The sequence below is a fragment of the Rousettus aegyptiacus genome, unplaced genomic scaffold (genome assembly GCF_014176215.1).
Source record: "Rousettus aegyptiacus isolate mRouAeg1 unplaced genomic scaffold, mRouAeg1.p scaffold_m13_p_1, whole genome shotgun sequence".
NCBI classification, from domain to species: Eukaryota; Metazoa; Chordata; class Mammalia; order Chiroptera; family Pteropodidae; genus Rousettus; species Rousettus aegyptiacus.
Window position 1 is genome coordinate 21,900,836 of NW_023416284.1, and position 107,306 is coordinate 22,008,141.

Sequence of the window (107,306 nt, forward strand, 5' to 3'; positions counted from 1 at the left end):
GGTTTGCGACAGATGCTAGAAAACGGTGCTCTGGTCTGCTTCTGTCCTACCATTTGCATTATGTGCAGGGGGTACCAAGGTCAGGGAAGGGAGTGGTCCACCCCAGGTGTGGGCGAGAAAGGGGTTGCATTATCCGTAGCAGATTTTAAAAGAACAATAAAACTGGCCAAAACTCAGCCTGCTTTTCCTCATCACCGTACACTGGCAATTCTAGAGAGTATTAGTGGTAAAAGAGCCCCCCACCAAGGTAGACCGCTCGCACCTCCATTAATGCCCCAGAGAGAAGCCCTGTGCTTCTCCTCCCCCATTCCGTGCCTATAGCAGACACTGTAAATCAATCAGGTTTCTCTTTTCCACTGAAGTGGAATGCTGCCTCAAAAACCATCCTCCATATGTTACCCTAAGCAACCATATTCTGAGCTGGCATCAGAATTGATCTCTGGCACCTCAGATCCTTGGGACCTTAAGTCTCTTACCCCAGACCGTGTTCGAGAAGCATTTCACAGTTGTTCTCTGGGCTAAGGGTCCAGCCTGGCCCCCATCCTCTCACACTTAACCCACCCCTACCTCTGACTCTGACTTTTCAGTCCTCACCAATTTTCCCTTACTACCCTCAGCTCTTCTTTTGTTCTGCTCTTGTCCAACTCCACACCTGCTTCCTGTCCTGAGGGCCCTGTCTGGAGAATTCAATCTGAAAAGGCTTGGCCTGCTACTTCTAGGTCATTATCTTTCCCACGTCACACAGCACAGACCCACGGGGAGCACTGGAAGGTGACTTCTCACCTGTGCATCATGTCAGCAAGGCAACCATGGACCCTCTGCGAAATCCCCTGAGGGAGACCTGACCTTTAGCACTTGCCGCTATCCAGGTTATATTATGGATTGGCTTGGAAGGTTAGTGTCTGTCTCTCTCCACAGGAAAGCAAATTTTAAAAGGGCAGAAAACTGGTCCATCTTATTCCTGGCTGTATCCCCAGTATGTAGAGCAGTGTATGGAACATGGTAGGCACTCAATAGCTAGCAATTAAAAAAAAAAGCAAATGAGTCTTCCTCTGCTCACACTTTGGTCCCAGGTAGCCTCAACACTCGGGATGGCTCTGCCTCCAGAATACCAAATTCAGATCCCTCGGAGCACACCTACTCTTCACCCCTGAGAGGACCTCAAGTTCTTCTGCCGCTCCATCCTCTGTCCATCAGCCCTGCCGTGCTTTCTTGCCTCCTCCCTGTGCTCTCTCCTGCCCTCTGGTTCCTGAGATCTGTGACTTTCCCTAGTGCCTGTTCAACCAACCAGCAGCCCCAGGGATGGAAACACGGAAGGTAAAAGAGCAAAGTATTTGAGAGCTAGGACCCTGAAATCAGACTGGCTGATTACTTAGCCTCGCTAAGGTTCAGTGCCTTTTCATCAACAAAATGGCAAAATAATACCCATCTCAAAGGTTCTTACAGGGATTACTTAGGGAGCTGAAATAAGCCAGGTGTATAGTGAGCCTTCAGCAGTGTTTACTACATTAAGAGGCTTTTATAATTGTCCAGAGGAGAAAGGACAATCCACTTAGTCTCCCCCAAGCCTGCAAGGATCGCCAAGGAAAATGTTCAAAACTCAGGTTTGCAGAGAACTGAGATTGAAAAACACTGGTCTACCCACTATTTTGCATTATATTAATGACCCTAATTCTTTACCCCTCCCTGGACCCACAGTCTTTGTCATGTGACCTTGTAGTTTTTCTCACTGCAGAGATGGGTCTACTTCCCTACCCCTTGAATATGGGCTGGCCTTGTGGTCCGCTTTGACCAAAAAAAAAAAAAAAAAAAATGCAACAGAAGAGACCACGTGCCAATTCTGAGCCTCGGCTCCCAGAGGCCTCACATGTTTGCATCTGCGTTCCTGCATCTCCGGCAATCCAAGAGAACATGCCTCTAGTGGATGGATGAGAGACAAGAGGAGCAGAGCGGAGCCATGCCAGTCACCTCGGCCAAGGCAGGCTAGGTCAGTTGACAGCCAAGCAACCCCAATACATGTGAATGAGCCCATCCAACATCTGCAGAGCTGCCTAGCTAGCACCCCCAATTTACTCCAGACCTGTGGTCCATAATCCTTACTGTTGTATACCACTGAGATTTTATGGTTATTACCCAGAAGAAGCTGACTGATACATGACCCCGCCGGGTAGTAGACTTTTGTGCTCTAGGCTTTCTACCAATGGCTAATCAGCTTCTGTTCATACACCTCTGTCAACGGGAACCTGATAACCTTCAGAGGCAGATAATTTCCAACATCTTTTCACATTTTGAGTGCAAATCTCTCTCCGTGTCATTCATTCCTTGAAACAAACTCCTAGATAAGGCAAAATGGCCCAGTCTCTCTCTGGAGCCTCTCTGAAGGTGCATAGGGATGTCCTCCAGCCACTTCAAAGTCAGTACGTCCAAAATAAAAAGCTTTCTTTCTCTCTATTTTGCAGGCCAAGAACCTCTTAAGTGTTGCTTTTCCTCGCCCCGCCCCTGCCCCCCACATTGGAATAGTTGCCAAGTCATGAAGATTCTAGTATCTCAGAGTCACACGTCACTCTCCAGTGCTGGCCTCATATCTCTGGCCCAGATCCCTCCAACAGCTGCCTTCCTGCCAACAGGGAGCCTCACCCCCTCACCACCACTTCTGCCTCCACACCGGCTACAGGATTCCCTGCATCCATATTTCATTCAAAGAACATTACCTCGCACCTGCTCTGCCCTCAGAACTGTGCTAAGGATAACAGGATAAACGGCACAGTCCCTACGCTCAAGGAGTTCATCTAGCGATGGAGCTCATCTTTCTAGCACAGGGTTCTGATGATGATATTACCTTTTACTGGCTGCCTATGATATACCAAGTGCTTTGGATCTTAGATCCTTCCAACAATCCTACTGAGTTTTATTGTATACATTTTTACAGATGAGGAAACCGAGACTCAGAAAATTCAAGCCATAGCTCCTAAGTGGCAACATCTGGCTGTGGGTCTCAAAACCCAGGCTCTTTCTATGACACCAAAATGCCTTTCAGGCTCTTATCACATCTCACTGCCACTCAAAACCTCGACTCTCAAGGCTAACAGCATCAAAGCCCATCTCTTTTGCATGGACTTTGGGGCCTTGCCTGCTGCTGTGCTCATACCAGGCCAGCACGCTCCAGCTTGCCCACCTCCCTTGGCGTGTGCTGTTTCCTTAGCCTGGGATGTTCTCCCTCACACCCTGACCTTCCCTTTCCCCAAAACGCAACCCAGGTGCACATTCTCCAAGAAGTCTTCTCCTCAGCTGGCAGGACTTTCCTGTGTTTCTTTGGCACTCTGTCTCCCACAGCAGACTTAGGAGTCATTATAGAAAAAAACTGAGCCTGACCCATCTCTGGGTTTCCTGGCTGCACCATACAGATGGTCTGCACTCAGTAGCTTTGGATCCAGACGAAATAAATTGGGTTGGATTGCTGAAAATAGGAAGCAGGCTCAATTATGAGGCAGAATTGGTTGTATAGAGTCATTCGACCATTATTTATTGAGCATCTACTATGTGCTCACTCAGGATTCTGGGTTATAATAGTAACACCCCTGGCTAACATGCATGGAAAAAATTATTGGAGAGATATAGAGTCATAATAGGAAGACTTAAAAACAATGTTCAGAGAACCGCCAGCAATCCAGGGAGGCTTGTCAAGGGGAGGTTATATTTTGGATGTAGAGGTGAGGGAGGACCTTAGAGATCATGTCCTCCAACGTTTCTGAATGCATTCTCAATAGAACACTATGAGGACAGGAGTATGAGAAAGGCTGAGGGGCACTGGATAACTTAGATGTCTCCATTTCAGGACTTCTCAGGGCCTTTAATACACCAGCACGCACTGTGAAAGTCCCTTATTTGACCATGCAACCCTTACTTGAGGAATATTCTGTTGGACTGATGTTCACCAGACCACACTTAGGGAAACCCCAATCTAACTCAACCTCAGTTTCAGACAGGGAAACTGAGGGACTTTCCTGGCCTCACTGGGTCCCTGGCCTCCTGACTGTCAGCCCAGGACTTAGGAAAGAGACCCGTTCTCAGGAAGAGGAGGCAAAGATGAAGGCAGGGACCTGGGCCAAGGGAATCACTCAGGCTCTTCTTGGCCTGACGCTGCCAACATGAGCTCACCGTCCAGGTGCAGCTGAACAATACACACCCTCTAGATCTTAAGGCCCACTTCCACCCTCTGAGGAAGGGGGGGAGAGGGGTTATGGGTAGCACTAGGCAACTTAGGCCCAGCTCCCAGGTGCCTTGGCACCAGAGGGAAGGAGGCAGGACATCCGGCAATTAGCAAATGCTCAGGGCCCAGCTATGGAGCAGGTAGTCATGTTAGAGTCCATCCCCAGCTCTGCCACATGGCTGTGGGACCTGGGGAAAGGTTACTTAATTCTCTGAGCCTCCCTCTTCAGCTAAAAGAAAAAAAATGATCAGTTGAAATATTATGAATGATTCAGTAAAGTGTGAAGCATTCTTCAGATATGAAGAGTTATTGTTACACTGAAGATCAGCTATAAAACAAACTTTCCTCTCTTTCTTAATGAGAGACTCTGAAAAAGCCTTCTCTAATAGATCATGGCAAGGACTGCCACAAACAGAGGTGTCTCCTATTTGGTTATATCTGGCAAGGTCATGACCTACCTAGAAATAGACATAAGACAGCATTAACACTGAAGTATTCATTCCAAAAATATTTCCTGAGTGCCACTTGTGTGCCAGGAACTGTGCTCTGTATTATTTGCACACACACACACAACCAGGAACTGTGCTCTGTACTATTTGCACGCACGCGCACACACACGCCTGTCATACTAGCTTACAATTTCATCTCCATGCCCCTGATCATGAAGGCCCAGGCTGCCTATGCATTCCCATTTTCACCTGGTGAATTTCTATTTATCCTACCAAACTCCAATGAGGTATTACTTCCCCCAAGACTTCCTCGCCTCTCCTCTGTCCAGGATGAGTCAGGTGATTCCGCTGTGCTCCATCTGTGCAGGTCCTCATCACTGACCTTCCTCCGCTAGAGTAATCTTATCTGTTTGTACAGTTGTCTCCTCCAGTAGACTGTGAATGACTTGAGAGCTATAAGCCTGGCCTGACACATACAGGTTGACTGAACGAATGTGTAACCCAGCTTCCAGCTCTTTCTGTTGTGTGAAGCCTGGGGCTTTTCCTCATACTACCCTTGAAGCAAGAGTCCATGTGTCTTCACAATTACCCAGAGAAAATACATTCCACAAAGCATTTGAATGCTAGAGATTTTGTAAGGAAGATAGAAGATACACACACCCCATAGCAAGATCCCCCAAATACTCATCAGACATATTTATTCTCAGGCTTCTCCTTGCTACTAGCAGTCCTCAGTGGTAGGCAGAATGATGCCCCCTGCAAGAGGCCCATGTCCTAATCTCCGGAATTTGTGAATATGTCAGGTTACACAGCAAAGGGAAATTAAAGTTGCAGGTGGAATTAAGATTGCTAGTCATCTGCCATTAAGATAGGAAGATTATCCTAGATTATCAAGGGGTCATTAAAAAGTGGAAGAGGAAGGCAGAAGTGGAGGCAAGAGTGATATGATATGAGGATTCGAGCTGGTTTTAAAGATGGAGAAAGAAGCAAGTGGGGCCATGTGCCAATGAATGGAGGTGGCCTCTAGACCTGGAAAAGGCAGGGAAATGGATTCTTCCCTAGAACCTCCGGAAAGAAATGCAGACTGATACCTTGATTTTGGACCAATGAGACCCATTTTAGACTCTGACATCCAGGACTGTGAGAATACATTTGTGTTGTCTTAAGCCACTAAATTTGTGGGAATTTGTTGCAGCAGCAATAGGGCACTCATACAACCTCTTGCCCTTGCCCCCTTACCATACTCAGAACCTCCTGTCTCAAGCAATTCCACGGTGGCCCCAAACTTGCATGGCTCCCTCAGGTAAACACGAGCCCTGCAGTTGCCCAAACACATCCTCCTAAAAAGGCAGTTTAGCAGCCATCTCTTGTTATGTGAGGATATATCCCTTGACAAGAGGGCTCACGACCTAGTGATTAGTAAAAATATTCCTTCCAAACGGAGCCCTATTGCACTCTGTCATCTCCCAGATGGCTTTGAGATTCCAGTGGTGAGTTCTCTCGGTTCTGAACCTCCTTTTTTCAATTGTGGTTCATAGCTTTTATTCTTGGGTCCTCTGATACTAGTTTTTGTAATAGAGAGGAGGGACAAACCCCTTCTGGAACACCAGCTGGATTTATGGCACACCTACTGCTAAGTTTTTGTCTTGATGGGACTTCTGAAAAGGATAATTTGGAATTACAGGGGCTACTCTGGGGATCTTTTGAGATTCTGAAATTAGTATATATTTTCATGCACAACTAGATAATCTTAAAATGTAAAACAAGCTGAAAGGGAGGCATTTTTAAATTGGTATTTAGAGGTCCCTAAGAAATTAAATGACTTAAAGATAGTCTTAACATCTCTTTTGTCTTTTTGTCCAGCCAATGGCTTTCAGGAGAATTTTTCTTTACCATGGGATCTTCACCCTCTAAAAGTTTCCAAAAAGTTCCTTACTCAGAAACTCTACTTAGTTATGCGTACAAACATTTTGTTTCCTCCTCTTGTGCCTTTTTAATAAATGGACCAGTGTAGCCAAAATAATTTAAAACTCTAATGGCCATTAAGGAAAAACTTTAAGTCTACCTCAAGGGCCCTCCCTTAAAGAGAAAATCCCAAACCTTTTGGGGATAATGGAATGCATTCTTTGATTTACATGCAGAAGCTTCTAAAAAAATAAATTGACTTAAAAAAAAAAAAAGAAAAGAAACAGCTCTAAAAGGATCCTAAAGGCCACTTTGGCCAAGTGCTTTAATATTTCTGTTTCTCCTGCCTGAAACACAAGATATTTGAAAGGATTTAATTTTTTTTTTTTTTTATCAGAAGTTTGGCCAAATTGGAAGCTAAAGATTCAGAATCTAGTAGGAAATTGTTTTTTAAGTCTCCTCCCCTCAGCTAAAATAGAATTATGTACCTAGAGGGGAAGAAACAAATTAGGAAGATGTGGTTGGATGCGTAGAACAATCCATGATGTAACCTGAGGTACAAACTGATTCTTTGAGAAATTGAGAGCAAGTGTCCTCCTCTTAAAAATCTTTGCCAAACCAGAAATGCAACTCTAGAAGCATTTCAAAGCCTATCTGTCTTTACCATCCTCAATTGCTCTCACCAAAGGAAAAAAAAAATAGAAAATGAGGGTCTAGGGGGTTTTTGTTTGGTTTTTTAAAAGCATGAACAGCTGCTCTGGCTCCGAAGCTCCTTGTCAAGGGCAACTATAAACCTTAATTGTCTTCACAAATATTAAAAAGAAAAGGCCTTTGCCATCTGAACAAATAAACTTAACTTATTCCAATGGCTATATGTTAGTGGATTTTTTTTTTTTTTTTTTTTTTTTTTTTTTTTTTTTTGCCTTATTTTGCTTCTCTCACAGCTGAAATTTTAAAATGAAACTGTCAGGTCTCTGGTTGTGTCTGTCTGTATATGTGTATGTATGTCCGCCTCCAGAGAGCATTGCTAGAATTGGTTTGTAAAGAACTCTACTTAATTGGCATAAAGAAAGTAAGCATTTATATTTTTAAATTCTCAAAAATATAATAGAAACTAACTCAAACGAATTTCAGAATCTAGGAAAATGCTTGATATTTGATATTAAAACTAATTTGAGTTTGGTTTGGCTAAATAAGGCATTTCTTTAGAGTATTAGCCTTCAATACAATACTTTTATTTTAGCTGGGGTTACAAAAATAAGTTCATATTATTTCTATTACAGAACTTGTTAGCAGGAAAAATAGCTGATTATTATTATTGCTGCTATCTCACAGAGTTTTCATGTGTAATCAAAACATAATTACTAAGAACTAATAAACTAAAAAGATATAAGCAGGTTAGCTCTTTCACCACGTTTTGTTGGAATTGGGGTTTTTCTCACGATTTCTGGGTTATACAGTTCTTTCCAGGCTACTTTGTAGCAACTTAAGAGTTTTGAGCATCACCTTCAATTCGAACACTTTGGGTGGAGGGGTGGATTTTGGAGATGCTTCAAGCTGTGACTAGACTTCTAATGGACTCACCAAAAAAGCTTAACCCATCTTTGTCTCCGGAGTCTTCTCAGATGCCCAGGGAAGAAGATTCAGCTGGTCGAGCCATCTAGGCAGTACTAGCAAATAACCTTACAAACCTGACTCTCAGTTCCCCTCCCTTCTACCAGAATGTTCACCTCAGTGGCAGGACAGAGAAAAGAACTTACAGGAGCTTGGACTGAGGCTGAGACAAGGCATACCCTACAGGAGGAGACTATAGAGTAAGGACGTTGGCGACTGCTCGGAAAGAAAGGATACAAAGAATGTTATAAGTTACTAAATACTACATCCTGTCTCTGCTTCGAAAAGACCCACAGGAGAGGAAAACTGAGATTGCATGAAGATTCAGAAGATTTAGATGTAGCTGTCACTATTGCCTACATCATGGAGAGCCTTCTGATAATATGAGCATGGAGAATAATTATGACATGGAGTCAATATAGCCATAAAACTTTATCCTTGTACTTTTTTGTTGTTGTTAGTAATTTTAGAATCATTATGCAGCAGCTTGAGAAAGCTACTCTATGCTGGGATGGACTGTAAACCAATTTTTAATAATCTATAATAGAAGTTCTGTGATGTCTTTTCTCTTACATCTACCTTTATACCAGTAACTTAAAAGAAATCTATGCCATGTGCATTTGAATGACTTCAGTATGTTTTAGTTCTATTTTTTTATTTGACCCAAAGAAGCACCAATAGGTCTTGAGTATTGCCAGTGAGTTTTAGAAGCCCGAAAGCCAATATCAAAAATTAGAAGCAAATAACTTGTGTGGAAAGAATGTAAAAAACAAAACATTGGGAGGTTTGACTAGAGCACAATTAGGGCAGGGTGCATTAACTAGATTCTCTGGTTTTCAAAAATTTAAATTGTTAAAAAATTTTTGATGTGTTATTTCAATTTTTTGTTGTTGCAAATAAATGTGTGTACAAGGGATCTTGTTAAAATTTGAGGCATAATTGAGAAAAAGATGTAAGTAGGATAAAAGAGTTTTTTTAGGTAAAACTTTTTAGCAATTATTGCATGATATATGTACTTAAAAATAGTTTCACACAACATTTTGGTAATTTGAAACCTTAGAGTTTTGCCAAGTTAAGTTAAATAATGAGTCAAGTTAAATTCACTGAATATCTAGATTATTTCCAAATAAGGTAAAATACTGAAAGGTTAATTGTTAAATAAGTCTAAGTTTATCCACTTTTGATTTCTTTCAGAGAAATTAAATGATAAATTTAGATCTGTTAATGAATATATTTTGTACTTTGCTGAGGAAGCATATGTTTCTAAAAACTGTAAAATGTATTTGCTGGCAAAAAAAAAAAACCTATGTTTCCAGAGGCTATTAAATATATTCGTAACTTTGCCAATCTAAAGAATACTGACTGCTTACTTTTTAGGTGTCATGAGAAATTAAAGATTAAAAATTCCAACTCATGTAGAAAAAAATAATATGTGTTTTCGGTAAAAGAAGGCTAAAGGAACGGAAATGAATTTTGAGGGAATTAAAAGAAGCGTGTTTATCCTAAAATAAGTTAGTTATTTCTGAGTAAGAAGAGACAAACTAAAAGGAGCAAGAAAAGTTGTAGGAGGTTTGTGAAAAAGGAATCTTGAGAAAGGAATTTTATGTGTGGCTGAGCTAAATAAGGAAGATTTAATTAAATAGTGAATTTAAATTTCAAAAGTAGGCTGACGCAAAATAAGTGGGGTTATTTCTCTCACGGTTAAATGAACAAAGTTTTCCTGTGCTGTTGGGATGTTGTTAATAAGGAATTATAAGGAGAAAGCAAAGATTTTGTATTTTACTAAAATTATTGTCTGTGCTCTGTTTTATCAGTCTTTGAATGCTTAACTAAACCAAGTCTTCTTAATGTTAAAAGAGTTAGATTTTGCTTACAACTATTTAACATTCTATATTGGCCTACAAAGTCTTTGTCACCATGATTAAATAGATATCTAGATATTGTTTCACAGTGACCTATGATTCTATTTGTGTTTTAAAACTTTTGATATGTTTGACAAACTTTTCCAAAATTAAATCATCTTTTTCTTAACCTAAAAATAGCTTTGATATTTTTCAGAAGACTTCCTGAAACATTTCAAAAGACAGCTCTCTCTTTTATAAAAGTGGAATTAGGCCTATTTGATACACTAAAATTACATGGGAAGCATTGTCAAATAAGAAATAATAATTGTTATATTTGTATGCATATAGCATCACTGTTAAAATAAATGTTCTATGAATTATATAAAATTTCTAAAAATCTACAATGACCTGCTATAATGTTTTTATTCATAATTCTAGTTATCTTAAATGTTGTATATTGCAGGAAAAAAGCAAGTTTCTTAGTCAGTTGCATTGTAATCAGATCTTTAACCATGTCATTTTAAGACTTTGTCATTAATAGAGTCATTATTTTACTCTGATATCCTTTCAAACATGTTTCATTTTCACAGAGATTCATGAAGAGGACTCTGATGCTTATTCGAAAATGCAGGCTCTGATAAACTTTCAGATCATACGTTCAAATCAAGTAAGGATTTGTAGAACTCTAAGAAAAATTGGATTCTTGAAACTGCTAACAAAAAGATCAAAATTAATAAGGATTAATAACATGGGACTGGATGAACTTATGAGGATGGTTATAATTTTTATGACTTTTTATGTAAAATATTACTTATCCTTTCATCTTTTGTTGTCCATATTTAAGGAAACCTTTACTCTTAAGCTACTCTTTGAGTTCATTCAACACTATTATGAGTGAAAGTTATAATAGAACTACTATAATATTCGGGAGCACTTACTATGGGCCAAGCATTGTCTTAGAGCCTTACATGTGTTAACTCATTTCACCCTCCCAACAACTCACTGAAAGCAAGTACTAGTCTCGGCCCCGTTTTATAGTCAAGGGAACTGAAACACAAAGACTTTAAGTAACTTGCCCAAAGTCACAGAGCTGAGATTTTGATCCAGGCAATCTAACTCCAGAATCTGGGCTCTTAACCATTGCAACATCCTGTCTCCCAGTATACAAGTAAATGAATAAATGAGGTCTATGTACATGGATGTATGTGTGCATATAAGTGTGTGAGTACAGATGCTAAGAAACAAAGTCATTAATTAAGACAGGGGGCCTGCCCTCGAGTCTCTGACAGTCCAGCCAGGAGGCAGAGACATAACTAATCCACACAGTAGAATGCTCTGAGAGCATCCTGCACAGAGTTCTGGGAACAAAGGGGAAGGGTGTCCAGATTGGAAGGGAAAGCTTTCTGAAGAGGTGGTACTGAGCTGAGTTTCGAAGGGTGTAGAGGTAGGCAATCATCGAGTGAAAGGTGGCAAAGGGCATTGGGTCAAAAACACCTTGAGGACTGAAAGGGAAATATAGAGCTAGGATGAGACACTGAGAGACAGAGCAATACTGACTGCAAATTGTTGAGGCAGAGGAAAAGCCACGGCTGACTGGCTGCTCCCAGCCCGATCTTTCTCCAGTTCTGGGAAGGGGCTAGGCTGAAAATAGCCTGGCTGACCCATAGTGTACAAAGCATTTCCTGTGCAACCCTGGGGACCCCTGAACTGTACTTTCTCAGGGGTGGGGCTGGCGGTGGGGTGGAGGGTGTAGGAGAGGAGGGCGGGGTGTGGGCAGTGAGGGCGGAGAAGTAGGGGACAAGAAGTCCTGGGCCTAGATAAATTCTCCAGGGTGAGAGTGACTGCAGATAAGAAGGAAGTGGCATGAACATGTCAGGGTCCTTGCATGTGCACGGGCGTGCGTGTGTATGAGGGTGCCCAGAGTATGGGTGATACACTGCCACACGTGCACATGGCTTTTCCTGGGGCCCTGTGTCTCTTCACGGAAAATCAAGGCTAGATGGACACACAGCTGGTCACAGTGGCCACCTCCCCAGCTCTGAGAGCCTTCTCAAGTACACAAGCCATCTCTAGCAAGCTGCCGGCTTCAATGTTCCAGTGTATTATTTATCCTTCCTAGTACCCAAGGACACCACCTCTGCATGTACCCTACAAGGGTCAATGATCTGGTCCCCGCTTTCGCTGGGGACAGAGTGATCTAACCAGAACCTTCTCTGAGGACCTTTCCCAAAGCACAGGAAAAAAGTTCGAGGGATGGTTAGGCCTGGCTCCCAGAACCCAGAACATTTAGTTAAGGACGACATTGTCCAGTGACTTCTCCGTGGCTTCAGCCTAGCCCCTCCCACATCTCCTCATTGAGTCCCCGTCCACACCACCTTCATGGTTGTTTTTGAGACTAACTATTTTTAAACCAGTTTTCCCCCATCCTGTATTTATTCCGTTTATTTTACCCTCTATTCCTATCAAAATTCTACCATTCCCACATATGGAGATGTCTTTGAATCAAGAGCATGGCTTTTTCCTACTCGATGGACCTGCTTCCAGAAAAAAAGTCTTCTAGCAGAGACTGAGCGGACAGCTTTCAGGCCGCCGCAGCAGGACTGCTACAGAGGGAATTCCTGCCCAGGAGGGAGGCTGCGTTTTCATTTTCGGCCAAGTAGACATGCACACTGCAGGAGGCATTCCACGTGAAACCAGGGTTTTCGAGACACCCCAAATTTGTTCCCTCGCTCTCCTCCCAAGTCTGAGATCTCAGCCAGGATTACCTCTCCATGACCCTTTGGCTCAAACCCCAACACACCTAACCACCAGCCAGGATTTTTGTCTCCCCTAAATGGAGACCCATGGAGCTCACCCCAAAAGATCACAAGGGAGCGGGTCGGCTGGAGGTACACTGGCTTCACCTAGCAGAGCTACACCAGGCCTTCCTAGCCCTCAGTGGGCCTGTTCCCCTGCCTCCCAAGCAGCTACACAAAGCAGAGGTGCTACCATTCCTGCCTCCCCAAACGGAGACCAAATAACTCCTGGATTAAAGAAAGCAAAGTAACATTTGTTGAGTGCCTATCATGCATCTCCTTTAACCAGCACACCAAAACTTCTGAATGGGAACTGCTATACTGGTGAAGAGTTTTCCAGATGATGCTAAATCGGGATTCATAGTCAGGTTGTATCTGATACAGTGAAAGGACAGTGAGCCCTCCTCCCAGCATCCCTTCACAAGAGGAGGGTCCGATGTTGGGGGGGTGTACAGAGGGCAGGCTCCTGGAGAAAGAGAGGGCCAGGTGAGCTTTTCCCAGTCCAGCTCCCAGGCCTGGTCAGAAGCTCAGGGAGAGAGAGAGGAGGAGGTGCTGACAGAGAAGCTTCCTTTGCGGGGGGCGGGGTTAAGTGAGAAAAGGCTCACAAGCCACACTGTTTGGGGGGCCCAGTGACAAAGTGTGATCTGGTTATGGTGAGAGAAACCTTCTCCCCACTTCTCTATATGACTCTAAGTTGTCCAGTTCAGTTAGGACTGAGGGGAAAATGATGCGGCCTGGCACCCAGTCTGTCTGCGGGTCTGAGGGCATCAGGACAGCACCGGGCATGGGGTAAGGGCTCTTGCAGGGGTCCTGTAGCCCTTCTGTGGCTTGCAGGCCAGGGCCAGTCATGAATAACAGGCTACGAACGCATGTGAGATATCCTGAGGGTGCTGATTCGGTAGACTCTGAGGTCTTAGAGACAGGGGTGGGAGGTGGGGGTCGGGGGGAGAGCTAGGAGGAAGAAAAAGTAGGGAATTAAAGTCAAAGTTATTTCATTTGTGGCCACGGGTTGATGAGGCCAGGAAAAGTCACAGCTCATGCACTCTTAGAGGGGGATAGAGCTCAGAGAAGTCAAGTTACTTGCAGAGGTGGTGGAGCTAGTGCCAAGCCTAGATCTCTGGCTCCAACAGCCATGCTCTTTCCAAAACGCTAGTCTACCTGGCCCACCTCTAATGTCCATTTCAGTGCCAAGGTCGCAGGAATCCCCTTGATGACCCCCACCTCAGTTCTACTTCTAAATCCAGTGCACTTCCAGTAGGAACCCATCATAGCAGAGAGGACTGAACCCACATTGCAAACCTCTGTCCTGCCCAAGAGGCATTGTCGTGCCTGTTCCCCCTGTAATGCTTTCTCAGGGACCCGTGGTCACATCCATGGGCCACTGAAGGAGCTGCTATATTCTCATCTAACACTTCTCCTTCCCCAGCCACTACATATTAGTCAAAGGACAGGTACCTGGGCCAATGCGTCTCTTCTCTGGGATTTTTAGAATTGGAAACCAAGGGTCAAAATTAGTCCTGTGACAAAACCTGTAATAGATCAAATTTGGGAGCTCTCAGCAGCCCTGTTTTACTCCACGTGGAAGAAATGGGTCTGCAGTGACATGTTGGAGCCACCAAAAGACACAGAGGTGAGAGGCAGAGAGAGAGAACCATACTGGTGACCTTCACATCTGCCACCGAAGCTGCTCTGTGAACTGTTAAGTTCTTTTTGCCTGAAAAGTCTAGGTTGGATTGTGGTCACTTGCCTAAGGCCCTTTCCGGTCCCCACATGCCCTTTCCCATATATCCCAAAATAGGCAGGACAAAGAACTGGGGTGTGGGGGGGGGGGGCGCACCAGTAGGGCTGTCCCTTGGGTTTATCCCAACAATGGTATGGACGGCACATTGTTTCTGGGTTGAGACACCTCCCCAGATACCCCCACCCCTCAGCTGGCAGCCAAGTGAGGCCTAGGCAGTTACTAGTGTCCACCTTTCTGACCACAACTCCTGCGGACAGGGAAGAAAAGAGAAGGTATCAGACAAGGGACAAGAAAACAACTTGCTCTGTGCCAGGGAGGAAGGGAGTGACCCCAGGCTCGGGCAGGGAAAGGGCTGGGAGACCTGTGACCAACAGAAGCAAGATGGATGCTTGATCCCTTCTCAGAGCCCCACTGCGGCCTTGAGTCAGCCGTCTCTCCTCTGTTTCCCACGGGGTCGCCAACTGTGAGCAGAACAGGCTCTGAGCTAGAGAACCTGATCTCTACCAAGCTTGAGACGATTTGGCCTCATGTGATATCCCATACCCACTCCTGACCTCAGCACCTGTCGAGCTCCTCTGAACTTTAACTGCTGTGACTGTCTGTATACCTGCCCAAGGTGTGCAAGCCCACGGGGCCGACACCAATGGACTCAGGTGTCAGGTATGCTGGGACTTCAAGACTGGTGCACACTGATGGGAAAGGACAGGAAGTTGGCAGGGAGGGTGAGCCACTGCAAAGGCAAGATCCAGCTCGACGCTAATGTCTTCAGGCCAGTTCGATGTCCTGAGCAGACAAATTTTAGAAATGGTGTTTCAAGAGACGAGTGTATTTAGAGCAGGACTGCAGTCCACAGCTTAGGAGCACAGCCTCTCCGGACGGAGACGGGGAGAAGAAAGGACACTAATGAGGCTAATCGCAGTGCCAGGAAGCAAGGGAGCACTTATAAACTGTATAAACAGGGAGAGTGCAGCTGGGTTAGACGCCCAAGTCCAGGGATGCACAGGAGTCATGCACACCAGGCCGTTGGCAACAAAGCTAGTTCCAGAGCCCAGTGGCCTGCCAATGCTCAAGGACCAGGCCAGGCTGGGTGGTGCGACGAACACCTGCAGTTAAACCTGAAGATTAAGGAGAGACTTAGAGTCACACACAGGAACTACATACAGTCCATGCTTGGGAAGAGATTGTGTGATTGACATCAAGGCAGGGCCAGCCATGTAAATAGCTCTGGTTTCTATGTCAAGGATGGGAGATGTGTGGGGAGCAAAGTATAGAGCTACAGCCCTGGGAATAAATAGTCTTACCGAAATTGTGGCTCCTGCAGGCCCATGCAGCCACAATTCACACCTGCATGCAGGCGTGGAACACAGAGCAAACTGTTCACCTGTGCGGCCTGGTGATGACCCAACCCGGAGCGTAGGGTCTGTTTAAGCGGCCTTCCCAGCACGGTCTCAGAGTTCCCTGGTATTTGAGTATTGGCCCAAGTGTCCTCCGATGGAGGAAAAGGGCCACACAAAGAGTCCAAACCCCACAGACACTCTAAGTTGTAGAGGGCCACTATTTGACTCAACTCGCGGTGACCGAAATCCTCTCTCCCCATAATTTATTTCCTTCTGCTTATCAGAGTCCACAGTTGAGCACGTCCTCCAGCTCGGCATTGCCCAACAGAACATTCTGCAACAGTGGACATGTCCTCTCTTCGCTGTCCAATACAGCAGCTACCAGCCACATGTGGCTATTGGACCCTTGAAATGTGACTAGCAAGGAACCGAATTTTTAATTTTAGCTCATTTTACTTTTAATAGTTACATGTGGATAGTGGCTACTATATTGGACAGTGCAGTCTTGGCTCTTTCACGTGGTGGGTGGGGCAGTGAAACTCTCTGAGGTCCAAACACTTAACCATGTTTGTGTGCCAGGACCAATCGGAGAGGGCTCTCTGTTCAAGGTATGGCTCGAGTGACAGAGATAGAGAGAAAGAGAAAGAAAGAAAGGAAAAGATATCTAGGTGGTAGGCATATGCATTACCTTATTTCATCCTCACAGAAACCCTGCAAAGTAAATACAATTATCCCCACATTTCAAATGAACAGACTGGGACTCAAAAAATGTCTAATAATGTGCCTAGGGCCACACAGTTAGTTAGGGCCAGAGTCAAGGTTTGAACCTAAGTGCCTGACTCCAAAGCCCGTGGTTTTCCACTTCATCACAAAGCTGAGGAAAAACATGCCCCTTCCCAGCACCAGCGGGATAGGGCTGGGCAGGACAAAGCCTCCGACTGTCAGACGGTTCTGTAACTCACATCTTCCTGAGTTTCAACTTCATTATTTGGCTTAAAGTGAATTTCTAAAACTCAGACGCACCCGGATTCACACGTAAGGCCAAAGGCACATAGCCAAAGAAAAATTATCTACTTCTATGTCGTCCATTAGTGCAGATAATTAGCCGTTGATTTGATATTCTTGGCATAAAGGAAGGCAGAGCTCTGCTTTGTTTGGGCTGATATTAAAACACCTCTTCATCCCCCTCTGCACATGCTGATTCACTCACTCACTGGAGGACCGGACAGCAGGGTCAGAAGTGAGCTGGAAGGGAAGGAGATGAGGGTGGAGAAGGAACTAACATTTCTTAGATGCTTAATACATGCCAGATACCAAGCTAAGAAGTTCAACAGATTATCACAAGTGATCATCACCCCTAGGAGGTAGCTATGACTATTGTTTTACGGGAGCAGGACTGAAGCCCAGACAGGTGAGGCAATTTGCCCAAAGTTACACAGTTGATAGTGGCAGAGCATGGTCTGCCTGACTCCAACCCCATTTTATATCACACTGGCTCTTGGCAGAGATCTAGAAACCCACCACTGCTAAAAAAGTCCTGAACACCTTTTCAGCTCTATCTGGAATCATGCCTGAAGCCAGGTTCCTGCAGTAGCTTTCCCTTCTCCCAAAGTTCAGGCTCCCATGAGCAGGACCCGACCCCCCACCCCCCACCCCCCACCCCCACTCCATTGTGCAATCACAATGACAATGAGAGTCGGGCCTCCCCTTCTTACCCACCACTTTCCTTCCCACCCCAGGGGGTGCTGCCAGTTCAGCACAATAGTGCATTCTGTATCCAAGAGCCTCTGGTGGCGCCCCTAGCCTTTTGCAGTCCCTCCAGACAATGGCAGAGCCCAAAAGGCCTGATAACTGGTGACAAATGTATGTGAATGACCAACTCACAAGGAAGTGGCCTTCAATAGTCCGATAGCTTCCTGTATCCTGACATTGTGAAGGCCCACTTCCTGTGCTGTCTCCGAAAATATGGCGAGCCAGAGCTGGGGGCGGGGGCAGAGGCAGAGACAGGGCTTCCCTGCCGCCCCTACCTCCCCCCCCCACCCCTCGCCAGGATCTCCTACTGTATTCAAACTGCTTCCCCAAGGATGCCACCACTCTCACCTGACTTCTGATTTAAGGGTGAACTCCCTGCTGGCCTCTGACTAATCCCTCCACCTCTTGGCCAAATCCCACCCAAGCCCAGTCAGAACAGAACAACCTATTTTTAAAGATTCCACTGCTTTCCTTAGTACCCGCTCCCCCACCCAATTCCAGGATCTCAAGCTGGGAAAGGCATTCTAATGTCTACTTGCATCCCTCTGGTACGCATGAAACACACTTCCTGGTGTCCACTGGTCACTCTGAACGATAACCTTCGATAGGCTTACAAATGCTTCTTGAGTCACCCCTTCAACCTTATCTTCCCAGAGTGGACAATCACAATTCAGCTTCCCCCTTGTCACAAAAAGCAAAGCACAGCAAGACAGCAGGGAGGCAGGAAGACAGGAGCCTCCTCTCTCTGGGGGCTCCAGCTGGACTCAGAAAAAGGTTTTCCCAGGTCATGCCTCCCCACACACCTTGCCTGCCAGCAGAAGCTGGTCAAAGAGATTAAGACTGCCTACCACCCAGGAGGAAGGCAGGGGCAAGAAGGGAGAGGATGTGCCATGTGTCTCCCTGGGGTCCGGCACTAGGCTAAGAGCTTTCCCCTCAATCACCTGGTGACAGAGGTAGTAAATCCTCTTATTAAAGGTAAGGGTGCAGGGAAGTCAAGGCACTGGCCCAGGGCCACCCAGCTAAGGAGAGGCAGAGCCCTACCACCCTCAGCCTTGCTTGGCACTGGGGGACGGGTCTAGATACAGCAGAAAGGGAAAGATACCATTTGTCCCCTCCACTCACACCCTGTTAGGAGCCACACTCCCTATCTCAGACATTGAAACTCCTCCCCCAACATCTTGGTGCTGGAGAAGTGTCGACGTAAGAAACATCAAACCTCTAGAGAATTTCCATAAGAGTTTATTTGAGCCAAACTAATGACATATGCTGGGGAGCAAGATCTCAAATACTCTGGAGAACAACAGTTTCGCAGCTTCTTTTACGCATTAGAAATTAAGGAGGGGACATAAGGAAGATTGGAGAAAGCAAGGAGGGGATTACAGGATAGTTAACCAGGTTATGTGCTCTCTTGAGAGTTAATACTCCCTTCAAGGAATATTACTTCTGGCATTTCAAAGGTGTGTTAACCTAGATGCTCAAGTGTAATGAACAGCACAGCGCTGGCTTAAAACCTTTCACTAAAGAAGTTATCCGCCTGGGACATGACTACCCACCATGACCTGCCCAGAGCGATCGGATCGCTCTGTGAGGTTATTTTCCAAAGACCTTGTTTTCATCCAGAGGCAACTCTGGAGAAAGGCAGGGGCTGCACCCACCCTGCCAGCAGCCTGCCTCTGTGAGTATTGTCCTCTGCTTCAATAAAGCAGGTGCTAAATCAGCCTCAGGCCACTGTGGTAACTTGGGAGGGGGCTGCTGGTATGGAAGGCAGGGACAAGTCAAGAGGTAAGAAGTCATTCATCCCATCTAGCCACTGGAGACCTGAGAACTGCAACTCAGCCAGTGGAGCTGCCCAGGCCCAGAGTGTCCAGGAATCAGGGAAAACAAAGAAGTCTCCAGAGATGGGAGGAAGGAGGAGAAGAGGAAGCCCTCGATGACTTTCCCACCCTCCTCCCTCCACTGTCATAGGGGAAGAAAGAAAGGCAAAGGGCAGTGAAATCAGGAAGGACCACCTCATCAGGGTAGAAGAGCCACAAAGCCAGCAGACCCAGCTTGAGTCCCAGCACGGTCACCTTCTCCACCTGTAACTTAGAAGGTCCCACCTTAGCCTCTGAATCTCAGTTTCCTCCTGTATTAAAAAATAAAGACAACACTTCTTGCCTTGTGGGGCTCTTGGGAGAATTAAATAAGATATAATGAAGCACCCAGCCTGACACTTAGGCTGAAGGACCTCAGTGAGCAAGCAGGTTTCCCCTCTCTTTTCTGGGATTGATCTGCCTCAGGTTCCCGAGACTGACCAGGTCCACAGGAGAAAGAAGGTGATGGCCCTCCAGCCCTTTTCCAAGAAGCAGGGAACCTCTGCAATCCTGGGAACTGGCTGAGCAGGAGGCGGGGCAGCCTGACCTGAAGCACCTCCCCTGCAGGCTCCTGGACCCTGGGGGAACCAGCAGCCACCAAACAAGGCTGCTGACCTCAGAGGTGGACACTGAGAGCTGGGGAAGGGCAATGAGCCATCAGAGGCCCCTGAAATGCTCTCTAGCAGGAAAGTGTGTGTGTAGAGGGGGGATGCTCCAGGGCAAGGCCAGGTGTTCCCTTTTTATCTGTGACAAATGCGAATCCCACCAAGCTTCTGAGTCACTTCCCCATCACTTCCCGACCCTGCATACAGCTTTTATTAAAAAACACATGAGCTCAGCAGGGAAAGGCTTTACTATGATATCAGTCTGAACCAACCCAATCAGGCAGGTACATCTTCTGAAAAAAATGAGTGATGTTTGGATTCTCAGTGCTATTTCTACCACTCCTACCTGGAAGGGTACAGAGAGAGGCAGAACTCAGCTTAAACGAGGGTGGCTCCAAGTATCCCCTTCAAAGTCAGTGTGCTTTGGGAGAGCCTGGGCCATGGCCAACCTATAACAGTGGTCTAGAGGAAGGGCTTCAGGCTCTGATAAGGCAGGGGAAGGACCGGACCGTGCCTGGGGCCCCCTGACTGTTCCTTCACCCCAGAGACCACAGGGATAATCAGCTGGCAGAGCTTTCCGGCCTCTGGAGTTTACTTCCCACCCTAAGGCCTCTTGAGGAAAGGAAGAGGAGGAGCCAGCACCACCCTCAGCCCAGGACCAGGCAAGCAGCCAGGGACCAGCCAGCCAGCCGGGCCTTGCCTGAGAAGGCTGAGCACGCCACGTCCAAGGCTCCGGCTACTGCCACTCTCCTCTGTGGAGATTTCCCCAGAGGCAGCCCCCTACACGCTGCTGCCCTGTCTGTACTGCTGTAGGCCTGCACCAAAATCCATATGTTGAAGCCCTAATTCCTATACCTCAGAATGTGACTGTATCTGGAGATATGGCCTTTAATGAAGTGATTAGGTTAAAGCGAGGCTCTTAGAATGGCCCTAATCCAATCCAGCTAGTGTCTTTGTACGGAGATTTGGACACAAAGAGAGACATCAGGACCTCCTGGGCAGAAGGGCGCCATGTGAAGAGGCAGCAAGAGGGTGGCCATCTGCCAAGTCAAGGAGAGAGGCCTCAGAGGAAACCAACCCCGCCCCACGTTCTATCCTGGACTTCCAGCCTCCAGAACTGTGAGAAAAGTGATTCCTGTGGTTTAAGCTAACTGGTCCGAGGTACCTAGTTGCAGCAGGTCTAACAAACCTCCCTTGCCTCGTCTGGGGGACCATGAGGAGGGGTCTGCCACACACTCCCACCTGAGCCTCACAATGGGTTGGTGCTCTGAGAGCCACAGGAACGAGGCAAGACCCCTTCAGCTCAGCCACTCAGCCTCTACAGCCTCCTCCAGTAATCTCCATCTGCCTGCAAGTTGATCAGTGAGCGAACCAAGGCAGGGCTGTGAGTGTTGGGGACCTGTCCAATGGTGGGGCAAAGCTGTACTGGCCATCGTAATGAGAAGGTATCTTAAGCCTAACAAACAAAGCAGGCAATTCCACAGAATATAATGGAATTTATTATAGGGTAATTTACTTACAGGAATGTAGAGTGGAAATGAACAGATGACCCAGCAGTTTTGCACAAATTTTCCACTAACACCCATTACAGTACTTTTTTTATAGTATAACTCAGGCACTAACGATTGACAAGACAAAGAATGCAGTACACGCCGGGGGTCATACCTCCTAGTGATCTTGTGATAGATTGTTAATGATCAATACTATGACCCGTTCTATATTTATCTCAGTTGTCATGCCATTCGAGCTCTTACTAACAAAAATATTTATGGAAATACTTTAAGGAACCTATGCTTTGCTGAGGACATTAAGGTTGGTCAAAGGTCACAGCATGGAAACTCCAGGATACAAAAATAGAGTTGGTTTGGTTCGCATCTACCTCTATATAGGTTCCATCTGGAACTGAGGATTCCGCACGATTCCAAGGCAGTGTAGACAGGATAGGGCAGTGGGGGAGGCCAACAAGAGGAGGAGAAGCATCAAATAGCAGAGCCAAAGGGCCTCTGGGCTAAGGATCAAGGTGCCTCTGCCACAGCGTTACTGTAGGCCTGTTTCCCCACCACACTCAGGGACCCTCTTTTAGCCCAGAGAGAGACCAGAGTCTTAAAGTGTGGATAAATCCATGGGATGGAAAAATACTACTAATCAAAATAACCAACTCTTCCTAAGTGCTAAATTATATGGGTCTCTGTTCCAAATGCCTTGCGTGAGTTTTCTTTTAATCCTTACAATAACCCTGAGTAAGTAATATGTTAGCTCCATCTGACACATGAGATTAAAACAGAGAAGTAGCTTGGCAAAGCCCCCACTACTGTAAGTGGCAGCACTGGGCTTTGAACCCAAACAGTCTAACTCCAGAACTGAGTTTCTTGGAGGGCCTAAGGGAGGGCTGGGATCTAACCCATCCAGGCCCCAACGTATGTCAGCGAGCCAAAAGCCAGCCAAGGACAGGTCTTTAGGGACACTAGCAGCTGAACAATCTACCTTGTCATCAACCAACCAAATTATAAACACACAGGACTCCATCTGTGGGAAAGACTGTGACCTCCTACCCTCCCACACGTGGGGAAAACAGCTTGGAGAGCATCAAAGGGCCAGAGCTACCCCTGAGGTTTATCTTTGGTCTGTGCACTGGGAAAATGAAACCGGGAAGGGGGCAGGAAAAGCAGGCTGCAGCCTCCATCAGAGGTTTAAGTCACGTGAGCTGCCAGCAGAGGGGCTGTAGCTGTGCCTGCTCTGTGCCTGATGGCCAGCTGGCACTCGAGGGTGTTTCCCTCATCAAGTCGACCGGTCTATAGGCCAGCCGACCTTGGTTTGGTGTGATGACAAGATGCAAACTAGGAAGGGCAGGAGAGCACGGGTGGCTGCAAGCCCAGCTCTGCCAAGAATTCCCTGTGTTATCTTGGGTGAGCCATTTCCCGCTCTGGGCTTCGGATCTCCTTTGTCAGCCTAACGAGAACCAGAACTCTTTTACCTTCCATTTGATCTCCTTGGGGATGAGGGGCAAATGAGAAGAGGGCTTCATATAAATACAAGAAGTTTCACATCAGCTTCTTGATGAAATGAGGAAAGCAAAGACTGCCCCCATCTGTTTTTAAAGCATCCTTCCACCTCTCCCTACCAGCCTACCCTACCCTACCCTCTCAGGCCTCAGCCAAAGCGAAGATGCTAAGGGGAAAAGGGAGACAAAACAGAGACATTCCAGAAACAGCAGTCCCTCAGGCTCCCACATAGTCCCACACCTTCCCAGGACTTCTGTATCCCACAAGGTCATCCCTGCGATCTGCTGAGGCTGAGGGTGAGCTCCACCTGGTAAGGGCATCAAATATTCCCCTGGGCTCTGACCCCAGGGCCTTGCCAGGTTCCTTGGAGTGTTCCCACCCACCCTGCTGGACAGCTTCAGAGCTTTGATCACTGCTACACGAAGGGTTTCCTGAATGCTTTCCTGAGGACATTGTTCCCCACTACAGAGTCATCAGGGTCAAATTCATCATGGGCTATGCTGGTCCATGTCCTACCCAGTGGGGAAGGCCAGCCCTCTGCCCAAGCCCCGCTTCCCCTGGGAAATGTAAGCCAGCCCTTCTTTGGAGTTTAGCTCTTTACCAGCTTTAGGGAAGGCAAAGCTGTAGCGAAACACTGCTGCCCTGAGCTCAAGGCCGCCCAGCATCTCGAGCACACACCTGGAAGCCATGTTCCCATCTTTGAAAAGAGGCTTGTCTCCACACTCAGCCCCGGCACCTGCTCCATCCCAGAATCACACTCGGGGCCTTCTTCATTCATTCGGCATTTATTAAAACTGATTCTGTGCAGAGGCAGAGTGAGACTTGGTTCCTGCCCTCGAGGAAGTCACAGTCTAGTCGGGGAGTGGACACACACCCATCACAGTGCCTTGTAACAAATGCTGCATAGAAGAATGAACAAAGAGCTAGAACAGCAAGGACTCTGCCTAGGAGAGTGGGTACGAACCCACATTTCCTAAATGTTGTAGTGTAATAGGAGCTCACCAAGTAACCAGGGAGGCCCAAGGCACAATGCATGTGGAGGCATCAGGACTCAACGAGCATGACATGTTCAGGAAATGGGAAAAATCAGGATCTACCCTGGGAGTGATGGGAGGGAGGCTGGGGCAAGGTGTTGCAGGATTTTGCATGGCATGCAAGGGGCTCTGGTGAGAGAGAGAAGTCACAGAGGTCTTTAAGGAGTGATCTCATCAAAGATGTGTTTTAGAAAGAAAATGGCAGCAGTAATGGAGAGAATTTTCAGGAGATCAAAAATTTAGGCAAGAAGGGGGGAAGGGAGTAGTAGACGTGGTAAAGGGAGTCAAATACATGGTGACAGAAAGAAATCTACCTATAGGAGGTGAACACAATGTAAAATATATATATATATATATATATATATATATATATATATATGCCTTCCTGTTAAAGTGTACAGTTGAAACTTATTGGATTTTGTTAACCAATGTCACCATAAAAAATAAATTAATTTTTTAAAAAATTTAGGCAAGAGAGGACGAGGGCCTGAAGCAAGAAGTAAGAAGGAGAACAGAGGAGGAATGTCAGATACAGAGGAAGCAGGTCACCGCAGACTGGTGACGGAACCCATGAGGGGGACAGGGAGAGTCAGAAATGACCAACAGGATGGAGGAGGCAGACTGTATGCCAAACACCATGCTGGGTGTTTCACGAGCAACCTCTCAATCTTCACAACTCTGTGAGGCAGGCAAAATCATCCCCATTTTACAGATGATGTTTAGAGAAGTTATCTAGCCACACAACTACTTTACAGAGGTAAGCTTCAAACCCAGGTCAACACTTTTAACCATCAGAATATGTGGGAAATCTAGACAGAGATGTAGAGTAAGCTGTTTCAGAGATGATCTCGAGTTTGAGGGGGAAATTCACAACCAGAAATAGATATTTAGGAGTCATCAAGGTAGACGCAAGGGGTGGCTGAAGCCATAGATGAGGCTAAAACTTTCCGGCAAGAAGAGTCAAGGGTGAGCTGGGAGAACACGCACGTTTAGGAGAACGAGGGGAGAGCTGGGGCAGGACACCGAGAAGGCACCGCTATCAAAACAGAATTCCACAAAGAGGGCTGAATGCTGCAAAGAGCTACGGCATGATAAGGACCAAACTGACGACTAGATTTGAAATTACAGAAGCTTTTGGGCAAAATGACTTCATCACTGTAGTGATGGAGGTAGAGAGCAAGCAGCAAAGGGTGAGGAGGCAGGCAGGGATGGGGCTGGGGGGCGAGGAAGCTTGTTTAAAAAACAAAACACCTGAAGAGTGTACCCAGAAGCCGTAAGTGGAGAGGACCAGGCAGTAGGGTTATACAAGTTTCTCCGGCTGCATTTCACAGCTCAGGCCTAAAAGCAAATAGAAAAAGCCAGTGGAGCCAGGATTGGTAGTAAGAGAACCAGGACAGTTGAGAGGGGCATCAAGGCACAAAGGACTTTGTACCCTTCTAAACAGAAAAGTTGTCAATAAAAATCTTTTAAAATTTCATGTATTTGGGAGACCATTTGGAATTGTTAAACTAAAAACAAAGCCAAGGTTTCCCTCTGCATTATGTAAAAAAGGATGTGACAAACAGGTAACTACTGTTGATGAATTAAATTCAAAAAGAACAAACTGTTTTTAACTATTTCAGAGGCACCACTAGAACTGATTCACTAATGACTAGTTACTCCTCTTTACCTCTTAAAGCTAATTCCCCAAAGACTTCTATTTACCAAATACTTCGAGACTGCATACAGAAAAGGAATAAAAGAGCATTTATTTCTATTTCATTATTCCGACTGGCTGCAACCTTAATTCGATAAAAGCGAGGTTTTACTGGGACATAACACAGCACCTGCATGTTTTTAAAGCGCTCTCTGAACTGATTTCTCACCCTTCTTACACCCTTTCTACACCATCAGCAGGGGACACAATATCAGTACCCCCATTTTGCAGGTGGGGACACCGAGGCCAGGTAAGGTGAAGGGGAACGTCTCAGGGCACCCAGTTCTCTTGCCTCCGAGTCTGAGGCCCTGTCCTCTACGCATTCTCCTGGTACGTGAGTGACTCTTGGGCATCCCGCAACACCTTCCTCCCCACTTCTCGTCTCTGACCTTGCAGACCGCACCAGTGGAGCCATGACTTAGTCACGCAGATCTCCCAGCCAGCTTGGTTCTTACGCGAGACAGTCCTTCCTGTGATCCCGGTGAGGGTCCCTGTGCCCATTCTCCTAGCAAAGGCGGCTCTTGCCTCCATCCCCACCTCACCAGGATCACAAGAATTCACACGACCACTGCAGGAAATGGAGGCATTTCTGGCACTAAAATTAAAGCAGCTAACATTTATTGAGCACCTACTGGCTGCCATGGACTCTGCCAGGAACCTTACATGTTACCTTCTCACAACAACCCAGCAAAAACAGGTACTTATTTCATTTTACACATGAGCACATTGAGGCTCAGAAAGGCTAAGTGACTTGCCAAGGTCATTCAGCTACTTGTTGCGGCAGTATTCATAACTCAAGTCTGTCAGACTCTAGAACCCACTTTACTTTTAGTCAACCACAGTGCCCTGGCTCACCACTCTACGAGTGCCAGGAGACCCACGCCAAAGTGGAAAAGGAAGAGTGAAGCCAGAGAGGAGCTTTTTCGTTTTCCTTGTCGGGCTCCCAGGTGACTCTGGGGAGGCCAATTCACAGTGTTTCACTCAGCTGACAGCCCCACCAGCCTGAGACCCTGGGAAGCCGACAGGAGTCAAAGGGCTCCCTGGCAGGCTTGGACTGGCAGCTGCCCAGCTGATTTGTGCTAACACAGCAACAGGCACAGGAAAGGCTCCAGGGGGAATGGAAAAGCACCAGACACGGGAGCACTGGGCTGCTGAGGGAACAGAAGTGATTTCTGCCATGCTCAGGGTAACCCTGCTCTAAAGCCACTGGCATCATTGGGCTGGGAAGAGCCCCAAGGTGGGGTAAGCAAAATGCCTCATGCACATCCACGTACTGAAGTGCTTCAGCGAATCATGACCGTTGGGCCAGTCCAAGAGAAGGTCACAAGCTGCCAAAGGGAACCGGCAAACATGGAAGAACACCAGTCCGTGCCCGGCTTCCTGCTTTACCCCAGCAACCCTGGCCTGCTTTTGCCCACATCCACATCAACCCTGCTATTTAATGCCACCTAGCAGGGGCAAGAGAGCACACATCATCTTAGAGCACCGAGCAGCAGATCTCAGCCAGCCCATGGGAAAGAAAGCGAACTAGGAATGTTAATAGACTTGCTGGAGGCAGAAATTCAGTGAGGGCAAGCCCTAGGAAAGGAAGTCATTTAAAAGGGGGCACAATCAAATCAAGACAGGAAGAGGGGAGCAACTCGGATTCCCAAAGAGAGGCCTTCCTCGGGCAGACACTGGGAGGAGGTGCACCGGCAGAGACAGAGTTTTTCTGAAGTAACTGAAAACCCAAAAATGTTTTAGTCTATGGGGACATGTTTTTGGTAGTTTCTGTAGCACAATTTTCAGTCCTCTAATCTTTTGCTTAGGTTGATGTTACACTACATATGTGCAGGATGCTCAAAAGTGTTTCAAAGGAAACCACTCCTGAGATCTAATATTTGCCACAAACTGTTAGGTTGCTAAAGAAAAAATATTTGCAAACTGGCAGCCACTAGGTCGAATTAACACTATGGGTAAGTTAATATGCTTCAAAGTTTTTTAAAAATTGAATTGTCGACATTTAGAAATCAGATTATACACACACGCAAATCTGAATTTCTAACATCTTTTAGAAGAAAACCTGAAAAACCTGATACCACTGAGCAAGCAGCACAAATTGGAAGATGCTGAATAGCGACTGCCCCCTGCAGGCAGGCCTGTGCTTTCCAGTTCCCTCCTGGCCGGCTCATCTAAGCTACCTGACTGACCCCTGTAGGCATCTGCAGTTGCTACTCCTAGCTAAGCCCAGGGAAGGAATCCCAGGCTTGGTCATGCTCAGCACTGCCACATGGCGGCAGCACTGGTCTGTCAATGAAGCCTGCCCATCAGCCAGATCCTGTAACCTAGCTGAGCAGTGGCACATCCCTTCAGAAGCAGTAGCAGACACTCCTTCCTCACACGCCCCATCAGACAGACTTGGTCCCTGAGAAGCAACAGCAGCTCATTTCAACACTCCCAGTAGGCCTCAGCGACCGAGGGAAAGCCACCAACTTGACCTCTCTCTGGCCGCCACCTTCCACATCTTCCCAGCTCCTCTCATCCCACAGCTAGTATCTCTACCTGTTCAGGAATTCTACCTTTACCACCTGTTAACACCATCAGGCCTCGAATCTCGATATGAAGCGGGGCAAGCACCCTTTGCCTTTTTAAAGGCAGTTTGTTCTTCATCAAATGCGCATTACTTGCCTCTGCTCACTTAGGTTAAGTCGGTCAACCTCATGAAGCAACAGGTGCTTCTGCCTCTTCCTGGCCTCTGCTCTCGCTCCCCTTCCAACCTCACCAGCAGCATCTTAAGTGGTAACTTTCAGTATAAACTCCTACAGCCCTTTAGGAAAGACATCTGGTATTATGTGCCAAGATCTTAAAAACTGCTCATCCCATTTCATCCAAAATGCCATTTGCTGTTCTCACCATTCAGTCCAAAATGCAGGGAAAGCCTTATATAAGGTATTCATTGCACTACTTATACTAGTGAACAACCAGAAACAGCCCAAATGTCCAGCAATAAGGAAATTGTTAAACTATGCTGTTTCTACTTGATCAACTATACAGTTATTAAAAACAATTAAGATTATGAAGACCATGTGATAAGATGCAAAAGCGATATATTAAACATGTGAAAAATATAAAATTAAATGTACAATAATGACAACTATCTAAAAAAGTGATGTGAGAATTAGAGAAAGATAACAAAATGTTAACTTTTTAGTTGTACTAGAGCCCTGGGACTGTGTGTGATTTTAAAAATCCCTACCAAATGTTCTTTAATGTATGTGTATTACTTTTATAGGGAAAAGTGTGTGGTATAATTGGAAAATTTGATAGCAATTGTTAAGAGTCTAATTTAGACTCTGAAAGGTCCAATATGCCTATGTTATCAGGACAGAAAGGCCCTTGGGAACCTGCGCCTCCAGGAGTCACAACCTCCAGGACCCAATGCAACCACACTTGTAAAACGAAGTTTCCAAGGACCCAGAGGCCTTTGTTAAAAGCCAGTGTTATCCTACCCTGTAATGCCTGTACTTGCATAACTCCCAAGGAGACCCCAAACACCATCTGGAAGATAGGATTAGATCAATAAGGTTCTCAGATGCCACTTTAATCAAGTTTTACACTATACAGTGACAGGGGTAAAAGATGGTGATTGTTTTTGAGCACATTCACCTGCCCCAACGTGAACAGCCTGGGCTTCCAAGAACAAAAAAAAAAAAAGCTCTCCTTCCCCAAGGAATCCCCTTCCTAAGCTGATAGGACAGGAATTCAGGAAGAGCGAGCACAAAGGACAGGGCAAACTAGTCAAGGGAGACAGGCAGATTTTTGATTTCTTCCCATGCAAACAGGAACCAGACATGTGGTATCCCTCCTAAGGCAACATCCCAACCCCAGCCACTTCTGCTCGAGGCCAAATTGCCTCCCTGAAGAGACTAAGAGACAATGTTCATTTCATAACATTCCTCCCAGCAATGTTCCCAGAAGTGCAAAAGCCTGGGCAGTTGTAGCCACCATACAACAGATGCAACCTGTGGACCAGAACCCGCCAGGGCCTTCCTCTTCACTGGCCCCTCTGCTGCCAGTGTGTCTGCCTGGCCATAGGAGAGCAGCTAGTATGCGTGTGGCTGAGTGGTGTGGGAGGGGCCAGAATAAGCGACAAAGCAAATTTGATATGAGTTCCGGAACTAGGTCAACATGGTGGTGGGACCAGTCACACAGCCTACAGAAGGACCCATATGGCCCTGTGTCCTCCATTAATTCTTCTCCGGGCGGTTTCTGTTCAGGACAGCTTTAGGGGCAAATTCCAGCTTGTCCTTAAGGCTCACCACCTGGGTGTGGTCCTTGCCTAGCAGCTCATCCAACTTGCGGTCTTCCCGGCGCTCAGAGATGCTCTTCTCCTCCTCCATAGGCTGGGGATCCTTTCCCCTGATGAACCATTCCAGGTGGTAGCCCACAGCCCCGACCACGAAGGCCACAGGAAATGTGACATAGGGAGCATAGGTACGTACCACGGTCCAAAGCACAGGCCACATGACATCTGCAGAGGAGCACAAGGCAGCATTAGGGGAACACCAGCACCTCCTCTCCACCAAATATGGACAACCTACCAGGGCTCTCTGGCACAATTTACTGAGCATCTACCCCATGCAGAGTAACACAAGAGGGTAGCTTGCTTTATGCAACCGTTGGGTCCCTGAAACAATCTAGGAAATTTCAAAAGATTAAGTAGATAGGGAAGGGGAAAAGACTCTCCATTTTATGTACTATACTCTGTGACAATTATGCAGCCGTGTATGGCAGAGTTTCCCACGAGGGGACCTCCGGGCCTTGTGTAATAAAGCTTCAATCCTACTGTTGACCCCGGGCCCTCCTCCAGTTTGTTAACTTCTCAAGAATGGGAGAGAAGCCTTTCTCTGCTCTGCACAATTTTCCATGAGCACAGTCACCTTTTCTCCACCACTCACAATCCCACTGTGGGTCTCCTGGCTCCAGGATAATGAGTAGTTACTTTGCTTCATGTAAAGTATAAGAAGCACATTTCAGCACCCCAAACTCTAAACCGTTACCCAGCCATTCTAGATTTCAAAAATAAATAATGTTTTTTTCCCTACTGTGAATTTGATTTCTCTAACAATCAAACCTACAATTTACAAATCTGCTGGCCAAAACACTTTCAAAATACATTCTCTTCAACCAAACCCATATTCTCGCATTTGCAAAATAAGCTCTTAAAAATATTACCAATCCATTATACATATACTCTGGACACACTAGGACTTGAAAATTCTGTTCACACACACACACACTATAGAAGCCACAGCAGGAAAAAAAAGGAAGTGGAATGCCCACCAAGGTCTCCTGAAATGAAGACACCACCAAAATAATGTAAAAACACACATATTGGGTCACTCTAATAGCCCAATAATGATTACTACCATTATTAACAATTAAAAGATCATTCCATTTGAGTTCCTGTAGCTATTTCTCTATCTCTGCTATATAACCTCACCAAAGATGAGATGTCTCTCTCTCTCTCTCTCTCTCTCTCTCTCTCTCTCTCTCTGGTTCCAATTCTCTTTGAAGGAATCCCAGCATTCTGTGGACCTAAGACTTTAATGGCCCTTCTTCAGGGAAAGAACTGCATCAGCTCCAAGATTCTTCTCTGAGTCCTTTATCTTAGCACCAGGTACTCTGCTGGACCATTCACGCTGGTCTCCTCCACCAGATCTTCACAATACCTCTACGAAGTAGGAAATATAAGCCCAGATTTCTAAAGCCACAAAGGCTCTGGGACACTGATAACTTATCCAAATCACTAGATGAAACAGAGTCACTGATTTTGAACTCAGGCCTCTCTAACTTCAAAGCCCGTGCTCTTTCTAGTGGAATGAACACACTGCAGAAAGGTGTACGGTTTCTATCCAGATCTTGGATTTGGGGAGGGCTTCTGCAATTTTTTCTACCTAGAAGAGCTTCTTTTTTTGCAAACTCTAAGATTACATTCAGGGATTTATAAAATTAAAAGATTCAGAAGTTGTTAAAAGTGGCACCCCTGGAGAATCTCAACCTAATACTTTCCATCTTCTTTCCCACCTTTTAAGAAAATTCTCTTTAAAAGTAAATACTTCCCTATAGAGCAACTCTCCATTCGGATTTCCAATTTTTCTTAAAACATATCAAGTATGAGACCACGGCTATTATCTCTCACATGCAGTACAAGGCCTCTATCCTCCTGCTTACATTCTAATCATTTTCAAGTAAGTCAATTCACTCATTTATTCAATCAACACTTATAACCACTTCTGTGTCACACACTGTGCTGGCCTATCCCACTTGTCTCAAAACACTTTAAGCTCCAAGAGGGCAAGGACGATGTCTGTAAGCACCATTGTGCCCTATCTGTCCCGGACCCCTCTCACCTAGCATAGCATAAAATACTCCCAAAAAGTTTGTTGAACTCACCCACCCTCAAAAGGTGGCAAGAACACATCAGGTGCCTCTGCTGATTACAGGAAGCTAAATACGCTAACAAGTCATCCCCAGGGTATTAAAATGAAAGAGACAAAAGTGTCTCGCAAATACTGTGATGCATATTTCCAGCCCCGCATGGAGGAAACCTATGCGTCCGGTAGAGGTCAACTGGGTTGCCGGGAAACCTGCTCTTGTGGCAGGGCCCTGGAGGCCCAATGAGACCACAGAGCCTGAGATTTGATCATTGCTAATAAGACAGAGGAGACCTGAAAGAAAGATTAACTCTGACCGTCAATAGAGCCGAGTCCAGATATGGAGCGCAAGTGAGGTCAGGGTCCAAGTATCTACTCTTCTCCCTCTGCTGGTGTCCCGGTCCCCTACCCCTATTCTACCACACTCACGGCCTTGTCAGCAGCGTCCGTCCTCACCCACGTGCCTGAGGCCGAGAAGCTCTGGCCGCAGAGGGTCAGCTGGACGCCGAGACTCGACCTCCGAGCCCCGGGAAAGAGAGGGAGACGTCCGTCAGGCCCAGCCAGAGCCGGAGCGGACACTCGCGATCACCTCTCCGATAACTCAGAGGTCAAGGCCAGGAGCCGTCGCCACGGCAACGGGTGGCCCCAGCAGCCGCTACGGGAAAGAAAACTGTCTGCTGAAACCGCGTGCTCACCTGAGCCGCTGCCCGAACTCCTCCGTCAGGCCCCCGCCCTTGGCTCGCTGGCCAGCGACACCGACGAAGCCGCTCCCAGCGGACAGCGGGGCCCCGTTTGGGACCCCGCCCACCAGCCGCCTGCTCTCTCGAAGAGCAGGGATTGGCTGAGATACAGTCAAAGGACCGGAATTAGCGAGGCGTCCGCAATGGAGCCCTGCTGCGCTGAGACGTGCACAGCGCCCCCTGGCGGCCAGGCTGTTCCCCAGCAACGTCACCACGTGATTTTTCTCTTTTTTTTTTTTCCTCCTGGAGAAAGTGAAAGGTCATTCATTCATTTATTCAACTGGTGTTTATCTAAGACCCAGGTCTGGGAACACACATAAAAAAGACATGATCCATGACCTCAAGAAGCTCTCTTTAGCAGAATATTGTCTAGTGCTTAAGAACTCTTCAGACCTGAGCTATCTTTGTAGCTGTGACTTTAGGAACAACATTAATCCATCTGAGCCTCCTTTCCCTCTTATGTGTAAAGGCAATAACACCTATAGCACAGAATGTTGTGAGGGTTAGCTGAGATAATGTACGTTAAGTGCTATGCCAGGCACATAGCAAGCAGGGGAATAAATGGTATTATTGTTAGTCTACAAATAACAGAAATATAAAAAAGCCTAAGTTTTACTTGACCCCACAGGTATAAGTATTCACTCCTCTGTGTCCCTGCTGCTTCCTGTACAGACACCTATTTTATCACGTATAGAAAAAAAATCAAAGCTCAAGCTCCATAACACTCCTACCTAGCTGCTTTTTCACCCTCATTCCACTAATCTCAGCCAGGCATATTTATTTATCTTTAGTAACACATGCTAAACCCCTTCCATTCCTCCATGCAGACCAAATTGTTTTACACCTCTGTGCTTTAATTTGTGCTTTTCCTTCTACCTGAAAGCCCTTCCCACCTTTCTTTACCAATGTATCCCTGATTCATTTTTCAGGCTTTAGGGACACCCCTATATCAGCTGTCTGGACTACACTATTAGGTTAGATACCCTTCCTCTATGATCTCAAAGAGCTCAGTGCTAAGTTCTGGCAGTGGAAACCGAGAGAAAAGAACAGTATAGAGAAATATGTAGGAAACCACTATTGGCAGAACTTGTTCACTAACTAAATAGGTAGAGAGGAAAAGGAAACAAATTACCTAGAATAACCAGCATTCAGTGAGCCAATTAACATGTGCTAGGCATCAGGGATGCAAAAAAATAAGCGGGACCATCCCTGCTCCGAGGAGTTCTCTGACTGATGGGGAAGCAGATTGGTCTAGAAAATGTCAATACATTGAGTGTGAAAAATGCAGTGACAGATGTATACACAAGCTGCACAGAGGAAGAGCCCCAGAAAGAATCGGGAAAGGTCCCCTGGAGGAACCTGCCCTTGAGCTAAGTAAGTCTCAAGTGATGGCTAGCAGTTTCATAAGGCAGAACTGAGTGAGGCTCAAGACTTAGGAATCAGATAGCTGTGGGTTCTAATCCTGGCTATGCTACCTGTTAATCTCAGAACTATTTATGATTTTAAAAGGACAATAATAGTACTCTCCCCATAGGGTTGTTCTGACCCAATGAATATAAAGTGCTTGGCACAGTACTCAACATCTACTAAGTGCTCAGTAAATGGTCACTCCAAATTTATTTCTCCTTCTGTGATAGCTTATGTCCATTTGTGGCATTACTTATTTACTAAGCCAAAAACCTAAATGACATCTTCAAGAATTCTACATCTTCGCATTATTCCCAAGATCCCGCTCACATATAGCATCTATGTCTCCTGAATGTCTCTCAAATTCATCATCATCATCTCTTACCTGGATTACCTTAGCAACTCCCTCAATATTGTCTCCCTGCCTTCCATTGCCTCTTCCAGTACATTCCCATTCTATTGGCCAAAGGATCTTCCAAAAACTTAAATAAAATGTAAATGAAATTTTCAGCTTAACCCCCCGACTACCATGGGTCCCTTTCAGCCACATCTCCTCCCTTGTCCTCTTTTGTCTCTGCTCTCCCCATCATTCCCCACACATACCCTTCCATGCCTTTGCTCAAGCTAGTCCTTTTGCCTGAAATGAAATGTCCTCCCTTCCTTTTCTTGATTACAAAATTCTAATGCATCCTGCAAAATCTGGTTCAAAAGGCCTCTCTTACAAAAAGCTTTCCCAGATTCCCTGGCTGCTAGTCTCATCAGCCCCTCTGGGAGAGCAGGCCTCCCTTTGTACTGCATCTTTCTGTTTATGTGCCTGTCTATGGCCAGACTGGGAGCAAATTGAGCACAGGGACTGGATCTAATCCTTCACTTATTCAGCACAACTACCCAAAGGATACTACCCCCATCAGTCCCTTGTGGGGAGATTTGAGACATGTTTGTAGTAACATGACCACACGGTTGCAGATGCTGACCAGTCGCTACGTGTCTATTCTCACGTACCTCATGGTCCTGGGAAAGCTGGCCCAGTTTCTGGGAAAAGACTTAGAACCATAAACAGTTGTATAATGTAGAGGGCTAAACTCAGACTCAGCCACTTCCCAGCTTCATGATTTGCAGTAAGTTGTTTAGCCTCTCCAAGCCTCAGTTTCCTCATCTGTAAAATGGTGGTGATAGCAATACCTGCTTCATAGGATTGCTCTGAGTATTGTCAAGTTCAGTTCTCATGTCCCAATATTAGAGATGAGAAACTGAATCTCAGAAAGATAAAGTGACCCAGCCAAAGCTCCCATCTCCCCTCCCCAACAGCTTGGCGAGTCTACAGGAAAGACAGATGATCATTTTTAATGAAAACTTTTGGACAGCCATCCAGTCTAAATGGTCCCATACCTAGCTGCCCATCAGAATCACCTGGAACACTTGTTAGAAACTCATTTGAGAGCAGCGTCTGTTCAATAAGTCTTGGATAGGGTCCAGGAATCTGTTTGAGGTCAGTCCAAAGCTGATTCACTTTTGGAAATTTGAATTACATGAGGGCCTACTCCACCTTCCAGTGGTCTCATATGTGTATGATCTCTTGCTTTTCGGGTGGTCTCCAAAACCAGCCTTTAAAATATCCGTTGATGCCACTCTTCTGTTCAAAACCCTTCCATGGCTCCCACAGCCCTCAGGACCCAGGCCTACCCTCCTCGAATTGTCCAGCATGATCAAACCTCTGCACTACCAATGCCTATTTCTCCTCCAAGCCCTTGTACAGCTATTGTCTGATCTTGGAACATTCTTCACAGCCTCAGTCTTCCAGTGGCTAATATCTCGTCATCTTTCCAGCACTCACCCTTATATTTTAGCTGCTGTTTACCTGTTTTTCCTATAAGACAGTACACTCCATAAGGGTAGAAACTACGCTTGTTCGGGCCATCTCCCTGGTGTTGGATGCCAACAGTGATTCTTGATCAATGCTTGCTGAATAAATGAATGAGAATTGGCTAGTCCAATGTTGCTCACAAGAGCAGCCAACCAGATGGCTTTTCCTCCTGCCTCAGGGTGACACATCAACCCCACGGACTGTTTAAGGACTGGAAAGGTGGCTTTCTGGGTGGGCGCTGCCATCAAACCCTTTCTGAACTCAAAAGGCAATAGAGCTTAAAAAAAAAAAAAAAAAAAGCTCATGGTTTAGTTTTAGACCTGGGTCCACCACTCAGCCCAGTAACTTCGGACAGATCACTTAACCTCTCCTGAGCTTCCGCTTTCTTACCTGTCCTGAGGATGGGCCACATGAATGTAATGCACTCACCCCTTCCCTTACCCACAGTAAGCACCCAATCAATATTAGCCATCACCTCTTGGTTTGGGTTGCCATTTAGATTCCCGGGAAAGTTCTGTTCTCTGCCCCCCAACAAAGTGCCCATCCTAGGAGGCATCAGAAAATACGGAAGTACTAATTTGAACATTTTTCTACTGATCAGAAATGAGTGGAGCAGAGAGAACATTGAGCCCTTAGGGGAAGGGAAACCAATATTTATCCATATCTAAGAGTAACCACACTGCCTGTTTATTGAGCACATGCTGTGTGCCAGGTTCGGGCTCTGGGCTCTCCTCTCTGGAGGAAGCTTGGAGGACTGGAAGGCAGAAAGAGAAACCAGTGAGAAGGCGGAAGCCCTCCCCTCTCCACCTCATCGGACCCCTCCAGGAGGGCTCAGATTCAACTGCAGCCCCCAGGGGGCCGAATCTTTCCCCATACCAAGAGCCTGGGCTCCGGGACTCTTCTCCCTCCACCCCGTGTCCCCCATGCACAGGGCAGTGGTGGCTTCTTCTGGAGAGAGCAGCCGGCTCGAGTGCAGTTCTGCCGTTTTATTTTTCCTGGGATACTCAAGGGGATGTGGGAACAGCCACAGGTGTGGTGAGGGGAAGCCCCCATCTCCCCTCCCCAGAAGCTGGGAAAGGGGAGAGGCCCAGGCGCCCTGGTCCTGGGTTGGTCCAGCCACCGTGGTTCCTGGGCCCGGTGGGCTGAGGGCTGAGGGTGGGGCGGGCTCCTAGGCGGGGTTCGGGATTCTTCATAAAAAGCCACGAAGCTGATCCCCACGAAGCCCAGCCCCGCGGGGTGGGAGGGACGCAGAGCCCAGATGGAGGACCCGGCCCGGCCTGGCCCGTGGGGGAAAGTAATGGCTGAGATGGTGCCCATGGGGAGGAGGAGGGGACGAAGCGTCGGACCAGGAGGGAGGAGGGGTCCAGGTGGGAGCGCAGGGCGGAGAGGCACGGCCCCCAGCCCAGCCCGGGCGCCTTCGCGTGGGGTCAGGAAGGTAAAAAACCCGAGAGTGTGACGGGCAGGAGGAGCCGGGGCGTGCGGTGCCGGCGGGGCGGGCGCACGGGGCGGCCCGCGTTCACAGTGACCTCGACGCTGGGTGTACAGTACGGGTAGAAAACCGCGGGCCCGGGCCCGAGCTGAGCGGGCCGGGCGGGTCACAGCCTGGTCTGGGCCTCGGGAATGTAGATCTCGATGCTGTCGGCGCTCTCGGTAGCCGAGCTGTGGCGGAAGGAGGCGGCGCGCTTGGCCGCCAGGAGCCGCTTGCGCGCTTCCTGCCGTTGCCGGTCCACCGAGTCCAGGGAGCGCTCCTTCACCGGCACGCCCCGGCCCCGCGAGGGCTTCTTTGGTATCGGCGGAGGGACCTTCTTCTCCTCCTACCGCGGGAGGGACAGAGGATTAGTGTGGGAGTGGGGCCCCACTCGACTTCCCAGTTCACGCCTCCACTGCCGGGAGGGATTAACCTGTGGCTGTGCCACGTGGCAGCAGGTGCACCTGTTCCGACAAGGTCAAAGCCCACATTTTCATTTAAAAAATGACTGACTCGAGTATGCCCTCGTGGCACCATTCTCCACAACTGGCATCAGTGTTTGCTCCCTTGTGGAACTGGATGATTTTACTATAGATCCGGGGCGGGGAGGGAGAGGGGTCCCACGCAAGGCAATGGGGGTTCACATACCAGGCTTCTGGGCCCCATCACAGAAAGATCTAGTGAGATGAGGGCTGAGGGGACCCTCAAAGTCCTCTCTGTGCCTAGATCCGAGCTGAGGGCAATCCACCCTTCAGGAAGTGCTAGTTCTGCTCCCTCAAACTGCAGCTGGTCCAAGGTGGCTGCAGCCACCGAGGGGTTCTGGCAGATAGTGGTGACCAAGAGTGTGGTCATTTTGGAAGAAGATGATCACCAATCACCTGTCCAGGACTGCCTTGGCTGCCCATGGGTTTCTTCTGTCTGCACCCCCCCACCTCCCCCGCCCCCCTACACACGCTTTTATGGGGAAGAGAATCTTCCAGGGTCTGGACTCTTGGCTTAAAGGGGCCTCCCCCAACCTTAGGCTCCAGGAGTTTCCAGCTGTTGGCCTTGAGTTGCTGTAGCTCCAGGAACTTGAGGGTCACATCCTCGATAGAGAGCTGCAGGAGGTCCCAGAAACCCGCCAGGTCCTGGAAGGTGGGCACAGGGAACGCAGTGGGGTCCTGCAGAGCAAGGAGACAGAAGAGAGGCAGACAGGGAGATCAGAGTCCAGCCAGGACCAGACAGCCCCACCCACCCTCTTTGTCAGGAAGCCTGACCTGGGAGAGTGGGGTGGGGACTGGGAAACAAGGAGACAAGAAACTCGAGGCTTCTCCCTCTTGGGCACAAACACCTGGTCTCACCTTCAGGCATATACACACACTGGGTCACCCACCAGGTACACGCACCTGATAGGCTCTACACCCATGGGCACTCACCATGCTTTGCTGACACAGCCGGAAGAACTGCTGAACCTTCTGGGACAGAAGAAGTTGTGTACTGCCCACAGCACTGCGGATCTTCTCCAGGACTGGAGAGCAGAAGGAAATTCGAGGAAAGGAATGATGCCTTTCCTGCCTCAGCTCCCCGGAAGTCTGCCCTGAATGATTCTGACCCTTCTGTTATCTGGCACTCTGTAACTGTCTCCTACCCCTCCCCATCGCATCCTCAGGTTCCTAACAAGCAGCTCCTATCTCACTTCACCAAGAAGACTGAATCCTCAGATAATGACATTTATTCCTTCATATAATCTACATTTCTTGAGTGCTTATCTTCCTGTGTCCTTCCCTCCCATGTCGGAGAACAGATGGACGTCAGCCCCAGCCTACTCCTATAGCCTTGGCCAGGCACTAGCTCCATGACCACCCACTGGCTGAACTTTGTCACTCACCAGTGTATGACTCCTTGGCTCTTTAAGAATTACTAAATAATTTCATGTACATGACTCCCATCTTCCTAGTCACTATTCCATCAACTCAGGGATTCTAGGGCAAGGCTATATCTCCCCTCGGACTGAAATTGCAAGGAAAGAACATGTCTTCCTGGCTTAATCTCCTTCACCCATGCCTCACACAAGATCTGACATTGTACACTACACTGCCTTCCCCTCTGCTTTGAAGTCCTGGCCCCAGGATCTGGACCAGGCCCAGTGCCCCACACCAGCCCAGATCCGAGGAGTTCCCTTGACCCCCATGGACTTCCTGGCTTGGATTGGCAGCCATCTCCTGAAGGTCCAGCCCTTTGGCCTGGTCACTTTCCCCAGTCCTAGCCCTGACCTCTGAAGCTGCTCCCTGCTTCCTTCCAAGAGCTCCCAGAATGCCCTGCTGCCAGTAGAGACCCACCAAGGTCTGATGCTAGAGAACCAAACCGTGAGGACAGTGTCCTCACATCTAACCAAAGAGCTCCATTATTCTGCTGCTGCCCCTCCTGCCCCCAGCCATGATCCCTCTGAGCAGAGTTCCCTCACTTACTCTCCTCCGGCAGCTCATAGTCCTCCGCCTCACGCTCCATCTGCTGGCACCAGTGCTCCAGCTTCTCCACCTCCGCCCTCAGCATCTTGATGAACCACTCGCCATCCCGTGGGCATGGGGACGTGCGGCCTGAGTCAGGGAGGCTACGTGAGCCGCGCTCCATCCAGGAGTCACGGCGGCCGGCCCCAGGACCCGGGGTTGGGGCAGGGGCAGGGCCGGGCGACCCATCGGTGGCCGGCGGCTCATACGGCAGTGGGTAGCCCTCACGGTAGGCCCACTGGCCCTGTGTGTGGACTGTGCGGAAGACTGAGTAGGTGGGGGCCCGGGGCCCAGGCTGAGGCTCAGAGGCATGCCTCTGGAAGGAGCGTCCGAACTGTAGGGCCTTGTCTTCTGTAGCCACTGTGGCCAGGCCTGCCAGGCCCTCCAGCTCCAGGTCTGCCTGCACGCCAGCTGTCACACTGTTGGAGCGCTTGAACCTCGCCCGCCTGGTGAGAGAGGTGGCTATCATCTCTGCTCTTGCCAAGTATCACCCCCAACTTCACCCCAACCCCAAGCCAAAAGAAAAAAGGATGAGAAAGGAAACTTACAAAGTGATGGACATTAATCCAGGACCTTTAAATATATCACTCCTTGCAACAAGTGGGCACATAATATACCTACCTGTTGTAGTGTCTCCTGACACTACAACCTGTACTCCATGAGCAGAATGGCATATACCAATCAGAATAGTCACAGCCCAAGTGCCAGAGCACCATCTGGACAGAAGCTGGATTGGAGGGGGAGAACCAGAGGGGCCATGGAAGGGCCAGGGTGGTGGCTCTTTACCAATGAATACAAAAGCATTTCGGCATTCTAACAAAACTATATCTTTGCTAATTTACACCAGCTAAACAGGTATGTCCTCAGCCCTGCAGAGATATGAATAAATTAAGGCTCAGAGAGACCGATGGGCCCGCAGCTACAAAGTTAGTAGAGCCAGGATTTGGACCCAGGGCTGCCGCTAGTTTCACAGCCCAAGCACTTCCCAAGGCATCAGCTGCTAAAACATCAGGAAAAACTGCCCTGGAGCAGGTGGGGGAAAGGAGGTGACTTCTCCTCTAGGGACCCCCATGGCTCAGCCCAGAGCCTGGCCAGACACAGTCAGCTGCTGCCAGTGGAGTTGAATTAAGTTGTTGGCAGGAATGACATAAGACCTGGAAATTTCTTATCTTTGAGTTAATATGCAAGTCATATGCAAAACAGAAAGTCATTTGGCCTTGCTCTTCCTGCCCCCTACCCCTAGGTTCAGAATAGGGGCTCTTTTCTATGAAGAAGTCAGTGTACTCCTGAGGTGCATGAGGCTGGGGTCAGACAATATTTGAAGTGGGAGTCAGGAGATATGGGGGTGGGAGGAGAGGTAAACAGAAATTTGAGGTCTGGAAATTCAAGGACCATAACAGAAAGGCTCACGTGTCCTAAGCAACCTCCACCCTTGCATGGTTAGGCAAGAGGGGCTTAGAAGTGGCCAGCTCTCGGGGCCCTTCCAGCTTCCCATGAGATTCCCCCAACCCCCACAACTTCAGGCTTCCTCTTGCTGCCCAGTCCTTCTCGCCCTGCCTGCCTTGCCTGCCTGCTTCCCTCCAGCTGGCGGGCTGCCTGCTGGGAGCCTGTTGCCATAGAAACCAGACCCAGAAGGATGCTGCAGGACCCGGGGAAGAGAGATGCACTCATGTGCAGTCTCCAACGAGCCCTATGTCCCAACCCCCACCTAAAGAGGGAAAGCAAGAACATATTGCATTGCCTGTCACACGGTCTTCACCTTGGCATGTGCCATGTGCTGTCCTGGTCAAGACTTGTATCACCCTCTGCCTTGACTATTAGATCACAATTACACACCTCTGCCTCCACTCAGTACACCACAGAAGAGCACTAGAACAGGAGGCAGCCCTGAGACCTAATGCTGGCCTCGTTGTTACATGCCTTTGGGAAGTCACTCACCCTCCATCTAGGCCATCTAATACATATGCACATGTATACAAAATATATTATATTGTTATATATTCCTTAGAAATACAAACACGAAATTTATTACAGCAGCAATCAGAAACTAATACAGCCAGTAAAGAAAAATCAACTGAAAATAACGAAGAGCGAGACAGTAGTCCAACAGACCAGAAATAAGGGGGATACACAATAACCCTCTAAGCACTTAGGACATGCTAAGCTAAGCAGTGTACATGAATAAACATGCTCAATCCTCACAAATAGTCCCATGATAAGGGTGTTAGTATCACCTCTACTTATAGATGAGAAAACTGAGGCTTAAAGCAGTCAAGTGAGTTTTTAAGACCAGTTATCAATTTAATACAGTTTGGCTGCAGAGGCCAGCTCTTAAACCGTGACACTCCACCAGCCCCCAAGGATTGGGGGCGGAGGGGCAGCTTTAAACAGGAAGACAGATCCCTCACCCCTGAGGCAGGACTGGTGGAGGAAGCAAGGGAAGAGATACAAGTAAGTTGAGGGTTGGTCCAGAGGTGGAGAGAGGTCCCACTAGATCACCTCCATTATTACAATGAAGTCAGCAGGGAGATTGTTTGCTGGATATCTGGGGGTGGGGATTTGGAGAAAGCAAAGAGAATGAACAGCTTTAGGGGAGGCAGCTTAGCACAGTGGTTAAGCATGTGTATTCTGGAGCTAGACTGCCTGGGTCCAACATCTAGCTCTATGGTTTGTGTCTCAGTTTCCTCATTTATAAAGGAGAATGATAACAGTGCCTGCTCAAAGGATTGTTATGAGATAATATATGCAAGAGACTTAGAACAGCACCTGGCCTGCCCATTATAAATGTTAGCTATTACAAGAAGAGGCAGGAAGGATTGTAGCTCTTGCTAAAAAGAAAGGGAGCTGGGCAAATAAAATCATAGGACTGTAGCACTGAGAACCCTGCTAGGGCATTGTAGTTATTAATTACTATGATTGCTATTGATCATTTCCATCTGTTCTCCCACAGTGCTCTGAATAAAACCTCTTTTATACTCCATATCACATTGTATTGCAGTTAGTGATTTGCATGTCTGTCTCCCTTACTAAATAGGGCAGTTGCTCATACATAAATGTTAGCTGAGCAGTTGGTTGGTTGGCTGGTTGTCTGGTTGGCTGGTTGGTTGGCTGGTTGGTTGGTTGATTGGTTGGCTGATTGGAAGAAAGGATGGTAGAGACGACTAACTATCTTCAAAACCCAGTCTTCCTTTCTTCCTTAGTAATAGGATCCCACAATTTTAAGCTGGGCACGTGGCCACTTTGAATAAAGATTCATTTACCAATCTCCCTTGCAGCTAGGTGTAGTCATGTGGCTTACTTCTAGCTCACAGATATAAACAGAACTGTGAGACGTCCAGAAAATGCTCTTAAAAGGAGAACATGCCCTTCTTTGTTTCTTCCTCCTCTCTGCTGACCAGAATGCAGACATGATGACTGGACCTCAAGCAGCCATGCTGGAACATGAGATGGAAACCAAGTAGTAAGGATGGAGGAGCAATAAGATAGAAGGAGCCTGGGTCTTGACACTGTAGAGTACCTACTAGCCCTCAACGGACTCTCTGGACTTCTTCTAAGCCGGAGAGAAATAAACTTCTATCATATTTAAGTCACTGTCATTTGGGGGTCTTCTGTAACTCACAGCTAAACCTCATCGTAACTATAGCAGATGCATTTTCAGGGTAGCGAAGTTCAGGGCTTATGTTCCTATTTAGTTTCAGGTTTGGCAGCATTCGCTGTGGTCTTCACCAATAGCTGTAAACACGCGATAGAAGCTGGTTTCAGCTATGAATGATCGCTATTTCAAAACAATGCTCTTCACTATATTTTCTCCCCAAGCCTTTTGACAAGGTTGAGGAGGCTTCTCCCCTCTAGTTCTTTAGGCTGACAATGATCACATTCCTGATGATTCTGAAAGTAGTTATCATGGTTACTTCAAGAGACATTTCTCCTGTGATTCTCTAAGGGATAATGCAAGCAGCTCTGGGGAAAAAACTGGCTCATCCCGAGAGACACAGTGTCCAAGGAATGCTCAACATCCAGAAGTTGTCAAGAGGTTTTGCCAGGAGCATTTGGCAGCAAGGCTGGAGGGCATGGGAGGGGGAGTGGGCAAGGAAGAGGAAGGGCAGGGACGTTTCAGCAAGACTCAGCCATTGTACGTGTGCCCTCTTTGAGAAAGCATCTAGGAGCCTAAACAATCAATCAGGGGTCCCCAAGCCCACCACCTCAGCCTGGGGACTATGACAGTGACGCTGAGGTGGGGCTAGGGTGGGAGATTTAAGAAGAGTCATGATGAGGAGTCATGAATCATCCTGGAGGTGATGACTGAGGAATGGAGGCAGTGTCCATGCCCAGGGCTTGTGGTCAGTCAGTAACTCTTTGCTTTTTGTTCTCGTACTATAACTTCATGAGATGAAAGCTCCCTTCCCAGAACTCAAGGGGCTCTGTTCTTCCCATACACTCCCTTCCCAAGGTCCCAAAGCCAGAAATGACCATGATGCCAAGAAAGGGGTTTGGCGGTAGGCTGGCCTTCCTACAGAGTTCCCCAGGGAATCCTGGTTAGGCACAAGTGGGTGTAAGTAGGACTGTCAGATAAAATACAGGACATCAGTTGAACTTTAATTTCAAATAAATAACAGATACATTTTTAGTATGTCTCATGTAATATTTGAGAAATACTTATACTAAAAATTATTCATTGCTTATTCAATAATCAAATAATTTAATCAGATGTTCCGATATTTTTCACTTATTTCATTTCATTTTATTTTTCTTAAATCTGAAATTAAGATATGGTCTTGGTGGGGGTGGGGATATAGAAGTAAAGATCTTCCTATTTAGAGAGAGTTAGAGGCAAAGATCACATGGTTTCTATGTTCTCAAAGGGCCCCAGGAACATTCTACTAATACTCAGCAAGAACATTTGATGCATTCTTTTATCATTGCCCAGTGCTGGGTCTGGGGAGAAGGTAGGTTGGATGCCCTAAGACAGGCCTGGTAACTGTTTCTTAATTATACTCCCTCTCACCACAGGGCCTTAGTGCATGCTGGTCCTTCTGCCTGCAACACTCTTATCTCCTATTTTTATCTAGTTAACTCTTGTTCATCTTTCAGATCCCCATTCAAATGTCACTTCCTCAGGGAAGCTATGGCTGACCTCTCTAGCTGGGCCCCTATTATGCACTCTCATAGCATACATACCTCTTCTTTTGTGGCACTTTTTATAGCTGTTACTTCTACATCATTTATCGGGTTCTTAGAAGAACACGGCTGTCAGCTTCACAGGGCAGGGACTATGTCTAGTTCTGCTTGCCATTGTATTCTCAGTGCCCAGCATAGTAATTAACAAGTAATAGAGATACAATAAGTATCTGTGGACCAATGAATTTTGGGTGGGCGTGCAGTGGAGTTGGAACTGAAGAGACACCAACTCCCACCCCTGTATATTTCTAAGCCAAGTCACCAGTGATGATGGACAACTTGAAGGACACTTAGACAACTCCCAGATATGAGAGGCAACAAATCTGAATTCTTCACCCAATAGGTTAGCAAGGAACAGCCCGAAAGTCAGAAAAGAGAGATCTTTCCTACATGAATATTTTTTAAAAAGGGGATGGGAGGGAGAGAGGGAGAGAGAGAGAGAGAGAGAAAGAGAGAGAGAGGCGGGTGAGGGGTTCAGCAAGACAGGAGCAAGGACAAGAGAGTCCAAGGAGATGGGGTGGCAGCAGATCGGGGGCTAGTCCTGGATATTTGCCTGGAAAAGCTGCTGGTATTCACGGCTCACTTTTATGTACCAGTTGGAACACGGTGTGTGGTAAGTGAGACTTAAAGTGCCAGGGACATAAGGAACAGAAAGGATGGTGCAGGTGTTTAACTAAGGATGCCTTCAGCAGAAAAGCAAGAGAGCCTGGCCAGAAAGATGTGCCAGATTTCTTTTCTCCCCACCTGTCACCCACTTGGATTACCAGTGTGATCACCTGTCCCAAGCAATTCGGTTCTTCAGACATTTACCCAACACCATCTCACCATCACCCATTATCAGCTCACCCCACCAAAGTTACAAACCTTCCTGAGCACCTATACAATAGCAAGGAATACCTCATTCTCTGCCTGTCACTGCCCTTCCCTGACTTTGCTCCAAATGCTCCTCAACTTGGTCCACTTTTCTCTGTCACTGTTGCTATAAACCTAGTCCAGACAACTGATCAATATTGTAGACCAAACTAACTAAGGAAGCTCCAATCCTCTCCCCATAAACATACAGAGATGCTAGGTAAAATAAAGTAAAAAGGTGGTTTTGCTATAATGCCAAGCTTAAAAGTAGAAAAGAGAAATCATCAGGTACCAGAAACAAAAAGGAAATTCAAAACATGAGCCAAATGAGACTCAGGAATACCAGGCCAGACATATGCTAGAAGCTGGATGGTAAGACCCAGGTTGAAGAAGAGAAGAGACCCCAAACCTGTGCATCCTGGGGAGATGGAAGGAGACTCTACACATAAAACCAGCACCCTTGAAGGGTCATTTCACTTACAAACTTGGACTAGAAAATTCATGTCATGATTCAGGAAAGTGGTCAGGAAATAGGATGCTGAGAAAATAAAACATTAAGGCCGCTTTGTGTGTGGGTGTGGGGTTCAAATGAGCACTAGCAGTGAAATACAGAAATCTCAAGCTGAGATATTAACTCTAACACTGGTCCCAAGCTCAAGAAGTACTTCAGCATAAAGGAAATTGAACCCATCGGGAAAGAGTGGCCAGTAACAAACAATAGCGAACATGTAATTGTTAAAATATGTTTGTAAACCTAAACTATTAAATCATAAAATATATAACAACAACTGATTTAGAAGAGTGTTTTTCATGAAGAGGTATAATAATCAAAATACTAGATAAATATAACATGAGAGATGGGAGGAGGGACTTACTTAAGAAAGTGTTCCAAGGTACTTGTTTTGTGCCTAAGAAGGATAGAAAAACTGACTGATTTTAGACTTTATTAGTAAAATTTGAAATTTAGTATATTTCTTAAAAAGTTGAGGGAAATTATGACTAAAATGTAAACTTCCAAACCAGTGGAGGGAAGAGAAATAAAGTGAATTTGATCAGTTCAATAGAAGGCAGAAAAGTAAGAGAGAAGGACAGCGAAGAAAAAGCATATCAAATGGAAAATTTCAAGATAAATCAGTAATCAAAATACATATAAATGGATTAAATATGTCTACTGAACTCTAGTTTCATATTGCTTACACATCTAAAACAGGAGGATATAGGAAGGCTGAAAATAAAAGGATGGAAAAAGATATACTGGAAAATTATCCAAAAGAAAGAAGCCATAGCAATAAAATGAGGCAAAATAAACTTCAAGGCAAAAACCACTAGTAAAAATAAAAAGAAGCAAATTACACAATAAAAGGGCCAACCTACCAAGAAGCTACAACAATCATAAGCCTAAATACTTTTAAATAGCACCTTCTCAAACTAAAGGAAAATTTAATAAAATTACTAGGGAAAATGATGTGTCCAAAATCATGGTGAGACATTTTAACATACCTCTCTCAGAAATGGTAGCTCAAACAACCAAAAAAAAAAAATCAAGGTATACATTTAAAAAATATAACATATGTCTGATCATATATATGTATATATGATGGAAAAAGACTTGACAAATTCTAAGGAATATACAGAATGCATACCATGACCACTACGTAGCGAATTTAAGAAGCAACAATGAAAAGGTAGATCTCTCCCCTAATAAACACATTTGAAAACTTTAAAAATATATATATCCGAAATAAATCATAGAGTAAAAAGAAAATTAGGATGAAAGTTATAAACTATTTCAAGCTGAACAATGAAAACACCGCATCTCAAAACTATGAGTTGCAGCTATAGCAGTATAGTTAGAAGGGGTTAACAGCCTTAAAAACATGTTAGAAAATAAGAAATTGCATTCAAGAAGCTGTAAAAAGACAAAGATGGTAGAAGAAAGAATATAATAATATTAGTATTAGAAGAAAGAAAATATTAAAGATAAAAGAGAAAGGAACAATAGAGATGCTCACCAAACCCAAAAGCTGTTTTTTTTTAAAGACTAATAAAGTATAATTTAAAGAATATATTTAAATGATGAAATATACAAAATTCAGGCAAGATTGATCAAGAAATGGAGGTACGGCATATATATAGTATATATATAGTATTAGGAACAAAAGGGGGATGTAACCTATAGGTACAATAAAAGTTTATAAAGTTACAATACTACAATAAAGAATCTTGGTGCCAAAATTTCGAAAACTGTCATTTTTTTTGTAAACTGGTCTATTTTTTTAGAAAAATGTAAATCATCACACTTAACTCCAGAAGGAAAATGAAACCAGAATAGATTAATAACCACTAAAGAAACTGAGCCTGTAGTTCAAAAACTTTCTCTTACTCGCAAAGGGAATCAAGTTGAGATAGTTTCATAAGCAACCTTTACCAAACTTTTAAATAGATAATTCCTACTTTAAAAAAATAGTTCTAAAGAACAGAAACATAGAGAACACTATCAAACTCATTTTAGAAGTCTAGCATAACCTTAATACTTCAGTAACGACAATAAAAGCAAAATAGTAAGCCAATATCACTTACGAATATAGATATAAAATTAAATAAAATTATAGCTATTCAAAAATCCAGCAAGGTATATAAAAATACAGCAACTCCATGACTAAAACTGCTAGAGTTCCATAAATCCATTCTTCTCTTTGTCTATAACTATAAGAACCTTGATTTTCATCTATAATCGTGTATTATAATAGTGCATTGAATCACTGCACATTGCTTCTCAGTTAAAAGACTATTCTACCACCTCCCTTACAGCTAGATGCCACCAAGTGAAGAGGTTTTAGCTAATAGGATGTAGGTGAAAGTGTTGTGTCTGTCAGGAAGTCTTTTTAAAAAAGAAAGGGCTGCATCCCTCCTCATTTTTCTCCTTCCTTCTGCTCAGAATGGAGACAGAACAGCTGGAGCCTGAACCTCAGCAACTTGGATATGAGATAGTACGCAAAGGGTGGAAATGCAGCAAGATAGAAGCCCCAGGTCCTGACACTGCACTTCTGCATCCAGGCTTTTTGTTTTTTTTGTTTTTTGTTTTTTGTTTTTAAATGCGAGAGAAAAACATTAAGACACTATTGAGGCCCTGTTACTCACAGCCAAACTTACTACAAATTGATAATAGTATTAAGCAGGGTTTATCCCAGGAATGAAAGAATAGGTCAACATGGAAAATCACTTAGTATAATTCACATTACAAATGAAAGGGGGGAAAAAATATCTATGATCATCTAAGTAGACTCTGAAAACAAATTCAGTAAATTTCCACTCTTACTTTCTATTTTAAACATTGTTTAAATAAAAACTCGTAGCCAACTAGGAATAGAAGGGAATTTCTTCAACCTGATAAATAGCATTCATCAAAATCTGTACCAAACACCATCGACTTAAGAGTGGGATTTGAGACGATATCCTCTAATATCAAGAGTGATACACTTGACAGTGAATTAGAAGTCTCATTCAATGCACTATTGCAAGAAAAAAATGAAAACTGCTTTAAAAGAAATACCCTCATTTGCAGAAAAAAATAACTGACTATATAGAAAACCCATTATGATGTTCAGATAAACTATGAACCCTAATGAGAGACAGCAGCAAAGTTACTAAATACAAAACTAATGGACAAAACTTAATAGTGTCCTCATAAATGAGCAGTGCCCAATTATAAACTACAATAGAGAGAAAAAAAATCCCCAATACAAGATCTTTCATAATGCAAAAGACCATCAACATCTTTCTTCAGGATGATGGAAAAATCCTGCTTACTAGTTTCCCCATACTCACTATCATGTCCCTCAAATTCATTCTCCACTTAGCAGCTAGTGATCATTTGTTAACATAAATTAGATCATGTCGCACCCTTTTTTAACCTTTTAATGGCTGCTCCTTAGTTACAATTAAATTCTACTTCTTTATCATGCCCATGCTCCACATGACCTAGCCCCTGCCACTGCCCCACCCCATTCCACACCAGCCAGATGAAATTTTCAGTTCCTGAAAGGTCAAACCCTTTCCTGCTCCAGCACCTTCACATATGCTATTCCCTTTTCCTAGAAAGATCACCCCAGCCCCCAACACTCCCCACCCCACCCCCCAATCTCAATCACCACCTGAGTATTCCTATTCAATCTGCAAATCTCAGCTTAAATGTCACCTGCTTAACCTAAATAAGGTCCCTTCTCTCTTAGCTCCTGCTTTTTCTCTCCTTCCCCACCATAATGTATAATGATATTCCCTTACATATTATACCATAAAGTGTAACCATGTTTTTATTCATAGATGATTTATTCATTGCCTTGATTCTCCTCTAGACCATAACTTCTATGAGGACAAGAGTCATGTTTTTGATGTTTCCCTGAGCATTTAACAGGAGCTATCATATAACAGATGCTTAATAAGTACTTTCTGAATGACTCAGCAAATGAATGACAAAGTTTGCTGATTTAGCTGGAATCTCAGTAGAATGTCTACTGCACTCTCCCCAGGATTCAGTCTTGTTAGGAGGAATGGGGGAACTCCGGGGGTGTATCTGGATGAAAGACCAAGAATCTTCATGAGGGTGTGAGTAGGGGCACACGGGCTCAGTTTATGGTCCACGGGACAGCATCGGAGTGCAGAAGGGCAAGGTTCTGAATGCACAGCTGCGTCCATCCATAACTCCTGACCCACCTCTCAAGAACTCAAGTCATGGATTTGAGGAATTAGGTTGGCCATAAAGTGCTACTTTTCTATGATCTTTGTGGAATATTAAGAGTTCGGAGGACAGCAGCTTTCAGGAGTGATGCGGGCAACAAGAGCAACTTTCTGCCACCCTTGATGGAGGCTTTTACAGCCTCAGAAGCATGTGGAACTGCAGAGAACTAGAGGAAGAGTGGGGGGAAATGGTGACTCCCACAGGAACCCCAAGAAGATTTGACCAGGCACGCACACATGAAACCAGTTTTCTTTTCATTTCTTTTTCTTGGAATTGTGCATTGAGTGGGAATTCTAGTTCACTGTCGAGTGTACCATTCTTGACGTTACAGGATATTGTCTCAATTCCCACTCTTAAGTCTGATGGTGTTTGGTACATATTTTTATTTACCCAGAAACAGTTGGGGGAACTTTAGGGGAGGTCTAAAGGCCAAAAATGACAACTAGATACAGAGCTATGAGGGACTGCTACTGGCACTCTAGTTTTCTCTACCAGTGGGTATGGCCTGGGCAACACAGAGTATCATGAAACCCTTAAGCAAGACCCGGGTAGGTTCCCAGACTCCATACTTAGGGTCACTGCCCTGGTAGCATTGTAGCCCAGAGGACAGACGGGCCACTATGGCACTGCCACATGGACATTAGAGAAAGCATCTTCCCACAGGAACTCAACAACCAAGTGACTTCTCCCAGTATTCCCTCCAGAGCTCACGATGCCAACTTTTCCATTGGAAATTAAGGAAGCAATGTTAATGAGGCTACCTATTGCCAGAATGGTGCCCGCTGGTAATTCTACCATCTCGGGTACACCATAGACTCAGACATATAATAAGTACCCCCAACTGGTTAAATGCTTGTGTGAGCCAACGGAAGAGGAGTGTTATAGCTGCCAGGGCCTTCTGAGAGACAATCTTCGTGTTTGTTTCTTTTTGAGCTCACATACTTGTATACCACAGGAAGTAATAAGGGATTGGCAAAATCCTATTATCCTCTATAAAGGACAATTGTTGGCAGTCTGCTCAGCACCTACCTGCTATGTCTCTGTACCGCCCCTTTCCCTCAACTACTATATATCTCCTACCTGCCTCAGAGCACCTGGGACAGGCACGGGTACTTTAGATCTGATAACCATCCTGGTGACATCTCTGTGGATAACATTGATAGCTGCTCCCCATTAAAGGGACTTGGTCTCCTCCAGGAAGAGACAGTGTGCACAAGGAGACCAGGCCATTATGCAGCCCTCTCTCCCCTTCTTCCCCAAGGAAGCTTGAGATGGCCCCATTCAGACCTACCTCTTGTCCTCTTCCACCTGTACTCCTATGGAGTGGAACTCTCTTCTACTCCTGTTCTCCGTGTCGGAGTCTGAGATAGTCTCCACCTGTTGGCAAGGCAGAGAGTCAGTGGCCAGGGCTAGGCCAGGGCACAAGCCCTTTCCAGGGAGAAGGGCCAGCAGTGTCTGAGCCCCAAGCCAGCTGGCAGATCCTGTAAAGACAATCTTCCTAATCAAGATGAGAGACCCAGGAGATCAGAGGCATCAAGGTGGCAACCTCTGGGAACCACTCTCCATTCAGCAGTAGGGACGATGGCGCCAGGAAGAGGGACAAGGGCCGGGGCTCGCTGGAGTAGCCCTGTCGATGACCAGACAGAGGGGCTACCTGCTCTCAGAGCAAGCCAAGGAAAAGGTCTTTGTCTCCAGAAGACCCCAGCGAAGGCCCTTCAACCCATCCCCAACCAGCCAGGGCCTGAGTTTTCGTCAGCGCCTCCTCCTTCCATACCTGCACCCCAATGGACGGCCGCCACTTCCGCTGCCGCGCCAGGCTCCGCAGCTCCTCCCTGCCAGGAATGGTCTTGATGATGAGTGTGGGGGGCTTGGGGCTGGCCCGAGGTGGCACCGGCGCCAACTCCAGGGTGCGCGCGCCCATGGCGGGGCCGTCCAGCCCGTCAGCTGAGCTGCAGCGCCGGGCCGGGCCCTCGGCTGCGGTGAAGCTCTCGTGGGCGGAGTCGGTGCTACTCTGGGCGGTGATGGAGATGCGGGGCGGGGCCTGGCTTCCCGGCGGGATGGTGGGCGGGGCCTTTCTGAAGTTGAAGGCTGTGGTCGGGAACGCAGAGACAGCGGGTGAGAAACGCGTCCCTGCAAGTATTTGTGGCCAGCTACCCACGCGGCGCCCGGGACTCCGCGTGCTGCCTCGTAGAGAGCCAAGGGGGTTCCCCCCATCGCCCGTCCCAGAGAAGCAAACGATCTACCTAAAGTCGCAAAGCACAGCTGGGCGGGGTCAGAATCAGAACCCAGGGCGCTCTCCAACCTAGGGCCCGGCTGGGGGCAGACTCGGAGTACTCACAGGAGCCGGGCCTCCCTGAGACAGAGGCAGGGGCAGCAAGGAGCGGCAGGCAGTCGTCGTCTTGAGAGCAGCCGGCCTGGATGGCCCGGAGGTAGCTGTGGCTCCGCATGCGGAAACAGCCGGGCAGGTCCAGGGCGTCCACGGCCTGAGACTCGAGCTCCCCAAACACAGACCCGCACACGGCCTCCAGCTGCTGGTTCAGCTCCTCGCTGAGCTGGGGACAGGAGCCGAGAAGACAGTTATTGGCATGCTGGGATGGGTAGGGGGGTGGAGGTTCTCTGAAGCACTTTGTCATAGAAATATATCTAGATCTGCAGAGGCTGTGTTTCTGTGCAACTCTTCTGCATTTAGACTAAAAGAAGCCCTCAGTCTCTGCAAAGAAAAATAGAGGTACCTTTGCTCTGTGCTGCTCTGCAAAATGCCTTGGGGGTCCAGTCTTTCCTCTAAATACTCTTCCCTCCACCTCATCTATACCTCTCCCAAATGTCTGGCTGTATGCCAGCCTCCAGACCACCCCATCTTCCTCTCCACCTAGTCCCAGCCCCTCACATTTTTCTTACTAGACCCTAAGGGAGAGGACCAGGGACCTGACAGCCACTCTCCTACCTAGTATGGGGCGGGGGGGGGGGGGGGCGCTGCAGGGAAGACCACTTTTTATTTTACTATTTATGATCCACCGCATTGCAAAATTGAAAACAACCATGCGGCAGGACAGAAATTAATGGGCGATGGAGCAAAAATTATCAACCTTCAAGTGTTCCAAGCCTCCCCCCACCTTCTGCCCACTAACTAGCATTCTGGTTTGGCCCACTGGTTCCTTCTCGGCCCTCCTTCTCCGAGGAAAGTTCAGCCATTGCTGAATGAGGTTCTTGTTTTTGTTTCCGATATTTTGTGGTGCAGAACCCATGATGTTAAAAAAAAAAATTAAAGCAACTAAGGAAAAAGCAAAACAAAAATTTCGTTCACAGAACCATGTCACACAACACTGCACTAAAACTAAATATACCACAGAGGCTGCAACTTCATTTGCATTATATGAGAAAACTGACACAAAGCAAAAATAAAGGTAAGAAAAGAAGGTGGTCCAGTGGTAAGCTCTATACCCAGAGCACAATGTGGGTGTACATTTGACTGAGCTTCAGAGCAGTCAAACCACCGTGGTGTATAGCCTGTGGGTTGCCTGCACGGGTTGCAAAGCAAGACCCACCTAGATTCAAGTGCTGCCTCTGCTACTTCCTAGCAGTGTGGCCTGGGAAAGTGACTTAGTTTTTAGGCCTCTGTTTAATCATCTGTCAAATGGGAATGATAATGGTATCATCTTCATGGGCCTTTTGGGGGGCTCAAAAAAAAATGTGAGGCCTCTGGTGCAGATACTGGCATATAGCAAGCTCTTAGTTCATGGACGAAGAGCATGTGAAGGTCTTAGAGTCTACCTGGGAAACACAGGCCACTGCTCATGAGAACCACAACTCTTGCTTCCCCTGAGCTCAAGAGAAATTCTCCCATGAAGTCACAGACAAGGTCTTCAGTAGCATCCACATAACAAATGTGACAGTAAGCACCCACGGCTGCATCTTGTGACATCTCCCAAGAAAGATTCATAGAATCATATTTATATGCAAAAAGAATGGCTTGATCCATGTGTGAAATGCAGCTCAATGTTTGCATTAACTCAGCCTCCAAGGTATAACATGATATCACAAAATTCTACGTAAAATTGAGGAGGAATTTTCATTCGATGGGCAAACTAAGGCTCAGAAAGGGCAGATGAATTGTCCAAGGATGCCCAGCTTGTATGTGATAAAACCAAAGTTAAAAGCTAGGCTTCCTGGCTTTCATGCCACGCTGACTGAACATCAGAATCTCCTGGGGAGCTTGTTAGATCCACATTAACTCAGGCCCCACCTCAAGGATCTGAACCCAGGGCTCTCTAACTTTGTGCCTTTTTTTTTGCTTTGGCTGCTGCAAAGCTCAGAACCAAATTTGCTGAAGACTCAGACCTCGTGGTTCCAATGTGGGGCCAGTAGCTTCTAAAAAAAGGACTGTCTGGACTTCTTTCTGCATTTTTTTCTAAAGGAACTTTATTACAAGTGTACAGAAGTCATAGGCCATGGAAAATTCAATCCAAGATCCTGTGGAAGTCAAGCTAACCTATGTTTAACTGGCATAAGCCACACTCCTGTGGCAGCTGTGGCTTCACCATGACTCCTAGGAATTTACCTCCCAGTTTCCTATCTCTAGGCCTCCAGGGTACCAAGGACCAGCAGTGGCAGAGTATTTGCTAAAACTTGGGAGCTAATCTAACTCCTACTATTTCTAGGCCAGGCTTAGGGTACGCCCCAACTAGAACCAATCCATCCCAGAGTGTCCCTTGTGGAGCACAAAATTGCTGATCTAACCCCAACAGAGAGTGTTCTGGTCTCAAATCAAGACACCAGGAATGAAAAGACTCGTACTCCAGCTTATCTCTGTACCTCCATCCCTCTTCTGTGTGTAAAGCACTAGGCAGAATCTCTGGCATATAGCAGATGCTCAATGAACATCAGCTACTATTATTAGTAGCAGGAAGTTCTTAAATCGCAATGACAATGCTTCTCAGAGACCTCTCTTTCCCAGGGGTTCTGAAGTTCTTGAAATCCCAACCATATGCTATTCCCACAACTAATTTTATACCAGGCAGATAGAGGGAGGGTAAGAAACTCCCTGGGGCCACACACCTTCCATCTCCACAGGCCAAGAGAAGCTGAAATTCCAACAAGAAACCAGGACCCAAGGGAAATGCAGAATGACATAGACTCTCGGAGGAATACTGTGCCTGAGTTGATCTTTACTATATTACAATTATGTGAATTCTCATATTATCCCCAGACTTCTTTCCACCCTGCTCCCCGCCAGCCCCTGCTGAGTCAAAGTCAAAGAATCCTCTTGGGAAATAAGAAACTTAGCTTTTCTCCAAATCATACTCAGAATCAATAAAAATTTCCAAGAATGTGGGATATTTAGAAGAAAATACTTTGGGACTAACTGAAAAGTTTCCGTGATAGAGTTAGTGGGTCCAACTGGGGGCTAGGCAACATTCTGTATACTTTATATATGTCATTTAGTTTAGATAACCTTGAAAAACCCTCCTATTTCAAAACAATCTAAAACATCAGATAAAATATAACAAACGTTGCTTTATATGCATAGCTGAGCTCACAAGAAAGAGAGATAAGTCCCCAGGGGACAAAAGCAAAGAGGAGACTGGAAAATCGGAATATTAACTGTGTGAGCCAATGCTGCAAACAGCCCAGTGGAGGTGGAAGGTGGAGGCTGGGGTTGCTAGTCTCAGTAACCAAAGGGCCTAGGTTTTAACACCCACTTAGGTGCAACTGTAAGGCTTTGGGCCCACGAAGCATAGAATTGGAAATGAGAACCCGTATAAAAGTAGGAAACCTTTGATGAAAAGGTAGAATAGAAGAAAAATCAATTATTAGTACAAGCTGATGATAAAGAAGCTAGCCTATAGTCTAGGCACTGGGGGAAAGAGAAAAGAAACAAATTTTTTAAGAATTTATACCCACAAACTAATCACATAGATACAGGATTCTGTATCTGCATAGGCCTTCATGGATCAGACCCCACCCATCCCCCCATTAAAAATTAACATAAAATGGTCCCAGACCAAGAATAGTCTAGCAGAAGTAATAACAAAATATTTCCTAACCCAAGCTGCTCAGGATTCTCACAGATAAACCTCCACTGAAGATGAGCCAATATTAGACTGAGAGACAGACCATCTCTGACGTGACCCCTAATGATTTCCACCTCCTCGCATTCATACTTTTATGTAGTCCCTCCTACTGAGTACTGAAGAGAATATGGAAAATACAATGGAATGTCACTTCTGAGATCTAATTACAAAAAGGCTGTGGCTTTCATCTTGGACAACATCTCTCACTCTCTCTCAGAGCCTTTGCTCTGGGAGAAGTAAGCTGTAATGTTGCAAGTAGCCCTATGGCGAGTCCCACATGTCAAAAAACTGATGTCTCTGGCCAGCAGCCAGCAAGGATTTTTGGCCTACTGACAGCCATGGGAATGAGCATGGCAGTAGATCTTCCTCCAGTCAAGCTTTGAGATGACTGCAATCCTGGCCAACACCCTGATGGGAGTCTTGTGAGACACTGATCCAGGTGGCACCCAGCTACACTAGGCTCAGATTTCTGACCCACATAAACTGTGAGATAATAAATATTTCTTGTTTTAAGACACTCCATTTGAAGTAATTTAGTATGTAGCAATAAATAACTACTACAAACTGTGACATAAACAAGAACTAAACCGTTATTGAGTTAAGCCATTGAGAATTCAAGGTTTACCTGTAACAGCAGCTAGTGTTACATAGTTTTTAAACTATGTTTAAGATTTCTAAAACGTAAAGGATAAAACTAAAAAACATAAGGGGAGGAGAAAAGCTTTTATAAATATTTGAAAAGGAACAAAATCAGATTTATAGAAATGAAAAAAAAGTCAGTGAAGTTAAAAACACAATTAATGAGTAAATAGTAGATGAGATACAACTGAAGAAAAAAACAGTAAACCAGAAAATACAGCTGAGAAACTTACTGAAAGGGATCATAGAGAGGTAAAAATGTGGAAAATATGAAGGAGTAGGTAAGACACAAGGAGGAAAGAGTAAGAAGGTCTCACATACAATTACTAGGACTTCCAGAGGAGAGAGACTAGATAGAATGTGGAAGAAGCAATACTTGAAGAGATAATGATGGCTGAGAATTTTCTAGACTTCCAACTTCAGGCATAACAGAGAAAGGACACCAAATTCTATCCCACCAAGACCATTATAAGGCTGGACAAAACTCAAAAACCACCACTTCATCACTCTGAAAATCAATCAAAGAAATATTTATTCTTGAAAATTACTGAACTTTGGGTAAGAACAGCGTGAGTCTGTGGTATCCTGGCCTGGGGATGCTCCCATTACCCCAGCTCCTAGCTCTCTGTTAGTTGCAGTAGTTCAATAAGGGTCGGGTAGACTCCAAAAACCAGTTGCTTCACTGTCACTGGCAAAGGGACCTCACTTAATTTTCAGCACTGTCAGAGTGTCAAGAAGAAGAATAGCCAGCAGCACTGAGAGGCTGAGGTTTTGGCACTATTCGGGACAAGCTATCAACTGTCAGACTAACCAGGGACTTAACGGAGAGTTTCATGGGGTGAGACAAGCATAAGCAATTTGATAAGTTCTGTACTTATCCTAGGTTAACAAGAAACTGGGTGCATGCACAACAAAACCAGAGAGGCCCTGAGCCATCCACACATCCCTAGCAAGTGGAGCCTGTAAACATGTGCAGAGGAAACATAAGGAAGTCTGGTTAAAAGTAAAACCCAGGACTGGCCTAAAAACAGCTTAAAGTTTATACTCCCCAGCCCATACATAGAACCATAAGCAGAGAGAAGAAGTCTTACTGGCTTGAGGCTTTTGAGCATAACCTCTGACCAATAGTCGCTGAACACTAAAGCTATCCAGACACAGAGCTAGCCTCTAGGAAATAAGGCTTAAAAATAAAAACAAAAAAGAAAAAAATTGGTGGAGACATCAGAGTCCACATTTGGCAGGGAAGACAGTTCAGGGATTAAGAGATAAACAAAGCAATAACAATCTTCAAGAGGTAAAGTAAGAATCCAGAGTTACTAGAATATGTTCCTTAAAATGTTCAGTAGTCAACAAAAAATTATGAGACATACAAATAAAAATACAAATGTTCTGAGATGTTTGATATAGCAAAGACTATAAAGCAGAATATATATGTTCAATAAACTGTAAGAAAGATTTAAAGGAAAGCATTGCAAAAATGGTTTAATTAATAGAAAATCATAATTATTCTTAAAAAAGATAAAGGAACAAAATAAAATTTTGGAAGCTGCAAAGTAGAATAACTAAAAAAAAAAATCACTAGAAAGGCTTGGAATAAGAAATAATCAGTAAACTTGAAACCAGAGCAGTATAAATTATCCAAACTGAAGAATGAAGGAAAAAAAGACTAGAAATGAATAGAGACTTGGAGACCTATCAGGCAATATCAAGTATACCAATATACATGTAACGGGAAGAGAGAAAGGGAAAGAAAAAATATTTGAAGAAATAATGGCCAAAAACTTTGCAAATTTAATGAAAAACATTCCAGATCAAAGAAGCTCAATGAACTTAAAGTGAGTTAAACATAAAGAGATCCATATCTAGACACATTACAGTCAAAATGTTGAAAGCGGAAGACAAAGAGAAAATCTTATAGCAGGAAGAGAAAAACAATTCATCAAATAAAAGACAACAACAATATGATTAACAATTGGCTTTTCATCTGAAACAATGACCTCTAAAGGCAATAGAATGGTATACTCAAAGTGCTAAAAGAAAAAGCTGTCAGCCAGAAATTCTATTTCCAGCAAAATTAGCCTTTAAAAATGAAGTTGAAAATACATTTCCAAATAAATATAGACTGAAGAATTTATTTGCAGCTGACCTATCTTACAAGAAATACTAACAGAAGTTCTTCAGACTAAAAGGAAGCAAAACCCAATGGTAACTTGAAACCACAAGAAAAAATGAATAGCACCAGAAATGGTAAATATGTGAGTAAATATAAAAGACTCTATAAATATATTTTTCTCACTTTTCCTCTTCTTTAAAAGAAATAAAATTGTACAGGCAATTATAATACCATCATTGGTTTATAATAACTGTTGGGTTTCTGATATACATGCAAATTATGTATATGACAGTAATAGCATCAAAAGGGAGAGAAGAAAGACATATTGGAACAATACTTCTATATTTTATCAGAATTAATTATATTTTAATAAGTTAAGATATACATTATAATTCCCAGCACAACCACCAATAGTTTGAATAATATAATAGAAAAAAATTAACAATAAAGAAATTAAAATGGTACACTAAAAATTTTTCTGTATTTAATGCAAAGGAAAGCAGTAAATAAAGAACACAGAACAAAAATTACATGAGACAATCCAACCATATTAATAATTGCATTAAATGTGAATGTACAAGACACGCCCATTCAAAAGACAGACATTATCAGGTTGGATAAAAAGCAAGTTGACTGAAAGTGAAAGAATGGAGAAAGATGTACCAGCAAACAGTAACCATGAGAGAATGTTCCTAATATGATAAGAGACATGAATCTTCAGATTCAAGGAACACACACACCTATTATAGTGAAACTGCAGAACCCCAACATCAAAGAGAAATGAAAAAATTACCTAAAAAGGCAATTAGATTGATGGTAGACTCTCAATAGCAACAACAGAAGACAGATAACAAAGGAATATCTTCAAAACACTAGAGAAAATAAATGTTGATCTAGAATTCTATAATAAACTAAATTATGCTTATTTTACTACTAACAGACATTCGCTGAAAAAAAGTTACTAAAGAATGCACTTTAAAAGGAAAGAATAAAATTTACGAAGGTATAGCGAAGCGGGTAAAGATGTAAGTGTATATAGTCAAGTGCTAGTAGCATAAAATGTAAGAACAATAATAAACATTAATCTAGAGAGGAAAAAGGAAGGTGGAACTAAAATACTGGGCAACAAGTAAAGCGAGAAGGGAAGAAGAGATCAAAATTAATGTGTCCTAAGGTCTTTGCTTTTTCCAGAAAAGGAGTGAAAGGAAATGTCAATTTTAGGTTTTGCTAAGTCAAATATGCACATTAAAATTATAGAAGTAACCATAGCATAAAGAATGATAATCGAATAATAACTGCCAAGCCAGTGTGAGATTTGGTGGGGAGAAAAAAAATGGAGAAAACTTTATTGATCCAAAAAGAAGTCAGCAAAGGAGTAGAGAAGCATCACCCAAAAGGCAGAATAAATAGAACGCACAAGGTAAGGTAATAGAAACAAATCCAAGCATGTCAGTAAGTAACAATAAATATAAATATACTAAACTCTCAAGCAATTGTCAGAATATACATAAAATAAAATCTAGCTATAAACTATTTACAAAAGACATACCTAAAACATAAGGAGAAAAAATGTTTTTTAAAAATGGAAAACAATGTTCTGGGAAAATACTAAACAAAAAATAGAGTTAAGGGCAAGAAGCACATTATAATAATAGGATGACATCTCTAGTGCATTAAAGCTGTTTCCTCTTTTATAAAGCAAAGATTTTAAGTCATACCTCCCAGGAGAAATATATAATGTTAGATATGATGTTAGATAGTATAAAATGTTAAGAAGAAGAAAAAAAAAACAGAGAAGAGAAATAGGAAGTAGTGATCTAAAATTTAAATTTTACAATATCTGGGGAAAAACCAGAAAGAAATGAGGGAGAGATCCACGGGAGTACTTGGGAAGGAGAGACCCAGGCAGAGGGAGCAGCAAAGGCAAAGGCCCTAAGACAGAAGCACGTCTGTGGTACAGAAAGGAGCAGAAAGGGAACCAGCGTGGCCGGAGTGAGTGAGGGAAGGGAATGGTGTTAGGAAAGGCGGCAAGGGCCAGATCATGCAGGACCTTATACATCATAATAAAGTCCTCGACTTTTCCTCTGAGTAAGCCGAGGGTTTTAAGTAAATGTGACACTATTTTTAAGTGATCATTTTTAAATGGCTGTACTGAGAGAGAATTAAGCGGAGCAAGGGCAAGTGCAGGAGACCAACTATGGTAGTGCCATAGTCCAGACAAAAGAACATGGTGACTTGGACTGGAGCGGTGGCAGTGCAGGTGGTGAGAAGTGATGGGATCCTGGAGACACTTTGAAAGTGGAACCAACAGGATTTATTGAAGGGTTGAATGTGAGATGCAAGAAAGAAAGAAAGAAAGACTGACTCGGGCTTTTAGACCACAACTTCTGGAGAGATAAAGTTGCCATTATCTGAAATAGAGAAGACAATGGATGGAGGAGAGAATTTGGCAGGGAAAAAGTACCAGCAGTTTAATTTTGGACTTATTAAGTTTGAGATGTCTATTAAACATCCAAGTGAGATTTCAATACACCATTAGATATACATGCCTGGTATTTATGGGAGGGTTTAGGCTGGAAATATACATTTGGAAATCATCAGGCACTCAGAAATATTCAAATCCATGAGCCTGGGTGAGCTCACAGAAGAACTCACCTAAGAAGTGAGGGTAGAGAAAGGCCCAGGAACTAAGCCCTTGAAAAGTCCAATGTTTAGACCCTTGAGAGTTGCAAGCACAGACTAAGAATAAGTCGCCAGAGAGAGAATCTAGAAGAACCTAAAAGGTGCGGTGTCCTCAAAGCCAACTGAGTAAAGTGTTTCAGGAAGGAGAGAGTCATCGACTGTGTTAGATGTTGCTAATGGGTCAGGTAAAATAAGAACCGAGCATTAATCAGCGCGTTTAGCAACACAGCCTGGTCTGATGTGAAAAGAAAGCTGTGCCAATCAGATTCCCTGATTCAGGAAATGTAACAAAGAAATGCTGAGAGACCGCGGCAGCAAACAATAGGAGCCAATGTGGACAGTCTTTTGCATTGCTTTTTGCATCGCTTTTTCCCCCAGCAAACAGTAAAAATAGCTAACCTTTATTTAGTGCTGGCTATGCGCCAAGAACACTATTATGATGCCTATTTTTAAGTAGGAAAAGTGGGGCTCAAAGAAGTCAAGTAACTTGCCCCAGGTCACTCAGCTGGTAAGTAGCTGAGCTAGAATTCAAACCCATCTCATTCCATTACTAACCTGCCTGGTCTCCATTTACTTAGGGGGATGTCTACACTTAGGTACAGAACTCACAATTATAAAATACCAGTTTGGGATGAGGTACCTAGAGTTTGCTTACATTTTCTCACTGAACTCTCATAATACTCCTGTGAGATAAATACTACTACTATTGTCATTTAAAAGATGAGAAAACAAAAGCATTGAAAGGCGTCTTGCTAGTGGTTCCAGAGGTGGAGGTGGGGGGGGGGGGCGGGGAGAAATCTAGCCCAGACCAGTCTATGAGCCTGCAGCTCTGCCTGTCCCCTGTCTGTACAATCAATCTTGCCTTTTGCATGGGGTAGGCTGGAAGCAATCAAGCCGGGACGGGGCTGGGGAATCTGAAAGAACTGAGGTTACCCTGGCATGCTCATCCCTTGGAAGACGCCCGGTTTTTAAGGATGTGACTCAGAGACCCCCTGTCTGAGTCAGCTCCAGGAGTCCCAAGCCAGATTTCCCAGCTCCCCCAGAATCAGGCCTGCAACTCTCTCTGATTTTAAGGCCTAGGCTGAGCTGGGACCGAATCCCCCTCCTGCCCTTCCTTCAGGCATGCTGGGCCTCTCCTTACCTGTCCGGTGGTGAGGGAACGGCTGTAGCCAGGGATGGAGCTCCGGGGGTGGATCCGGGGTGGGACGCAGCAGCTGGCAAAGGTCAAAATTCCAGATTCAGAATAGGGGTCTGCTAGGAAGTGGGGGAGGGGCATGAGAGCACTGGGGTCCCTGAGCAAGTTCTGTCCCTAAGAAACCCCCAGAGACACACACCCCCCTCCTCCAGAAGACTCCTGGGTAAAGGGATTCTCCCAAAGAGGCATTCAGATAGGGGCTACCACAGAGAAACCCTCTTTATATGGGCAGAGTGAGATGCCTCAGTTAAACCTAAAACAGGGAATGGACTCTGCACACATCTCCTTCAGGGACCCAGTATCCACTTCCCAACCTGCCCCACACCCCCACACCGATTCTTACTTAATCCGGGCCTGGTCCACACTGGAGGAGCGGCGGGAGGCAAAGCGCCGGGCCATTGCTTTGGGAGACGTCTTGGGGCTGCCGTCTGAGTCTCCGCTCTCCTCGTCCCCCATGGCTTTGATGTAGCTGCCGCTTCGCATCCTGCGGCAGGGGATCTCTCCATCCTTGCCCCCAGTGGGGTAGCCCCCCCAGTCATCTTGCGGCACCTGCAGGGACAGCGGCCTCCGTCTCTCAGACACGTCCTTACTAAACCTACAGGTCAGGCCCCTGCTTCCCTGCTGCCAGTGGGCAGCATTTTGCCCTGGCTCAAGCAGACCACACTCGAGGGCACACAGACTCCGAGTAGGAGACAGGTCTCAGGCAGTCCCCTTCCTTACAGGAGATGCCTCACCATCTTGCATGGATCTTTTGCTATTTAATTGAGGGCCACCTAGACAGTCAGGGGCAAGGGGTGACATGCTAGGTACCAAAAGACGGAAGATCAGAGGCCAAAATGACCTGTGTCAATCTCACTCCTAGTAGTGAAGTATCACCTTTCACCCCTCCTTGTCTTTCATCCACATAAACTGCTGATATCCTAAATCCTCCAAGTCTCCCCTCTCTCTTCTGTGAGGAGCCACAGAGGGTTTTAAGCAGGGAAGTAGCATTAGATTTGTTTCTGAAAGAACATTCCAACAGTCCAAAGAGAGGATGGATTGTGGAGGGCCAGGAGTAGAGCAGGGGCTCAAGTGGCGGGAGAGAGACCAATTAGGAGGCTGATGCTGTTATCCAGGCAAGATATGATGAGGCCTAAATTAAAACAATGACAATGAGGGGGAAGAGAAGATGGAAATGAGAGGTGTTAAGGAGCATCAGTGAGCCTGATTAGATGTGGGGGGTGAGGGGGCGGGGAGGAGTCAAGGATGACTGGGAGGCTGCTGGATGAGGACCTGGGGGATGGTGCTGTCGCTCACTAAGCCACAGAATCCCAGAGAAACGGGTTTCAGGGGAAGGTAATAGGCTCAGGGTTGAACATCTTGAGTTTGGCAGAGGACCGTAGAGCAGGTGGTTGGATATTTGGTTCTGCAGCTCAGTGAAGAGATCTGGGATGGAGGCAGACATGTGGGAGTCCTGGGTGGCAGCTGAATCCATAGAAGTGAATGAAACAGCCCAGGGGAAAAAAGAAAGAGCTGGGGAGGGATCCACTGACATTTAAAAAGGGACTGCAAAGAAAGGAAGAGGAGCCTGTGAAGTCACCTGAGAAGGAGTGGGCAGAGGGGTAGGAGGGAAGTCAGGAGAATGCCATGTCATGGAAACAGGAGACACTTCAAGAATAAAGGAGTTGATAATGTCAAATGCCACGGTGCATTCAGAGGTTAGTAACTCAAGCTCAAGAGTTAAGACAGATCTATGTTGAAATTCTGGCCCCATCACTTGCTAGCTAGGTGAACTTGAGAAAAACTGATTAATCCCTAAGCCTCAGTTTCCTCATCTGTGAATTGGTAATAATTATGTCTTTATCACAGGGTTGGTGGCAGGGATAAACGAGCCAATACAGAGTACCAGCACATAGTGCCCAATATACGTTAACTATTATTATTATTATAAGCATTTAAAGGTACCTTTCAAGGAAAGCTCTCAAGAGACCACTGCCAACACATTTTAGAGCAGGGGTCCCCAAGCTTTTTGGCACCAGTGACTGGTGCTCCTACGAGAATCTAATGCCTGATGATCTGAGGTGGAGCTGAGGTGGTGATGCTAGTGCTGGAGAGAGGCTGCAAACACAGATGAAGCTTCACTCACTGGTCGCTCACCTCCTGCTGTGTGGCTTTGTTCCTAACAGGGGACCCCTGTTTTAGAGGACAGACGGGGGGTGTGGAAGTCAGACTGCGGTAAAGGGAAGAATGAAAGGGAGTGAAGAAGTGGAGTCTATGGTCTAAGAACTTGGATATGAAGGGAAGATAAGAGATGAAAGGGGAAAGAGACTTGGGTATGTTTTCAGGATGAGAAAAAGAGCCAGTAAAGATAAAGATAGGAAGACAGTTCAGGGATGGAGGGGATCCTGGGGAGGTGGGCTCAAGCCCTGCTGGAGGCAGCAGCCTGGGATGAATGGTCCTGGTGCCTCCTCTGAGCCAAGAGTAAGGAGATGAGGGTGGCTGGAGATCTACATGAGTCTACAGATGGGCTGACAGGAAGGTGGGGGAGTCCTACACTGCAAAGAATGAGAATAAATGAAGGTGTGAGTGAGAGGGCAGGGGCCAGGAGGGAAGATTTAGAACACCTATTGTAAAGAACAGGTAAACAGGGTTGGGGCTGGACCTCGGAGGGGGTCAGGGTTCAGGGGAGGGACAGAGATGTTGGTGATGAGACCAGGTGAGGGGACAGAGATCAGTGTGCAAACAGAGACCCATAAAAGAATCCACAGGGAGGACTAGGGCTCAGCAAGGAACTAGGGCTCGATCAAAAGATGGAACACAGGGAGGAAACAAGGCTCCATAAAGGAACAAGGGCTCCTAGTGGAAAAACGAGTTCCAGAAGACCGAGGGAGAGTCAAGGCCCAGTAAGAGAAACAGAGTCTCAACACAAGGGTTGGGGATCCGCCCAGTTCGATGGGGCCAGCTTCCCCTGTTTGTGTGCCGGCGGAGCACCAGGCTGTCTGGAGGGTCCCTGTGGCCCTCTGTTCTCCCCCAAATGGGCTCAGACTCCCCAGTCCTAAGATGCCCTGGAACCCCAGACCCCGAGGGACCGTTCCCCTTCCCCATTTTCTACAGGGAGGAGCCACAGGCAGGCAGCGGCAGGCCAGCGGATGGAACAGCCAGGGCGCGCTCTGCCACACTGCAGGGTTCCCACTCTGTAGCCACTGCGGAGCTCCTCGCTCCTCTGCAGGACACTGTGAGGTGCATATTAAAAAGGAAGCCCCCAGGGAGGTCAGGGCAGCCCTGGAGTGGCAGCAGGGAGCAGTGGAGTGGCAGAGAGGCTCCAGAAATGGTGAAGGCTCAGCTACGGGGGAAGGGTCAGTACTCCTTCCTTAGGCCTGTCTGTTGGACCCTTCAACTGCCAGCTTAATGAACCTCTCTACCTAGGGAAGGAGCAAGAAAAGGCCAATCCAGAAGTCCTGAATCCTAGCCGTCTCCAACCTCCCCTTCTGTCTCCCACCCCTTCCTGCTTCCACCGTGGCCCACTTGCTCCTGGGTTTTCGTGAGCTCCCCCACCCAGGAGAGCCCTAACATGCAAATAACTTACCAGTAAGGCCAGTGACACCCAAAAGCCACATGCAAGCTCGATCCCCACACCTGTGAACGTGCTGCAGCTTCTTCCCGGAACACCCTTAATCCACTCTGCACTGAGATTCAGTTCAGGGGACATTCTTCCCGGAAACTGCTCTGACCACCATCACCCCGGGTGGGTGAGGTGCCTCCTCTGTGCTTCCATGGTGCCCACAGCTCTCTCCTACTACAGCCGTACCATACTGTACTCCATACTGTATTCTACCTCTACAGTGAGCTCCTCACAAGCAGCGTGTGTCTTCATCTTTGTATCCACAGCATCTAGGAAATACTCACTGAATGAATGACTACGGAATAACTATGTGAAATGTGGGTTTAGGGGATAACCCTAAGTCTGCTGGACTTCTAGAACTTGTATTGTCTTTCCCTTCTAAAAGTATGGAAGGGCTCATGAAAACATGGCAGAAGGTGTGGGAGGGGGGCCTGAGAGAGAGAAAAGGAAGGTTGATGGTGAGACGAGCCCCTGACCCCATCTCAGTAAGAAGATGGAGAACGAACAGTGTGGGATGGATGAAGGCTCCATAAGAAGGGGTCAGAGCTTCTAGCTTCACCTGCAGAGACCATAGAGGAGGTGAGATATGATGGGGACAGCATGCCAGCTACCAGCTGCATCATCCACTCCCTGGAAGCCCTGACCTGGCTCAGACTTCAGTGTATCCCCCAGCCTAAAAAAAACCCAGGGCTCTCTCACAGTCTCATGGGCATCCTATCACAGGCACGCCAGAAAAACAAATCCCAGCAGAGGCACATTCTGGCACAGACTTTCATATTCAAACAATATCTGGACCACCCAAATGCGAGAAGAAAAGAGGTCTGAAGAAGGCCCGGGGCAGGAGAGCTGCTTTCCAACTGCTGACCTCTAATCTCCAGGGGAGCTCGGCCAGGAAACACCACACTGTCCTGTCCACCGCCTACCCTCAACCTCATTCTGCCTCCAATTTCACAAAACAGGCCAGCACAGCCTGTCCAAAACGGCAGATCAAAGGGAAGTCACCTTGGTACTGACATACAATGCCAGACTAGAAGAGCCCCTTCATTGCACAAATGGGGAAACTGAGTTCCCAAAATTGTGAAGCAAGGCAGAGCCTCCCTGCATTCAGGTCCTCTATCATGGGGACAGCTGGCTCCCATCCAACTCTGTCCACAGCTTACTGGGTAACAACACTACAAGGACCGACGACCCTGTTCCCCACCCCCACCAAAGCCTCACCTGCAGATAGTGATAAGTCCTGGTTTTGGCCTTGGCCTCTGTACCCAGGAGCCCTTTGCCTGGCCCGGCCCCTGGGTATCCATCCCGGCCCTGGCTGACCATCATGGTATGCCAGGCACTTCGCTTGACCGATTGTCCATCCAGTGACATGGACATGCCAGTGCAGGCAAGACAGCGGCCTTCCGACCCGCCTGAGCGCCCCTTGAAGCTCAAGTCACGGTAGGACCCATCTGGAGCCTCCAGGCAGAACGGACCACCTGGCTCCCCAGGGGGCCGCCCACCCACCAGGAAGCCGCTATCACTGTCCAAGTTGTCATCGGAGCTCCACCAACCGGCGGCCTTGGCCTGGTGCCGCCCGTCCCCCTTGCGGTCCTTGCTCTTGCTCCTCTTGCCATGCCGAGACTGGTGGTGGTGGTGGTGGTGATGGTGATGGTGATGGTGGGAGGTGTGGGGGCCTCCGGAGCCCGGGCCAGGGTAGCTGTCTCCCCCAGAGCCACCTCTTCCCTCAGCCTTGGGCCCATTATAGTCTCGCTTCCCCGGGGCCTCCAGAGAGTGGGACTTGGCAAAGAGCTTCTGCACAGAGTGCACCAGGTGCCGGATGCGGCTGGGGCTCTCGCTGCGGGCCTCCGGGGCAGTGCCAGACCCCGGTCCTGGCCCGGGCCCAGCCCCTGCTGGACCTCGCTGGTATGGTAGCGTGTGGAAGCCATCTTGTTGAACTGGCAACTGCTTTTCAAACTGATCCAGGAGTGTAGGAGGCAGGCGGGGGGCACCCTTGCCCTGCGGGTGGCCCACACAGTCTTCACAGGTGTCAAAGGGGCCCTGGCCGGGGTACATCCTGGGGAAGGTGCTGCTACCCCCCCCAACCCCAGTCCCCCCTAGCCCTCCCTCAGGGCCTACGGATGGCCCCTCACTCAGGCTCAGGGGCCCTTCGGGGGAAAGGTGTCCCAGGCCAGCTCTCGGGGCACAGAAGCGGGGCTCAGTGGAGAAGGCCTCCCCGGAGCCCAGCAGGTATGGGGCCCTGGCAGCTGGGCCCACGTCCATATGCTGCTGGTCAGCAAAGCGGGCTGGGCGGGGATGGCTGCCTCGGTCGCCATGGTAACCCCTCATGGCCTCAGCAAGGGTTCTTCATAGTGCTGGGGGCCAGGCCCCAGGAACCTCCTGGAAAAACAGGAAGAGAACAGATTCAGATTAAACAACAGGCCACTTCGCCTAAACTACCTTTTATTAGGTATTCTTATAGCCCTCTAGGTAATGCATATCAAGTTATTGTGATTAATTGTAGTATCTTTCCACAAATAAGCTTAAAGTCCTTAAAAGAGTCATACTAGACAAAGACACGCACAAGGGCACACAATAATACCATCATTCATCAAATGCTGCAAATTTGATAAATACTTATTCACAAGAGAAAATGCCCTCAGCCAAAGGGTGTTTTTTTTTTTTTAAATCCTGAGGTTACCAAAAATAAGAGGATACCCAAACAGATGTAAAAAATACTCAGAGAAACCAGTCATTAGGTGAACTAGCTTTTAACAGGCTGACTTTAGGCACATCGATCCAGAGTCACGCCTCTTTCCCATCCCTACTCACTTCCATTGCTGTGGAGAGCCAGGCCTCAGGGTCACAGCTCCCAGCAGCAATAACCAAAGAGAATATGAACCCAGATCTACATATTCATCTTGATTACAAAGGAAAACCCCTCCCTTTCTTTCCAAACCCTGTTCCTTCCATCTGGCTGCAGGCTCATTCTCCCTCCCTGCAAGAGTGAGATAGGAAGGAATAACCTGACATGACTCCTTTCCTCTTCCGGGTTTCAAATAGTCCCCAGTGAAATTCCCACTCTTGCTCTTTACCCCCACCCACCACCCCCATTCTACTCGAGGGGAATGAAGAGAGGAGAAACCATAAGGAGAAGGAGCATTGGCTGCACAAGGCAGTATCTGAATCCGATGCTGGGAATGGAACTCAGGAGTTCCTTCTCCCAGGAACAGTGTGCTGGCAGGGCAGGGAGGTGATGGAGAGAAATCATTGGAAGCAATGCCCCTGGCCCCCATCCCAGGCTTGCCAAGACTACAGGACAGAAAGGTCAGCTCTCAGCAAGAACTGCCTCCAATCAGGACTCCAGAGCTGCCAGGACAGGAGCTATGGCAGGAGGGGGTGACAGCAGGAGGAACAGGGACTGAGATGCTGGCAGACGGCGCCCTCCCTCATCTCAGACCAGGCTCCTGGGCCATCTGCTGACTAAGAGGGGACGACGGCCTCAAAGACTCCAGACAGAAGCCCCTCCAAGACTCGTCCTCCATTGCACCCAACCACCTCCCAAAACCCACCATGTTTCAAGCTTCCAGATCCTGCTCCTGCTCATAGCTCATCTCCTACTATTTCCCAAGCACTTGCTATGGTACCAGGAACTATGCCCACCTAATATTCTCTAATCTCACTAAAATCCTATGTGTACATATTATTCACACTTACCCATGAGAAAATTGAGCTCAAAATGTGCAGTTACAAAGCCAGTAAGTGAGTGAGTCACTTTGAATCAAGATTTGAACCCAAGTTATTCTCATTTAAGAACCTCTATCTAATCCCCATCTCCCAGATTCTCCTACCACTCACCATCCAGGGTGTCCCATCCTTGGTGTCAGGATCCCCACCGCCAGGCAGAATCCTAACGTCAGAAGGCTCAGGACCACTAGCTCCTGATAGAAAAGAAAAGGATAGTGAGGCGAGCAAAGGGAGAAAGAGATTCTTCCAGAGTCCTCAGAGAACTAGTCTCTGGCCTTGACCGTTTCCCTTCCCAAACCCCTAAACAGAGGCTGACTGAATCCCCCATGATGCAGAGCCTTTGGCCCCCCCAGAGAGACAAAGTTGGCTAAATTATGCAAATACATGCAAATGAGCTTACAGGTTGGATTACCTCCAACTGCAGGTATCTGTGTTATCTGTCCATGGTGCTGATCCACCGCATATTTTTTTTTTCCCATTGCCCTCAAATATAATTCCATTTCACAAAAATTGGTTGAGCAGCTACCATAAACAAGACTCCGAATAAGAAGTAGATAGAGGTAATGTAAGTGTGATCCCTGTCGTCAAGGGCTTAGCGTCTAACACGGGAACAACCTCTCACATTACAGGGTGATTTTAGGTCCTTGTATTTTTACACAGGCTGGCCTCTCCTCCTGCAATCTCTTTTCATCCACTGCCCCTCCCCCAACCCTTTCTCTTTCCCACTTACTCATATTAAGCCCCACCTTCCCTCGAAGACTTTCTGTGCTCTTATTCTGGGTTAAGCCTCTGTTGGGCTTTTATAACACCCTGGGTTCCCCATGAAAGCAGCTATGATACTGCACTGCAACTGTCTGTTTCGGTCTCTGTCTCCCCAACTAGAATGTGGTCTTCTGCAGGGTAGGAACCAAATCCTATTTATCTCTGGGTCTCCAGCACCTAACTCTGGGCTTTGCCCAGAGCAGGTCCTTAATAAAGGTTCACTAAGTAGATGAATAAATGACTGTGCTAGAAAGAGGTACCAAGATGTTAGACTAGAACGGATGAGGGCAAGACCAGATGAAATAGAGGGAAATTGAGAAAGACTTTCCAGAGAAGAGTGTGAGACAGAGAACAAGATGACTATGTGTTCCATGGACAAATATGGAGGGAAAGAGAGAATTCCCAGTGGTGGAAACAGCAGGTACAAAGGCAGAAGAGGTAGGCAAATAAGGAATTACGAGGGGTGGGGTAGGACAGTTCCTGCAGATGTTTAGTGTTTGGCAAATACTGTCGAGAGATGGGACAGAGAGAGTAAGAAAGGAAAGTGACTGAAGTTTGCAACAGCCACGACCAGAAGACTAATGATGCCATTATTAGACACAGGGACAGCAGGAAGAAGAGCTAGCTTTGCAAGCATGATTAATAGTAGTGGAAGAGACACAGACATCAGGAAGAACTTCCTGACCCTGAGGAATGTGAGGCAGTGAAGAAGATTGTGGAGTCTCCTGGGAATCTTCCATAAAGGAGAGGGTGCCCAATCCCCAGTTCACCTTGTGGCCTGGGCTGGAAAAGCTGTTGCTTATCTTGCCTGGAGAAAAACTGAGATGACCTTACAGATATCAGCTGCCTTGCTCTAGGTGACAATTCTCCTCCATTGCCCTTCTCTGGGGAAGCAAAGGTGACTTCAGACCAAGATGACCTCGCAAGCAGTCCTTGGAAAAGCACCTGGAAGCATCTCCTTGCTTTGGAAAGATGCTTTGATATCCTTGTCCTTTGCCCATGGAATAGTCCTTCCCTTTCTGCCCCAGGTAGGACCCATTTGAGACTCACAGCATAAATGCCCACTTTGGCAGAAGCCAAGACCATCCTCTTTGGTTTGCTTGTAGTCACATCAAACTGGAGCCTCACGTTGAGCTTCCCAATGGTGGACATTCCCAGGAAACCCTCACCTCCACCAAGCCCCACACGGGTACTGCTATTAAGCCACTGAGCCCTCATCAAGATCTTATCAAACTTCAGTCTCTTTAGCATCAATCGATGTTCTCTAAGCTCCAGTCTCAGGGGAGATGGGCCTCTGTAATTGCTTCTCTCTGGACAAACCACCCTCATCTCCCTTATCCACGTCCTATATGGCAGTAAGCACTGTTTAGTGGGAAAAGCACAAACTCTGAGAACAGAAGGTATGTGCCACACTAGCCAAGTGACCTACCCTCAATAAGCCTCATGATATCTGCTTACCTATCTCCCAGGATTTTAATATCAAATGATACGATGTATATAAAACTACTTTATACAGATTATACAATGTAATCTCTTATGTAAAACCTTTCTTTTGGATTTCCAAAATCCCCAGTGTCCAAATAGTAAATAATACAACCAAATCCAAATTACTAAGGGAAGGAGATATCCAATTTATGGATTTACTAAAGAAAGGACTTAATTGCTATAGATTTAATTATATAGGCTTCCTCCTATATATTATGTTTTACGATCACATTCTTTTGCCGCTATTCCATTACTAAACATAACCAATAGGAAGGAAAAACAAGTGAGGAAGGGACTAATAACTCGATTTGTCACCAAGTCCTCTGGATTTTGCTTCCTAACAACAGATCTGCCCATTTATTTCCAGATCCACCAAATCATTGTTGGCTAACTAGCTAAAACTCATTCTCAGCCTCCTTTCCCCTTTCTCAGCCTCCCTTGGAAGAGAGGCCACGTGATTCGCTTTTAGCTAATGACACATACATAAAAATCGATGAGGGTTTCTGGGGAAGATTTTACCTTTGTAATAAAAAGGGGTGGAGCTTGTTAGTACCATCTTTCCCCACCCTTTCTTCTTGGCTTGAATATACTCATGATGCCCAGAGTTAGGGTAGCTGTCTTGACACCATTAGAGAAAAGCCTAGAGAACTGCAGAAATGCTAGTCCTAGAATCATTAAGTCATGGAACCAGCATTAGCAGTTGCCTTCCCCCAGGCCTAAATGTGGTAAGGAATAAACGCCTCTTTATTTAAACCACTCTTGGCCAGATATTCTGTATTTGCAGGAGAAAGCACTGCTGACTAATCTAACTATCTCAGAACATAACCTCCTGCCTAGATGTCTGCAAAAGCTCCTACCTTCTCTCCCTGCTTCAGTTCTTACCCTGCTCCAATCCAAATAGTCACTTGAAAACACAAATCTGATCATGTCACTTCCCTGCTTAAAATTCTTCATTGGCTTATTGATGTTCTTAAGATAAAATGCCAGTAACCTGTCCAACAGGGCCTGCAGGGTCTGGCCCTCCCTACTTTTCCAACATCCTCTCACTATGTCTTCCTCCTTGCTTCCTCTGCTCCAGCCAGGCCAGTCTTTTTGCAGTCCCAGGGTCCCTCCCACCATGAGGCCTATTCCCCCTATCCAGAAAGCTTTGCCCGCCCACCCCTGCCTTGCTAACTCCTACACACCCTTCAGATCTCAGCCCAGTTGTTGCTTGCTCGGGGAACTTTCTCTGGCCTCCCTGACTAGGTCAGATCCCCCTGCTGTTTGCTCTCAAGGCACTATGGACCTGTACAGCTCTTGAATCATTACCGTTTTCAATTTGTGTGATTCAGAGATTGTCTGTCTCTCCCACTAGAATGTAAACTCCATGTAAGTGCAGGAATTCCATCCATTTTATGCACTGCATTATCCTCAACCCTTAGAACTATACTTGGCATATGACAGGTGGTTGTTGAGTGAAATGTGAGCCTACAAAGAACAAGATCCTTTTTCACTCATGACATTTTGTTTAATTCCCACAACTATTCCAAAAGACAGATATTATACCCCCTTCTCAATTCACAGAAGAAAAAACTTAGGCCTCAAGAGGCTAACTGACCTGCCCAAGGTCACAGAGTTTGTGGCAAAGCCAGAAGTCAAACTCATTGTGGCCTCACTTCAACGCCATAGCTTTCCTTCTACCTGTGCTGCCAGCCCGGAGAAGCCAGATTTATTAAACATCATTCTGAAGTAAACACAGTAATAAAATAAATTAAAAAAAAAAAAAGGAAACAAAGAAAATTTAAAAACCTCACACATACTACACACTCTAGAGCTAACCAGAGTGTGGTTTAGCCTTTTCCCCTGTGTGGTGAGTACTGCGTTCGTTCCGAGCCCAAGGTCAGATAAGTACAGAATAAAGGAAGATCTCTGAAGTCTTGTGACAACTCTGGATGCTGGTGCTATGTTCTCCATTTCAGTGTACCAAGCCATCTCTCTACTACCCCAGGAAACAGTGAGCTGTCCACATGGTGAAACTTGGGCCGAAAGAAGCAGCCATTTTTGCAATTGCCTGTGGCTGGCTGGCAAGTGGGGAGTGAGGGAGTTTTGGAGGTTGCTTTGTGTGACAAATTCTCTGATGCAGCTAGAATCTATCTGGGAATGGAAGAAGTGGCACACATGCCGTCACCAAGAAATTACCCAATTTAGCACCAACTACACAATCCAGCAATTAGTTTCTTAAACCGGAACTTGCTGGGGGCTGCCAGGCTGGTGGGATTGTTGTTACAAACCTCACTGGAAAACCAGCTGTGTAATTCGCCAGGAGGTTGTCAGTGCCCCAAGCAATTACCTTCCAGAAAAAGAATGGAAAATGGGGGAAGCAAAAGGGCTACAGAGAAAAGGAATCAGAGTGTTTTCCTCTCCCCCAGGGCCATGCCCTGCCAAATCAGTTGATTCTACTTTCTTGAGACCTAGGCAACTCACGAACTCCCTGGATCAAAGCAGCTATCAGTGTAGACTGTTGTCAGACTCTCTAGGTTCAAGTCCCTTTCATTCAACTACTACTTAGACAGGTGATTCACCTGCTTTCACTTATTTTCTCATCTGTAAAATGAGGATGCTATTAGAGCAATCGGAAAGGTACTAATGATGTGACTGTTAACAAGGTGAAGCATTTCAACCCCTTAGTACTGTACCATGGTGAATGCTCAATAAAGGCAGCTATCATTATCTGTACTTTCATTTTCATGACTTCCTCCATTGGTTTACAGTGAGTCCTTGAGTAGGTCACTTAATCTTTCTGGGGCAGCCATACAAGATCAAAGATACTCTGTGGAAGAAAAGCAGTTTTCACTCAAGACTGTCCACTCCTGAGCACCCAGGGATCCAGGTGTGTTTGACAAACGTCTGCGTTTCAGAGGCTGACACAAAGTGATGCCTTGGACAGAGATTATGATTTCAAAAAGCAAATATTAACTGATTCTCTTCTTCCCCACAAAGCTGTCTGGGAAAGCTATGAGCTAGACATGATTGTCCAGATGGCAGCAAAGGGGTACAGTTGCTCTCTTGCTGGGGATCGGCCCTATCTAGATGTCCCTTCACACTGGAGCCTTTGAGGTCATACCCGTACTGGTTCCAACATAGCAGAACTTACAGAAGGTGAGGCCTGGAACTCATTTTGCTGCTGTAGGCCTGGGCTCTTCCATGCCTGTGGGTGACCCACATGTGCCCTTGGGACCCCAGTGCTTCAGGTTTTGCCTACCCACCCCCTTCCCTAGTGTTGACTTAACCAGAATAGCCAGAATTCTGCCTCAGTTTCCCAGTCCGGTCCTCCACTCCGCCCTTCCCCCACCTCCATCCTGACAGCGGCTTGGATACCTGCGGGAGTGTGTCTACTGTTAAAGAGGTAGCTACCGGAGAGCCTTAACACAGAGCTTCTGACCTGTAGCCCACACTCCTGAGCCCATTGATAGACATTCCTCCCCAGCACCCACTTCCTCCTGTATCCAGTTCTGCCTGAGCCCCCTTGGCCATTTTACCACTGGCTTTGCCCAGCAGCCTTTGGCAAAATTTCTGTAACTGGGATGATGTCCTCATCCGTGACCTCTCTCAACGCCATTACCCATCCCTATTGCTACAGACTCAGCATGCCTTGTGCCCCTAGGACTCCAGAGGAAAATCTCCTTCTCCTACTCTCACTGCCCCAGAAAATGGAGAAGGAATAGCAGGAAGGCCATCTGGGGTCTTTTTCACTCACCTTTTTTACTTTATTTAATCCACTCTTCCTGGGAGTTTAGGGTAGGAATTTTACAGAAAATGGGCTTAATGCTCCAAAACACTTGAGACATTTAGGCAGATGCAAGTCTAAATCCATCTCCTGAACCCATTGGACAGTGCCCAGTCTGTGAATAACCCACACTACCTATAATCTCTTTGAAAATCCCACCTCAGGGGGCTTTGCACTTGATGTTCTCTCTGCTAGAACACTCTGCCCCAGATATTCCCATGGCTTCCTCTGTCTCATCTTCTGGGTCTCAGCTCAGAGAGGCCTTCGCTGACCACTAACTAAAGTTGAGCCCCATCCCCCATGTCTGCTTTACATCACTTGTTCCATTGCATTCATAGCACTAATTGCTCTTCAAAATTATTTTCTTTATCCATTACATGTTTATAGTATGTCTCTCCATAGCAGAATATAAGCTCCAGGAGGGCAGGGACTATGTCTGCCTTACATGCTGTAGTATTCTCATTATCTAGAACAATGTCCGACACTAACAGGTGCTCAAAAACAACCATTGCATGAATGAAAGTCTTCGCTTGTTGCCCTTATCCACTCTACTCCTGTGCCCAACAGCTCACAGAAAGGACCTCTACTCCCTTCCCTCTAGAGGCTTCAGAGACCTCCTGGAGGATTCAGTAATAGAAATCCAGCATGGCTTTCTATTTGCCTTTTGAAGACCTCCCACTCCTTGGGCATGCCAGAGACAGCAGAGCAGCCCTGGTGGACAAAGATGGTGGCATTTGAGAGAACTAGAGGCCCTTGATTTGCAGACCACGCCAACTCCTTCAGCTAGGGCTAGTGGTCTCTCTTCCAACTCCAGGGATCTGGAAGGGAAGGCTCAGTGACCTTATTGCTGGGTGCTAAAAAGACGATCATCTGCCTCCAACCATTATTATTGTAGCCTACCTGTATGACCATGAACAACTTGTTTTATCTGTCTAAACCTCAATTTTATCATCTGTAAAATAGTGGTAACAATACTTACTTCCTAAGGTTGTGGCAATGAGTTAATAACTGACCTACCCAAGACAACGGGCACACATGTCTTCATATGTTGGCTTCTCCTGACTTTATAGCATCCTCGCACCTTCTTTCATTCGCATGTATTTGATGAGATTTGGGCTGGTGCTGTCAGACCTATGCTTGCCAGGGACATCAGAGGACAACAGGTAGGATCCCACACCAATGGCAAGGTCCACTGGGCAGCAGTTTCTCAGCCAGATAAGCCCATAGCCTTTTTTACCCTCTGGCTCAAATTTCTAATTTCCCTTTGGAATCCAGAGCTTATGACTGCCTCTTGGATTACCACACTCTCCATTAAGGTCTCTTTGTGAGCTGGGACAGGGGCCATCTGCACCAGGGCCTGTCTTCTCCTCTGGGCCTCTCCCACAGAGGAGTCAAGCACAGGGCTGGGCCTCCCAGGGGCCCACAAAGCTGGTTAGTTGGCTGACTGCCAGGTTCAGGTGGTGGCACCTCCCACTCCTCAGCTCTGCCTGATCCCACCCCAGCCTCCAGGGTGTCTTAGCCTCTGCTCTCATGTCTGGATTCTAGGCTTAGCAGGAGCCAGGACTACAATGGGAGAGAGCGTGGGGAGAGGAGGCAATGCAAATGTGAGATCCTTCCATATGGAAGGCCTGTCCTCTCGACTTTGCCCTCTGGTGAAGTTCCAGGGTCCTCTCTTCCCAGAAAGATTCCCTAAGAGTATCCTCTCTATCAACCCAGGGCATAGCAGTTGCTACCTCGTCTTGGGTCTCATACTTCAACACAATAGGATATTTGTTTGCAAGCTGTGAGCTCTTTGATCTATCTCGGTATGCACAAGACCTGGCTATATAGTAGGTGTTAAATAAGTTCAGGGCCAGTGATTGAGCTTTCAAGAAGTAGTACTCCTCAGCTGGTGCATAGGGAAAGGAGGAGAAACAGGAGAAGGCAGAAGGGAAATGACTCCCTGCAGCTGGACCAACCAGAACTCTGCAGCAGACAGAGCTGGTCCAGTTGTGATTTGGGTTCACCAAAGAGCTGGGATTGTCCTGTGCAGGGAAGCATGCAGTCAGAGGTTGGAGGGCCACTCTGAAAGATGGTACACGATGGATTCAAGCACTGACCACATTTCAAGCCAGACAACCTCTGGTGCCTTTCGGCTCTGAAGTCTGAGGCTCAGAATACCTATGACTGAGCAAGCATTCTGTTCAATGCTTTAAATTCACTTCTTTGTGTAGTCCTTGCAACCATCACGAGGTACCATTATTACTCCCCCTTTACAGATGAGGATACTGAAGCTTAGAAATGTAAAGAATATTGCCCAAGGTCACAATAGGTGGTGGAAGAGGGATTTGAACCTAGGTCTGAGTCCAGCCCCGACCCTCAACCACTAAAAGACCAAGGCCTGACAGGTGTAAAATAGCATTTAAACTGGTCTGATGAGGCCACTAGGTCGACCCCCAATGTGCCCTGACTCATCACTCAGCCTCAGGAAACCTCCACCCCTGCCATCCCTCCCTTGCACATGGGCATACACGTTCCCTAGACTGCTTATTCACAGTTGAACACATGTGTTTTTATCCGGAGGCAGATACAGCCATGCAGAGTCATCCCACAGAACTCTTATGGTATTTGACCTCACATATATAGTCATTATCACATAATGTGCACAGATACACACAAACTTGTTTCCACAAGGTTCACACACATGTGTATTTTCATCCAATGGATACCAATGCGTGGCACACAGAAGCTACACAGATATAAAACCTTATATACATGTTCATGTTCATCTTCGTACAACATACATTTTCGTTTCACATTACTTTAGGTACCCACATCCGCTAAATGTCATACACCAAATCCTCCCCCAACAAGAACTTTATCCATTGTTCCCAGATCCAATACTAGTCCCAGGTGAGCAATGATGCACCCTCCCTCTAGGGTTGGCCAGGCAGTCCTGAGAGGGGTAGAAGGCTCAGCCTGCCTGTGATGGATGGAATTAATCTACTGAGCTGGAGAAACTAAATAATTAAATCTCTAATTACCCCCCCAAGCCAGCCAGGCCAATATAGCTGAGGGAAGGAGGGGGCTCTGAGGCCCAGACCAATATCCTAGAGAGGGGGAAGGGGCTTGGGAAGAGAGGCATAGAACCCTCTAGGAGGATCCTCTGGGAGGAGCTCTGGCAGGCAGATAGACAGACAGACATGGTTCTCCAGTGCCACTGGCTCTCCCTTTCCACAAGGAAATAGAGCAACTTGGGAAAACAGCCCACCAGTATGCACTAACACAAAGTGAGAGGAGGAGCACAGTCCTCCCACCGACACCCCCCACCCCGCCCCAGCCCTTCCTGCCCCTTCGAGAGGTGAGTCCTCAGAGAGTATGCGGATGGTGGACAGGACACTCAAAGTGCCAGGACTGTGGCCATCGATGGGATCTGCCCAAAGCGGAGCTGAGGTAGAATCAGTCAGGCCCAGGCCCATCCTTGCCCCAGTCAGAACAGATCCTTCCCCAGCTTGGCACAGATGGCAGGGAAGGACCCCTCCACACTAGTGCACCTGCTTCCCTCAGGAAGTGGGTCCGGCACGTGGCTAATAGGCTGAGGATGGGGTACAGGCCTGGGCAGTGGGGGCTAAGGCAATCAGCCTGGGAACAGGCTTCAGTCCGATTGGCTGAAAAGTGGGTCATTTTCCTTTTGAAAAATAGTGAGAAAATGGAGAAGTAGGTCGGGCTCTCATCCCCTCGGCCCCAGGCACCATCCCTGACTTGCAGGGTGGGGAGAGGAGAGGTCTGCACGTGCAAAGCCCCATCTTCCTCAGGACCCGCCGGGGCCCCCAGCTCAGCAGACCAAGGTCATCATACTCAGGACACCCAAGGACATGCACACTCTGAGGCTAGGACTGGAGCACAAGCCCCACCATGCCCTGGGGGCCCTGGGTAAAAGGAGCTAGGGTCTGGCCAAGCTGGAGGGGCGAAGGCTCCAGCAGGCAGGACTCTGAGGAACCCCCCCCTCCCCATTCTCACGTCTGTCGTGATGTCTCCTCTCCTCTCTTCTCCCTTTCCTCATCGTCCACGTGGGCAGAGTCGTTGCCATGACACCGCGGGCAGGTGGGCGGCTCTGGCGGCTGTTTTGTCCCAACCCCCACGCTCAGAGCCCAGGTGGGAGGGGAGCGAGCGGCTGCAGCGCCCCAGTCCCTAGTCCAGACGAGAGAGAAAATTGGCAGAAGACCCCCATACACCCTAGAACCTGCAAGGGGCGCTAGCACTGGCCTCCGGGAAATGAGGCAACTCAGGCGCAGGCTTGGCGGTCTGGGAGAGGAACTCTCAGAGAGGATCGTAGGTCTTGACGCCTCAGGGAGTGGCTGGGGGGAGGGGGCTGACCCACAACCACAACTTCTTCCACCTTTCTCATCAGCCCTCCTCCCAGCTTTCCCCACATTCTAAGTCGCAGTCCCTTCACACAGGCAGCTGATTGATCCAGCTTAGGTCTAAACTCAGTTCCTCATTCTGCAACACAAGCTCAATTCTCCAAGCTCTCTTGGGGGAGAAGAAAACAGTCAAAGTTGAGACTGAAAGCGATTTCTCCCATACTGCCAACCCCTCAGCCTGGCCTCTGGAAATTGGGTCCCCTTTCACCGGGTGTCCTCCATACCTACATTCACATCACAGCCTGGGGGGACCACTCACTCCCTACTAAGCCCATATTTGGCCAAGGCACCCACCCTATCAGGAGAGAGGAGTGGGAGTGGTGCAGGGCAAGGAAGAGAGGAGGGGAAGGGGTGCGGGCTAGACCATATATGTTAAGTAGGCTGCCCTGCCTCTTACCACGTCCAGCCTCAGGAAGCCTGGGCCAGGCCTGAGCTCGCTGGCTCTGAGTACTCTTCTCAGGGTCCTTATGCCTCTCTCTACATGTCTCTAAGTCTCTATGGCTCTGACTTTCTAAGTTCCCCCTCTCCCCCTCACTGTTCGAGACTCTGCTCCCTACCCCTGTTCCCTAAGTTGGGAGTCTTGTATCATTAACCTAATGGAACTAGAGGGACCCGTACCTGACAGCCCCCTGCAGCCTAGCTGGCAGGGGTAAGCTTATGTGGGGTGGTGGTAACAAAATCACAAAAGGAAGAGAGAACAGCAGCCAGGATTAGCTGGAGGGTGTCAGACACCAGCGGTCCCCAACCTTTTTGGCACCGGGGACAGATGCTCCTATGAGAATCTAATACCTGATGATCTGAGGTGGAGCCGGAGTGGTGATACTGGGGAGCGGCTGCAAATACAGATGAAGCTTCCCTCACTTGTCTGCCACTCACCTCCTGCTGTACGGCCCAGTTCCTAACAGGCCACAGACTGGTACTGGTCCACAGCCCAGGGGTTGGGGACAACTGTCATACACAACAGTACATACTACATATGCATATAAAGGCACGTCTATTTTCTTCCTAAGCCTTCCCTTGCTAAGACAGTAGACTTAACTGGCTAAAATATATATGCTTGTGCACACATGTCCGTGTGTGTGCATGCATGCATGTGTTTGTACATTGTATCTCCCTTTCTCCACCTCCACTGCCAATGTTCTATATCAGGCCACCCTTGTCCTAAGTTCTCGCCAAAGCTATCATGACTGGTCCCCAACTAGTCTCGATCCATTCTCCTCACTGGGTGACAGTGTGATCTACCCAAAATTTGTTTCTTCAACAAATATATATTGAGTGCCTGCTCCAAGCCAGGGACTCCTCTGAAGACAGTGGGTATAGTAATGCACAAAACAGATAAAGCTCCCATTCTCACAAAAATTCTAGTGGAAAAAGAGAGATGATAAACAAATACATGAAATAATGGAGGTGGTAAGTGCTGGGGAAAAAAATTTTAAGTAGGGTGAGGGGAATAGAATGACGAGGGGCTATTTAAAATACACTTTGGGGGAGGCCTTCCCCCAAACCCAAAAAAAGGACTTTTGAACAAAATCTTGAATAAAGTGAGGGAGCAAGTCACATGGGTATGTGAGGAAGAGCATTTCTAGCTGAGGGAAAAGCTAGTACACTGGCCTCAAGGTGGAACTGAACAAAAGCCTGTGTAGGGGTGGCACCTGAGACCAGGCTGGTCACCAGGGGCTATTTTACTCCCAGCATTTACGTCACTCAGGCCCTGCTAAGTACTTTGGATTTTGCTCTGCGTGAGATGGAAAACCATTGGAAAGACATGACTTCATTTTTCTCTGGCTGCCTTTAGGGAGAGAATTTATGGAGGAAAGGCTGGCAAGAGTGGAAGTAGGAAGACCAGTTGGGACATTTTTTGTCACTGAAACACCTTTCCCTACAGTTGCCCACCTAGTAAACATGTGTTCAACCTTCACGCCTTGGCTCAAAGGCTTCCCCTCCTACGGATCCCTTACCAAACACCTCCCTTCCCCACTCCAAAACTGACCAACCTCTCAGAGGTCTCCAGTGCCCATGACGGACACTTATGCCCTCTCACCATCCTTAACACTCTCCCTATTTGGTTTCAGGTTCTATACTTTCTCTAGATTGTAAGTTACCTGAGATCAAGGACCATCTCCAGTGTCCGGCACAGGACGTGGCGCATCACAAGCATAAAATAAATACCAGTTGAATGAATGCATGCATTGGATGAGGCACGTGATAAAAAAAGAATATTTGCAGGCTGTTATTAAACTGGATGAGTGAGGTGCACATGTTGCCATCAGGCCAGTGTTAGTCTATGCCGACATATTTCTGCATACTCTGTTCATATGTGTATATATATATGTTAACATGTATGTACATTGACAAATCCCTGTGTTCATATAATTCCTATAGATTTGTTCATGTGTGTACATGTTAGAAAGTGCATTTATGTTGAGATATGCATATTAAGGCATAGATAAGTAATATTCACATATACATGTGCACATAGATTGCCATATGCCCCTTATGTGTGAGGCTTTGCACACACTTGGACCTCTGTAATATCCCTGCCCCTTTCATCCATTAAATCCAACTTGTTGTTCTTGATTCTTGAAACCTCTGTAGTAATGTTAATGTTCAAGCTCCCAGACTCTTTCCCCACATGCACCCTTGGGGACCATAGTATCTGATAAGCCTTAGGCTCCACTCTCTTACTCAGCTGTCCACAAGGTTATATAGGTTTTTCCTCTAAAACTCCCTTTACATGGATGGTGGCAGGGAACAATTTAGTCCCTATGATATGAGAATTTGAGAGACCCTAAGGGATCTGCTTTCTACTACAGGCATCGGGGAAGATCAAGTTCAAGCTTGTGGGAAAACAACTTTCAGACAGCCTCAATGTTCAGTCAGAATCTCTCTTCCTCTCTCTCTCCCTCTCTCTCTCTCTCTCATTCTCTCTGTCACATTTACTCACATGTATGACTTAACTTACATACATATATTCATATGTTGTTAATTCATGTGTATATATGTGTCCCTGCATATATGTTCACATGCATACTTACACTCACATATATGCATTGCTGGGTGAGCACCACACACATACACACACATAGGTTTAATTATGAAATTGCCTTCACAGTCACATATATACATGGATGCATACATAAGTCATACACACATGTACACATGTATATGTGTCCACAGTTATGTACAAACTCATGTGTTTGTACACATTTGTACAGCACATTCACACATTTGTATGTGCATATACACCGTGTTATCTCCACTCACAGGCAGAAATACACATGCACACGTACTGGAACAGCAGAGAGATCCAGCCCTTCCTCTGGCCTCTATTCTGTGCACAAAGCCAGGAGTCCATAGTCTCTCCAAGTGACATCACAAGTTTGCAGTTGCTCTTTCCTCTTGCCGGTCTCCCAATTTTCCATTTGGAAAGTTGTTCCTATTATGAATAGAATATGCCCAAGAGGCAGTCCCCACCTCCCATATATACACAACCTTTTTAATTCTAAAAGGGAATATGAAGAGAAAATATAAAGGCCAGAATTCTCCCTCCCAGTACCTCTGGGTATGGTCCACTGTTCTCGGACTCCAAAACAGTTATTGGAGTAAAGAAAGAAATGAAGAAAACTATCTCTGGGCTCAAAAACCTCCTAGATGTCTCTTTCCTCCATAGAGGGCAGTTTCATCATGTTCAGTGAACCCCTCCCATCCCAACCCAAGGGCCCTGCCAAGAAAAGCACAGATCTTCAGGCTAAAAAATGTAAAGGGGGTAACCTGGGCTCAAGATAACAAAAGAAGCAAGTACTTAAAAAACAGGAGCTGGGTAGGGAGAAGGGAGCCAAGCCGAAGACATCTCCCAGCAGGAGAGCAGCTGCTGAAACACTGGACCATGAATAGAAGGACTCTCCAAGAGGCCAGGGAGAAGGGGGTAGACACCCAGCATTCCATGTAGGGGTGGAGGGGTAACTGCTTCAGGCAGTAGCAGCAGTTCCAAAGTAAAGTCTTATCAAATCTGTTATGTAACCAAGGGAGCTGAGTGGAGCACAAACACCTCCCCTCCCCAAACAGGCACCCACACCCACACCCACCACCTCCCAGCACCCACAGCATAGGCAAACTCAGCTCCTCCCAAGAAGCTAGAGAATGGGAGGAATCATCTTGATGAGTTACATCAAAAACATGATTGGTGAGGGGTTCCTTATTAACTAGAAGTCACATCTGGGAAGGGATGAACCGGTTTGGTTTCAGGTCCCTAGATACCCACTCCTTTCCTTGAACTTCCTGCCACACCTATTTTTGCCCAGTACCATTTGAAAACCCTTCCTTCCTCTCCCTTCAAGAAGGATCCCATTTGAATATTTGATTGTGCTCTTGGGGATGGGAGGTGAAGCTGCCATCAACCCTTCCTGCCTGTTGTTCCCCCACAGTCTCATCTGCATGTCCTGACATTTGGCTCTCATCCCCTGGGATGACAAGGGAAGGGACCTGGAGAAATAACTCCTTGCTCTATTCCCTTCAGAGTTACAAAGACACAGTATAATAACACAGAAAATTGAGATGACCCTGACCCTAGGTTAGTGGAAGAAAATTTTCCAAGGAAACAGGATTGAAACCCAGACCCTATCCTCCAACTTGAATATTTTTTTCTCTACCAGATCTTCCTCTTTTCCCATTGCCCCATCTCCAGTAGCCTCCTCCTCCTTCTCTGCTCCATGATATTGAACAGCCCTGCCCACTCCTTGCATCCTTTACTTGGAAATCTTCCTCCCCAACAAAAGCCTCTCCCAAATGCTACTCTGTGGTTTGGGTGGGCAGAGCATAAGATGGGCTTGCAGCATATTTTACTGTCCCCTGTCCTGAATTCCAAAGTATGGTTGGATGCCAAATAGTCAATAAAAATTATCCCAAACTTTTGAGCTCTATCTACCCCAGGCCTAAGCAGTAAAACCTGAGTTCTCCTAACCCAGAGCTGTCTTGAGCCTGAACCCAGTAGGAAAAAGGCTGATGCCAGTACACCCAAGTTTGTTCTACTAAAAACTATCTATGAGAAGAGAGGTCACAGCCACAATATCATTCTCCATCCCCACCCCCACACTAACAGTAGGGTGATTTGGGAAAGGGTGGGGAAACTGAACCAGGGAAAAAGGAGTCCCTTTCCCAAATATCATCATTACCTGTGAGGCCTAAAGCCATAGGGAAGACTCTCAAACCTGTCTTTCCATCCAGAACTCTGTCCTTGGAAAGTGGGTCATCTGGGAGAATTTTTCTAGTGAGTCCTCAGTACTGCCCAACCGTCTTTCAATGACCGGGCCCCAGCGCGGCCCCTATCAGGACCCAGGACAGTTCCGAAGGCGCAAAAACCCTCCGAGTTCCGTTCAGCACTCAGGACAGCTCCCAGAGACTGCGGGGCGCGTTGCCAGAAACTCAGCCTGCCAGAAAGGATCAGGCTTACCCTACCAACCACACACCCTGTTTAGAACAGAAGCCCCTCTCCCCTGCCCTTCCCACACTCGCTTCCATCCACCAGAGGCATCTGGTACCCCTCCCTCAGTCTATGTCCAAAGAGAGAAAAGAAACCCAGACACGAGGCTTCCCTAAGGGAGCCTGGAGACAGGACCCCACCCACCTCCTTTCAGCCCTGCGCCTCACAACGCCACTCACAGCTGGTTCTAAAAACCACTTTCCTTCCTAACCACCACCCCCAAAATAAAAGATATACTCACGTGGAGGCTCCCAGCCCTGTAGGCAGATGTGGTGAGGGGAGGCAGAGAGAGGTAGCTCCCCACACCCTGTTCTAAGCCCCCTTTCTGAAGGAGCCAGCTCCCATCTGGACTGGGGGGAGGAGAGACATGTGGAAGCACTGAGTGATGGGGAGGGGAGAAATGAAAGGGAAGGAGGCAGGAGCGGGGGACTGCAGGGTGGGGGTGTCGGGATGGGGGTGAGGGAATCCTTTTTAATTTCATTCTCTCCCCATGTCTACATCAGCCCTTCAGGCTCAGCTCTTTAATATTTACACACAGGAAGAGGAGAGGGTGAGAAAGAATAGAGAGTGAGGGGGGCAGAAGGGTATCTGAGCTCAAAGGGCACAGAGGCAGGGGCCTTTGGGAGCTGGAAGTTTGGGGGCCCCGCACCATCCCCAGCCCTCTCCCATTCTGAGCTCTCAACTGGAAGGAAGAAGGAACCCTGGGACCATTCTATCCCTTTGTTAACAAGACACTTTGAAGCTGCATCAGAAAAAGATCAGCTCCCAACCCACATACCTGGACACCCCCACAAACCCAGATTTCTTGGGTGCCTTATGTGCAGATGGTAGAGACAGTATTCATGCGCAAGCATGTTGTGATGCTTGGAAGCATGTGTGCATGTGGGCTGCTGTGTAAAAGCACATGAACATGTCATCTAGCATGTACAGGTTTAAACAAGTATGCTCTGAGTGTATTGACATGTAACAGCCCATGCAAGCATACACAAACTTATGTAATCATGTGTGTACACCAGCCCCCAAGCAATCTCCCTCAGCTCTTTACCTACAACCCCAAGGACAAGGCCACTAACCTCTCCAGACTCCCTTATTCACAGGCCCCTCCCTCACAGCCTTACTTTTTCTTTCTGTGACATGGGGAGAAGGGCTCGTGGGAAGGCATGCTGCATTTGAGCCCAGGGACTTGACAAGTTATTAACAACGATGAGCTGGCAGCTCGTTACCATAACGATGGTGCCACTGCCTCACCCCAGCTCAAACCCAAACTCCCCAGACAGCAGGAGGCCCGCTGAGCCAGCAGCCTTCAGACCGGAGGGAGGGTGGGTAAAGAGAGAATCAAGACATAATGCTTGTATAGTGGAGGGTACACAGCTGTTCTTCCAAGCCCCACTGAAAGGCGAAGCTTTGAATCCACCAAATGGGAATGAAATCAGACTCTGGAAAGGTTTCCTGACCATGGGATGGTAAGACACTGGAAGGGGGTCTGTATAAGTCCCTCTAGGAAAGCTTCTGTCGTCATTTGCTCCCTTTATCCCCTAACTCCAAGAATGTCCTCTACTGATCTTAGTAGAGTAAAAGAAAACCAACCAAACAAGAAGCCTCTCTCTGAATTTCAGTCTTCTCATCTGTCAAATGGGAACAATTTTCTTTATTATTTACCCCAGACTCCTGGAAGGTCCCATTAGAAAGGGTTTAACGGTAACTACAGACAACCTTCAAAAGTCAGAGAAGCTCCAGAAGCTTCTCTACCGAAAAGGAACCCTAAAGTAAGGAATTGCCAGGTAAGCTAGAGGCAAAATGCATCAGGAACTGGGTGGTATGAAGGAAAATGGAGCTCAGCCAGCTCAAGCCCCAACATCAGCTAGAGAGAGATGATGAGAGGTGCCAGGCAGCAACTGAAAGCAGATACTGCCACAAAAGAAAGTCTGAAAGTCTGGCCTGTAACAGCTCCAGCCCCTCACCAGCAGGAATTAAGACAAGCTCATGGCCTACCATGGTGGTGGGTATGGCTAGGAATTCCCATCCAAGGAACATCTGCAGCTCCCTCTTTTTTGGAAAGGGGTACAAGATTGTACCCCTTAGGCTTATTGAGTCTTTAATTCTTCTCCCCAAATCTCCTCTGCTCAGTTCTGATGGGCATGGGGAGGAAAGAGGGGTTTCCAGGAATGGAAAGCAAAAAAGAAGGTTGTAAAGTTCCTGGGCTGAGACTAGCCAAGAACCCATAAATTTGCTGTGCGACCTTGGGCAAATCCCCTCCCTTCTCTGGGCTTCAGTGTCTTCACTTTATAATTAAGAGGTTGAACCGAGTTAATTACAAGGTTCTTCCCCTGGCCATCATTCTATAGCTACATACAAGCTCACTCCTTAAACATGAGCCCCTGGCATAAAATGCAGTGGGTACTGCTGCTTGTCAGATCATTGGGGCAGCGGGGGTCAGGCATGCGGGGGTGGTATCTGAGGATGTTCATCCTATGTTCATGTTCCTTTTAGAAACACCTGCCACCCTAGCCCTCCCAGCTCCCTTTTTAGACCCTGATTCACTGCCAACTCACGAAGCCTCTCCTTCCCTTCCTCCTCTCCTCTTCTCCTCTCTCCCTTGTAGGCCTTGGCAGCTGGGTGCAGAAGTAGCCTTAGCACTCAGGGGTTGCTGGGCAGAGGTGGAGATCAATGCCCCCAGCGTCAGAGATAGCACAGCAGGGAGTAACACTCTCTAACCTTGGCTCAGCCTAGCTCCTTGAGTCATCAAAAGAGTAGGGTTGGAATCTTTCTGTACCACTGACTAGCAGTGTGGGATTATGGGAAATGCAATTCACCTCTCAAGCCTCAACATCTTCATCTATATACTAGGCTGAACTACATGGAATTGTTTTTGTAGGTGAAAAACAATTCAGTATTGGCAATTTCCTATGGTTTAACTTGGCCTGCCTGCTTCTCAGGGATGGTGGGGAGATAAGAAGAAAGAGTTGAGAGGGGAGCATTTTTCAAAAGCCCTGGACTGAGATAAGGGCACTGTTTTTTAAAAATTATTATTACTTCTAAGAGCTTCATTCAGCACAGACTCACCTAAAGCCAGTAGGCTAAATCGATAACCCACAACTTGGAAATTTAGGGCTTGGAAGTCTGGGGGACAGCCACCTACACTGATAACTAAGAACAGGGCAGAAGCCTCCACCTGGCTTCCTCAGCTCCTGGCTCTAAACGTCTCTTGATCAAACATTACCGAGATGACACAAGTTCCCAGGCCCCAAGAAGAAGCATATGCTTCAGCTCATCTCACGCCCCACTAGCACCAGGGGCCCCAGCATACAGCAAGGACACAACCGGAGCAACACAGAAAGTACCCCCTGAGCTAGTTGAAAGTGGGGACGAAGGTGGGGCGTGCAGTGCAGCTCTTGCCTGAGGGCAGGGGCGGGGGAACAGAGGAGTCCCTGGAGAGAGGGGATGCTCTGACCTCTGAAAAGTCTCATCTCCCTGTCCCAAGTCCCCCAACCACTAGGAATCCCCTGGGGGAGGGGTGACAAAGCTCATGTGTGGGTGACTCAGAGTGAATCCGGCTCCGATGCATTCTCACACAGCCAACACACATACACAGATACACATGCACACTCACACTCATACAAGCTACAGATACCTGGGCCCACTGACAAAGACAGGGTCACACCAGCACACACACATCCATTCGCATACATACTCACAGACATACACAGGCACATGCGGTGGCGACACACACACATTCACACACATGTCCACAGATACATACACAGTAACACCCTCCACACTCACACTGCATACACCCACTGACACGCACACACACTCACCCACAATGACACACACACGCACTGTATACACTCGCTGGCACATACAATCACCCACAGACCCACAGGGTGACACACTCACACACTCATCACAGACACACAGTGACACGCACTCACATACACACCTGCAGAGGAAACTTCTCTCCGGATCTCCCCAACACCACCACTCCCCCCCACCCCCCACAACCCAGCGGGCTACTCCCTCCCAGACCCAAGCCTCCTGCCAGCCCGGGCCGAGCTGGGGCGAGTGAGCCCCGGCGGCTCTAACCAGGAGAGCAGGTCCTTGTTCCGCGTGGTCCCCCCGCGCGTCCCTCAGGTCAGGCCCGCGGGCCGCCAGGCCAGGGCGAGGGCGGGGGAGGGGGCGCCGGAGGAGGCCCAGCCCTCGCCCCTCCCGGGGCCGGGTGCTAAGGCTGCTGGAGCCCGGAGCGTGGGCGGCGCCGTGGCCGCAGCCAGGCCGAGGATGGGGGGCGCTGCAGAGGGCGCGGCGAGCGCGGCCCGTCCCCACCCCTCCCCGCGGCTTACCTGGCCCGGCGCGGGCTCCGTCCGGGTTACATGGTGCCGGCAGCCCGGGTCGGGGGCGCTGCGGCGGCGGGCAGGTGGGCAGAGATGGGGCCCGGCACTGCGGAGCCCCCAGTGGAGGGGCCGCGCCGGCTGCGGAGCCCCAAGCGAGCGCCCAGCAGCAGCGGGAGCGGGAGGCGGCCAAGCCACGGAGGCTGGATTTCCCGGGGACCAGGAAGAGGAGGCGGGGGGATCCCGCCCGCGCGCTCCGCCCCCGCCCCCGCCCCCGCGCAGGGCTGCCGAGCCCGGAGTCCGGAGAGGGAGGGGGACCGAGCTCCCCGCCCCCGCACCGAACTCCGGAAGGCCGAGGTCGCAGTCGCTGGGCGGCCACCCGGGTCTCCGAGGAGCGCCCGCCTCTCTGAGCTACAGCACTGGGGAGGCCCGCCTGGGGGTGTGCATAAGCATCCCCTCCCGGGGGACCACCGGGTCAGTGTCTGCCGAAGACCCAGGAACAGGCACCCGCTGTCACGGCCACGCACGACTGACCTAGGCACGGGGACATAAGCCCAGAGGCGGGCTGTTGGGGAAACAATCACACAGTCTCACAGAGACGGTCTCACGCCCCATCGAGGCAGTCACACCCTGAATGTCTCACACAGCCCCCCAGACACATCCGCTTAGGAGACTCTCCTTCAGGTTTTCCCGGTCAACTACCGGGTTTCAGCTCCTGGCCTCGGTTCAAGTAGCCCCCTTGGTCTGCCCCAGCCCCTGCCAAGGTGGGGCGCTGTGCCTGGCCTCCGAGCCGCTGACGGGCGTCCCCCACCCACTGTCCGCACAGCCGAGGTACCTCTAGTGATGAGGTATCTGTCGACTTTGCTGGGGCCCCCAACCTGTGCCCATGATGCCTGCCCACCTCTAGGCTCTGAATCAGGGGTTGTGTCAGGCGCGGGCGGGGTGGAAGAGGGAAAGGGGACTGTCCGAGGCACAGCCGGAGGCTGCAGAGCCAGGACACAGGCTGCAGGAGCCAGGAGAGGCGGAGGAAAGCTGACTGCAGCAGTTCCTGGCTTGAATCCGTCTTGGCGCCCAGAGCGATGCTGTAATAGGGGGGAGGGGGCCTCACTGGGGAAGCTGCAAGAGGAGGGGCCAAAGATGTGGGGTAAGGGCTTGTTCTAGATTCTGATTTCCCAAGGTGAGTATGAGAGAACACTGCCTCAGACGATGAAAGTTGGGGTGGAGAGTAGTGTGCATCCTTGAAACCCTGTTCCTCTTTCCCCTCCTCCACCTTTTCTGATCTTGAAAGCTTTCGGGTGGTGAGGTGTGGGTTTGGAAGACCCACTGTCCTCCTTTCTAGGAACAGACCTTGAAGTAGTTTGGATTCAGCACTCGTCCAACAATTCCTTTCTCCCTGTGCCCCTTCAGGGTCACTGGCTCTCCTCCTCGTGTAAAAGGAGGAAAACCAGGACACAGAAAGTGGTAGTTACAGGCCTAAAAGAGTTAAAACTGGGAGTCAAGCCCTCTCTCCTCTACCCAGGGAGATGTTTAAAGATACCACATAACACAATGGCATAAAAGAGTTTGGCGAACCCTTCCCTAAGGAAACTTCGAAGTCTGGTGGGAGATCGGCAGACTGGTCACCTATCCTGCTGCCTACAAAACCAGTTCAATCAAAACTTTTGAATCATAAGCTAAGGTGGCAGATAATTCCCAGCCCAAGGATCAGCTAAGAGCAGATATCAGAGAAAATAAGAGAAAGCTGGTCCTAAGGACCCACTTTAAAACTGAAGGAAGCATGTCACTTTCCATGAAGCATTAAGAATGGCCATCATGTAGGATGCTAACTGTGTTTTCTCAGTTCTAAGATGTACATTTTGTTTAGTATTTAGAAATTGGAAAGCGTCTTAGAATGGATAGGGACATTTAATGTGGTTTTCTACTTTTTAAAGTTGTTATCAGAGAGTTCATGTGTTTTAGAATCATGTCGTTTTCATTTGTTCATTCAACACCCATTTACTGATTGTACCTGGCACCGTGCTTACCTGTTGGGGCATAAGATTAAGCAGAAAGACTTACTCTGGATAGTGTTCTCTCACACCCATCCAGAGATGTATAAGGGAGATGGAGATGTAAACCAATAATTACTATCAGTCCCAGCTTCATGGGAGTGTGTGCTGTGCAGTCACATAGAGCCCAAATTTTAAAAAGCCCCACTCTTGGTTTAATGCTCTGCTGTCACTGTCTTAAAATTCATAATAATTTTTTTTTAGCAAGGGGCCCTGCATTCCACAAGTTATGATTGTTGATTAGAAATCCAATGCCTTAATAGAGATAGGCACAAAATACTTTTAGAGTCTAGAAGCAATACTCAGCTCTGCCTAAAGAGGGGCAGTCAAAGAAGTAAAGAAGCATAAAGGAGGTATTTGAGTAGAGTCTCAAAGATTGGGAGAGAGAATTAGGGTAGAGAGCCATACATGTACAATCAGAAGCTCATCAAAATGTCAATCAAGGAGCGTGGCAGACTATGAGTTTGGTTATCCTCTCACTGAAAATGTGATAAATGATTAAAAAAAAAAGATAGATAAAACATATTTTTAAATCTTAAATGCATCGATGAGCTGGCAAGAAAATAAAAGTCACTCCAGCCAAAATTTAAGTGAAGGCAGAATTAGAGAAGTAAGCACAACATTGAAGCTAACTTTAGCCAGGGGGCTATAATACATTGGTTGCAAAAAATGGCACCAATTCACCTCTTTCCTGAATCCAAGTTCTTTGCCATATGATTTTGCAATTCCCTGCATCAAGAGGTGGACTCTATCTTTTCATCCCTTAAATCTAAGTGAAGTGTGATTTGCTTTGGCCAATAGAATGTGGAAGAAGTCATGGTGTGCCAGTTCTAAGCCTAAGCTTTAAGAAGCTTGTACATACTTCCTTTTCTGTTGGTCTCCTGCCTCCACTGTGATAACAAGCCTGAAATAGGCTTTTGGAAGATGAATGACAAGGTGCAAGAGAACCATGCTATGCCAGCCAAGCCACCTTATTGCCATCTGACCCCCAAACATGTATGTGAGAGAGCCCAGCCAAGAGCAACAGCGATATGTACCTGACCATGGCTGACTGTAGACACTTAAGTGCAACTAGCTGAATGAGAAGAACCATCCAGCCAATTCGAGGACTCTTGAGCAATAATAAATGCTTATTAACTTAAACCACTGCATTTTTGAACGATGTAGTATGCCACAATATTGTGGTAATAAATAACTGATACAAGGGAATTTGCTAACAGATGAAATTAAACTTCAGTTTCATAATCTCTCAGGGCATGTGGGAAAGAAGACAAAGCACACGGTCTTTTCAAGTTGGGCAAATGCTCCCCTACATAAATTTAGAAGCCTAAAGGGCTCTCTCTACTCTAATGTACAGGTGAACATGAAAAAATTCATCCCATTCCCACACCTAGGAAATTGCAAGAAAAATAACCTGTTTTAAACCTTGTCAATAGGAATGAGTATAGGGAGAAGAATCACCTCCTGAGAATCCATAACTACAAGTTAGATTTCACACCATATGCTATCAAATTTACTCTACTTAGGTGATCCGAAAAACCTCAGATCAGAAATTTAGTATACAACAGTCTCAGTCTAGTGGTGCCTGACAGAAGCAAATCCTTGTTAGAGGAATTCACCTTCATCTCAAGCCTCAAATAATTTCCACAGAAAAAGTTCCAAAGAAAATAAACAACACATGGATAACACCAAACACACAAGGAAACATGGCACCAAGAACAAGAACCAACAAAAACAATAAATAGCAGAAACTCACCTATTGGAATTATGAGACACAATATAAAACAACTATGTATGTGCATGTTTATATATATATATATTATATATATATTTAGAAAAATGACATAATTCTGTTGCCTTTGATTCATTTTCCTTGTCTTATTGTGCCGGCCAGTCCTGGAATACGATGTTAGATAGAAGTGGCAACAGTGGGTGTGTTTGTTTTGTTCATAACTTTAATGTTCTGATATTTCTTTTTTAAGATGAAATTTATATTAAGATTTTTGGAGCCCTCTCTTGATCGGCTATAAGAAGTTCCAGTTTGTTTTTAATTTACTAATTGAATTTATTAATTAAATCACTAAGAGTTTTAATCAAAAGTATGTCATATTTTATCAAGGGCTTTTTCTTCACCTTTAGACATGATCATATAGTTTTCTCCTTTAATCTGCTGTGATCAATTACATTTAGAGTATTTCTTAATATTAAATTTTACTCTCCTGAGATAAACCAAACTTTCTCAAGCAGCCTTATGATTTATTTCATAAATATCTTTGGATTTAATTTGCTAATATTTCATTTTAGATTTTTGCATCTATATTAATAAATAAAACAAGCCTGACATTTTCCTGTCTTTGTTATCTAGGATTTGGTATCTAAGTTATTTCATAGAATGAGTTGGAAGGGTATTATATATTTTTCTTTTCTCTGTAAAAGTTTGTATAAGATTGTAATGATCTGATATTTTTAAGTTAGGTGAAACATATCAGTAAAGCCACCTGAGACTTTCAGGTGTTTTCGTTATGGGAAGCTTTTTGTTTTGTTTTGTTTTACTATTGTTTCTTTATAATGAAACTATTTTAAAATCTATTTTTGGCTTTCTATTGAGTCTGTCCTAATAAGTTATATTTTTCTAAGAATATATCTATATTGTCCAAGTTTTCAAATGTATTGCCATAAAGTTGTTGATAAAATTCTCTTATTACCATTTGAAACTCTGGTTCCTCTGTAATTGTGCCCTCTTTTACAATATTTATTTGTGCCTTCTTTCTTTTTCTTAATTTTCATTGCTAGAAATTTGTCCATATATTAATCATTGATTTTCTCCACAGTATCTTCTCTAATTTCTTTATTTTTGTTCTTATTTTTATTATCTGCTTCCTTCCACTGTCTTTGGGTTTACTTATTCTTTAACTTACTGCTTGCATTGGTAACTTAGTTTCTTAACTTTCAGCTTTTCCTTTTTTTTTTAAATAAATATATAAGGCTATACATTATCCTTGAGGAACTACTTTAAGTACATCCAACAGGACCTATAGTACACTATCAAGGAGATCAATGTGTTGTGGAAGACATGGAAGGAGACAAGAAGAGAAAGAGGCAGAGATAATATTTGAAGGAATACTGGCTGAAATTGTCCCAAATTTGATGATAGACATGAATATAAACATCCAAGAAGCTCAATGAACTCCAAGTAGGGTGAACTCAAAGAGACCCACACTGAAACACATTAATCAAACTTTCAAAGACAAAGAAAATTTTGAAAGCAGCTACAAAGAAGTGACTTGTCACGTGCAAAGAATCATCAAAAGATCACAGGTAGATTTCTCATCGGAAACTTTGGAGGTCAGAAGACAGTGGCCAATATATTCAAAATGTTAAAAGAAAAAACTGTCAATCAAAAATCCTATACTATCAGACCTGCCCTACAAGAAATGCTCAAGGGTTGAAATAAAAGGACACTAGAAGTAACTCAGCGTGATATGAAGAAATAAACCTCTCAATAAAGGTAAATATTTGAGCAATTATAAAAGCTAGTATTATTATAACAATGATGTATAACTGTATTTTTTATTTGCTTTCTGCATGATTTAAGAGACTAAAACATTTTTAAAAACAATTAATGTAAAAGCTAGTATCACTGTAAATTTGGTTTGTAACTCCAAATCTGTTTTCTACATAATTTAGGAGACTACTGAATTTAAAAAAAATTATTAGTTTATATTTTGTGACACACTATGTATAAAGATGTGATTTTGTGACATCAACAACCAAAAGGGGTGGGGACAGAATTTTCATATGTTATTTAAGTTAAGCTGATATAAATTCAAAATAGGGTGTTATAACTTTAGGATTTTAAATAAAATCCCCATGGTAACCACACACACAAAAAATGGCTCTAGAATATACACAAAAAGAAATGAGAAAAGAATTTAAATGTTTCACTGCAAGAAAAGCAATTAAACACAAGAAAAGAGTAATGCAAGAGCACGAGTGGCTATACGAATATCAGACAAAATAAATTTTAGGTCAAAAAATATTGCGTGAGGCAAAGAAAAACATGCTAAGTGAAAAGCCAGTAATAAAAAGACAAATACTGTATAATTCCACTTATGTGAGGTACTTAGAGTAGTTAACATCATAAAGACAGAAAGTAGAATGGTGATTGCCAGAGACTGGAGGGGAAAAAGGGAGTGAAGAGTACTTTTTTGATGAGTATAGAGTTTCAGTTTTGCAAGATGCAAGAGTTCTGGAGATGGATGATAGTGATGGTTGTACAACAATATGAATGTACTTAATACCACTGAATAGACACTTAAAATTATAATTTTATATGTATTTTACCACAATTTTTAAAAATTGAAGAAAAATATTACCAAATTGGATTTTGTTAAAATTAAACTTAATGTTCATCAAAAGACACCATTAAGAGAGTGAAAATAAAAATCACAGACTCCAAAAAATATTTGCAACATATGTCCAGAATATATGAGGAATCCCAAAAATCAATATAAAACAAACAAGAAAGAAAGAAAGAAAGAAAGAAAGAAAGAAAGAAAGAAAGGAAGGAAGGAAGGAAGGAAGGAAGGAAGGAAGGAAGGAAGGAAGGAAGGAAGGAATGAAGGAAGGAAGGAAGTAATTAATGAATTACTTCATTACGTCCTTCCTTCCTTTCCCTTCCTTCCTTCCTTCCTTTCCTTCCTCCTTCCTGCCTTCTCCCCCTCCCTCTCCCTCCCTCCTCCCTCTCCCTCCTCCCTCCCTCCTTCTTCCTTTCCTTCCTTCCTTCTTCCTTCCTTCCTTCCTTCCTTCCTTCCTTCCTTCCTTCCTTCCTTCCTTCCTTCCTTCCTTCTCCCTCCCCCCTCCCTCCCTCCCTCCCTCCCTCCCTCCCTCCTTCCTTCCTCCCCTCCTTCTCCTTCCTTCCTCCTCCTTCCTTCCTCCTTCCTCCTTCTTCCTTCCTTCCGTCTCCCTTCCTTCCTTCCGTCCTTCCTTCCTTCCTTCCTTCTTCCTTCTCCCTCCCTTCCTTCCTTCCTTCCTTCCTTCCTTCCTTCCTTCCTTCCTTCCTTCCTTCCTTCCTTCCTTCTCCCTCCCTCCCTCCCTCCCTCCTCCCTCCCTCCCTCCCTCCCTCCCTCCCTCCCTCCCTCCCTCCTTCCTTCCTTCCTTCCTTCCTTCCTTCCTTCCTTCCTTCCTTCCTTCCTTCCTCCTTCCTTCCTTCCTCTCCCTCCTTCCTTCCTTCCTTCCCTTCCTCCTTCCTTCCTTCCTTCCTTCCTTCTCCCTCCCTCCTCCCTCCCTCCCTCCCTCCCTCCCCCCCCCCTCCCTCCCCTCCCGCCCTCCCTTCCTTCCGTCCTGCCCTTCCTTCCGTCCTTCCTTCCTTCCTTCCTTCCTTCCTTCCTTCCTTCTCCCTTCCTTCCTTCCTTCCTTCCTTCCTTCCTTCCTTCCTTCCTTCCCTTCCTTCCTTCTCCTCCCTCCCTCCCTCCCTCCCTCCCTCCCTCCCTCCCTCCCTCCCTCCCTCCCGGAAGAAAGAAAGAAAAACACTTGAGTAAACACTTCTCAAAAGATCTCCTAGTGACCCAAAAATCTCAGCTGGATACTACCACACATCAAACAGAATGGCTATATTTTGAAAAGAACATCAATGGCATGTCACCCTGAATGTGCCCAATTTTGTCTGATCTCAGAAGCTAAGCAGGGTCAGGCCTGGTTAGCACTTGGATGGGAGACTACATAGGAATACCAGGTGCTGTAGGCATAAAAAAATAATAACAAAATAAAATAAAAAATAAAAATAACAATACCCAGTGTTAATGAAATATAGAGTAATTCGAACTCTGATACAATGCTGGTAAGAGTGTAATAATACAACCATTTTGATAAACTGTTTGACGATATCTACTAAAGCTAAACATACCTACCCAATGACCCAGCAATTCTACTCCTAGATATATTCTTTCTCCAAATGAATACAAATGTCCACCCAAAAACAGGTATAAGAATGTTCACAGCAACTTAATTCATAATGACCCCAAACTGGAAACAACACAAATGTCTATCAATTGTAAAATAAGTAAATAAATGTCGAAATATCAATACGATGGAAATCAGGCAGTAATAAGATAGAACAAACTAGTGCTACATGCTACAACATAGAAGAACTTATATTCTTGCTTCTCAAAATGTGGTCCACAGACTAGCAGTATCAGCATCACTTGGGAGCTTGCTAAAACTGCAGGATCTGAGGTCCCACATTAGCAACTACTGAATCAGAATCTGCATTCTGACAAATTCGCCAGTTGATACATATGCACATCAAGATTTGAGAAGCACTATTCTCAAGGATCTTCTTCTGAGTGATAATTACATAGATGTATATAAATGAAAATATCAATCTGTACATTTAAGTTGTGTATATTAAGATCTATATGTTTAAGATGTACTTTACTTGTCTTAATACAATAAAAAATTAAGATAATCAAATCAAAGCAATGATTTGCTTCACTAGCATATTCCAAAGGTGACAAAGAGGGGTTTTTGTTAGTATCAGTACAAACGCATGGATTTAAACATATTTTATATATTTTAAATTATTAAAGTTATCATTCTATTTATGCTCTATTTTTCCCATCTTTGACCAAAGGGAGCCTCATCGAGTTGTGGGCTGGGTCTTTTATAACCCCAGAAATATTGGTAATTTACTTGCTTTCTAATATAAAAAAGTTTCAGCTCATTTTGTACATTTTCAGCACAGATCTGAAAAATAACCATTTTCTCAAGGATCCAGGGACCTTTTAATTTGAAATCATATTAAAAGTTCCAAAATAGGTACAAGAGATCTCATTAATCACCCTAAACACTTCTAAAGAAGAGAATAAAAAGATGTGATTTGCCCTATCAAATATCAGGACTTATTAAGAAAGCATAGATAGCATAAAGACCATGTGGTGCTGGCTCAGAAACAAAATGATCAGCACAATAGACTAGAAAGTTCAAAAACAGATTTATATATGAAATTTAAATATATAACAGAGGTGGCATGGCAGATAAATGGAGAAGGAGGGGAAATTATCTATTTACAAAAATAATTAATTAGATTTCTACTTCACACAATACACAAAATTCAACTCCTATTGGATTAAAAACTTAAATGTCAAATTAAAAACTCTTAATAGAAGTTGTGTTAGATTTCTCCAGAGAAACAGAATCAATAGGAAATATATATAGACACACATATATATTTATTATAAGGTAGATTTATTAAATATATCTTTAAGTATATATTTAATTTGTATTTTAAATATGTTAATATTTATAAATTATACATTTTAATAAACATAACCAGAATATTTTATAAATATATAATTATAGTACACCTATATATTACATAATTTATTTTATATATTTATAAAATATATAATTACATTTATTAAAATATATAATTTATAGATATTTGCACATATTTATTTATTTAAAATACATATTAAATATATACTTAAAGACATGTTTAATAAATATACCTTATAATAAATATGTGTGTGTGTGTGTGTGTGTGTGTGTGTGTGTGCGTGTGCATCTTTCTTCTTGGTTCTGTTTCTCTGGAGAACCCTAGCATAACTTCTATTAAGACTTTTGAATTAGACATTTAAGTTTATATATCTGTATATAAAGGTTTGTTGTAAAGAATTGGTTCATGTGATTATGGAGGCTAAGAAGTCCCAAGATCTGCAATAAGCAAGCTGGAGAGCCAAGAGAACCAGTGGCAGAGTTCTAGTCCAAGTCTAAAGGTCTGAGAACCAGGAGAGCAGATGGTGTAAGTTCCAGTTGGAGTTCAAGTCCAAAGTCAGGAAAAGATGATGGCCCAGCTTGAAAACAATCAGACTGAGAGAGAATCCTTTCTTACTCAACGTTTTTATTCTATTCAGGCCTCACTGGATTGATGAGGCCCACTCACATTTAGGGAGGGCAATCTGCTCTACTCAAATGTTAATCTCATCCAGAAACACCTTCGCAGACATACTTAGAAGTAATATTTAACAAATATTTGAGCACCCATAACCTAGTCATGTTGACACGTAGAATTAATCATCACAGAAGTATAGGTTAATATCTTTCTGACCTTGGATTAGGAAGATTCTCTTAAATAAGACATACGAAAAGCACTATCTAGGAAGGAAAAGATTGATACATTTGAATAGAAGAACTTCTATTCATAAATCATCTTAAAGAAAGTGAAAAGACAAGCTACAAATAGGGTGGAGATTTTTGTAACACATATAACTGACCAAGAATTGGCATCGAGAAGTTTTAAATTTCTGTATATGCAATCCTTCAAATCAATAAGAAAAAAAGAATCAAAGACATGAAAATACATGATACATGAGAAAGATACATGAGCAAGATACATGAGCAAGATACATGAGCAGGGAAATCTCAGAGGAAAACATACAACCAATATACACTTAAAGATATGTTCAAACTTATTAGAAAACAGAAAATACAAATCAAGATCAGAATGAGATACCAATATACATTCATCCGATAGGCAAAAATTAAGATATCTGACAATTTCAAATGTTGGAAAGAATGTAGATCAGCAAGATTTCACATAGTTCTGGTGGAGGTATAAATTAGAACAACCATTTAAAAATAATTTGTCATTAGCTTACAAAGGTTACCATTCATAGGTCCTCAAGGATAATATTTAAAGTATTAATAACCAACACCACATGGGTACTGACCAATCAGAACAGCTGTCTGACCAGCCGACCAGACTGGATGCCAGTAGCTCTACTAGTCATCCTACATACACTACAACCCAGCATTCTACCCCTAGTTATGTATCCAATAGAAACTTCTGCCCATGTTTATCAAAAGATACACACAAAAATTTTCATGTCGAGACTGTTTGCAGTTGGGAGAAAGAAACTAGAAACAACCAAAATTTCCATTAGCATAAGAATGGATAAAATAATCATGGAATAGTCACACAATGGAATATTATATAGAACATGAAAAATATGGATAAACCTTATTTAATGTAATGTCAAATTTTCTTAAAATCCTAGAAGATTATATGCATCATAATACTCTTTCCAGAAAGTTTAAAAGTAACTAAAACCAAACACTATGTTTATGTCACATATATATTTGGTAAAACTACAAAAACAAAAAAAGAAAGGGAATAATAATCACGAATCTGAGAAAGGGAAAAAGAGTTCTGAGATGGGGAGGAGCAAACGGGTAGCTCTTCTAGCTTTTGGGTTAGATAGTAGGATTGTAGGTATTCATCACATTCTTTTATAAACTATATATATATATATATATATTCATATACAACATAAGACATCTATGTCCAATGATGACAGTGACCATGTAGCAAGGATCATGATTCATCTAATTCTGTGTGTCTCGGATTCATTAAAAAATAAAAGACAATTTTGAAATATGAGCAAAGAATAAGGAATTTTAAAGAATGACCAAGCAGATAAGAAAAGAAACTAAATATAACTTCTAGAAATGAAAAATATAGTAACTATAATTAGAAACTGAATAAATGGGTTTAACAGCGAATTGGATGCAGGTGCTAATAGCATCAGTGAACAGAGAGAGCTGAAAAATATATGCAGAGAGCACCATAGAGATATACAGCTCTGAGAGAGAGGTTAAGAAATATAAAGGGTAATATGAGATAGCCTAACATATATCTAATCAGAAGCCCCCCCAAAAGAGGGAGAAAATGGGACAAGGCAATATGTGGAGAGATAATGGCTGATGATTATCCAGAACTGATAGACATATCAAGCTACAGATTACCAACAAAATTTCAAGTAGAATAGGTAGAAAGAAATCTACACCTACAGCATCATATTAAAACTGCAAAACCAAAGATAAAAAGACATATTTTTAAGCAGCCAGAGGAAAGACAGCTGCCTTCAAAGAAGCAATAGACAAGCTGACAATGGACTTCACAAAGCAACACCAGACACCCAGGAGACAGTGGAATGGTATGTTCAATGTGCTAAGGAAACAAAACGGTCAACCTAGAAATCTATGCTTAGTTAAAAAGAATTTTCAAGGATCATGGTGAAATAAAACATTTCAGAGAGGAAAATTTGAAATTGCCATTAGCAGATCATCACTAAAGAAACTTAAAAAGGAAGTTCTTTGACAAAATACAATCTCTTTTAAGAAATGATCTCAGGTGGAAGATATAGGATGCAAGAATAAGTAAAGAACAAAGAAAAGTGTACCTACATGGATGCATATAAATAAACCTTCACTGTGTAACACAGTAATAATAAAGTCTGCTGGGTCTTTCAAAGAATTAAAGCACGACAATAGCATATATCCCTAGAATTAAAGTGTCTAAGACCTTTGTATTTGAGGGGAAGAGAACAAAGAGATTGATTAACTTCAGACTTTTTTAAGTTAAATATATTTGTTAAAATTTCTAGAGCAATCAATAATAGAATGAAAATAGAGTATATAACTTCAAAAATAAAAAAAGAAAAATTGAAGTAAGAGACACTCAATGAATGTGGGAATCCAAGTACTATGGGGTTAGTAGCAGAAGATGAGATTAATGATATAAGCAAGAGTCAGATTATGAAGGGTCTGGTGAGCCCGGCTGAGGAGCTGGACTCCAGAGCAGTATGAAGTCAATGAAGAGTTTTAACTTAAGCATGACTAACATGATCAGATTTGTTTTAAGAAACAGCACTCTAACAACAGTATGGACTTAGACTAGATTTTATATGTATATATTTATATACACATACATGAAATCTTCGAAAAATAATCAGATAACTCAAACTTTGTCAGTTGGTAAAATACAAATGTCACCCCATTAGCCTTCACAACTAAACCTTGGTAGCTTAAAACCTAGAATTTTTGCAAGCAAACAAAAAGTGGGGCCTTTAGGCCATGGCTAGCCAAGCCAGAAATCTGCATGCTCGGTGGAAGTGCCACTCCACACTGGCAGTTGACTCCCATTATTGCCATGTGCCATTGTTAGTGAAATTGAAATGCTGCTGTGTTGGCTTGATGCTTGAGATTAAAGTTATCTCTTGTGAAATGGAGAGAATGCTTTTTCTATGTTATGCTCAGTTGGAGAGGTCCTGCAATAAAATTGCTTCAGCTGTTAGTTATATCATTTTCTCATTGTCATGGACATCCAGGCAGGGACTCCATAACCACGGGCCCTAATGATACCACAAGAGTCAGACTCCTGCTGAAAACTCCATTCCTATTGATGCATTACCACCACCACCACTAGGAATGAGTGAAGCAGGAACTCAGCCATGCCGCTTTCTGGTGGAGCTGGAATTCAACTGTAGCCTGAAGGCCATGAAACTGGACACTGCATTGCACTCAAGGCAGAAAGTCCATGTCTACATTCCTTGGAAGAAAGAAATTCTCCTGAGGAATGTTCAGTGAAAGAGAGTAGGAGAACCACAGTAGGCTGACTTGGCTGCATGGTGTTTTAGAGCAGGAATCCCCAACCCCTGGGCTGCAGACCTGTACTGGTTTGTGGACTGTTAGGAACTGGACCAGACAGGAGGTGAGCGGTGGACTAGTGAGCAAAGCTTTATCTGTACTTGCAGCCGCTCCCAAGCACTAGCATCACCACCTCAGCTCCACCTAAGATCATCCTCATTGAATTCTCATAGGAGCTTCAGGCCATGGTGCCAAATAGGTTGGGGATCGCTGTTTTAGAGATCAGCAATTTAACTCCTCTAATTCAAGCTCATAACCCATGTCTCCTAGGTTGCACACCTGCCACCAGAGTGTCTGGACTGGAAAATCCTCTGGTATCGGACACTATCTTGTACCTGGAACCAGCACTCTTCTCCATTACTTAGGATCTTTTGCTAGATTCATATATTCAGCAACTTTTTCTATTTGTAGCGCTCTCTCTCAGTGGATCCTTCGCTATCATCAGGCTTCTGTTGGGGTCACTCTGGTTCATCAGTCATATTTATATATGTCTGAAAGGAGTTCAGGACTTCTCTTCAGGGGTTCTTCAGGCCTTGAGTAAATCAGTAGATATAAATGACTCAGTAGATAAAAAGGAAGGAGGATTTGCCCAATCTTTCTCAGAAACACCTGAGCCTTAGTTTATACACAATCATGGCATTCTGTTACATTTATATCATTTAAAATCAGTTTTTAAAATACTTTTGTAAAGCACATTTTCATTTTTTAAAATAGATTAAAATTTTAAATAGTTTTATTGAGTTGCAATTGGAATGCATATACATATGCAGACATATATATTACATATATATAAACCAACGCAGTGCATAAATTTATAAGTATACCACTTAATTTACATGTCACAAAGTAAATGTATTCCTGTAATCAGTCCTAATCAAGAAACAGCACACATTATCAGTATTAAAATGTACGTTTAAGTAAGGAGGATTTGGTGGGAGAAAAAGGGAGAGCCTGAGACCACCCCAGAGACTGGCTCAGATGACTGGGTAGATTGTGGTGCTGTTCACTGAAATAGAAAACACAGGAGGAAAAGCAAATCTGGAAGAGAAAATTATGAGTGTGATTTTGAACACGGTGCATTGGAGAAGCCTGTGGGACACACAGGAGATTATTTCTAGAACCCAGTTGGAACTATGGGATCAGAATGCCAAGACAACGTTGGGAGTCGATAGAGAGATTTGATGACCATATTATCTGAAACAAGAACTGGGAATCATAGTTTGCATTGGATCTTTGTGCTTTTCCAAGATTCAAGAGAGAAATTTTAATACCAAAGTGTTGAAACTCTTGGGCTATTTCAATGTTTTAAATTATTTCCTTAACCTTTCTATCCTCAACTGTAAAGTTGGGATAATAGTGGTACCTACTTTATGGAGTTTTTGTGAGTAAATATTGGATATTTCATGAGTAAATCAATATACAATACTTAGAACAATCCCTGAGATATAGGAAACACTCAGTAAGTGTTAGCTATTCCCACTTATGGGGACAATAAGACTAAATATTTGAAATGAAAAACTGTTCTCAACATTAGAAGACTCTACAATTTCTTAGGACAGACCAGGTGTTTGGAAAGAAACCAGATGGGCTCAGTCAGTAGCCTCCTGAAATTGAGGCAGATAAATATTTTCTTTATATCTATATTTATAAAAATCTACTGAGATTTAATTTATGGCCTAACATATGGTCTATCTAGGAAAATGTCCCATGTTCACTTAAGAAGAAAGTGCATGTTGTTATTGTTAGGTAGAGTGTTTTGTATATGTCTTTTAGATCTAATTGGTTTATTGTGTTAAGTCTTCTATTTCCTGGCTTATTTTCTATCTGTTCTGTCTGTTATTATGAGTGGGGTTTTAAAGTCTTCAACTATTATCATAAAACTATTTATTTATCCCTTTGATTCTGTCTGTTTTTGTTTCATATATTTTGATTGTCATTTAGGTACATAAAAGTTTATGATAGTAATATCTTATTGCTACATTAAGCCATTTATTAATATATAATGTCCTTCTTTGTATTTTGTAAACTTTTTAATTTAAAGTCAATTTTGTCTGTTATTCATATAGCCATTTCTGTTCTTTTAGTTACCATTTCATGGAATATTTTTTTCAATCCTTTCATTTTCAACCTGGTTCTGTCCTTGGATCTCAAGTGAGTCTCTTGAAAACAGCATTTAGTTATCCATTCTATCAAGCTTTGTCTTTTAATTTGAGACTTTAATCAATTTATATTTAAAGTAATTACTGCTAACAAAGGTTTCTCTGTTTTCTTTTGTACCTAGTTGATTTCTTCCAGTGAAACATTTAGATTCCTTTTTCATTTCCTTTTCTGTATATTCTAGAGCTATTTTTTTGTGGCTATCATGAGAATTACACTTAACATCCAAAAGTTATAACACACTAATTTGTATTTTATCAGCTGAACTTCAATAACATACAAAAACTCGGCTCCTTTATAGTTCTGTCCCTACCCATTTCAGTTGTTGATGTCACAAAATTACATTTTTATACATTGTGTGTCCAAAAACTAGTAAATGTATTA

The 107,306-nt window shown here is 45.5% G+C and overlaps 2 protein-coding genes and 1 pseudogene across 6 annotated transcripts; 1 reads left to right on the forward strand and 2 right to left on the reverse strand.

Annotated features, from left to right (window-relative positions):
• The first annotated feature begins 8,111 nt into the window (after positions 1-8,111).
• Positions 8,112-8,600, forward strand: LOC118612488 (annotated as a pseudogene).
• A 17,264-nt stretch (positions 8,601-25,864) lies between these two features.
• Positions 25,865-33,073, reverse strand: SMIM12 (small integral membrane protein 12). Of its 2 annotated transcripts, none has more exons than XM_016147291.2 (2): positions 32,949-33,073; positions 25,865-30,347 (listed from the first exon to the last, which is right to left on the reverse strand). In XM_016147291.2, exon 2 carries the CDS (start codon positions 30,340-30,342, stop codon positions 30,064-30,066), a length of 279 nt encoding a protein of 92 aa, XP_016002777.1. In that variant the 5' UTR covers positions 30,343-30,347; positions 32,949-33,073; the 3' UTR covers positions 25,865-30,063. The 2 variants fall into 2 exon arrangements, with proteins under 2 accessions (XP_016002777.1, XP_016002778.1); XM_016147292.2 differs by lacking the exon at positions 32,949-33,073 and adding an exon at positions 32,718-32,861.
• A 4,157-nt stretch (positions 33,074-37,230) lies between these two features.
• On the reverse strand, positions 37,231-91,435 carry DLGAP3 (DLG associated protein 3). 4 transcript variants are annotated; one of them, XM_016147286.2, is made up of 12 exons: positions 91,243-91,435; positions 71,122-71,204; positions 68,506-69,663; positions 64,030-64,235; positions 63,633-63,705; positions 53,325-53,538; positions 52,761-53,074; positions 52,278-52,363; positions 40,180-40,664; positions 39,148-39,239; positions 38,749-38,892; positions 37,231-38,078 (listed from the first exon to the last, which is right to left on the reverse strand). In XM_016147286.2, the coding sequence occupies exons 3-12, from the start codon at positions 69,610-69,612 to the stop codon at positions 37,860-37,862; spliced, it is 2,940 nt and encodes a 979-aa protein (XP_016002772.1). In that variant the 5' UTR covers positions 69,613-69,663; positions 71,122-71,204; positions 91,243-91,435; the 3' UTR covers positions 37,231-37,859. The 4 variants fall into 4 exon arrangements, with proteins under 4 accessions (XP_016002772.1, XP_016002775.1, XP_016002773.1 ...); XM_016147289.2 differs by lacking the exon at positions 91,243-91,435 and adding an exon at positions 87,147-90,640 and having other exon boundaries at positions 37,860-38,078; XM_016147287.2 differs by lacking the exon at positions 91,243-91,435 and adding an exon at positions 86,598-87,109 and having other exon boundaries at positions 37,860-38,078.
• Positions 91,436-107,306: the final 15,871 nt, after the last annotated feature.

Bases quoted from the DNA above. Each gene is read 5' to 3' on its own strand.
- DLGAP3 (XM_016147286.2), bottom strand. From the start codon at position 69,612: ATGAGGGGTTACCATGGCGACCGAGGCAGCCATCCCCGCCCAGCCCGC. The intron at 53,075-53,324 runs GTGAGTACTCCG...TCCCGACCACAG, and splicing joins CTCAGGGAGGCCCGGCTCCT to CCTTCAACTTCAGAAAGGCC. The intron at 52,364-52,760 runs GTATGGAAGGAG...CCTTGCCAACAG, and splicing joins GGCCGTCCATTGGGGTGCAG to GTGGAGACTATCTCAGACTC.
- SMIM12 (XM_016147291.2), bottom strand. From the start codon at position 30,342: ATGTGGCCTGTGCTTTGGACCGTGGTACGTACCTATGCTCCCTATGTC.